General features: G+C 45.4%; 2 protein-coding genes across 2 annotated transcripts; one reads left to right on the top strand and one right to left on the bottom strand.

The window, feature by feature from the left end:
• Positions 1–17,382: 17,382 nt before the first annotated feature.
• LOC146191264 (uncharacterized) lies at positions 17,383–49,406 on the top strand. The gene is made up of 13 exons (XM_084600298.1): positions 17,383–17,467; positions 22,581–23,972; positions 26,000–26,139; positions 28,483–28,651; positions 29,081–29,274; positions 29,991–30,109; positions 31,632–31,753; positions 34,052–34,202; positions 34,319–34,409; positions 35,073–35,227; positions 45,393–45,503; positions 47,084–47,216; positions 49,107–49,406. Exons 1-13 carry the CDS (start codon positions 17,383–17,385, stop codon positions 49,287–49,289), a joined length of 3,045 nt encoding a protein of 1,014 aa, XP_084456424.1. The 3' UTR covers positions 49,290–49,406.
• Positions 49,407–50,411: 1,005 nt separating this feature from the next.
• Positions 50,412–101,262, bottom strand: LOC146191263 (sodium- and chloride-dependent glycine transporter 1-like). Its single transcript, XM_084601749.1, has 14 exons — positions 100,617–101,262; positions 73,415–73,625; positions 71,723–71,857; positions 70,880–71,023; positions 69,703–69,856; positions 69,071–69,203; positions 67,050–67,184; positions 65,701–65,804; positions 64,755–64,992; positions 63,170–63,298; positions 62,695–62,794; positions 61,389–61,498; positions 60,723–60,887; positions 50,412–57,302 (listed from the first exon to the last, which is right to left on the bottom strand). The coding sequence occupies exons 1-14, from the start codon at positions 100,707–100,709 to the stop codon at positions 57,129–57,131; spliced, it is 2,025 nt and encodes a 674-aa protein (XP_084457875.1). The 5' UTR covers positions 100,710–101,262; the 3' UTR covers positions 50,412–57,128.
• Positions 101,263–135,158: the final 33,896 nt, after the last annotated feature.

The following is a 135,158-nucleotide window of genomic DNA, read 5'->3' as shown; positions in this document are numbered from 1 at the left end:
GTGCTGTCCGTTGTGTTGGGGCGCTGGTACACAAACCCATACCACACTCACCCATTCATTTCTAATTGCAGCGTCAGTCTACTGTGTTCAGCGGTCTTGTGAGAGCCGTTCTCTGTTCTAAGAGGTGCCTATAGCTACCGCGTTCCGCCTACTAATAGATCGTTGTGGCATAAGTGCGATTACCGGCGCCTCCCACGGGGGTGAAGTGTCTGTCCTCAGGGGCCTCGGAGCAGTGTTGATTCGGTTGTCCCATACCACGATCTCATTATTTGCGTCCTGTTTTCTATTCAGGATCGCATTCGTATTTTTACTTCTTTGATGAGTTCTTGAAACGCAGCCTACACACCCCACATACTTGACAAGTGGTTTCTCGGCAGACACGAAACACTCGAGCATAATATATGTACCCACTGTCAGGAACAGGGTACAGAAGACCTAAAACATCTTACAAGGCAATGCGCATCCTTTTCACGAGGAAGAAATAAAATTACGCATATTCCACACGACGACATGCCCACCCTAGCACATCAGATGCTTTCAAGCACCGCAATACAACATGCCATTGCCATATATGGCAGTGAAAGCGGCCTGCTTCGAATGGTGTGAGAGAGGTCGACTTGCACCGCGCAGATCGGCAGCATGGCAAGCAACGAGAAACAGCTTGAAGAACTGGGAAGAAGCGGGAAGCTACACTCTCATCCCTCCTACCCTCCTAACTCCCTAATTGCCCAAACAGCGGCCGAGAGCCATCCGTTCAATCAAATAAAGGATTCATTCATTCATTCATTCATTAAGTGGTAACCACATGAGGCGACAATCCACGGCGATGCTCGCGCGACGACGACGCAAACGCCAGTCGTTGCTATACATGGTGCATATCGTGCGAAGTGAATGTACTCGGAGACAGCGGCGCATTTTCAGCATTGCTCCTTTACTGTCGCCTCGTCTTTCGGTTAGTATGCAGGGTTTCGAACACTAAACAGCGCGAAGTACGATAAAAACAATGCCGAAAGTTCTTGTAAAGCACCACATTTCTGAGGGGGACAGCGCAGTGACGCGTCAAACCACACTGCGATGCAGACTTGGAAAAAGTGACTCCTTTCCGCTCCTTTCGAAAATTAAGAATATCTAGCAGCACTAGTCTTTATTTCCCTTTAATACCATAGCAAGTGTTTACTGAACTGTGTCTATGTGTTCATATATGTGCAAGGATCAGATCCGGACGTCTGTTGGATGATTGGTGAAACCGGGCTAGGAAAACAAGCTTCCCTCGCAAAATGCTAGAGCGGATGCTGTGTACCCAAAGCCTATTGTGATTGGCTGCTTCGCGAGCTGCTTCCGGGCGACACGCGAAGTTTTCTATAAAACACAGAACCTGAGCGACAGCGACGAGCGGCAATGCTTTGGTGGCCCTCAGCCCACCAGGCGACGCTGTCGCGCGGCGCGTCGCCGCGAATTGTCGCGACCGCGAATTGTCGCCTCACGCGGTTAGCGCTTTCATTTTGATCGCCAGGTTATTTTAGCGCACGATACCCTGACACAGTACACTGACCACATATACTTCGAGAATTAACCAAGTTTTCTAGTTAGTTAGGCTCATCATCACGGAGTTAAAGGACAGGAAAGCTAATTGCAATTACAAAATCAATCACAGTATTCCCCGAAAGTGGTTTCAACCTTGCTTAGACAATGTCGCTTGGTGATGGCTGCACTTTAACACTTTTTTATGGTTATCACGCTAACGCAGGGGAGTCAGAATTGCTACAGTTATGTTTGTAGGTCGGGCCGGAAACACCGACGCCGCGGGTCGATCTTGATTCGATTGGTTGACGTTGCTGTATAATGTTCAGTATGTATTGATACTGGTAATGTTAGTGACCCTTGAATCTTGTTGATGGACATCATTCACTAAGGAATCGCGTTATTGAGGTGGAATATAAAGGTAGGCGGTGCTGGACTGTATACTGATCGATCCTTCACGACTGCATTTCATTCACGCGGCAGACATTTTTGCAATGGGGCCACTCATTCGGGTAGAGATTTGCTTTTTGACTTGCGATTGAGAAGAGAGACTTACATTACCAGGGGTGGGGAGGAGAATTGATGTAGATAAGACGATTTCATTATTGTATTTAGTGCAGGGAATATTCATGACCAGTACGAGCTGTATTAGACACAAGAATCGGGTTATATAGATTACACAACCCGAACTTGGTAATCATTTTTCAACTCCGCAAAGCGCTATTTTCTGTAATAAATTTCAAAAAATACCAGTTAATATAATGGAAATGAAAGCAATGACTTCATATGTGGTGCTCCGAAACAGGTTACAAAAAGGGTAGACAAAGAATGAGATGGTAATTATCTTCATCAGTCGTTTCATTAATCGAAATGAAATTACTATGTTTTTACTCGCTGCAGTTTTCCTGTACCATTTGTATTAAAACTCGCAGCCGCTCGTATTCCTGGGCCATTCTAGTGCGGAGAATTCTTGAACACAAGTGCCCCAGATATTCGTTCCGAAATTTGTGACCCTATCCACGTAATTACACAACATTTGTAGTTAACGTTACCCATTATTATTCAATAACTTACCCATTATGTGGCTCAGCTGTTTTGAATGGCGCATTATCGATATCCGCAGCCGAGAAGAAAAGGGATCAGTTCTTTGTACCTATTTCTCTACTCCGGTGGGAGTTGAAGTAGCATGCTCAACACCTGCATACCACCCGGGAGGGTTTTCAGACAGACCGCCATCTCTTTTCTGGCGTAATTACTCTGTTTGTATCTTTATGTCAATAAATTTGCATTCCTTTTGTAATATCCCAGCAAACGGTAGAAATTTTTGACGGAAATTCTCTGACACCATGCGTGCTAACAGAATTGTGCCATAAAATGCTTCACGAATACGGCCGCCTCAAAGCTTTCTATACCAGCATGTGCGCTAATTGTAAGAGGTAATTGTTTAATTTATAATTTTGGATAAGTGAGCAAATGACAACGATATGTAACTGCTTATTTTATATCTGCATAGTCGCGTAACGTAAATGCAAGAAATGCTTTCGGGCATACTGCTGACGGTTTTGATTCTTCTTAAATTCTGAAATATGATATTGAACGCCGTCTATAACAAAACCTGGAAAATATTGGATCTGTTTTATTTCCAGGAGGAAGACATCCGAATTTAGTGGAATATAGAGCTAGATTGCTTTTGTCAAGTCCTGAACATCATGCTGTGTTGAAAAATGACGACGTGAAAGACGTCTTGACGACGGCTTTTTTTCTTCTGAAAAAAGAAAAAAGAATAACGTTTTGTGGCAGGGTGCGTACATAAAACCGCGATGTGCAATACTTTGTGCATACAGGGTCGGTTTCTCCGTCACGTCTGTTTGACAGCAGGTGCACAGTAGAGAGGTGATTCGACGCCGCTTATACGAATGAAACCCTTCCTTAAAAAAAGAAAAAAAAAAAAGAACAGAGAACAAGTGAAGGCGAAGTACACGTTGCTTTCTAATATCTGTGTAATAAAAGTACACCATTTATTCCATGCGGTGCACGACACCTTCATAAAAAAGGTGCCTCTCTCACTGAAAAAGGATGAGAGAGGCAAGAATTAAATTGTAACAAAAAGATAGAGATAGAGGTAGCTTAGGAGATAGCTATGCGTTCTCTCAACTCACTGCGGAAATGTCCAATCGCTGTTAAGTGTATACCTTTTTTGAAACACGCCGGCAATCAAAAGTAGCGGCCATTTCTTAGTTAATACTGTTTCAACTTTGTGCTGTGTGTAGCATTCAGTTGTCTAGCTATTGATTTTGCCAGCCATAAAACAAACCACACTCTGGGAAAAATTCGTAGTCGGAGCTCAAAGCCAATGTATCGTTCAAACAGTATCGAGGCATTGAAATAGACAGGAACTTTAAGCAAGTAGGAACCATCTCTCTGCCACAACGGCAAACTGGTGGAGACAAGTAGGCCTTCCTACTCTCCCCTTTAGTATTTTATAGGCAGCTATCAACATTCGGCTCATCGGCATACCTGCGCCCAGCGCAGTCGACAGTGTGTCTTTCACGAAGTGAAGTGCTTTCAGCTCTAACAACCCATCTTTGTCTAATTCGTATAACCAGCTTCTGACGCGAAGGAAGGACAAAGTAAAAGACGCAGGCCAGTTTGCTGCACGCGTGCAGAAAGAGATGAGAAAAAAAAGGCATTGTGCGATTCAAAGATGTTCCAGTTCCAGCAAGGCATCAGGCCTCAACCGAGTGAAGAGCACTGACGTGGCATGCCTATGAAATTACAAGGATTGAAGACTAGGCTAACCGCAGAGGTGAAGGCAGCGCCCCACCCCCGTTGTCTTCTGACCGTGCCCAAGGACTCTGGCGGTGTCTTGCCGAGGGCTGCCTGTCGGAAACCGTCAATTACAATCGAACGATCCCGAAAGGTCGGACGCTCGTCTCTCACTGGTCGTGTAGTTCAGCCGATGGCTTCTTTTCCTACTGCCTTGCTGGAATCTGATGGCAGTTGAAGAACATATCGCGGAACATATCATATTACCTGTTGCAGATCGGGTAGCACGTGGAAAACTTTCTCCATTCTGCAGATCATATGGGTATTTGTGCCGTTATCATTGTGGTTATTGCTGCAATGCACTGAAAAACTGCATGCCATCTTACCGTTTCAGTTAATTTTGTCCGTCCAAAAGTTCTCGAAAATCAAATACACTGTAAAGAATGTTATGTCTCTTCGAGTTTCGAGCCAACGCCTTGGTGCGTGGCCGTAGAGTGCGATGCTTTAGACAGTTCGTCTATTCTTCTTACAAGGACACCGTGACTTATGCGAGGCACTCATTTAAACGGACTAAAATGTTGCTATATGTCTAGCGCTGAGAAACAAAGGCTTTATGGCAAATACAAGGAAAGAAACGGAGACACGCGAACGCAGATTGAAGACTGCATAATCCACGAAAAAAGGTTTGCAAAGTGGCCGAAATATGAAAAAGAAAGAACGACAAGACCACAGCAAGATTAGAGGGGAGGCGAAAAGATGTCCGCCGGCCAACTTTGCACAGGGTCCCGAACGCGATCCCGCTGCGAAGTCACTGTAGCAAGTAACAGTAGAGAGCCGAGAAGAAAGGAGCGTCCTATAAAGGGGCGTCTCACGCAGGGCAGCCAAGCCGCCACGGCTCCCTTGGTACTGGCCAGAACAGAAGTTTAGCCAGCGGACGAGGTTACGCTTGAAGCTGGCGTTCGTCACATTGTCGCCACCTTGGCTGACGACACGTAAGCAAAATGAAATGAGTGAATAAAGTTTCTCTGAACAAATCTCACAACGCCAGGCTATCGGGCTCGACTAATGTCCTTCAACGCACTCTGAACTATACAGACGAAACGGAACAAACGAACGGACACAGAGAGCGCGTGGCAGTAATTGTTAGTAATGTGTGCAGTGTTGCAAGCACTACGTGTAGCCGACGAAGCTTTGTTTTCGCGCCATTGCTGTCATTTGGAATTTTACTAAACACCGGACTTTGGAGATTTATATAGCAGTGTAGAAAGACGGTGGCGCCACCGCGTGGTTTGCAGCGGAGATACCTTGAGAAGAGGGCCCATCATAGTTCCTGCGGACAGAGTATGGCGTGCCCACTGCGAACTGCCCTGAGAGCTTTTCTCAATGCCTCCAGATGTTTCGCATTGACGCCTTCAACATCAACCGCGCAAATATTCCTGAGAGTCAAGACCGCTCATCTGGAATTAAGTTTCGCATGTTTGCACTACTTCAGCGTTTCCAAAACGATCTGCATCGCTGGACAGGCAACGTCTATCGTGCGTGCTATCTGTCGTAATCCTGCAGGCTTAGGTGCATTGTATCGGTGCTGAACACTGCATTTTCTTCTCCTGTGCCGACTGAACCTGTGCAGAAAAACTAACATAATGCAGAACACATGTAGTCTTTGCCACGCTATCAATTACATGAGAATTTCTAACGAATGCCGCCACGGCTTCTTCTAAAGCGTATTCAAATCAGTGAAACGGGCTACTAATCACATTCGTGAAATAGACACGCTATTCTCATGTTTTTTTTTTTTTTTTGCTACAGTTGGCAGCTGTATTACTCAAGGCTATAGTCTCGTTTTTACCTAACATTTCAACCCCCTCCTATCTACACACACAAACTAGCATGCATTCCCTCACACACACTCGATATACAATCGAATACGGAGGTAGAAAGTAATACATAAAAATTCAAACTTAATTTTTTTGGACATAGGTGCAGTTACTATTTCAGTCTTGTCGGACAGCTGAACCGTGTCATAACTTAAAAGGGATGATCAGAAAAGGGACCAGAAAAAAAAAAAAAGACCATTGTGGAGGCCCGGGATCAGTTTCGACCACGCGAGGCTCCTTACGAAGCAATGGCATCGCTTACTCCGTAAAAGTTCCATGGGAAATCGGCCGCCTCACAAGGAATTCGATCTCGCGAAGTCGTGCTCAGCGGACGAACATGCCTCGCCCATTTGAGTAGCAAAAGCGCCTGGTAGGAGGAGAAGAGAGATGCACGAGAGCTACAAACGAGAGTCAGAAGAACATGGCCCGACAGCTGCAATGCGCGCGGGGCCAGCCTGCGGTACATTTGACAGCCACCGAGGGGCCCGGATAATTCGGGTCTCGACGATCGCGTTACCTCTGCGACCGGAGCAACGGGCGGCACGTCGCCTGCTGCTTTGTTCTCCGGCAGTCCCGTCTCATTGGTATCACTGATCGTTAAGGAAAGAGGGAGAGAGAGAGAAAGGGGGGGGGATGTGTGCTCATACGCAGATTGTGATCTCACACTTCCCCCTCTCACCACCCTCTTCTGAGCTGCCAATAAAAGACGGCGGCAATGAAGAAAGAAACGCGGGTGACCGCAAGCACCCGGAAGTTTGCCCAGTGGTGTGCCATTATCATCAGTCATCGAACCTGTCGCTTGTCAGAGCCGACTCGCCGATAAACACGGTAGGCGGCCGTGGTCTGACTGCTTCGGTTTCTCCGAGCTGTTGTTTTTGCCTCCTGCTTTTATTGGGCGCTCAGCGTCTCATCCAGTTGTGGGGGGCGGAAGGACGGGGCCTTCCGTCGAGCCCGGGGCACAGCTCTGCTAAGCAGGTCGGTTGAAAGAGCAGCATGAAGTGGCCTCAGCCTTCGAGGTACTCCAAGATCAAAAACGTGCTTTGCAGTTTGCTGTCTTGTTTCCTCTTCCGTGCTATTGGCACACGACTGAAAGAATGGCGCTTCGCTACATGCAGTTGGCGCATTATGAAAATAACAGAACACTTACAACGGTGTTTCTGTCGTGAGCCATCATCCACACTATCAACTTGCTGCTTACTTCTAGTACGTTTCGCAACTGTGTGGGCACGCGATTCCACCGTCGTCACACAACCAGTCTGCTACTATATGTGACCGAGACAGAAATCAGCACAAGGGCTCAGTGACCCCTCTACGAATAAATTTGATGCTTTTGAACAGCATGAGCGAGTACAGAGACAACCGCATCAATGACGTTCCCCTAAGCGGGTAGCGTATAGCGGATGTTTTCCTTTTTTTTTTGTTACTACAGAGTTGTTTTCCAAACGCTACTGATCTACATCTGTGCGGTCTATGTAGGCCATGTGTAAAAAAAGGCAGGCATCGTGCACTTGATAACGCTCGGTCATTAGACGAATAATTAAGTGCAATTAACTAATCAGTTCTTTACTTTATTAACAAATCTTATATTGCAGTACTGAAGGAAGTTAATATTGTAGTTAATATTAATTTTGTTTTTATCGGCGATGAGCTTTGAAATGCTGAAGAAATGCTGTGTATCTGAAAGCTCGTTGGGTTGGTTTTCCCTCAACGCATATTTATGAAGTGCCGACGCTCGCACTTCATCTGAATCATATACAGGCGCATTTTGTGTCTGAAGGATATAGGAGACAATAGAGTAATTTAGACGACAACAACAGTAGTATTGATGCCATCTCATAAATATGCCATTCTATATGGATATATTTTATAAATAGATAAACTCGCATTTTTATTGAACATTTAGAGCCATATTTACTAGCCTAAACTAAACCTGACTTATGTGAGCTAGCACGTTTTTGCCCTATGTAACAGTTTTTTTTTTTTTCCATCGTTTTTAGCCGAAGGGACAGGGCGATATACGCCGATTTAGGCATTTGCTTATGTCGTATGATGACTCAAATGCATATTGCTGGTACGGCACTTCCAAAGCGACAAAGCGTCCGAGACTGCGAGAGTAAAGAAGAAAACAGCTGTTTGGTTATTTTTCAAAGAAGGAACGCACAGCTCGGAGCATCCATTTGCGCCGTCGAGCGGGAAACGCAAAAAAGCCGATATACGACTGGCTGCGTTTCCCCGTCCATGCCAGTATGTTCCGGTGTTGATATACTTTGCTAATTTCTTCCGACGTCCTGCATGCATTTGCCTCTACCTCTTTCTGAGGTCGTTGGAAACCAAAATTTGGGTCATTGGTGCCGTCAGGTCTGCAATTGCTGCGCTGAGTCGGTTAAAAATCTATAATAATTTTAAGTATCTCCTGTGGTTGTAGCTGGTTTAAAGCTCTCCATTTGAAAAGCAACTGAGCTTATAAAATTGTTCCTCCAGGTTGGTGGCATGCGTGCTGTCCGCTGTGTCGGGACACTAGTGCACAGACTCATGCCACAAGATCGTCTCATTTCGAACTGAAGCGTCAGTGTAGATGCCTACTGTGTTAAGTGGTCTTGTGAGAGCCATATTCTCTGTTCTAAAACTTGCCTAGCCCCCGCGTTCCTCATACTAATAGGTCGCTGTGGCCTTAGTGCGATTACTCGCGCTTCCCACGGGAATGATGCGGTTGTCCCCAAGGATCTCAGTGAAGTGTTGATACAGTTGGCCCATGCTATGATCTGCTTCGCCTGTGTCAAGTTTTCTAGTCGAAATCGCATTCGAATTTTGCTTCGTTAATAATGTCTCGCACTTACCAGCCTAAGCAGCTCTTAGTTCCCCGTGTGGTTCGGAACCCGAGTAACGGTGCGAATGGCGGCTCTGTGTAGCTTTTCGATGTGTCTGAACTCGCGATCAGAGAACTTCTACCCGGGTGCCCCGTACGAAACCCTGCCAACCGCGACCGCTGTAGACAGCGTTTGGCACGAATTTTGCCGCGCTCCATTGTAGTGGTTTGAAATCCGGCGAACCATGTGCAACCTGGGAGTCCAGATAGTTTTAATGAACGAATCCATTTGCGAGGGCTAATGAGCTAGAGATATGTGCCCCCATCTGTTGTTGTGTTCTCCAATGTAAAGTGTGGTTAGTTTTATTGCCGTTCGTGGCATTATTACCATATATGTTGACGAGTTGTGCCTTTCCTGCTGTCAGTGGTGTGTCTCAATGTTGCTAAGCAGCAAGTGAGGCTGAAGATTGCTGCTTGCAGCTCAGTTTGCATGCTCTCATTGTGTGGGCAATCCACTGCTTCCTCCCATAAGGTTACATCATCTGCATAAGTGGTGATGCGGGCCTTAGAATCTTTCTAGAGTGCTACATGGGCCGTGGCCAAGTTCAATAGCAAAGAGTCGAGAATAGTAGCACAGTAGTCGAGCGCCCTAACCCCTGCACCACCGCGGCGGGGTGAGATAGACATATAGTGCAGAGAACAATTTAATATGTGGTCTGTGAAGATGTTCTCGATTTCGCATGTCAAATGTATGGTCAGCAGCCAATATTTAAGAAAGTTGAGTTAATAAACATGAGCAATCAAATCAGTTAGCTAAGGGGACACAAACAAGGAAAATAAATATGTAGAATAACGTTAATGTTCCTTAGATAGTGCCAACATCCGTCCAGCTTTGAATTTCTGGCCTCAAGTTAAGCGGGATGACCTTGTACATCCGCTGCAGCTCCCGCGACATCTACCCAAGCTACTGGAGTTGGCAACTCGGTCATGTAACGTCGTCTCATGACGTCACACAGCTGCCAATAAGTCATGTCACCTGCCGTCTACCACCTTAGAGTGGTTTCATTTGAACTGAAATCGTTTTTTCGCGCGGGACACATTTAGTGCCAACGCACGGAAACAGGAAGCGTGGAAAGAGATCGAAAGTTTTACTAACACTGAATACGGCAGACGTGCCATACGTGCATAGGCGTTCTTCTCTTTGTGGTAACGAGACAATTGCTCTGAGTAATTTTATGTGGTTCACGATTAACGATACCGTTTTCACGATTAGGTTCTCTTGCGTCGCGTCATTCCGTGGCGTGTATGTATGCCTGGATTGTTCTCTGCAGTGGCCTGAAGAGGTTATATGGTGAGGCGAACATGTCCCGAGAGCCAGACGAACCAGACCGAATTTCGGAGGTACCATTCGTCGTGCACTCTCCTGTGACGTTACAAGCGGATTGGATGATTGGCGACGGCACAGTGTCCCTAACACGGGCTCACACACCACCGTCGTCTCCGTCTTGGCTGCACTGCAGTATTTTCGGCTTCCAAAGCCACATCGCATATGGTCATGGTCACGACCTCTTCGTTCACATCTTCTAACGCATCCATCGCTGAAGAGAGCACAATGGGAATCTATATACAGAGCCGCATTTGTACTGATTGCATGAGTATCGAGAGCGCAGACACCAAGGCGATAGGGCACGAGAACGGTGCTGCTGTTGGCCTCACCCACCTGATTGATTGATTTATAGGAAGGGAAAGGCGCGGTAACTGTCTCACTTGTTTTCTGTGGACACCTCAACTGCGCCGTAAGGAAAGGGAGGAAGGTGGGAGTGAAAATAGAAAGAGAGAACGAGGAGCCGTAGTGGAGGGCATCGGAGTAATTTCGACCACCAGGGGATCTTTAACGTGCGCTGACATCGCACAGCACACGGACGCCTCTTCGTTTCCCCTCCATCGAAACGCAGCCGCCGAGATCGGGTTCCGTAAGGCATGGTCTCAGGAGACGGTTTCGGGGAGCGCGTCACAAACTGAACTCGTCGGTAGGAACACATCATGCGTCGCGGCATCGGTCGCGAGACGAGCAGAACATGTGGTGCGACCTCCCTGAAACACCTATGTGCACGCACCTTAAAATATGCAGCGCTGCAAATAGCATTTGGTGTCCCAACCTAACAGCTGAAGTCACACGCCCATTTGTGTGTTTAAACGCGATCGATTCTTCGTTGACAGGGTCTTGGATGCTCAAATATCTCGCCAGTTCAACTCCCTTCAGGGTAGGAACTTTCCAGATTGGGCCAGTGATTAAAACAGGAAGGCTTTGCAGCTTTCGATGTGAGGCGTAATTTTAATTTGGCAAGCTAGAAACAGTATTTACAGTTTCCAGACTGTTTCTGCTTGTTTGAAATTGTATCAATATATTAATCCCCTTTTCTCATCGAACATCTATTTGTTCGCGGCCAAGGCAAGTACTAACCAATCAACTATATCAAACTGTATAACTTTGTCTCGAAATCCCGACTATATAGAATAAGTATCTTGACCATGTTAACATTTTGGAGCCATATATATATTCGGTTCCACTGGCTGGGTGGAACCGAATATGGAACTACCGGGTGGAACACAAACCAAATAGAGAGCGAATACGTCCTTATAACGTAATACAGAACTTAAGAAATATTCTTGCCTCTTTCTTCATTACGGTGGATCATGATTTTCTGCCAATGCAGTTCAGACAGATCGAGCTCCCGCACATCTTTATTCGTGGTAACTAGAGAGCGTTACATGTTCTATCGTCTCCACTTATCATTCCTCATCTTATATAAAATAAAACTGTATCTCTCGAGGATGCAATCGTTGTTGTCTCTTACATGAATATTAAACTAAACTGACAGGCGTTGATTGCATTTTGAATTTACCATTTGTCACAGGATTACTCTTACTGCAGTAGGTTTTTTCTCTTCCTCGATGAGTACCATTTTTTATTTACCCTTGACAAAGCAAGACTCATCGCTGTAAATTCAAGAATGAAGCCAACGTTCAATCTTGTTCCCCACAACAATGTCGCGGAATATGAGTTAGGCTGCATTCAAAATTCATGAAACTTATTCGGTCGGCCCGCTTACTTTCTTGGTACACTTTCGATAACATTATTTGGATGACGGTAATGCACGGTGCATGCAGCAAGCACAAGGCTCGACAAAGACAATTTTGGAAAATATTCCTTGCAAATCCTCTTCTAGAAACACGCGCTGCTCGTATTAGACAGTAGCTGCCCGAAAACTTTGGCACTGCTAAAGCTTTTCATAGCCGTTGACAGATGAAAGCATGACATTGCCTTACATGTTGCAGTCGAAGATGCACACGAATTCTTCTACCCGATAGGCGTTTGCAGAAAGTGGCTTGTAACAATGACTCTTCGCAGAACCACTGTGCTGCGTCGCATCCACTCCGCTAAAGAAAAAGAGCATCTCTGGATGAATCGAATAAAGACGAAGACAAAGGCGGAGACATATGCGTTTCTTTTGTCTCGTTAGACGTGGCTCAGTGACCAAGTAAAAAAGGGTGCTGTGCACACTGTACTGTCCGGATAAAACATGTGTATGTGTACGGCAGTTAACTTTGTCTCTTCGCGTTTCAGCGTCTTGGGCAACCACGAGCGCTGTAGAGGCAAAAGCGAGCTTTAGAATGGGGGACTGTATTGGAAAGGGTAATCAAGAACGCATGCCCACAATAAAGGCCGAATCTTTCGACCTTTCAGCGCAGCGTTGTGCGCACGCGCACTTGTTCCATCCTATTACCCTATCCCCCAAACTGATAAGGTCTCCCTAATTTAAACCTCGCTGAAAATGAGGAGACTGACATGCCCGTGGATATGAATCCTTACAGTTTCTCGTCTGTGTCCACAGCAGCCGCTTCCGTTACTTTAACGGGTTGTGAAATTTAAGCGTAGCTCATACCGTTATAATCATTATTATCGTCAGCTGAACATCAGCTGAAGGATAAATGCCTATTTGATATATCCACCTCGATAAGCCTTTCTGGGTCATCTGTGTCCATCTTATATCCGCAAACTTTTCCGTATCTGTTAGAACCTTCTGGCCGGCTGGTCGATCAATGTACACCACTCCTTTTTCTAGCAAACCCTGTAGTTGACAGTCAGTGTTCATATTGTACCTTTTCTCGTGCACTTGTTTCGAGAAAAAATAATAATAATAATAATATATATTTTGTTTTGTTTTTTTGTTTTGCTCCTTCTCCCGCTGTTTTCGTTCATCATGTTTACGAATTTGTTTGATCACCTTTTAATTTAACACCCCGCCGGGGTGGCGCAGTGGTTACGGAGCTCGGCTACGGTTCCCAAGGATGCGGGATCGAATCCCGGCAGCGGCGGCCGCTTTTCGATGCAGGCGAAAAGCAAGGCGCCCGTGTGCTGTTCGATGTCGGCGCACGTTAAAGAACCCCAGGGGGTCAAAATTCCCGGAGTCCTCCACTACGTCGTATCTCATAGCCTGAGCCGCTTTGGGACGTTAAACCCCGCAAACAAAACCAACCAAGCCAAACTTTTAATTGCAAGCTTGAGATGAGAACCGAGCTCTCTTGGAACCCTGAATCCCGAAATAGGCATTCTACTCTTGGACCCCGCACCTCATGGCTCCACTACACTCAAACTTTCATGTTCCTGCGGTTCATGACGTCAGCAGCCCGATGTCTTCTGCCGGATCGTGCGCTTAGAACGTAGCAGAGTCTCCCAGTCCTCTCAGGTGGTGATATTCTCTGCAGGAGGGGTTGGTTTGGTGGTATCGTGACCTGTTGTTCCGATTTCTGTGTAATTCATTTTTGTTTTGTTTGTGTGTGCATTCAGAGACAATTTTTGGTTGACTATTGATTTTCATCGTGTTGTTTTGTATTTTCCACTCCTTTACAGCCCCTTTTGGTGGCTGACAGTATATATAATTGAAATGAAATGAAATGAAATGAAATAAATAAAGGGATTAGGGGGCTCGCGTTTGGAGGCGGCCCCATAGAGTTTGATGGTGATTGTCTAGGAAGGAGTGAGGGGGGAAGTAGAGCTGACTCTCAGCCCGGTAGGTCTCATTCAGCTCAATGAACGCATGCATCGCTTCCTGGGCCGTCCTGGTTGTTTGACGACGAGTATCGTCGCGTGTTATGATGGGAACAACAGCGGGCAAGACGACAGAGGCAGTAGGAATCAACGGAGGTCGACGTCTTGGCTAAGAGACAGTAACATGTGGACGCACAGAGGCAGTATGTACATAAAAAAGTCAGCAAGAAATCGATAAGAAGGGCAAAATAATAGTTGTAGATACCTTGTATTTCAAAATTATGTTCTTGTGAAGGATGGTAAGGCCACGTCAAACTTCTTCACTGATCCCGAAATTGTGTTTCTCAAACTATAGTACAAAGTGTGATTCGTATCGAACGCCATAGCTAATAAAAGCATTACTTTAAGAAGATTATGTCTGTGAAGCACGTGCAATGTGTGGTCTGGAAGCATGGTCGCCTGGTTAACACAGCAAAATATCATTTAATATTTGAGACACATCCTATGTCTCTTTGTACTGCTTGGTTTGTATTATGTTTGCATGGCTTCGCCTTGTTGGCATTACCGTGCGATGGTAATTCTTAGCAAAGAAAACGTGTACAAACACTCGCCATGCCTTCCTAGTAGGAAAGGATGGGCACGGTCACTTTTCTGTCTCATCGACAATGAATTTTGTAGATCAACTTGGAAGAAAAGCTCCCACCGTAAGCTTGACTGTTCCTCCTTCAAGTGTGAAGTTATCATGGTTCTTAAACAATGCAGTAGAGAAAGTATGGCTTTCTGCGGGAGTTCCCACAGAAATGCCGATCCTCTCCGTTTCCATAAGACATATGCTCTAATACACATTACCAATTCAAAAAAGATATCTCCGTGGCGGCTCTGCCACTGCATTCGTACTCGGAATATGTGCGCCACTAGACGCCAAGAGCAGCGTGATACAGAACACTCTCGAAATACAAGATTTTGAGTTTGTGTCCGTCCCCATTGCATTGCGAACATGGGGTGGAGGGCACCACGCCCCATGTCGTAAAGCTGCCGACCGTTGGCAGCGCGTTTACCATTTCCTTAACGAGGTGAAGACACGAACAACAGCGGTGAGGGAAACAGAGATTAAGGGCCACCGCCTTCTTTACGGGACTTCCTGCGGTGGTCCTCATCTAAGGTTTTGAAAGTTAAGCATTCGCATATGTCAGTGCCGGACTTTTGATCGAGCTCACAATCAGGAAAGGTGCTTTGCAATACGTAGGGGTAAAACGCCGGTGGCCGCTCAGCCCCCGGGCCTGTCCAAGCTGTCAGCCCAAAAGAACAGCATGAAGTCTGCATTAAGTACGTGGCGAGACCTCTGCTACGGTACGCTGTATCTGAGAAAAGATACCATACTGTTCTCCAAGCCAACACACGACATCCCGCTGTTTTCGTTCATCATGTATTTGAATTTCTTTGAATACCTTTTAAACGGCAGCTTGAGATGGGAATCCAGCTTTCGTGGAACATTGAATACCGAATTAAGCATTCTACTCTTAGGCCAGGTGGGCTCGTTCCTAAGGGTTGATTACAGTGGGACATTATATTGATGTCTTATGATGTTGCATATAAAATGGCGGCTTACAACTACACGCAGTGAGTATGTGGGAGATAACATTGGTTAGCATTAACGGAGAAGTGATTAAGTGATTAAGGAATTAGAAACGTGCATGTACGCAAACTAGGAATTGCAACAGGAAATGAAGACCAAAGCCGTACTACGCTGCGGCTTATGCACTTAAAGGTCAAGCTCGCGTGTCTCCCAAATTTTCCGTTCAATAACTCGCGGCGCTGTCACCAATTTCAATTCAAATCTGTCCGATAGCCTGCAAGCTGTATTCAATTATTTTTCTCTGACAGTGGCGCGAAACATGTACATTGGGTCTTAATTACTGCACAGAAGCGAAGAAAAAAAATATTTTCATAAATGCAGAGCCCATACTGCTGGCAAAGCTAACAACACGCCCCAGAACTAACGAACAATGCAGTGAGGAAACGACTCGTAATACTGACTGAAGAAGAAGGTAAACTTTGCTGCAAACGGTACAGAGGGGCGTGTAACGGGCATTGCATACACAAAGCGATCCGAAACGCATGCTTTAAACCACGCGCGCAAGACAAAGCACCGGAAGCGCCTCCGGAACACTGGCTGTCCTTGCCACATTGGACGCGGAAACAACGCGAGGCACGCGCCCGTCCCAGGACCCACGCCCGCGAGCGGCGCCGATGGCGGAGAGGTCCGTTGCCATGGAGCCGACTCTCCGCGCGCTCCAAAACACACAGGCACGACACACTCGATGCTGTTCTCGCTACTGACCGGGTGACGCTACCGACACATTCTTGCTGCCCCAATTACTGAGGTAGGCAGGCTGAGCGCGCGGTGTCATCCTGTACGGTAACGTATCGCAACCGCGTAGGAACAGGAGCGGTTTACTCGTATCTTCGTTGCTAAGCTGGTCACTCGAGCTTCGCGAGCGGAACCGGAACGATCGAGAGCTTATTTTTAGATAGGGTATTTCCAAGTGGACTTGGTGGACTGATTCTCCATTGAGGAAACCCCTCGGTTAATATCGGCCTGTGTCTTGTTTAGAGACCATTTGATCCCAACTGTGCACAATTCGTGGCTATGACTGACAGAAACATGCCTATGAACTAGTCAGGACTTATTTAACAACAATACTGTGTGATGTCTGTTGCACTCACCGAGCGTGTTTAGAACCGATCAGTTTCTCTAACTTGAGCGATCGGTTTTATTCACTGCATGCTGTCCCCGAGGACATTATAAAATGCGAGGAAATGAGTCTATAAACGTTGACTACAGAAGCAGGTCAGTACGAAATTAAGACTGCCAACTGAAAACGATTACACTCGCATCTATCCAAGACTCTTATGTGTTTACAACGAAATGACAGTTGAAGCGCGTTGACCATATTTGTTCACAAGGGCGTTACAACCTTCTCAAATGAATGGTGAGTATCTTTTTTGGGGGGTTTTCAAGCAGAGTTCGGCGACTGCTGACACTAGAAGATTGGTGGCGGAGGGTGGAGAGGCGTCGGTGGTGTCGGACCGCGTGGAACCAACAGGCAGCAGCCGTGGTGGCAGCGGACGCCGACGGATGACCGCTGGCCGGCGTGCCTTTGACGGCGCGGCGGGCTTTGCGGTTTTTTCCCGGGAAGCGCATTCAGAGCCGCAATGAACGTCCGGGTGCGGCGCTCGCACAATCGGGGCCCTGCGCGCACGGCTTCAGCTTGGCGGCCTGTGCTGCTGCTGCTGCTGTCGACGCCAACGAGCCGAGAGTGCGCTGCCCCATCTCCAGCGCTTCTGCCGCGTCCGCTATGGGCGCCGTGCGGTGCCTGACTCGCCCTGGAGCGTCCCAAGCCTCGGCTCTGCTGGTCTTCCTCGGTACCTTCGTTATCGCAGGTACGCTGCCAATGGCACCATTCGACCGATCGCTCTATGTCTAGTTTTTGGTAGAAAGGAGAAGATACACGCTGTTGCAGCAAGTAGTTAGGTTGCCATTTATCCTAATTAGGTGACTTCAATAACTGCAGTAGAAAGATGTCTTCGTGCTATTGCTGTCGTCGGTGTCTGGTGGAAGGGGTAGCAAGGTAAGACGGGCATAGTAAAATGATGAATTCTTTTCTGAAAACGTTGGATGGCGGACAGACTCTTCTCCTCAACCCTTGTTTATTTTTCTCCGTGCTCTAGAACGATTTCCTCTTTCTGCCCTCTCTCTACCATGTATACTGTGTGCTGGGAAATCAAGATATCGCGTAGTATAAAAAAGATATTGCTGTGTTTAACCCACAGTTTAACGTAGTTTCAGGAGCTTCGGTTTATTTAGAGTGTTCGCCCATCACAACCGAATGAGTCACAACAGCTTCGGCGACGCTACTCTATTATTTTTTAAGGAGCGCCTCCTAAGGCACACTTATTGTACTCTAAGTACTCTTATGGTCCTCTTAAGAATACTCTTAAGGCGCAATTTTACCCCTGCCTTTAAGGGAATGGCGCGGTTCCATTAATGCCTCTCGTTTGCGGCTCCCCTTGCTGTTCTTCGTTTGTTCACATGTAGATTGAGCTCGCTTAACCGCCAGTCCCTTAACTTGTTTCTCTACAATTTCATATATTCTCATTGGCATACAGTCCTAAACTACAACGTTATTAAGCTGCCGGTCTTAACTAACCACCCGACAGGGATGTGAAGCAGCGTTTTGATCATGGTCTATGAACGGGTCTGCATTTCCTACTGGGGTAGCGTTCCTTAATCGGCATCCAAGAGGCCTGGAATGTGGATTTCTATTCCATCCTCACACTTTAAAAGGAGCAACTCGATTTGGCAGCCCCATTTTGTGACAGTGTATGATATCGTTACAAATGGGTGCTTGTTCATGTCACCTGGCAGAGCAATGCCCGTGACACATATGCCAGACACATCCTGGAGAGCAACCTTCACGTTGACTGCCGTTCTAAAACGAGATTGCAGGGCAGAGGAAAGAGCCTGGGTAAAATAGGGTATGGTAAAGAGGGAAGGGGTAAAGGGCTGGTAGAGATACAAGATATGCTTTTCTATGAGCAAGAAGAGCGGCAGACCATTTTCAGTAAAGAAAAAAAAAGAATTGAGCTATAAGTTTTTAACACAGCTCAAGCTACAGTAGGATATTAATACCACGCCGAAATCAGTTGTGGTGGCTGTTTATTTTTTTCTTCTTGTTTTGCATTCAGCGCACATCAAAAGTGCTCTGAGCTGGCGAAGAATCTGGATGTGCACGGTGGCCAGTGTAATTTCCTTCACTCTGATGAAGCTCCTTGGGTGTTCTTGACATGCAGTTTTCCCGAAATAAAACAGTATCAACGTGCAGTGGCGAAGTTTAAAAGATCACTGCGCAGCCAAACACCTCGTACAGCAACACCCAGCAAAGCATCAGAAGTTCTGAATCTCATGCTTGTTAAAGGGCACATCACTTGCTTCTCCTCTGACTCGCTCGAATAAACGCACCTGATGCAAAGCTCTATGAGCACAGTACTATTGCTAGCGCCTACTGAGCTGTCCAGAAGCGTATTCAAGCTACCAGTCGGCATTAAACTTGAATGCAACGAGCGCAGTTAAAAACGCGTTACGCTTGAGTGCGTGCTCACCATGAAACGCATTTCAGTGAGCTCATTCGCCTTCATTTCATATCGTAAGCTTTGAGTTCTCTAACGGGATCGAGAAGTGTATGGAGCAGCATGAAAACATTGGTGGAGAGATGAGGAGGAGGAGGAGGAGGAGGAGGAGGAGGAGGAAAGGCAGGAAGGTTAACCGGAATTAGAAACCGATTTGGTACTCTGTACTGGGGGAAGGGGGTGAGTGGATATAAATGTGAAGGATAAAAGTGAGTTACGGGAATATGAAGTCAGTATAGCTGTGAGGAGTGCTTTTGCAGTCAGAGTGCGCCGTTCAGAAATCAAAGTTAGCCAAGTGACCGCAGTCCTCCATTGCTTTTTTTTTATAGTCGGCATGATTAGGCCCACAGAGTAGTGTAAAGATGGGGTAGTAGGTTTGGGTCTATGATAGGAGACTGTAGCGTACGAAGCAGGAAGAAGCTGCAGACACATACAAAGCTTAGCAATTGTAATAATAGCATTCCTACTAGTTTAGAAGTGTAACGTTTAGCTACCATCTGCACTCAACGCTGAGAGAAAGCTGCTCAGTCTGCACCGAGCAGGAATAGTAATTTGTTTTGTATGTGGTGGGCTTCTGGTACTGCGGCTATGCTGCCTGCTGTTTTCCTAATGTTAAAAGCTTTTTTCCCGCGTATTTTGCTTACTTCCACAAAATAGGATTAAGACTCAAAAAATAGGATTAAGACTCTATAGCCCACGTATATTTTTTCATGCACATTTAGGCATTTAGACCAAGCTTGCTTTTTAAAAATAAATATCATGCCCGCAACAAACGTGTGTGGCCCTTCAATGATATCGGAGGTGCACGCAACTGTAAAACCCCCGATGGGCTTGGAGAGTTTGATTAGTGCTTGCTGCGGTAGAGTCGACCTGCCTCGCTCCACATTGCCCTGATGATTTAGTTCAGGCCGAACACTGTTGTTTAAGGTAACAAACTAACTTAAGCCGATGTGAGAAAAGTTCGTCCTTAGTTTGCCTTCTTCTTCTTTCCTTTGGCCGCGTGCCTTTGCGCTGAGAACTATGTCCTTAAATCTAGAATACCAGCTAGCCCAACAACTAACTCTACTGAGATGCTATTTATAGTTACATGGAGTGGGGAGTTAACGCTAACACCACTGAAAGGTCACGAATTCTGCTGCACCCTACATCTTATTTAGAAATACACAGACAAATAGAATTTTGATTCTGTGCCTTCTTAACCGGCTAGCCATGAAGCACTTCGAATATTTGCCTATAAACGGAATCCAGGCCATTTAACTGATGCTGCGGGCCTAGAAGTGGCTGAGAGGCCTCACAAGTGTGGCTGTAATCCCACGTGATTTGAAGCTGAGGATGAAAATGGAGAACGCCGGCAATGAAATTGACATGTTTTAATTAAAACTGAATGCGAGAGAACGTAGAAATGCAAAATTATTTCATCCAAGGTTCATTTTTTACTTAGATCGCCTGATAACATGACCTTAAACGACATCAAAGTAAGGGAAGTGCGATGACGGGCACAGAGCGGTTTTATTATGCGCGGGATAACAAGAGACAAAAGAAATACAAAAAAAAATTCAGAGCGGCTACGACGTGGCCTGACTAAATGTACACAACGCACGAGAAGAAGCGAGCAGCCGCAGTCATTGGAAAAGGACATGTCCGGTCTGTCCTCGCGTGAATGACCCCTCTACACGCAATCATTTCACGGCGCTCACTTCCGCTTTCGCTCTCATTCGATGACGATGTCTGTCGGGGGAGAGGGCACATGGCTTCTGGTGGTCATTGCTCCAATGGTGACCCAACGACTTGGGATTCGTTCTTTTGTTTGCAACCAGCCTGCCCCAGGTACAACGTTATAAAATGTCCAAAAGATTTCCTTTAAAGGAAAGTAAAAGTGTTGAAGTGTGGTATTAGCGCGCACGTAAATGAGATTTCGCCATGGAAACCTATTAAAGTGAGAACTAGGCAGCCAGCAAGGGGAAAAAATCTATGCTAACGTCAAGACAAAGAGAGATTGCAGTGGGGGCCAGGGAAGAAAGGTGATTAATTGGTATCCTAGAGGAAAGCGAGGAGAAATCGGCATGAACAGGACATGAAACGTAGAGACAAAAATCATTAGCCTCTAAGAGCAAAGCATGCGCGTGCAGGGTGAAGGTAATGGCAGAAGCCGAGAGTAAGAGGCCCGGACGAGATTAGGACGTTAGCAGAGATAAAGCGGACGTAGGGGGTATATGACAGCGTTAATTACAGTGCACGGTAGATGAGAAATGCACATCGGCAAGACACGAAATGAAAATGTAAAATAACCGATCGTCGCTAACGATGACCAACCGGATTCCAAGGAAAGGAAACCGTTGAAGGGGATGGCAGAAAATTAGGTAGGTGGTTGAGATCAGGAAGTTTGCTGGTATGACATGGAGTTGGCCTAGGAGGGCGTTAATATTGAAGGGAAATATGAAAGGCCTTTTCCCTGCAATGGGCATGGCTAGGAGGACGATTATGATTATAAAGAGTTATTACTGATTTGCGCTAGCGTTATCCAAACGTTTTTCTTCAGTTTCAAGAATTGTATATGTTGTCTCCAGTAGGCTTTTTGTTGCAGCACATGTGTATGCCGGTAAAGCCCAATTTCAAAGACAACAGAGAAGCTTCATCGCGATAATTCGCCGTTGTTACGTGCGTTTAAAAATCCAAAATCTTGTCTGTAGTTGTGCTGTACCACCTTCTCATTACAAAAGAAACGGGTAAAATAAAAGCCAAATAATGACTTCAAAAGAATGATAAAATCAAATAGTACCGTGAACAGGTCGCATGAAGTGTCCATTGGCAGCTACGCTACGCATGAAAAGACGCACGGGGTGGTTCAAATAGGCTTCGATCTAGGAAAAAAATATTCAAAAGAGAGGCCTAGCGTTAGTGGAAAGCAAGGGGTAGGCGGTCCTGTATTGCACGTGGTGATTAAAACAAGCCATAAAGCCTCAGTAACCGTGGTTTTTCTTCATGCGCGCAGGCTACTGTTTTTATAAGAGCCCCCTATTTGCCACCTTGACATCTACCGTCATGTATCCTATCTAGATGTGAGATATCAGGCTGCACATCATCACAGATCTTTTTCATGAATGCGCTTTTTTTCAAGGTTGAAACTAACAAAAAAAAAAAAAAAAAACGTTTGGAGCAATCTCTGCACAGCTGTAGTTTACTATCCAGGGATGACTTGAACATCACTTTTAAGTAAGGCCGCTTCTTTCTGACATTAATATCAGCGTATGATTGCTTATGTTATAGTTTCGGGCTTGCATTACAGTATTTTTACTCATTCTAGTCACTCTACTCTCCTTTGAGCCCAATCGAATATCAACCTTTACTCTCGGTGCTCTTATTTCAGAGGCCTTCATTGCGAATGAACTACAAGGAGAGAGATCACCGTTTCGAAGTGGTCGTTTCCAAACACGTTTTGCTGTCGAAGATACAGTGCATAGCTGGACTAGTGACACGGACCGTTTCTCTCATGCATATTTGGAGGGCTCTGGGGATGGAGAAGCCAGGTACAGCAACGACGCTGCTTTAACTCCATCAACGGTGACCATCGAATCTGAGGAATTACATCGTTCAAAAAGTACGACGGAAAATGACTACGAAGAGCTTGCCGAAGAAACGGAACCTTCTCTGGCATCATCCGACTTAGCCTTTATTGATAGCTGGGGTTTGTCACGAACATCCATGGAATACCCTGGGCCTTCGGCAACTTCTGCGGTGACGACAGCGAGTACTGGCATACCAGAACCCGAATTTATGACACCGTCCTTCAATAGCGAGCCGATGGGCGCTTTTGCATCTCAGTCGGAAACGTTGACGTCACCGTTTCTAGTTGCTTCAACGGATTCTTTCGGAGAGTGGACTGAGTTGGTAACGTCTTCATTTCTACTTGATGCAACAAGCGCTAGTGACACCACACCTGACAGCGCCACGTCGTCTCTACCAGCTCAATTGACCCCTTCGCTTTCTTCGAAGCCTTATCCTCGCCTCGAAGATTCCGCGGAAGAATCTGAAGCCACATCTTCACCATACATAGGAGGGGCAATTACGATTTCATCGCCGAACGATGACTCAAAACTCTTATTCAGCACTACTATTTTGCTTCGCCAGACTGTGTCTGGGTTACCCGATGAAATTTCCACTACCACTGATTACCATGCCAACACGTCCTCACTCGACAGCCCTTCTGCTCCCCTTTCTCTGGACAGTAACCTCAGTTTCCCTTCAAAAAGTACCGAAGCAACACGACTTGCGTTCACGGAGTCTTCCACTAATCACCACCAGTCTCATACAGTGCCAACAAAGACTGATCCACCGCCTTTGTTAAGTTCAGCAACATCCGCATCCAAGCAGGAAGCATTTCCATCTTTCACAACCGAACACCTGTCAAGTGTTAAGCCGGAAGAAACATACCTTTCTAGCCCGTCTGCTCTGTGGACTGTTGAAAAGGCTCGCGAAAAGACACCTGAAGGCACTTGGCACAGTAGTGCAGAGTCCAGCCGGCCAACACTTCTGTGGTTTACAACGAGCCCTCCGCTGACAAGAAAAACGGACTGGTTCTTGACAACGATGTCCAAATGGTTCGTGCCGCGGACGACGACAATACAGGAGTGGAGCCGAAGCCCTCCAGCCACCATCGTTAGACCGACCAGTGTCCTGAACTCGTTTGGCCAAATAGGCAACGGCTCCGAGCCCTCACCGGAGGCTCTGAGTGACCAGATGAAGTACTGGATACGAACAGGTAGGTAATCACAAATAAGCGGCAAACAACTGATGCTCGCAGTTGAGTTGGCCTCATATTTCCTCGCTACTTGCGTACGAAACTATTGCGAAACTAACTTCAGATTCATTTTAGCCCATATGTTGTATTGGAGGATAGATAGAGGGTGTGGAGCCGCATATCAGGATGCCATATGTGCGCATAGTAACGCGCGCTAAGATATTTTCATGATTTCTCTTGCCTACACTAGTCAAAAGGACGAGCTTCAATTTCGCAAATATAAATTGACTCAAATAAAAATTACGCACATTAATTAACGGAATTAGTTAACTAGAGAACGCTTTATAGCCGTCTGCTTCGTGCCTGCTGCAGCTTCCAATACAGCCACGAGACAACAATAATTGGCAGCCTAATCCCCGCTATGTGTGGATTATTCGACTGCAGGAATGCATACTGCTTTCCCGGCCGTGTTTTGTTGGCATAAAAAAAGTACCGATTATGAGGAACTTAGATTTAATCACGTGTGTGCTGCTGTGCTGTCGCGCTGAAAGGTGAATAGGGGCAAGTGATAACTGGAGTAACACGAATAGTTCATGCTGGTTACATTTACTTGTCGTGAAAAGATACAATCAATACAAGATGCACTTCTGGAAGTGGCTTGAAGTGGGGTACTAACAGTTTGACACCAAGTAGTTCGTGCATGAAGACTTGCAACAACTGCAATTTCTTAGCGTCGACATTAAAGTCGCCGCATATGATGAATGGAGTGTCCGGTACATTTCCGTGCTTAGCTTTCTCGCCGATCGCTTTCAAAGGCGGTCGCGTTCTCGTCGAAAGCTTTCTCGGCGACCGTCAGCAACACTCGTGGAAGGTTCCGCCGATAACTACGCCATTATGGGAGCTCATTGCGTCTTAACAACACACATGAGTTTACGAGTTGGATATGGAAATGACAAAAGGATCGTTTATATATGATCGTTCATACATACGGCTGCTTCTAGACAAGTGGCACCATTAACGTAATTCAAACAAAATTGCAGTGCGCGTTAATTGCGCCAGATGGCGCCACCAGTCCATTCTTGGCACCGGGTTAGAATTTTTCTGAGACGAACAATCTTTTAGCTTCGTAATGTCGTTATTGAAGATAGTAACTTAAAAAGACTGTTCACTGTTTGTGCTTATTGCACTGACAATATTTCCAGATAGCACTCCTACTACAACACCCGAGAGTTTCTAAATATCCTCTTATTGTTACTGGTCGACATCCTTATGTCCATTTGCCTTGACCGACGGAACAGTGACAGATAGTAGGAGCTGAAAATGTATCCGTTAAAGCACTCCTGCAATAATAAATCGAAATCACGTTCCCTTTCCATAAATGTTCAGGGCGCTCTAAAGTGCCTCGTACATTGTACATATTAACAACTTTAAGGATATTGTTAATGTATGCGCTAACACATTGTTAAGGTTTACTGACTCATCGTCGAGTGAGCGCGTTTAGAAACTTCCGTACAAACTAGGAGCCACGTATGTGGCTGCACGGAGAGAATATGAGCATCATTTTTTTTTGTGCTGATCAATGTTCTTTAGGTGAGGGCGATGTGATTAACATTTACATTGTGTACCTTGTGCATGAGCACCCGATTTCTATAGACGTTCTTGCCATGCTCTCTTTGTTATTATCTTTTAGACTAACGCTCGCTTGAACTCGCCCTGTTATGTCATTGCTGAAGGCTTTTTCTAGTGCAACAAGATCAGTCTGCCGCTAAACCTTTGGACGTCTACAGTTATTATTACCAAGGTTCCCCCTCTCGTTCAGTCAGAGTGAGTTTGTCGCTCAAGCTACCGGCAACGAGGCAATTATTATTGTTACAAGCAGAGTGCAGACAATTGACAGTGCTTGCTCAAATAAATATATTTAGAAGAGAAAATAAAACTTTAAACGATGCTCTATCCTTCATGCGCTTATATCGGTTTGTTCTTCACTCATGGTGTAATGACCGGCGTTTCGTTTCTCGCTTTTGTTTCTGTGTCTCGCTGACTCGCAGTGTTGCGGATAGAGCGTTACAACCATTCCAACACAGAGAAGCTGGCGAAGAACCTTGCATTTATTTACGAGAAAGCGTTCGCCCAACGACAAACAACGCGGCGAGGGAGGCGCTACACCGGACGGTCCATGGCTGTGCAGGTAAGTAATCTCGCACGGATGCATTCATAACTGTTAAAGTAATAAGGTACCACATAATGCAAGGGACATAGTGAATAACCGTCCTAGCAGTGGCAGAGAAAGCTATAGGAATTATCAAAATGACGGGATTAGTACTTATGTCAGCTTCTATGAGAATGTGTAGCTAGCGAGTTCGGATATATGTGTACAGCAGAAACGTCAGCACGCTTAGTAGCACAGTTTTGAATTGCGTGTGTGTTTTTAACGCAGACAGGTTAATGTTTTTTGGTCTATATACCCCGTGTTGGGTCACTGCATCACCACGTTTGTAGATACATTTTAAATGAAGGTAAACAGGTCCATTAAACTAGGGACATAAACAAGTAACGTCAACAAGCACGGAAATAAGCAAAAGTGCACAGGTATCGGTATATTAACTACCACTCATCCAATACATCAATCATTAGAGAGAAGGCTGCAATTAGCTTTTTTTTTTTTTCTGAGATAGAAAGATCCTTTCTGCGGTATGGTGATACCAGTGTTGGCTGACACTAGCAATTAGATGAACTATGTTAAACGGGCAACTAGATAACAGAAGTGTAACAGTTGTATTTTAGCGATTACAGTTTAAAATGCCCACAGTTAATATTGTGCACTTGTTTTCTGAAGCACGGCAACACGGGTACTGATAGATAGGAATGAGGATGGAAGGCAGAGATGTTAACTAGAAAGGCCTCCGGTTGGCTACCCCACACTAGGGAAAAGGGATAAGGGGACTAAAGAGGGGAAGAGAAAAGGGACATGGAGCACAGCTATTCCACATAGTAACCTGATTACAAATACACTAAAAACAAAATTCCTATCCAAGAAAATTATAATAGCGGGCTGCCATGAAAGAGGTGACACAAATCTACGCATGTACATAATATGTGTGGTGTTTCGCGATTCCATTTATTAGCGCAACCGTGCACTTTTTTTTTTCTATTTGTGCAGAAATACCCGTTAGCGGAGAACCACTGTGTGAGCAGCACTTCAGGAAAAACGTGCATCATTTGCAGCATTTGTTCTCTGAAAGTTGACCATGTGCAATTGGTGGAACATTATGCCGTCAAAAAGTTTCTTATTGAATGTTGCGTACATGAATTGTGCACGTGTGTTGTAGCATGCTACGCTTTAAGATATTGCACACGCATAGTTATTCTGCTCAAATGGCGCAATTTCTTGTGTTCTACCTTGTCCTCTTTATGCTACCACATTAAGGATTTGCAGGTCTGGGGATTAACATGATAAGCACACATCGCATAAAATGCTGTTCAGAAGGCTCTAAATCATAAGCATGTACAATACTGGGCGCGTAAAACTTAAATGCTTCATAGCAAAACAGCATTAAAGAAATCGCACAGGAATGTGAAAAACTGCATGATAGATTGCCTTCTACAGCTTACTTAAGTAATAATATACCAAAAAAACAAATAATGAAAGAGTAGAGGTTCGTCGCAGCACCTATCCTCATGAAGTGAGGTGGGGTAGCCACAACGGTGCATTACTGTTGTTATCCTTCGTGCAGCTTAGGTTATTCGCTCTCTTAAATGAATTTATTTACAACGAGCACTTTGCACTCGCTAACTACCACCCGGAGGTGAACGGTAGCAACCTGCAGCTTCTTTTACAATCGTAACATAAAGGCACATGCCGCAGCATTCGCTCCTGAGGATGTATATATATATATATATATATATATATATATATATATATATATATATATATATATATATATATATATATATATATATACAGTCAGCTACAGTTGCAGTTCAAGCGACTAATGGGCATTCTGAACGATGTCCTTGAACGGTGTCCCTGAGTATATATATATATATATATATATATATATATATATATATATATATATATATATATATATAAACTGCTACGAATAAACCAACCTACGAGGAGTTAATCTATATCATTGATGGTTATGTGGGCGACAATGAAGGAAGAAAAAAAATGCACAGGCCTACCAACTGGCTCCGCTGAGGCTTCACCGCTGCGCCGTGCGGACAAAGAAGAGTAGAAACAGATGTGATTAAAAAGAAATTGAAAGAGGAGATGCGTGTCCCAATAGCTGTCGTCTGCCGAAGCAGGTGAATGCAACGACGACCTTAACAATCGATATCCCTGTGCCAAGGAGCCTCGGTCACTATCGGTGGAGATTCTCAGCCCTAGAGGGTCAGGAGAAGGCAGTCCTCCTTGTATCGTGCAGCATTTGAAACAATTTGAAAAAAAAAAAAAGAAAAGAAAAGGAAGGTATGTCTCAGTTCCTAAAAAAATGGCCCACGGCTGTCTGTCCTTCGTTGCCGGCAGGTGGTCAACCTTTCTGTGGACTACAAGGAGCAACTCATGTCGCTCGTCTACACCTTGTCGCAAGAGGACACACTTGTACCCGCTGAAACCGCCGTGGACGCCATGTCCGTGGTTAATGAGACGGATATGTCGCGGCTCCTTGGCTACCCAGTCGTCACAAAGGCGGAACGTGAGTGCCACGGCTTCTTCGTGTTGCCACGGTTCCTTGCCAATTCCTCCTATGCACTGAAAGTTCAAAGGCACATACTGATGCACGATGATACTGATAAGATAAGGCACTGGTTTTATCCCTGCAGACATATCTGTCAGCCTGCTTTTTTTTCTCTCTACGGGAGGGGGGGGGGGGGGGGTATTTTAGCCTGCACGCTTGTTTTAACAAAGATTTATAGCATTGGATAATGCTCACTCTGTTCAGCATTAGGAGGATTTTTATGTATCCGGATTTCCAGTGCCCTGCGCCATTTGAGCCCTCCTACAGAATAAACTTAGTGCTGGTTTATTTTGTCTTGCACACAGTACATTAGTGCATATTTATTGTGCACGGAAGCTTACTTTTAACAAGAATATTAATTCCTGTCTCTGCCTCATGTTGTCGCAGCATACATAAAGCCGACAAAGACCGAGTCCATCACACAGCTCGCCTGGATTGTTTCCGGCGTTCTGGCGGCCATATTTCTCCTCGTGTTGCTGTTCTTGATCCTCTACTGCAAGTGCTGCCGTCCGAAGATTCACCGCAGCCCGTTCAGTGATTCCGGCTCTGTTCGTTCTTTTGGCCGAGCAAACAGACTCAAGGCAAGCTGTGCAGCCGCTTGATATGCTTTGCACAAGATATGCGTATCAGAGCACGTTGAATTTAATGGCAAATACTCATACTCGTGCTAGAGCTGGTGGCTGCGTGGTGTTCCCCTCAACAGTAATATATATTTAAAAATTGCAGACATGTGTTGAATTTCTCGCTCTAGACTTTTCAATTAATTGGTCTTTTAAAATTACACGATATAGGTAATTACACGATACTTTAGGTAATTATGAACAAATACAGTTTCTATCGCTCTAGCATTGCACAGCGTTACATCATTAGAAAGAAAATACGTTCACAAAGAAGCTTATTATCTGGCGATAGTAAAAACACTAGGGTTTTAAGAAAGCTGACGAGATGCGAGCAGCAAGCAAGCAAGCTCATTCCAATTATGCATGTTTTGTAGTTTTGACAAGGACATTAGCGCATTGGCTAGAATTTCGTTCCTGCGTCATTGGATAGAGTTCCATGATTTGTGGGAGTGCTCTCGCTTTTTTAAAGCTAGGCGCTGAGGTGATGTTATTAGCGATCTATAATGTACTGCCACTAATCGGGCCGATAAGCACAAGTAATGAAATTAAGACGCCACCAAAGAAAGTATATAATGTGCCCGGAGAAATAAGAAGAGGCTACGAATGGGGCACACACACTGCAACTTCATAATCTCGAAGAAAATGCGACATGAAAATATGATATTTTGTCGTACTAGGCATTTGAAGAGTCTCCCGGCAAGTTCGGAGCCTTGGGCGAAAAGTCGTACAAGGACGTCTTCACAAGCCCCATACACGTGCCGTCAGCACCACCGTTAGACTCGGGCGCCCGAAGCATGTAAGTTTCGTTTTCATTCGACTGAAATATACTCAGTTATCTCTTATACGTTATTGACGGAAATATCAACTCGCTTAGAGTTTTTCGGGAAGGTAATGTATGAAATGACCATGGAATGGAGTTACTTGTAGCCTATATAACGTTGGGTAATATCCTTAATTTGCCGATAACTGTCATGCGCACGTAGTAGTTGATTAATGTATCCCGACAGCGTATAGCTGGAGCCGTCCAACAAAAAATTAACGCCACACTACTCTGCTGATCATGTCAAAGATATCACAGTTTTATACCCCGGTCCTGCATGCGCCAATATCACGGCACTATTTTTAAAGCCCAATGTTAATATATTGCCTTTCTGTACAAAAAAGTGACTTCAGCTTAGGGCACCACGTAGGGGGTAGTATTTGCGTATTTGAATAAGTGTGGTCTTTTGTCGTCGAAAGGAATTAGCGACGAGCTCGGATCATTTCAAGTAGCACTTAACTAACAGTAACAAGCGGTAACTGGTCGTAATACTGGTCGTAATACCAGACACCCAGTGCGTCGACTGCGGTCAAGACGCAGATAGAACGCAAATAAGCATCCGAACACAAAGTACGTATGTGTTATTAACGTTGTACAAAATGGCGAAAGAAAGTAAAACAAAAAAGTGAAGTAGCCCCACTAATCATCACAATTCATACCCACTGTGATAGAATAATGGCTGCCCGTACTACACAACGTTCGAGCAACTTCCGTCTGAGGTCGTAATGAAGCGGCCTGGTTCGTTTTCTTTTCACGTTTACAAGACGGGACAAGCTCCATGTCCAGTTCCCGTTGACATTGGCAGCGGCTGTCCTTCCTACGTGCCGCGAATTGCTCACTCGACTCCAAGCGAAAAAGTTCCGTGTTAGAGCACCAGGCTGATTCGATCTGTGCTGCTTCTAGTTGGCCGCCCCCGCAACAGGCCCTATCGGAAATGACACTTCGTGCTGTGAAATCGTCGTTTGGAGGAGACTTAGTACACCGCGCCTCTTGAAACGCCAACGCTACAGCATAGCTTACGTATTGTGCGAAACCCCTGAAGGTTTGACAGTGCATGTTCTTTTTTTTTTTTTACGTTGTGTTAATCTTAATAATCACGAGTTTGTAATAACAGAGGAATTACACTATATGTCTACTCATGACAAGCCAAATGACACTTCGGTGCAGACTCCCGATCCAGGAAGATTTTTTTTTTCTACGTGCAAGTTTCTGTAGAGGCATTCTATTGTACCGCATGGTTGCCCTTTAGTGGAGGCTCATCAGTTGTCACCTCCTTATTACAAATTCTACTCGACTTTCAGGGATTCCACTAAACTTATGCCAAACAAGGGTCTGCGTGAAACATTTTTTTTTTTTTTTTTCACAAGGGAGCGTGTACAGGACATTGGTTTACACAGGATCGAATTTAGAGGAAAAGAAAAGGCACAGATTGCGATTTCTGCTTGATTGTTTTAAGATGCACACTCACCTGGATTTGTCGATTCTCTACTCTTCACAGGCACACTAGGCCCAAGAACTTGAGCGAGTATTTTGTCAACAAGGCTTTTGAGCCGGACAGGCGTCAGCGTGCGTCGATGGTCCGGAGCAGCGCACTTCAAGGTAGCGGCGATTACGATCAAGGTTGGTGTAGAATGGCTCAAACAACAGCTGTTTGTTATCTTATTTCTATTCCTGTAGGAAAGTCTCGCGCTTGATAACCTCGAAGTAGCGTAGTTCTTTAAGAACTATTGCAGATTCTTGTGGCACATGTCATCTTTAACGCGAAGTCTACCTTCTCAATTTCATTTCTGAAACAGTAACTTAACCTTATATTAATTATGAAACGTGCCATTGGGTTGCCAGTAAACTGAGAATTGACGTTTTATAAACAATTATACACTAGTAGATTGTGTTATGTTCGTAATCGAGGATGTTAATTTGAATAAAATATAATGCCAAAATGTCGATTTTCAGCCGAGACAAAATGCCGACCGTAAAAAACGACCCCATCTATGATCAGCCTTAGCACAACTGAAAAATGTTTCCTAGGTTGCACGATATAATCGCTTTGTTTCTATGAGTGTGCATGACTAGTTTTACTTTGTATTGATACGGAATCCATGCAAATTGGAAATTATCGGCTGTGTCTGGAAACGTCTTCCATGCAAACAGAACCGCACTAGATCGTCGCCAGCCTCCAGGGTGTTTTAGGGATGTCGAGACCGCCAGCGATGTGCAATCCTGCGCAGCAGGATGGTCAGAGATACGAAAGTAGGTCTCGAATTTAATGCTGCAATGTTAAAGGTAAACAATATTTTGAGAAATGTTTTCTCAAATGCACTCGTCTATCTCTGTTTCCGTCTCTTCACTTTGGTGTCTTATTTTTTGAAGCGGGAAGCACGAATGCTTACAAAAACGACCCAGTGCAAAAGTACAAAATGCATAGTGGAAAAAAGTAAAATGCCAGCATAATGGCCGCTTCGGTTTCGGCGAGGTACAATTTTGAGAGCGTTATAATTTCTTAAGGGCTGGAATTACAACGGCCAGACATGATTACCATCCTAGCCGTTCAATTTGAAGAAAACATAGATGTTACAACACCTGTGTTTACCTGATAAAAATAGACCTAAAATACCTGAACGCAATTACAACGGCCACGCATTATTATCACTTTAGTCATTCATTTAAAAGAAAACAAAGCTGTAACAGCACCATGTTTTTACCTTGTAAAAAGAGGAAGTCCCCCTGAAAATACCGAGAACACGTGACCATTGACTTGCATTGCCAATACGCAGTTTCTACACCTAAATCTGATTTTGTTTCTGGCTGCTAACAGTGCGCAAGCTATGGAGTGGTACCTCCGTTCTTCTCCATTTTGCTGGTAATAAAAAGGCACGCAGCTACGATACCGAAGTTTCATTGTGCCACGACGCTTCCAGGATGGAATGCGAAAGCGCTTGCTTCACACCACATAGCGCGAATACCTTTCGAGCGACTTTTCTGCCGACGGGATTCCGGTGTGACCGTAGTGTGATGTCGATGCAGTGAAAATGGGCAATAAGGGTTTCCTAAATATTGGGACACCACGGTCCAAATGCGCCAACAGAGTGCTTGCAAAGGAGCTAACAATCGTTTTAGTTTCTTGCCCCTTTAGCGCCGTGACAGGATTTTTTGAAAGGAAGCTCTGAGCAATATATTTGGGAACCACCAAAAGAAAAACGTCGCTAGGTATAGAGACAAGTCCTTGAACGTAGAAATAAATTTTTCTAAATCTGGGGACAACTTCTCTAAGCTTGGGGACAAACAAGCAGGCTAGGGACAGTTTTTCCTGAGGTAGCTAATACATGTCAGAATGTAATAACGGCTTCAGCATAGATACGATGATGTTTTAATAATTCTAAATAAACAACATAAGCAACGTATGTCATGTATGGTGCATTGGATGGTCAGTGAAGTTCCAACAACGGGACCCGTATCTCTAAGATGGGGTCGAACTGAAGCTGGGATGGAACCCCGAAGAGACTCTCAATTTTTTTATCTTACTTCATGTATGGGTACTTCATTGCACCCCTGAATTTTTTTCGAACTGCCGATGTTTCATAGACTATTTTGCGGCGCCAATGATGTCGATTTCGTGAAAATCGCCATTAAAAGAGCTGCGTCATGTGTTAACTAGAAAGGACGAAATGCGATGTTTTCTAATGCAAGAAATATCGCAAGAGAACTGTTAAATGATGTACAATGATTCCGTTTAAGCATGTACAAAATGGTTACAATATTGAGAAAAAGCGACCAAGTTGCACGAGGTCTGCACTGCATGCACTCCGTTTTGGAATGTTAAGATTTGTGAGCTTCAACAGAACACTAAATTACTTTCATTCTTGAAAAACGAGGCTTCACAGTTTTTGATTAGTGACTATTTCACATCTGGTGCCGCAGTGGATCCCGGCTTGGACGAGATACAGGGAGGTCTGTTCGATCACGTGCCTCCCCCACCGGTTGACTCGGCCGAGTTCCCGCTACCATTGCCTCGCAAGACTTTGCAAATGGACGTCCACAGGGAAGGCTCAGGCAGCGACAGTGACATCTCGTAAGAACTGTCACCAAATTTGCTGTTAATGCATAAACCACGCAGTCAATCTTGAGCTTCTTTGTGATGATATGCGTGCCGCAATGGTTTTTTTCTTTGGTGCTGATCTGTCACAGTCTGGAATCGACTACGTCAGCTGATTCAGCGGAGCAGAAGACAGCGGCTAGCACTCAGGAAAGCGTCGCCACTTCGCTGCTTTCTGATGAGGTAAGATAAAGTATGTTAGCATAGTTTTCTTTTACGTTTTGCCATGGTATCTACCAAATAAAAAAAAAGACGTATGACACATTGATGGGGTGCTTGGAGGGGCTTTAGCCCTCCCTTATTTTAATTACGGCATCAACTTCTAGCGACGTAATCTCCGAGTAGTACAGTTATCTTGCCTTTCGTTTCCTCAAAAGTCCTTTTATTGCTCTTCCTCGCACATGTTTACTACTTTCTAAGAGCAAAATAGCGGCATGTCCAGGACAACGGACACAAAAGCGTTTGTGTCAGATTAGGTCTTTTCCTAAAATAATTTTGTTCTTCCCTGTAGCTGGTATGTGAAATAGGTTTTATCACGAGCTGCTGCGGTTAATGCTTTGCTGCAAGCAGCCAGATTACATATTTATTATAAGTTTGTAATAAGGATTGCACAGAACAATAGAGCGCATGGGTATTAGACAAGTGGTGGATGTGTCTCTGTCTCGTGTCGTGGTTCTTCCGGACTGTGCACCCCTCACTGCATTCACCCAACTAACCCAAATCGCATATTAGTTGCTAAGGCTGTAGCAGGGAGCAATGACAGTCACTTAAACGCGTTTCCGGTCAGAAATTAACACCACCATTTATTGAAGTATCTTTGTGTGGGCTCTACACCCATCACGGCAGCCTTCGGAAGCAAACGGCAGCGACAAGCCAGGCAAGCTGGGCTCTGACGAGGAACTCAAGGAGGCCCAAAAGGAGTTGGATCACATGAAGAAGAAAATTGGTGACATCTTGGACAGCGCCCTTGAAAAAGCAGCGGCTAAGAAGGTTTACGGCAGGTGACGTACCTTGAAAACTTATTCATTGACGGGTAGATACGTACGTGTGTGTGTGTGTGCGCGTGTGTGCGCGCGTGCGTGTGTGTGTGTTTGTGTGTGTGTGTGTGTGTGTGTTTGTGTGTGTGTTTGTGTGTGAGTGTATGAGTGTGTGAGTGTGTGTGTGTGTGTGTGTGTGTGTGTGTGCGTGCGTGCGTGCGTGCCTGCGTGCCTGTGTGTGTGTATGTGTGTGTGTCTGTATGTGTATGTGCCGGCTGTTACAGGTGTGGCAATATAAGGGCAAACTGCAGTAGCACACAAGTCGGTAATACAAGCTCGCTGCTGAGCTACTAGTTATAGCTCCGGCATTTTGCTGCTGGCCTAATGTGTTTGTAACACGCTCAGAGGACAAAAGTAAGGATTTACGCAAAGCTTGCATGCTGTGAGTGTCAATTGATGCTTAATGATTCTGCACTGTATCCACGTATTCCCTCATTTATCCGAACTGCGCTTCTTTCCACATGACATTTCAAGTTTCTGCTGTCGGCTTGACTGACAGGGTTTTGTTCCACATCCAGACTTGCCCGCTTGTTCGTAAACTGTGGGCTTGGAACTTAGAGAATCACATGAAAACTAGCTGTAATAAAGAATACTCCACTGAGCAGTATGCAAAATGCCAGAAATGAACAAAGAAATCTCCTTGAAACGAACACGTTTAACTTTAGAGGGTACCTCCGGGGGGTTCTTTTCTTAAAATTTTGATTTCATAATCACATCGCTTCCTATAGAGGTCCCTATGTTCAATACAAAAACCGTTTTTCAAAATATAAAGTACAATTATTGTAAAAGAGAAAAACTGTGAAACTGAAAACGAAAGTAACTTTCGACCAACTTGTGACGTCATGTCCACCCAGCCCAAGACGTTCCAGATACGGCCACAAAACCTATCGTGTGCGCGTAGATTAGCCAAACTGGCTACTGTAAGTCACAGCTAGAGTCACTATTTGTCGGAACAGACTGAAACCAAGTTCAAACTTTTGCCCTGCAGCAAACGGAGAGAGAATGTGGACGGCCGTGCATACAGTGACGTCACGAACCCAAGGTTGCCCGTAAAATCTCGAATGAGGCCACGCAATGGAAAATTTTAAAATTCACTTGCACTGCAACAAAACACCGAACCGCTGCTAAATTTGGCACAAATGATCAGCAAACTAAGGAGAACCTATCACAAAATTTACAGTAAATCTCAGGAGGTCAAAATTCGGCGTTCCTTTTAAAGCCGCCAGCAGTCGATGTATGTTTTCACGTGACAAGAAAACTGGAGACATTTGTGCGTTTCCTGTGTCACTGTTGAGCACGCCCACCTTACTCCATACTTTTCTGCACGGTAATTCCTCGTATTAGGCATCAGTTCAGTTCAGTCGTTCAGTCGTGTCCGACTCATCGTGACCCTATGGGCCATGTCACGCCACGCTTTCCGGTCTCTCACTATCTTCCTAACATCACATAACTTCATCTGCAGTGCCCCGAGGATACCATTTAGCCATCGCGTTCGCTGCCTACCTCTTCTCCGGCGACCCTCAACCTTTTCCAACATCACATCTTTCTCCAGCGACTCCTCTCTTCTCATCAGATGACCAAAGTAGCTGAGCTTTAACTTTAGAATTTGACCCTCCAATGAGCAGTCAGGGTTTATGGTCGACAATATCGACTGATTTGATCTTCTGGCAGTCCAAGGAACTCTCAAGAGTCTTCGCCAGCACCACAATTCAAACGCGTCAATTCTTCGGCGGTCAGCCTTTTTCACAGTCCAACTCTCGCATCCATACATCACACTGGAAAGACCATAGCACGAGTTATACGGATCTTGGTTAGCAGACTAATGTTTCTGCTCCTTACTAGGCGGTCAAGGCTAACCATTGCTCTCTTTCCCAGAAGCAGGCGTCTCCTAATTTCATGGCTGCACTCTCCTTCCGAGGTAATCTTGGAGCCCAAGAACAGAAAATCTGTCACAGCTTCCACATCTTGTCCATTGATGCTCCAGGACTTGATACGGCAAGACGCCATAATCTTTCTCTTTTTAATGTTCAGTTTAAGCCCAAACTTCTCACTCTCTTCTTGTACGCGCATCAGAAGTCTCTTGAGTTCCACTTCACTTTCTGCCATTAAAGTGGTATCATCCGCATATCTAAGGTTGTTGATACGTTTTCCAGCAATCTTCACTCCAGCTGAAGACTCGTCCAGACCGGCCTTCCTCATGATGCACTCTGCATATAGGTTAAATAGGCAGGGCGACAGTATGCAGCCTTGCCTCACTCCTTTCTCGATCGGAAACCAATCAGTAAGACCATGCCCAGTTCTGACTGTGGCCTCTTGCCCTTCATAAAGGTTCCTGAGGAGATAGATGAGGTGAATTGGAACTCCCATCTCTTGGAGAGCTTGCCACAATCTGCTGTGATCTACGCAGTCAAACGATTTCGCATAATCAATAAAGCAGAAGTAGATGGGTTTCTGGAACTCTCTTGCTTTTTCCATGATCCAGCGAAGGTTGGCAATTTGGTCTCTAGTTCCTCTGCCCTTGCGAAACCCAGCTTGCAAGTCCGGAAGCTCCCGATCCACATACTGCTGCAGCCTACCTTGGAGGATTTTCAACATCACCTTGCTAGCATGCGAAATAAGAGCGATCGTGCCGTAGTTGGAACAATCTTTGGCACTGCCTTTCTTTGGAATGGGGATGTAAACTGACCTCCTCCAATCCTGTGGCCAATGCAGGGTTGTCCAAATCTTCTGACATAATGTATGCAGAATGTTAACAGCGTCATGGTTGAGGTTTTGAAGCAACTCAGCTGGAATGCCATCAATTCCGCTAGCTTTGTTCTTAGCAAGGCTGGCTAAGGCCCATTCAACTTCACTCTTCAGGATGCCCGGTTCGAGGTCAGTAATCACAACCGTCTTATGTTGGGTTTGCACATTCGGGTCCTTCTTGTAGAGTTCTTCTGTGTATTCCTGCCACCTCTTCTTTATCTCTGAGGCTTCAGTGAGGTCCTTGCCTCGTTTGTCCTTTATCACGCCCAGCCTAACACTGAAGGTTCCTTTGATATCTTTGATTGTCTTATACAGAGCTCTTGCGTTCCTTAATTGGCTGTTGTCCACAACTGCTTGGCACTGTATGTTCAGGAAGGCATTCTTATCTCTCCTTGCTATTTTCTGAAAATCCGCATTGAGAACCTTGTATATTTCTCTTTCCCCCCAAAATTTTGCCATCCTCCTTTCCTCAGCTATTTGCAAAGCCTCTTCAGATAACCAGTTTGCTTTCTTGCGTTTCTTTTGCTTTGGAACTACCTTAGTAGCAACTTCTTGTATTATATCACGAACATCAGTCCACATCTCTTCGAGCTCTTTGTCTTCTAGATCTAATTCTTGAAATCGATTCCTCACTTCCACAGCATATTCTAATGGAATTTGATCCAGATCATACCTGAAAGGCCTTCTAGTTTTTGCGTTTTCCTCAATCGAAGCTTAATTTTGGCAACAAGAAGCTGATGATCGGTGCCACAATCGGCCTCAGGCCTTGTTTTTACTGCTTGTATAGCGCTTCTCCATCTCTGCCGGCAAAGAATATAATCGATCTGATCCCTGTAGAGACCGTCCGGTGAAGTCCATGTGTACAGGCACCTCTTGTGCTGTTGAAAATGAGTATTCGCTATGGTCAGGTTGTTTTCTTGACAAAACTCTACTAGCCTCTGCCCAGCTTCATTTGGCTCGCCAAGACCGAACTTGCCTATAATTCCGGATATTTCTTCACTCTCGACCTTAGCATTCCAGTCTCCTATGAGAAAAACGACGTCTTATGATGGGGTGCGGTCTAAAAGGCATTGTAGGTCCGCATAAAATCTCTCAACGTCAGCTTCTTCAGCAGTAGTGGTCGGTGCATAGACTTGGATAACTGTTATGTTGAAAGGATGACCTTGGATCCGAAGTGAAATCATTCGGTCGTTTTGGAGTTGTACCCTAGCTCTGCTTTGCCCATTCTTCTGTTTACTATGAGAGCGACCCCATTCCTTCTCTTGGATTCGTGCCCACAATAAAAGACATAATGGTCGCCGGAGTTAAATTCTCCCATTCCGGTACACTTGAGCTCGCTGATACCCAAGATATCAATGTTCAATATGTCCATTTCTCGCATGACGACATCCAGTTTACCTTGCGTCATAGATCTTACATTCCATGTTGCTATGGGATATATCTCCTTGCAACATCGGACTTTCCGCTTCCCGACACATCCACAACTGAGCGTCCTTTTGGCTTTAGCCCAGCCGCTTCATTCGTCCTGGAGCTACTAGGAATCGCCCTTTGTTCATCCTCAGTAACATGTGGGACGCCTTCCAATCTGGGGGGCTCATCTTCCGGCGCCATATCATTAATGTTAGTGTGACTGGCCATAGGGTTTTCTTGGCAGGAAATACTGAAGTGGGTTGCCATTACCTTCTCCAGTGAATCACAATTTGTCAGAACTCTCTGCCGTGACCTGTCTATCTTGGGTGGCCCTACACAGCAGAGCTCACGACTTCATCGAGTTTCGCAAGCCCTCCGCCACGACAAGGCAGTGATCCATGAAGGGGCGTATTAGGCATAAATACTGACTATTCCATCTAAAGCGGCTTTTGCAAATGTTTATTTCAAACTTGTAGTTTAAACGTCAATATTCACGCCTCTCGGCAGCGTAAAATGGAGCTGCTGCCCTTCGAGCACCCACCCTGTAATGCTGCTCTGATCAGGTGCCATGCTGCGCGCTTGAGACCTGGTTATGCGGTGCTAGGATAAGTCGAGGCTGATTGCCTGGCATATATATCAAAAGTTTTATAAGCTAAAATAAAGGTGCGATGACGCAATGGGACACGCTAGAAATTTCATGGAAAGCAATCTTGGCATTAAGCAAGGATATAAATTTAGTAATCAAATTGATTACGGAATACAAATATGACGAATGGTCCTAAGAATATAGTGCACCGACAACAGTATAAATATTTATACAATACCGCTTCCATTGTTTTTGCCTATTGCTTGAAAAATGGGCGTAACGAACTTATACAGACACAGCATGAAAGAACAGTCGGTCACATCGGCGTCCTTGGCAGCCTGTTTCCTAGTTGAAAATTTTTGCTCGAGCAAGTCTTTAATATAACTGCTGGCTATCTGGTAAGTCATCTGGTAGAACTGCTCGCGCAATTCTGATTTTTTTATTTCGCAGGAGTTGAAAATCAAAAATTCTGTTTGCTGGGGTTCGCTGAAGAATTCCAGGCTATTAATATTATTCCGGAGACCTCCACGATCCCACAGTGCAGCTTTGATATGTAATGATCTCATCATCATCATCATCATCATCATCATCATCATCATCATCATCATCATCATCATCATCATCATCATCATCATCATCATCATCATCATCAGCAGCAGCAGCAGCAGCAGCAGCAGCAGCAGCAGCAGCAGCAGCAGCAGCAGCAGCAGCAGCAGCAGCAGCAGCAGCAGCAGCAGCAGCAGCAGCAGCAGCAGCAGCAGCAGCAGCAGCAGCAGCAGCAGCAGCAGCAGCAGCAGCAGCAGCAGCAGCAGCAGCAGCAGCAGCAGCAGCAGCAGCAGCAGCAGCAGCAGCAGCAGCAGCAGCAGCAGCAGCAGCAGCAGCAGCAGCAGCAGCAGCAGCAGCAGCAGCAGCAGCAGCAGCAGCAGCAGCAGCAGCAGCAGCAGCAGCAGCAGCAGCAGCAGCAGCAGCAGCAGCAGCAGCAGCAGCAGCAGCAGCAGCAGCAGCAGCAGCAGCAGCAGCAGCAGCAGCAGCAGCAGCAGCAGCAGCAGCAGCAGCAGCAGCAGCAGCAGCAGCAGCAGCAGCAGCAGCAGCAGCAGCAGCAGCAGCAGCAGCAGCAGCAGCAGCAGCAGCAGCAGCAGCAGCAGCAGCAGCAGCAGCAGCAGCAGCAGCAGCAGCAGCAGCAGCAGCAGCAGCAGCAGCAGCAGCAGCAGCAGCAGCAGCAGCAGCAGCAGCAGCAGCAGCAGCAGCAGCAGCAGCAGCAGCAGCAGCAGCAGCAGCAGCAGCAGCAGCAGCAGCAGCAGCAGCAGCAGCAGCAGCAGCAGCAGCAGCAGCAGCAGCAGCAGCAGCAGCAGCAGCAGCAGCAGCAGCAGCAGCAGCAGCAGCAGCAGCAGCAGCAGCAGCAGCAGCAGCAGCAGCAGCAGCAGCAGCAGCAGCAGCAGCAGCAGCAGCAGCAGCAGCAGCAGCAGCAGCAGCAGCAGCAGCAGCAGCAGCAGCAGCAGCAGCAGCAGCAGCAGCAGCAGCAGCAGCAGCAGCAGCAGCAGCAGCAGCAGCAGCAGCAGCAGCAGCAGCAGCAGCAGCAGCAGCAGCAGCAGCAGCAGCAGCAGCAGCAGCAGCAGCAGCAGCAGCAGCAGCAGCAGCAGCAGCAGCAGCAGCAGCAGCAGCAGCAGCAGCAGCAGCAGCAGCAGCAGCAGCAGCAGCAGCAGCAGCAGCAGCAGCAGCAGCAGCAGCAGCAGCAGCAGCAGCAGCAGCAGCAGCAGCAGCAGCAGCAGCAGCAGCAGCAGCAGCAGCAGCAGCAGCAGCAGCAGCAGCAGCAGCAGCAGCAGCAGCAGCAGCAGCAGCAGCAGCAGCAGCAGCAGCAGCAGCAGCAGCAGCAGCAGCAGCAGCAGCAGCAGCAGCAGCAGCAGCAGCAGCAGCAGCAGCAGCAGCAGCAGCAGCAGCAGCAGCAGCAGCAGCAGCAGCAGCAGCAGCAGCAGCAGCAGCAGCAGCAGCAGCAGCAGCAGCAGCAGCAGCAGCAGCAGCAGCAGCAGCAGCAGCAGCAGCAGCAGCAGCAGCAGCAGCAGCAGCAGCAGCAGCAGCAGCAGCAGCAGCAGCAGCAGCAGCAGCAGCAGCAGCAGCAGCAGCAGCAGCAGCAGCAGCAGCAGCAGCAGCAGCAGCAGCAGCAGCAGCAGCAGCAGCAGCAGCAGCAGCAGCAGCAGCAGCAGCAGCAGCAGCAGCAGCAGCAGCAGCAGCAGCAGCAGCAGCAGCAGCAGCAGCAGCAGCAGCAGCAGCAGCAGCAGCAGCAGCAGCAGCAGCAGCAGCAGCAGCAGCAGCAGCAGCAGCAGCAGCAGCAGCAGCAGCAGCAGCAGCAGCAGCAGCAGCAGCAGCAGCAGCAGCAGCAGCAGCAGCAGCAGCAGCAGCAGCAGCAGCAGCAGCAGCAGCAGCAGCAGCAGCAGCAGCAGCAGCAGCAGCAGCAGCAGCAGCAGCAGCAGCAGCAGCAGCAGCAGCAGCAGCAGCAGCAGCAGCAGCAGCAGCAGCAGCAGCAGCAGCAGCAGCAGCAGCAGCAGCAGCAGCAGCAGCAGCAGCAGCAGCAGCAGCAGCAGCAGCAGCAGCAGCAGCAGCAGCAGCAGCAGCAGCAGCAGCAGCAGCAGCAGCAGCAGCAGCAGCAGCAGCAGCAGCAGCAGCAGCAGCAGCAGCAGCAGCAGCAGCAGCAGCAGCAGCAGCAGCAGCAGCAGCAGCAGCAGCAGCAGCAGCAGCAGCAGCAGCAGCAGCAGCAGCAGCAGCAGCAGCAGCAGCAGCAGCAGCAGCAGCAGCAGCAGCAGCAGCAGCAGCAGCAGCAGCAGCAGCAGCAGCAGCAGCAGCAGCAGCAGCAGCAGCAGCAGCAGCAGCAGCAGCAGCAGCAGCAGCAGCAGCAGCAGCAGCAGCAGCAGCAGCAGCAGCAGCAGCAGCAGCAGCAGCAGCAGCAGCAGCAGCAGCAGCAGCAGCAGCAGCAGCAGCAGCAGCAGCAGCAGCAGCAGCAGCAGCAGCAGCAGCAGCAGCAGCAGCAGCAGCAGCAGCAGCAGCAGCAGCAGCAGCAGCAGCAGCAGCAGCAGCAGCAGCAGCAGCAGCAGCAGCAGCAGCAGCAGCAGCAGCAGCAGCAGCAGCAGCAGCAGCAGCAGCAGCAGCAGCAGCAGCAGCAGCAGCAGCAGCAGCAGCAGCCTTCGCCCTGCAGTGGGTATAATTAGGCGGCGGCGGCGGCGGCGGCGGCGGCGGCGGCGGCAGCAGCAGCAGCAGCAGCAGCAGCAGCAGCAGCAGCAGCAGCAGCAGCAGCAGCAGCAGCAGCAGCAGCAGCAGCAGCAGCAGCAGCAGCAGCAGCAGCAGCAGCCGCCGCCGCCGCCGCCGCCGCCGCCGCCGCCGCCGCCGCCTAATTATACCCACTGCAGGGCGAAGGCCTCTCCCATATTTCTCCACTTAACCCGGTTTTGTGCTAGCTGCATCCAATTGACCCCTGCGAACTTCTTAATCTCATCCGCCCACCTAACTTTCGGCCGCCCCCTGCTACGCTTTCCTTCCCTCGGAATCCAGTTTGTTACCCTCAGCGACCATCGGTTATCCTCTCTTCGCACTACATGTCCTGCCCATGTCCATTTCTTCTTCTTAATTTCCACTAGAATGTCGGTAACTTGAGTTATTTCTCTGACCCACTCTGCACGCTTCCTATCTCTTAATGTTACCCCTACCATTTTTCGTTCCATAGCCCTCTGGGTTGTCCTCAACTTAAGTAGAACTCTCTTGGTTAGCCTCCACGTTTCAGCCCCATAGGTGAGTACAGGCAAGATGCAACTGTTGTATACTTTCCTCTTGAGCGATACCGGTAAGCTGCTAGTCATAATCTGCGAGTGCTTGCCAAATGCGCTCCATCCCAATCTTATTCTTCTTGTTATTTCCTTTTCATGGTCCGGATCTGCGGTTACTACCTGTCCTATGTAGACATATTCGCCTACTACTTCCAGTATTTCGCTACCTAATGTAAACTGCTGTTCTTTCCCGAGGCTGTTGAACATTACCTTACTCTTCTGCATATTGATTTTCAAGCCTACCTTTCTACTTTTTCTGTCTAGGTCATCAATCATTATTTGCAGTTCATCCCCCGAGTTGCTTAGCAAGGCAATGTCATCAGCAAATCGCAGATTACTGAGGTATTCTCCATCTACCCTTATCCCTAACTGCTCCCATTCCAAGTCTCTGAATACTTCCTCTAAACAAGCTGTGAATAGTACTGGTGAGATTGTGTCTCCTTGCCTAACACCTTTCTTTATGGTAATTTTGTTACTTTCTTTATGCAGAACTATGGTTGCTGTGCAGCCACTATATATCTTCCAGCACTTTCACGTACGGCTCGTCTACCCCCTGATTTCGCAATGCCTGCATCACCGCCGAGGTTTCAACTGAGTCAAATGCTTTTTCATAATCAATGAATGCTATGTATAAGGGCTGGTTATATTCCGAGCATTTTTCTATCACCTGATTGATGGTATGGATATGATCGATAATAGAGTACCGTTTTCGAAACCCTGCTTGATCCTTTGCTTGATTGCAGTCTAAGGTTGTCCTGATTCTATTAGCGATTACCTTAGTAAATACCTTATACGTAACAGACAGTAAGCTGATTGGTCTGTAATTTTTAAGGTCCTTAAAGTGCCCTTTCTTGTGAATGTTATTTCCTCTGCATAAGCGTGTATCACCTTCTTTCCTTAGCAGCAGCTCACAAAGTGAACCTCCGCTAATTCTGGCAAACTCCAACAGAATGCCATCGCAAGTAGCGTGACATCTCACTATGTCTCAGCAGCGAAGTTGTCAAGTTAACATGTAAAATGTAATTATCGTTTATTTAATGACATGCATATTAACTGTCAACAGATCACGTACATTTTAGACATGTCAAAGATGTATGCGACTTGTCTAAGGTGATGTATCATCATCATCATCATCATCATCATCATCATCATCATCATCATCATCATCATCATCATCATCATCAGCCTGATTATACCCACTGCAGGGCGAAGGCCTCTCCCATATTTCTCCACTTAACCCGGTTCTGTGCTAGCTGCATCCACTTGACCCCTGCGAACTTCTTAATCTCATCCGCCCACCTAACTTTCTGCCGCCCCCTGCTACGCTTTCCTTCCCCTAGAATCCAGTTTTTTACCCTCAGCGACCATCGGTTATCCTCTCTTCGATGTATGTGTGATGTATGATGTGTGATGTAAGGTGATGTATGTGTCGCAGTAAATTTGTGCACATTGCCTCCCCTCCCTCCCTCCTGAAAGAAAAAATTACAAGTTAACAAACACTATTGGCGAGCTATAACGCTATGTACGTTGTACCAATGTTTAACTACGGCTTTCTTTCCGCGTTACGGCGTCGCAGCCTCCGCCGACAGCGCGTCTCTCCATCTGCCACGGCTATGCGAAGGACCAGCAGCCTGAAGGTTCCGAGGCCGCGCCACACTTCGGCGAGCACCCTCCTCCGGCCACAAATGTGAGTGGGCACTCTGGGGAACCCGTGTTTAAAAATGACAGAAAAAGTGTCCCTCCAACAAGAGGCTGTCCTTAAGCATGCTTTCGGTGTGCCTCTTGAATCACTGTTACCTTAAATCGCAAGAAGCATTAATCGTGAGCAAGCAGATGTGCGGTCTTCTGCTGGAGACGCGACGACCGGCGAAGACACATTTGTCATTTATGCGAGCTAGCTTCGCAGGACAAGTGATAGGGCTTTAGCTAACACAGCAGCTCATCGGAGGGTAGAACTGCCCACAGTGCTAAGGTTGCCTGCAGAATGGAACGTGACGTCATAGAGGCGTGAAAATGAAGCGCGGAGCATAGCTCCCAGTTCAGGTCGGAACCTTGAACATAAGCGGAAGAGAAAAGCATTACGTCATGCGTAACGAAGCCTTGTTTGTTTGAAACAAGTAATATTGGAAGTATCTGATGTATGGCTGATCACAAAGTAAAATTTTGGATTGACTGAGCAAAGAGTATAGCGAATCACAAAGTTTTCATGAAACGCGTTCTATCGTCGCCTATACTCATGACTTTTCGTAAGAAACACGATTTTATCCGATTCCTGCAGTCCGCTATCTGGCTAAGCCTCATTGATGCCCTGAAATGTGCCATCAAGAAAATTCTGCCTGTTGATATTAAATCTATCCTGTGCCTCGTGTATTGGAAGGTGCGTGAAGCACCGACGATGTGGTGTTTTCAGTTAAGCGTTGATGATTCGACACTTTTTTTTTCTTGCACTGGGTTTCAAAAAGATAGTTCGAAAAGTACGCTCTCGAAGTGGCAGGGCAGAATACATGCACGGACCTTACGGGATCATTTTATACAGCGCTGCCTACAAATTCATCGCCATTACTCAATGCTATAGTGTTTTTAAATTGGAACTGGGATGCTGAATGAATATCTCTTCACATATTTTGCCAAAGGAAATTTGCTTTTCAACCGTACAGCGGAGCTCCGGCAGCATTTATTAGAACTCCATTCTTTGGAGGTGGCAGGATAAAAAATATTCATGCCTTCAGGAGATTTACATCACTGGGGATGCACTACGAACCATACGGCGTGGCCCAGAAACATATCTCTTTAGTGCTGATCTTTTCAGAAATGGTGCACATAATTTGTAAAGTAAAAATGTGTAAAAGAAATATTTACTTGTTAAACTGTTTCTCAGTGCAACCTACCTTTTTGTTAGAAAAAGTAGGAGTAAAAAATTAAGCCCCTTAATGCATTACGTTTCATTAAAGGTAGCAATAAAAAACGCCGATTCAAGAAATTTTCATGTCATGACCTATGTAGCACAATTACAATTAAATAATTGAGCCCAGTGTTCATCTCCCACAAGTGGATTAAATATGTCCCGAAAACGAAAGACCGTACTACTATGTTCCAAAATAAAGGTACCACGGTGGTCCGTACTTTTTCCCTTTAATTAAAACACACTCGCTAATCACCATTAATGGCTTTAGAGTAGCTCGCGTGTTTTTAGCGGTCCACTGTGCTGTCAATATTTCCCTCATTGCAATTGACTAAAGCATCGCTAACACTCCCAACTCACCGCAGGTTATCGTTCCCACCGGAAGAGCCGGAGAAGAGGGACGTGCTCACGCAGACCACTGACTTGCCCGCTGGGAAGCCTCGAGTTGTGTGGTCCATCTACAAAACATCGGAAGCCGCCGCACAAACTTCTTTCGTGGTCAGTTTGCTGCACTGCATTTGTTGTCGGTCTCATAACTGTCGCTCACTCTGCAATGTTCTTGCAAGCTATAGTCTGATGAGCATGCTTAATAGCCAAACATGTTCTAACACCTAAGCCAGCAAGACAACCATATCAGGTCGAACCGGATCATATCAGGCCTTATATTCTGATATGACGATAGCCTGAGCCCCTTTGCAACTGCAATAATTTTTCATTGCAGCCACCGATAAAAAGTAACGAAGTTGGACCGAAGCACTAGCGCGCCGAGGCAGCGTTTTCCTGTTGAATTGCTCGACCATCTGCGCTGGTGGCGACTGGGAAATCTACAAATCAGTTTCGGCTCTTCTTACTGATCACACAGAGGCGCCACGTGGCGTGTGAGTGGTGAGGTGCTTGCTCACTTGCTGAGCATGAAGGGGACAGTATTTTATGAAACTTCTGGACTCGCTGGCAAAATATTCTTTCCACCTTTATGATGCGGGTCTCCTTTCGGATATGAGATATTGAATTTAGAGAAAAGATAAATCGCTGTATTTTTCAGGATACAACGGGAAGAAATAACTGAAATCTATGAAGTTTATGAGTACAACACGCCGTTTTTTAAGACCTTAGCGTTTCCTTTGAGCTTAGTTTGGAGAACTGCAAATGAGTTTGGTGATAGTGTCAACAATGGTCGGACTTCAGATATTTGCTTTGTTCGCCTCTACCCTGCAGAACTTCATCTGACGCCGCTGAACAACGCTACGCTAACTGTACATTCTGTAGTGTTGGTTATATTCTTCCCAAGAACTGGTGCATTTGCTCTTTAAGTGTTTGTGAAGTCCTAACCCCCCCTCCCCCCCCCCACACACACATACACACTCACATACACACGAGTATGTTCCCTGAAAAGCAGAATGAACCATTTAGCGGTTTTATTTGGTGATAATGACAGCTTTTAAAATCAATAAATACTTTGCATACTGTATCTAAATGATTCATGCATTTGCTCCCTAAATTTACGCTTACCTAATTTTGAGACCCTTCAGTTGCTCTTCAAGGAAGAGGGCACATTAGGCGCTTGCCAGCCATCATGACTTCTATACTGTGGCGATGCACTCCAAAACTCCCAAACTCTCCCAAACGAACAATTTGCAGATGCTGGGGAAGTTATACAAAAGCTATGTTACAAAATATATTTCAAAACTAAGCACTTGTGAACTTTTGCATGCAGGCTTCCCCGCATATAGAGTTAGTTTGTGGAGAAGCTAGCTTGCCAAGCTGTCTTTTTTTTTTTTAATCCGAGCTCTGTTTGCGCTTGTTGGTTTCATCAATGTCAGTATACATTAAGCAGTCTGAAGGGAGAATTGAAGCAGTCTAAAGGAGAGGGAATTGATTCCGCATGATCTGCAGTGAACGCCCTGACATCGCTTCACAGTCATTTTTTCCATAACTTATTGTCGCCATTCTAATCAATATTGAGACTCACGGTGCTGAAAAGTAAGGCGAAGATAGCAGATAAAACTTCAGGCCTTAAGTACAGAAAGAAAACATCTGTCGAGTTTACCTTACATTTCTCATATAAGGACTGACGCGGCAACACAGCTTCATTTCAGCAGAGCTGCGGACACGGACGACGGAAGGGGAAATTACAAACAATATTTACCAACTACCCCAATTAGCCGTTTTAACACATTTTCATTCTACTCTACTGTTCTCGCCACGATACTCGCAGATCAGCTACGATCAGGTTATGCGGGGTAAGCTTCGAATAAAGAACTGGTCGAGCGGGCCAAGCTAGAGGGAACAGCCAGAGGGCACTTGGACTAAGGGGCCCTCCTGGGAGTGTCTGCGTTAATTTTAATTAAATAAAGATTTTTTTCTCCTCCTCCTCTATACTACTTGCAGGACTGCAGATTAAGCCGGGACAACTCGCTGCCCTCTCCAAGAAGAGACCTCGATGAACAGTCTCCTGCAAAAGCCACCAGCAGCGTTAGAGACTCGACACAGGCTATGCTCAGCGCAATCCGCGGAGAGCTGCAGAAGTTCAGCGTAGCGCAGCGCGCACAAAACGGCGAGAGCTTCGCATGACTTAAGGACACAAGCACGTGCAATGTGGGCGCCGTAACGAGCTCGTTTAACTAGCACCGTTTCTGCAAATAATTTAGGCGAACGACCAAGCTTTGACGAGTTTCGTTGCGCGCGACAGTAACCAAAGGAAGCGGGCTCGAAGCACGCAGTGTCGAGATTTAATTTGATGAAGTGGGTACCTGTCATACGCCACGGCAGAGATCGCATGAGAAAACCAAAAAACGTAGGGTATAGTCGCACGTTTGCCTGCGTTCTGCCTACTTTCGATTCTGCTTGGGAGAAGAACTAGTAGCGGTTGAGAAGTAGGTCTTAATTACAGAAAGCTTTGCCCTATTCATACGGTCATTATTGCCAGGCTAAGCAGCATGATCAGTTATTAGTAAGCAGCGATTTCTAGAGGCCACCAAGGCGCAATATGTCTATGAGCAGTACCAAGTTGCTAGAAGTAGATGGCCAAGAAAAGTATGGCGGTGTTTCTGTGGGTTACACATGGTGCGCTCGTCGTTTCATCAAAACTTGACCGCCGTTGTGTAGAAAATAAAGTCTACAGAGGTAGGCAAGGATTTCTGCACAGGGAGTAGTCGAAGGAGGAATAACCAGGGTAAATGCATAAGCACCTTTTATTACAGGCGCTCGTAACACCCCTGTCCCTCCCCTTCATGGTTTCATCGCTGGTAAACACAGTCCTCCCCCTATTGTTCTGGCACATGTATGTAGCCATGTACTCATGCAAATCGTCTTCATTTTTTCATGTATTTTAACTTATATTATGGGACAAAAAAATGGAAACAGGAAGCAGCAGCTACGTGCTCACTGCAGTCTGTGTGCAGTCAACGTGAGAGGCAAACCGTGCAAGTTTCTTGTGTTAGACCTGTAGAGGCAGCAACAAGCTTCAGTTCACTGCATTAATTTTGTGCAAATAGAAGCGCCCTATTCACTGCATATTAAAAAGCAATTTAGCTAGCCATGTCATTTAAATTACAATATACACTGTTTTTAGATAACCACTAAAAACAAAGGTGTGAAAACAAATTTGTTTGGTACTATTTGGCGCAGAAGGATAACATAACGCAAACCACAGGAGCTTGATCCCAGCAATCTGCTTTAATACATTGCGCATTTGAAATAGATGACAAACTTCATTTATAGGCTGCTCTTTGCAATATATATAGTGTTCTTATATAATGTGTTCGTATGGTCTCGCACACTGCCTTCAGCGCAATTTGGACATACAAAAAGGTAGTCTGTGGTATATGTCTATATGACAGTGGTGTGCGGTGTATGACAGTCGCTGTACGTAGTCATCTATTATAAAACATCAATAAATGCGCGAAATAAACCTTTCTTATCATTCTCAGTGTCCGTCTTTGTCGCGGTCATCTGGCTATTTAGCTGCAAAAAATTTCTTGCGACGATGAACCACTTATACAATTTTTTTTTCTAGGTCGCTTTATTCAACTATCAAACTCAAGGTACAGATGTATCCTGTTCAATGTACAAGTTCTCACAGTGGTTAACAACAACACTGGCTCATACAGAGTCACAAAAGGCACCTCTTTCAAGAGAAACGCAACGAATCCTTAAAAAAAAATATAGCAGAATGCACGCATAGGCGATAAGACGGACTGCGACTGATCGTAAAAGCGCAGATTATGCACGTTCGTGCTCAACTCAATACAACAACCACTGCACTGTACTAAAGTACAACTGATTGACAAAACCAGTCAGGAAACAACTAATAAAAATAACAGTGACACTAACGAAGAGAACAACTCGCATAACCTATCATCATCACCGAAGAGTAGTGGCTTCGGAATGGCGAGTTTAACTTCGAATTTTCTTAAAAAAAAAAAGAAAATAGAAGGTACACAATACATTCATTGCAAAAACATAAAATGCAGGCCTTTTCAATCGAACTTCATAAGTTTTCAACGCTCTTCCTATATCTCTGCGAGAAACTTTCATCGGCGTAAAGCTGTTAACAATCCTTTTCCATTTCTTATATATTTCATTTTCCTCATGAATAGAGACGCAGCAAATGATCCAGCGGAAAACAAGTGAGGTGCCTTCAGCCTACACAGTTTAAACACCTTTTTTATCTACTTGTAGCTGCCGGTGAGCTGAAAGAGGTGTATGTACACGTTATCACACGATCCAGCAAGGACACCTCGTGTTCCGTCCGTATATTGCGTGCGACCTTCTTCCCAGCGCCCCGTATGTACACGTCTCGTGCTGCCCTCAGAAAGTGCTCGTCGCTCCTAGTGTCACGAACAGGGTCTCACGCGCATGCGCGGCTGATGTCATTGTGTTCCGTCCATGGCGAGAAGACAGCGCTGGGATGATCGCCTCCGTTGAATTAAATCATGACTCCACAAAAAACGCCTAATAAATCTTCCTGAACCAATAAGGCTTTCAGATAATGCAAAATGTGGAGGCAGTAGAATAAAATTGCCTCCAAAAAGAAAAAGAGATACCTCTAAAGTTTAATTACGGGAAAAAACAAAAAAGTACGGAGCACTATGTAGCACTGAACACTCCGACTGCAAGCTGCTAGAAAGCGTGCCGAATTTCTCGAATACTCTCTAATATGAAACTTTGAAAGCGATACCAGAATGTTGTTCTTTTGCATAGATTCCCTCGCCGACGCTGTGGATGATGCCAAATTGGTTAAAATGAAATATTGTCGGATTTCATCGCTCAATGATTACATATGCGACGCTAATTTTAAAGAAAATCGAGCAGTTGCAAGCAAATTACTTAAAAAGAAATCTCAACCTATTAATGACCCAAAATCAATCAGCTGCGTTCCCGTAACTGCCATGAACGGGTGCGAATGGAAATAGAAAAATAAATCAGCAATTTCCAATTAATACGCCATCTTCTCGTCGCTCCTGTGACGGGGGTGCGTCATCGAAGTGCACATATGTACTGCGTCCTTCGGCAACCCAAATATCTTTGCATTTTGCCCGCAAAACGCCACTCCACCTCAACAAGAGGACAGGCTAAAGCCAGCAAAGCTTCGTCCCCCGGCCGCTGGCGGCGATGTCGCTGCAATCGCCAGCTAAAGAAGGCCAAGCGTCCCGCGCTTCACCTTTGAATGATTCTTCGAACCACAAAGCACGGACGCCAAGAGCGGTTCCCGGGTCGCACGAGGTGACTGACCACCGGTGGAGGCATAAAATGAGCTTCGACCCAATGCGGCGGTGAGTGAAGCAAGTTAGGTACGACAGTGTATAGACGGAAGGAGATCGTTCCAGTGTGCCTGCTGCTCCACAATGCCCGGCGGGCCACCCGCCCGTTGCTGGCGTCCCACCTTCTTGAAAGACTATATTCCAGGAGGAGGAGGTGCAGAAAAGTGCGCATAAAAAAAAATGTTTCGGCAAGACTCTCGTTACACAACTATGGCACAGCTTGATCAATCTGCTAACGAAATAGCTATGGAGGTCTCTACAACGCGGACATCCATTGCTCCCCCCCCCCTTTGATATTGCTTATGCATTCGCGATAATGAACTCGAGCGGACATGGTGATCTGCAACTTTTTAAAGGCCTGGTGTGAAGCCAGGACCATCACGCTGTGATTACGGTGCTACTGGTTGTAACACTGCCGCTAAAGGACTTCAGCACATTGACTGCGCAGCAGTGTTCCGGCGTGTACTTGTGTTAGTGCACCTGGTGGCGAACTTGCGTACTATGCCAGGTGCTTTAGGTCACGGTGCAAAGTCGCTAGACAGCGCTGATATTTTTCGCTCCATCAATATGCGTTCCAAGGGACGAAACTCGAGCGCACCATTTGTGTCTAGAACGTTCCAAGTACACAATTTCTTCCTTCGCTACACACAGGGAAAAAGAAACATCAGAATAGAGAACCTGAACTGGCCTTATGAAGGAAACCGATATTTCACTCGAGACATTGTTAAGCACTTCGGAGCCATCAGCATGGGCAAAAATGTGCAAAGCAAACAGTTTACACAAAAACTGGGTCCAAAGTTCTAGAATGAGATTGCCTTCATAAAGCCTGCCACATATCGACTATTTCGAACTGGTCGCTGGCATTAGCTGCCACGCCATCCTGGCTATTGTAAAACGTATCTTTGTGTGTGTGTTTGTGTGGCTTCAATGCAGGGGGTGCTAGAGAAATTACAACGTTCGATGTCAATTGTTACATAACAGTCTGCTTTTTACGAAAAAGTAACAGACTTGACGAAAAGTCGTTTAAAAGCTACAAATAAATTACATTCAAACGAAGTGAAAACGGGCCTTTTTAATCTGAGGGTATATTCAGCAAACGTGTACATTTAAGTAAAAGTTTCTCAGGGCATTACATAACGCTTCAATATATATGATATATGAAAAAAAGGTTTTTTTTTTTTTTTTTACGTTCGGGTGGCTACAAGAATCTCATAGAGGCTAAGTGGGAAAGCATTCAAACAACAAAAACGCCCCCCTCCCGCCACCAAAAAAACACTACGCTTAAAGGGGATCTCTTGTGATGTCAATTAAGGTCCATAAGTTAACCATTTTAAAACTTGCAAGCCTTTAAAGGTGGTGGTTTTCATTTTGTTCGCGAGTGAAGTATAAAGGTCGCAGCTTGTCAACGTTTATCCGCCCAGCGCTCAAGATTTCCTCTCGTGCAGTTCGAGCGTGCAAGCAAGCAGATGCGAAACGACAGTAGTGCAATGAATGAAATAATCAATCTACAATATCCATCGAATGTCCATCAACGACAAACTGCACAGAATGCCAACCGAACGTCCATAAAACGTCAATCAAATGCTTACGCAGTTTAACTTCGACAGCCTTCAGAGTCGATGCTCGAGCTAAATTGGGGGAACATAGTACGCCCTCCTCCTGGTGTAAAGAAAAAAAAAACACACACACACAGATAATCCAGACTAGCGCCCTCGTGAGCGCCCAGCAAAATCAGATTACTCTTTTTCTCTCTATACAGGCAATGTACATATGATGTCCTGCTTATCGACGCGCCTTTCCGCCGCCGAGATCCAGAGAGCGAGAGTAGACAGAGCGCGACAGACAAACGTACAGACAGACACGCACAACTACGCTAATGTACACTATATACACCCGGGTGTTCTACGTCCACTTATGCTGAGCGTTACACAGAATCAGGCTACTGTTTAGGCACGGTCTACATATTCGCCAGTCTCACGTCGGTGCAGTGAAATGGTACGGGCAGATATCACCAGAAAGTGCAGAATCCAGGGGGAGCACTCCTGTTTCTCTCTCTCGTACGCCAGGTAGCACTGGTGGTTTAAAGTTGAAAACAAAGTTTAAGAAAACCCTAGCAGAGCGTCCCGAGAAAGCTCTTTCTCAGCTATTTGCCCGAAATACTCAGCCATAGAGGAGCAACTCATCGGCTAGGATTTGAGTGATCAGAGCTTAACTTCAAGGTCCACTCTAGCGAGAGATGCGACAATTTTTTTTTGTCTTGAAATGTTCACTTCGCCCCTCCTCGCTGAGAGCGCAGCAGGCTGATAAACACTCTTAGCTTGCCGCTTATTTAATAATAATAGCGAAAAAAAAAAAACACACACACTGAAACTTACACTGTGTTGAAGGATCAGAGATAATAACACAGAAATGTGACTACTGGACATCATCCTGCTGTCCCTTCTCATGAAATAGCAACATGCGCGATGTTCCACACATTGATTACAAACAAGGTTCACTTAAATCTAGGCTAATGTGAAAAAAAAATTAAAAAAGTCCGAAATGTGCATCAATTACTGATAGATCACGAGTGAGACGCAAAATTTCTGGCAGCAATCTACATGATGGACGTTAGAAAACGAAATATGATTTGTCAGCAAAGACATAAATGCCTCTGCTCCACTGAAAGGCAGCAAAAAAAAAAAGCAAAATAAATGACTCGCAGAGTCTACGCGCGTCGCGTGCGATAGAACGTGAAACATTTACATGGAATGACTAACACAAGTAGCTCGTACTGCCAGCGAAACGCACTTAGCAACGGAACCCGTACAGATAAAATGCCGTGCTATGCTGCTGCTATTTGCCAACGACAGCCCTATCGGGCATTATCAACATCAGAGACCGCTAGCAGTAGAGCGTCGAACTTCGCGTTGGAAAATTATACACTATGCTCTACAAAAATGAGACTATGCAAAATAACTTCTTATCTGAATATACAATGTCAAGCACTTCATCAGTTTTGCAAGTGTACTGCACTTTTTTTTTTCCGCGATGCTATATGTAACTCGGAAAACTGCACTACACGCTTCAATGACTCGAGGAATCACACTTCAAGACAAAGACTCGTCACAAGGGTTCTCCGATCATAATCTAGCCATCAGAACAGCACAACACTGTCGGCATGAACTACACGTAATACACGTCTAATGGAACACCGGCTAAGCAGTTCAGCGCACGACTTTTCTATATCTAATGCTATTTCGGTGAGTATTTGTCCCCGCTTAGCAAAGAAAAAAGCGGAACGTGTAAGCACAGGCGAATTTGTTCACACCAGCAAAACATTGTCTTGGGCAAGAAAACAAACCACGCGTACACGACACAAAGCTCCCTCGATGAAGGAGCGTCAGGTAAACCTCTTTAGACTCAACTGTCAAGACCCAACAATAGCGGCAGCGAACAGATAGGTAAGTCGGCTAACAACAATGTATCATTTTGTACAAGCAGTGCTGTGTCGGGAGAAACGAACTGTCATGTCACTCTTGACGATGCTATATGTTACAACGAACTCCTATGAGTGCTTGGATCACATGCAGACGCCGTTGGCGTGGGTACGCTCCTCGCATTGCTTGCTGACATCACGATCTCTGGAATGTGCATGTTGTGGTTGAACTGAAACCGCGTGTCGCGTAGCCGTAGCTCTCGTTAAAGCGACGGCCAACTTTGTGGCACGCCTTGTCGGCCGGTTTGTCTGAGAGTGGCAGCCTGCTACGGTTGTTTCTCGTAGCTTTAAAGCATGCCAAGTCGAGAACAGAGACGCACTGAGGTCAGCAAGAAAGATGCCTATCACGCGGGGGCCGCTGCTTTGACAGAGACCAGCGCCGCACGAGATAAATTAACTAGAAATGCACTTATGTACAGGACGTAGTCCAAGTATAAAAATCATAAAACGATAAAACCATGTAAATCAACATTTAACAACAAAGAAAAATGAGAAAGGCGGTATCCGACAAAAACAGGAACGAACGTGCACATTTCCAATACACGTCACGATTTCTGCTACTTCTGAAGGTCAGCCGAGGCCATCATTAAGCAATATAAATCTTAATGGAATAACAACCTCGCTGCCGAAAACCCTGACGTAAGTACGTAAATGAAGGAACATGCTTCCGGCTCGTTGACATATTGTCGCCTAAAACGCTACAAAAATATCCCGTAGCCAGGTGTTCTTTGTCTGGTAATGACTGTTCACATTCTAGCGCTCCTCTCCTCACTGAGGGAACACCATGCAAGTATGCCGAAAAAGTTTCACCGCTGCCCGTTCGCCTGTCTTGAGTTGCCTTCCTGATGGACGCTGTTCGCTACCAAAATAGTAGCGTTCGCTAACAAAGCCAGAAGAGGTCGTCACGTCTTGTGAACGTCGCGCAGTGCGTTCGTAATCGGCGAAGACGTCAAGCACACGTCCTCGGGTGATGCCTCCAGACTGGTGGCGAACGGGCGCGAAAAAAGACTAGTGGACCCCGTCGGTGAGGCCCTCGAGGCTTCAAGGTCGAGTGGTGGCAGAGCGTGTCGCCGCCCATCTGCACCTCCGCCGCCAAGTCCCTGGGACTCAGTCGCTGGCCCTGCTGCTGCCGCTCTTGCTGCGCAGGGAGGTGCAGAGGTCCTGCAGTCATCAGATGGTCGTCTCGAACGTGTAAGTCACGTTGAAGGATGGGTTGTCGAAGGAGTTCTCGCGCCCGATGCCGCCGTTGATGCTACCATTCTCGTCCACAATGTCGGGCCGCAGAGACTGCTGTGTCTGTGCCGGACCCCAGCCTTCGGTTGGCCGCATGGTGACGGCAACACGCTGCAAAAGATAAAATTGCAAGATAAGCAGATAGACATGAGTGGTAACTGCGAATTCAGGTTTCAAGTCTAATTAACAGTCTTCACGTGTGTTAAATTAGCAACACTCAAAACTATGTCTCCAGAATACCTCCTGATTCAGAGAGTCCACTACGGTGAGTGGCTTCAGGTCGTACTCCTTCGGGAGTGCTCCCACTCCACACAGTAAATGAGCATTATCTTTTGTAAGAGTAACAGTTTGCCAGCGTACTTCCTTAAAAAGAAATGAGGAGCTTTGTTAACGGCGGGTCAGTTTCCATTCCTGAAAAAGCGGAATAATTAAGAGTGTCAGCGGAAACAGAATACTATTCGAGAACTTTACAGTGGTCATGCCGTTAGCAATGCGAATACATTTTAAGTATGAAGTGTTTCTAGGTCCCGTTGTCGATGACCTCGAGGAGACTTTGAAATAGAGCTGAGCGCCAACATCCGGGCAATGATTTCCACTCCTCAGGAGTCGAAACGGGCACCGAACGAGATTTAACGAAGCGAGTTCACTCTGTCAGCCTCATACATGAGCGGGACAGAAAAGCTATAGGTGCTGCTGAAACGAGGTATTACCTCAGTGCGTTCTCGCTTCCAGATGGAATGTTGAAAGGCGCACAGAGCTGTCTCGGTGGACACCCCAACACACCGAGGCAGAAATAAAAAACGTTTGGCTGCGGCTTAATTAACTCGGCTAAACCCGGTTATGCGAGCGAAAAATTTATGATTGACAATGCAATCCTCTGCAGCTATGAGGCAGTAGCGGATGCCTCCAGAGTTGCTCGCTGCCATCTTTCGGCATCCTTCAATCGCTATTGAGCCAGTCGATGCTCCCGTTCTTCTTAGGTCCTTGCCGCTAGTTTCGCACGTTTAACTTCGCTACCTCTAGCTAAAACATTAGCGTGATTAGCAACGTCATCCGGATGATCAGACGCAGCCCGTCATCTACTATAGACCGTCCCAACGGCGAAGACTGTCCTGGCTGACTCACTTCACCCACAGCGAGAAACTGCGAGGCGGCAGTGTTTATTCTCGCTGTCATATATTGAGCTATGTACCCAAGGATAACCGAACTCAGCCCGGCGTCTACGACACGCAGTCGATACTGTCATCGCACGATACTGACATCGCACAGTAAATGGGCACCTTGCATTCCGCCTCCATCAAAAGCTGCCCACGTGGCCTTCTAGGATTCGATACCGTCTTGTTTGGTTCAGAAGTCGAGCGCCTTAACAACTGAGCCACCGCAGCAGGGATCAACATCGAAGATTGGTACGATATAATAGGGCGTGTATGGTACGACTTGCTTGGTACTGTACCGCATGGTTTGGTACATGGTGCAATGTGGTGCGCTATGTTCTGTTTCTACATGGGACCCATCGTGCCTCGGCAGTTAGGGCGCTCAACTATTGATCAAGAGGACATAGGTTTCCCAAAAGCGAAATGAAAGACGCCCGTGTGCTGCCCGACACATGTGCACGAAAAGGAGCCCCATATGGCCGAAACTACGTTGAGCACTCCACTATGGCGTCCCTGGACCTTTTTAGGACGTTAAACCTCAATAAACTAAACCACGTGTGTGACAACAGGCGCCCTGCTGTGGGAATGCAAATCCATTTCGAACATTTCAAATGTTTTTACCGTCCATTGACCACCCGTCATAGTGTGAACCCTATAACCACTCAGACCACCAAAACCTGTGGGGAGTTGGCGCTGTGGTTGTAGGGTACAGGTGCTCCTGAAAATTCGTGCATTTTGACGCAAAGCTGTACATAATGTTTTTATGTCGGCTAATACCCATAACATCATACATGATTAACATGCATGATGCCCGGCATATCAGATAAAACACAGTGCTAATGTTGACTGCTTTCTTTAAATGCAGTTTAGTTTCCTTCGCTTTTTAAATAAAGAGATTAAGTTGAGGTAAAATCCTGTAAATGAGAGAAAGTTGGGCTTGAACTATTTCGTGTAGAATGTCAGAAGGTAATGCCGTCTCACGAGTAACTAGGCCTGTAAACGAAATATGAGCCTGAACTATTTCGGTAGAGTGACAGTAGATAATGCAGTCTCGCCAGCAACTTGACAATGACCTAAATTCTGGGGACATGATGCGGCAATCTGTGCCTTAACCGAAATATTATTTAATGCCCTGACCCTAAGATTACTATCACATATGTCAACCGTTGTCGCACACTGAAATATGCCTCACGATGTGCCAAGAAGCTGCCCGAGGAAACAGATGCGGGGGTTCTTGATAGAGGAGCTCTTGGCACTGGCGAGGAAATAAGGGCGCTATTTATAAGAAACGGCATGCTGCCAGCTACCTTTGTCTGTTTTTATCTTTTTTTAATGTCTCAAAGCAGTGACTTGGTTACGTAATGAACATTTTTGCAGTCTCCTTTGTATTTATAATTTGCGAGAAAGAAAAATTTCAGGGCAAGCACTTTTTGCTTGTGGCAATACTGCTAGCTTCACAGTCACATCGCTATCTAAATAGCGACAGTGGTGGTAGATGAAAATTAAGGACGTCAGGATGAATGTATATTTGATGTCCGGCGATGCAGAGAATTTTCCGAATTAGAGTGTGTATTTGAATCACAATAGACCACTTAAGATATATGAAATGAAGCTAGCTGGAAGGGGCTGACATATAACCTGAAAACAATATAAATGAGCTAGAACAGACCAGAGATCCTTTCTGAATGGTGACACGTTAGAAATCCCTGAGTCGAACGAAGTCCGTCACCGTTATTGTTTCACAACTGTTACCATGCGACCAGCGACATTTCAACGCTTGAAACAAGATCCTTGCCCGCGTTTGCCCGTGTTTTTGTTTTTTGAAAACATGCACATGGAAATGTGGCAAGTAAAGATAGAGTGAGAATAAGTCTGGGAAATATGACACTGATTTGTAGCTATAGGTCACACGCTTCGCTAAGAGCGTTCAAATGCAAGAAGCATGGCAACTTTGTGAGGATGTATCCAACAGACACGTATTGATATAGTTTCTTGTGTACTGTGTGCCGTTAATTACCAGACTCATAGAATAACATGTAGTACGAATCCAAATTTAATTATCTAAAGCCAGGCTAGATGATCAGGGAATACCAGGTTTGCTTGTATATGAACCTGTTAACCAGCCAACTTTAAGCTGTGTCAGTGCTATGGTTAGCTCAAACGTATGAAAAATTCCAATAAGTGAGCTCGAAGTCAAATACAATGGGGGTTTAATATGAGATATTCGTAAAATATTGTGTGCCGCAGGCAGGGTACAATTAATTAATCTATGAACGATCGAGCTTCGATGTACAGAAGAGACAATAGCTATTGAGTAGTTGTTATTAGTAAGTGTCCGGCCGATTTGCATCACGAATCAAGCACTAAAATGACTTACATGTCCCAGGCTGCCCTTGGGCACTGAGCAGAGCTTGATGACCATAAGAACGAGAATGGTGGCAAGCGGTATGAACACAATGGTCCAGCCGACGCCGATGGCCCAAGGTGGGTAGTTGGTGCCTTTCGCTTGAGAATGTTCCACGATGTTGAAGATGAGAATGAACTGCGAGGTAAGGTACCGAAACGAATGAAACGAGCTGTACTGACAGAAGCAGATGTTTAGGATATAATTATGACTTCTTGGGTAGAAATACATATCCAGCAGTACCTGCGAGGTTTCTCACGCGACAGAGAAGTATACAACTATTCGCCAATCGCCGTAGCCTTTCGGTACGACTGAAATCTCGATGGAATAGTTTTCCAAGTTTAAAATCATCATTAGGCTAGTGCGTTTGGAGGTGTCAAGTAATACAGAGCGTCATTAGACACAGTCTAGGTTCATCGTTCCGGTGCACTTGTAAACAGCATAAAGAACCTCCAACAAAAATATTTCAGTCATTGCGGATGGTGGTTTGGTACACTGATTGAATACGCATAAGTTGCTTGACAGGCTCGGAATGCTGAGAATCCGGAAACCAAGCATGAAATCTCAGCGTGTTGAAAAGCTACGGTAACACTTCACACAGCGCATCAAAGAGTACCTTATACGATAGGATAAACTCACCACAAGCGTGGCTGGTGTGAAATACTTCCACATGATGGTCCAGAACATTGTCCACGAGTACGAGCGAGATCCGATCATTTTCTCAATGTCGCACAGGAACTTTTCCGCTCCTGAAACGTGGATATAAAAATAAGGGAAATATTAAATGATCACGCCACAATCTAAGCCGCACTGATGCAAAATAGACGTGGATAAATCTGAACTTTCACACTAACCTCGAATGTTTGTAGATATCATAACACTTCACCATTCTGAACAGTTGTACACCAGTATAAATTTCGATCAGTTTACTGAGCGTGTCTTGGTCGAGGTTATGGTTTATTATGCAACCAAAACAGTGGTACACCAGCACAAATGTTGTTCAGTTTACTGAGCGCAGCCTTCTCGAGTTTATGCTCTATTATGTAACCAAAAACCTTTTGATGCCTCAGTCACACCTAGTCTACAGAACACTCCTGCTGTTTGCATAATACAAGAAAGGGTTGCAGATGCTGACTGCAGTTATAAAATGACTGATTGTAACGCATTAAAAAAAAGAGGGGAGGGGGCTTCTGCATTGGACAGCTGATTGTGCTATGCCAGCCGTCGTTTAGTGCCGGTTCCAGCAATGGAAGACTCCTACCGCCTGCATAAAATTAACACGTCCTAGAAAACTAGCTCTCTTTGTCCAAACAGTGGCATCGGGTTGAAAAATCAGTAACTTTGCTAATATCTAGTTCTTCGTTGTTTTTTTTCGCCAGCGTCATTGATGTAATAACGTTAGTTCTTCATGAACGACCCGAAAGCTATCTTTCCTACTACCTCCGCAAATTTATTTCTGCTACCTGCTTTTCTTCACTAATTTTTCCTTCTGCCTTGGGATTGCATCTATTTCTCGGCCTGTTTTGCTTAATATGCGAGAGAAGAATGAACATGCCTGTGAATCTGTGAATGCGTCGTTAGTTTAAAAAAAAAATGAGGTAAGAAAGGCAGATCACATAAAGACACCTTCGCGAAACGACTATATCCGAATTGCGCCTTGCCTGTCCCGTGCTCCTTCAGGTAGAACGTAGAAAGACGGGCTAGTTGGTCTTGATAAGTAGAGTGCATATTTTGTCAGCGTAAAATTAAAGACGGGACTAAAGGAGAAAGATTTCTCGTTTAGTCCTGTCTTTAATTTTACGCTGATAAAATATGCACTCCTTCAGGTATGTTGGGGAAGACGAGTGCAGATGGCAAGTCTGACAAAGAAGCTAGCCTTTGATTGTATAGAGCTTCATGGACAACTGTCATCGACGCATGCCATCATTCATAGATGCACACTTACCATAGTACCAAGAAATAATTGTGCATTCTCCTATGGCAATGATTAGCACAGACAAGCTTGCCGCATATTTGTCGAAGAGTTCCAGCCAGTGTACGCCAGCCTGCGAGTGGAAGACGAAAAATCATCGACGCTCCATTAGTTGTGATAGCCATCGAGGAAATAATTATCGATTAAAATATGCCTGAGCGCAGCTAGACTTTTACAAGTGGAAGTCACATCACTCAAAAATGAAATTATTTCCATTTCGATAATAAAACCATCTAAGCCAAAAGGATAGCAGCAAACAGACACGACTATCGTTTCGAAAATGGGCTGTGAAAGTTTCTGGCTCCGAATCATCATCCCCAGAGCGAATAGATGCGATTAGAGCATTTATAACTATCCTTTACGAATCGAAGTTAAATTTGGATGTATGCACGAAAAGTACCACAACCGGTAAATAAATGTAAAAATAAATGTAGTTGGGGTGACTTACCCGTGTTGTGAAGATTAGCCCGCCGAAGTAGCCAAAGACAGATATTGCAAGAACCACAAGGGTCTTCTTTTCTCTGAGGCTTGGAAACCGGTCAAAGATAGCAGTAGAGACGGTCTCCAGAAGGGCGAACTGAAACATTAAATGATAAACGTAATTCTTTTACTTCGGCACAAAAGGCGAACATTAGTGGGGAAATGAGGAACTGCCGGTGTGGTGTCTACAAGCAATCAGTTACTTACGTAGATGTCACTTATTATCATTGTAACCTGTATGCAGTGATGAAAATTAAACGTAACTACACGACAACCTCAAAGCTGCGCGTGCTGTTAACGAGCCTTTGCGTATCGGTACTGATTTTTGATAATGTAAATCGAGACAAAGATTGTACATAAACACGACCCTCTACTCTCCTCCGTCACGCACATTTCGCTTGTTTTTTTCTTGCTGTGCCCATTAATTGACTCTCGTAAAGAGACCACGGATTGTTCGTGTTGCAGAAGTGCAGAATAACACGGACCCCGTGCAGGAATCTGGAAAAGAAGATGTTCGTTCCTAGTACGCGAAACCTAGCTGCTGGACCGCTGCTTTGTTTCTCTCGGCGTCCTTCGGTCGCTGCATCTAGCGTCGCCTCGCCGTTGCCTCCTCGTATGAAGCCGAAACTGTCCACATCCCTTACAGTGTCAACGACTGGCTATGCCAAAATTATTTAGCCTACAAAATTCTGACTGCGCGAAACAGGATTGTGTACGCGTTCGTGAATTGTTACCTTTTCGTTCTTTTCCCAAAAATGTACGCAGGACAAAGACTGTAAAACAAGGTGACGCCTAATTACTGTGCTGCTGAATCCTCATTTTATTTTAGAGACGTTAGTGCTCGGGAGCGCAGGTTCAGTAAGTTAAACGTGGCTCAGTTTGAGTATCAGGCCAGTTGGGTTAGTTTAGAGAGGCAGTCCAATGTGTGCTAAAAGAGTCGCATACATAATATTGTGGCCTTAGATAAACAACGAATGTGTTAATGTTTCCCCATCGCTGCCGCCATAATGTAGCTAAACACATTTGAAGACGCATAGGCATTAGTATATGAAAGAACCACAGTCGCAGCCCATACCTTCTATAGAACCTATCACATGCTAAAGAAGACTTGTCATCGCCATGGTAACTTTTAAATTGAGAGAGAAACGTCTGTCTTACAACTGGGTCTTGGCGTCAACCCTCGAGTTTTCGTAAAATATTATAAATGACCGCATTGTGAATCAGCGTTCATGCCAAACTTTGTGCTGCTGGTCTTGTTTCGAACGCGGCAGCGTACCCAAAGTATACCTCGAGGTGGTCCGGACACTCATGGGCCGGGAGTAGCGATAAGGTAGCACGCAGAAGAATTTGCGTGATTGCGTAGTCACGTGTTAAGAACGCGTACTATCGCGCACACCAATTGTACAAAAAGAGTGCACTATTATGCAGCCGGGCAGCCAGTTCCTGCCTCAAAATTATTTCTGAGCTAGAATAACTGCACAAACACATGCTTTCTAAGGCTGCTGTTCTGGGAGGAGCCAGGAGGAATGGACGTGAGCAGTGACATAGCAAACCTGACTGTCCAGGCCGAGAGTGAGCAGCATGAAGAAGAAGAGGAAAGCCCAGAGAGGTGACACCGGCAGCCGAGCCACCACTTCGGGGTAGACGATGAAGGCAAGTCCGGCGCCTTGGTCCACCACGTGCTCCACTTCGACGTTCAACTCATGCGCCAGGTACCCGATCACCGAGAAGATCACGAAGCCGGCGAAGATGCTCGTCAGAGCGTTGCTCACGGACACAATCAGGGAGTCCCTGCGTGCAAGACGACCGAAATGTTTAACAATGAACAAAGCAGGCCTTCACATCCAGATATGTGTTCAAATAGCGAAACGGATGCTTTCTGAACGCCGAGAGAATCGGACGACGTCTGTTTTATTATTTCTGTGTGCCGACACCATAACAAAGTTCCTGCGTAGCATCATAAAATGTGAGCATCAGCTATTAGCGATCAGCTAGCATTGTAACATCAATTATTCTACCTGTCCTCGGCTGAGGTCACCCTAGCTCATCTTAATGATTTATCTTCGCGCTAGAGGTTTTTCCTGAGCGCTACTTTTTCCTCAATGTGCCATAATTTTTGCTAAGCAGAGGTTGCCCTTTCTTCGGGGACCTGTTCGTGGTTTTCTATAATTTTGTATCCATGTTTCTTCCTTCATAATTGTTCGCTCCAATTTCTCGTTCCAATTTCTCGCTTCACATTTCGAGTTTCAATTTCGAAACATCCATTTGTGCTGTTGTTACTTCTGCATGGAGAAGCATGCCTAGGCTTTGATGTATATAGCGCCAATAGTTACGGTCAACGGTTGTTCTGTCCGTTAAATTCGAATCACAGCCGCTTCGATGCATGGAGATATAAGATATCACGCTGGTGCGCACCGAACGCTATCAAAATTGAAGCAAAGGAGGCACTACGAGGAAGGGGGAAAGTCTATAATATTTCTGGAGAGTTGTGGAACTCACTTGTAGCAGTCGTTATGAAACTTGTTGTAAGACGAAAGTGTGATAAGTCCGCCCCAGGCCGGACTCAGAGCGAAAAATATCTGCACCGCTGCGTCTCCCCAGACCTGAGAGCAGAGAAGAAGCATAGCAAAACTTCAGTTTACTTCCAGAGATACACAATCAAAAAACAGGTTTAGACAGACATTTCATCTTCTTGGGTGTTTGACTCACTGTAAGCCTGTCGCGATTACACGACCGGAAGACCCCCAAGAAAGTAAGACTTCTCGCTATTACCATTTTACAAGATCTTACATCACCAAATTGCCCGCGCATGAGGCTGTGGCCTGATGCTGGTTAGGGTTCAGTGAGGTAGCTCACAACCTGGCTTAAGCAGTTCTTAATCCAGCGGGTCTTTCCCAACCTCGCCTCACACCCATCCCGTCCACATACAGCTAATGACTAGAGATTTTGACCTAATTGTTGTAAAGACCTTCTGCCACACATAAATCCGAGCACAGGTCATGCAGTAGCCTGGAGCCAAATACAGAAAAAAATAATTCCGAAACCTGCATATACCCAGAAAAGTAATTTTATTCTGCGCAATTAATTTCCACATGCCCTGGTGCACATGGCGCAAGTCCCACACTTTTCCACGTTTTGTGAGTGTGTGCAAACAAGCCAGAACGCTCACGTACTACACACGTGCTACGAGTGGTGGGAGGCTAAACAGACAAGATAATCCTTCGAAGATCAACTAAAGCACATCATGTCGGTAATGCAGCTTAGAATATTTCCACATGGACACGTCCAGATAAAGAATCATTTCAACATTAGTGATAGCATTAATGACTCGCCAGGCAGCTGATCTCAGGAAAGAAAAACGTTTTGTTTTGCTAATGTTACTATAGTGAAGAATTGCACATGACTTGATCAAGGTTCGTAGCAAAAGAAATGCGGAGTGGGAAAACAGCGCTATTTTTATGCAATGCCCGTTTTGTCATCTCCAATATGCTTATATAAACCCTATAAACTTCTATTGTTGGCGCTTTTTGACATGTGGCCACCTTAGACATACAACCATTATGATTTACTACCAAGCGCGGGAGTACAACTCTCGTCTTCGCTATGTGCATCACTGGACTTGTTTTTAAAGCTGTACTATTCCGAAATTTTGTTTGTATAAATAATGGTTATTATAACATTTGTAACTACTAAACAATTAAATGCAATATAGCTCACTTAAGTGACGCTCGTCTAACTAAAATGAAACACTCAGAAGAAAAAAAGAATATTAGGATTTTGTCAAAACGCATCATCCTCTTTTGCAACTTCTAGGAGTGCACTTACGTCAGAAAAAGTGCTATACTTGCCTGTGGAGTGAGCAGTAGCCTCCAGTTTGGCGTGACGTAGAACATGATGCCCTCGTAGGCACCAGGCAAGGTGACGCCGCGGAAAAATAATATCACCAGCACCACGTAGGGAAACAGGGCAGTAAAGTACACCACCTGTGATAGTAGGAACAAGGGAGCGAATTATCTTCGGTCTGTTCGTGATAAATATTAAATGAACGACAGAGAATGAAAATCATAGAGGCCTAATAAGAAAATCATAACCTGAGGGTCACATATATCATGAACTAAATCTGTCTTCAGCATAGCGACGGAAAACAAAAAGGACCCCTTCAAACGTAGAATTTAATACGGTCTCATGCACGATAGCTTGATGTAAGCAATCTTTTTTTTTTTTTGAGCATCCAAATGATCTTATGACGCGGCCCTCATATGATAAAGCTCGTTACATCCCAAGTAAAAAAAACGTTACCGGGACATCGCGGTACGCTTAACCAATTAGGTTTTATATGCAACGTTAGCAAACAGCCGGGCGAGGCTCACACTGAAAACATGCCCCAAGCAGAGGATGAAGTTGTCATGTAGCGTTAAAGTTTTCTTCAGTGGGAAACCTGGTGTCGGCGTGGTTGTGAAATTCTCATTCGCCAAGTCGCAGGATTAGGAGTCGTTAATAAAGATAAAATTAGGCTGTCACACAGTGGAACTGAGCCTCTGGCTCCTTGGCGCCAGTCAGAAACACTAGGCTTACACCACCAAGGCACTTCTGTTCAACATGAGATAAAAAGCAGTAGAAGAAAATAAGTACGAAACAGCGTCAGAGACGAGACAGACAGACACAAGCGCGTCTTTTCTGCGCTGCCTCTGCGGTGTTTCAGTCTTATTTCGTCGGCGTGAACCAGCCAGCTGGCATCAGCCCCCTGCTTAAAAGCAGTATGCGACGGTAATGAGCGTGTCGATGGCTGCGCTGCGAAACTACCCCTCAAGTTTTTTTACAGCGGTTTAGATTTCGTCTGTCTCGCTAGTCAGGACTAACTGCTCGTATCTGAATGGCAGTGCGACACCAGGACTGAGCTCCTGTTCTGTTTACTGTATCATAGGTAAAGCGTAGGCAACACGTCACCAATGCGTTGTGACCCGTGGCGGAGACATGAAGTTTCTTGCTACTGCCAGGGGCAAGGAGAAGGCTCCCTCCAGTCATTTTGTGATTAAACGTTGGCGCGGACTTTTGTATTCTGTAAATTATCATAGAGAGCTCAACGGCCTGTATTTTTAAAAGCTACCGCAGCCGCAAATGATGCGAAAGGTGCAAGATCACCAGGACTTGGACGCCTATTCTCTTCACCCACTGCGCGCCACTATTATATATTTTGCCGAAGAGTAGAGGTGCAAGGGGATGTGCTTTACTTGCCTAACCATGACGATGTTTCCGTCTGGCAACATTTTCAATGTCGTAAAAGTTAAACAGGCTGCTGCTGTAAAGTTCGCAATGTTGCTTGCACCGAAGAGCGACTTGTTATCTTGGCACCTTGACTGATTTATTAGAGCCAATCATTTTAACCCAACACATAGTACCTGCCGGACACGAAACGAGTGGTCTTATACGCATACAGGTTTTTGGGCTCGTCCTATAATCTGTTAATACCATCGCTATCATCGGGGTATGTCGTGGCCGGAAAACATTTGCTGGCCTAAAATGGGTGCATGACTTACAGAGGGAAGGATATTTATGAGCTGTCATTTCTTTCGGCGCTGTAAAAGGTAAGCAGTCGGAAAGCTCATTATTTTCTGAGGGAAAAAAGAGCTCCTACATGGATGAATGCTTGTCATGTAACAGAGTTTTGTCGCTTCTGGCTAATATCTCCCCACTATTTTTTCAAAGACAGCGTAGGAGGCAACTACCGCAGCAGTGTTTTTGAGCCAGTGAAAATACGATCGTGCTGACACTGCTAAAATCCTGCTTTTTAGAGGTAAGTTTTGTGAGGCACCATTGGATGTTCCAAAGTGGGCAATAGGCCAATGAAAAAGGAAGAATGTGCATTCACTTTTCCCGAGGACTGGACGCCTTTGCAGAGGCATAGGAAGACAATGATCCAGGCAAGCAGCAAGCACAACGCCAAAGGCCACCGAATTTCGCCCGTCTCTCGTATACTTGGCGATTCGCCTAACACGAAGTATCTGCAATGCAAAAAGGACGCGTGTTAACACGTTGCTTGAATGACAGTGACCATCGCGACTACTGGGAGCTCAGTATAGGCTCCTCAGATATGAGATTCGGGCTCTTGAAGAATACTATGTGGCCTTCTAAAGGAGACTTTATAGTACGTATAATACCATCAAAGCAAGAGAAATCTAGCGCAAAGTGATCATCAAGGTACTTTAAAACTCATCCCATGCTTCAATGTGTTTGCGCTTTTATCTACATTCTACATGAAGTAACAACAAAATTGCTCAGATTTTGAACATTCGCTACTTCGGTACGTCAATACAGCCACAAGAACTTATATCATGGCAGAAATTTATATTACAAGACAGAATGTGCAGCAGTACTGTTTTCCGAATACAGATACTGATTAGTGCAGATAAATGTTTACGTTCTGTGCTGAACGCAGGAGGCATTGCGTAGTCACGTACCAAGCGGCTAAATACCACTCGGCTCAATATATTTTTGCATTACCTGAAATATTCAGCCGACGGAGTTCTTTTAGTCATGTTCTTCACAAGGGCTGATATATTCAGTTCCTGTGCCATGGTTTGGTTGAAGCATGTCTGGTTGTAATAGGACCCGTTCGTCCTAAAGCACGCGTCGGCGTCTTCGTACTGATAACAAGCTGGAAAATAAAGTGCGCAGAGCATATCGTAATCAGGAAATGTACAAAGCTATTTGCATCTGCAACATGATGACGCTATTATGGTAAGCCGGGGAGAGCGCCAAAGGAGGCAAATTTTGCTATCGAAAGTATATTGTCACGTAGTGGTGACAAGGCCGTAGACACGAAAAGAAGACACGGGTTTGATGGTACTGAAATTAACTCTATATTGGGCTGACTTGCGCCTGCAAAAGAACTAAGCAACTTGTCGGCGGCGATAGCAACAAACTTGCACGCGGATCGTCGAACAAAGAATGCTCGTCACACTCGTCAACGCTCAATTTAAAGGCTGCTCAGAAAAATCTAGATAACGTCGGAAACTGCTACTAACACAACCTGGAACATTGTAGAAACATAAGCAAGTGATCGGAATCTTCGAGACAGATCTCCGCGCATCGTTCGCGACAAAAAAAAAATGATAACGCGTTGTATCGCAACAACGAGCATGAACAAACACGGGATTCAGAATTGATACGCGTGCCAGAATCACAATGATAAGGCAGCATGCCGGAGGCTGTTAAAAAACAGCAAATACAGTCTTGAACGTTTCGCGGCAATATAATTCTCACCTCGACAGGCGAGCACTCCACACTGTCAGAATTTCGATCTTAACTGAAATCGGCACGAACTGGAGCAACAAATACGATAAAATTGTGAGCCAACGGGAAAGCGAACCCATTATTATGAGCCTTACTCTGTATTACATTTCTGCAGTAAACTTCTGACACTGATACTTACTATATATGCATTATATGCCTGCAGCAAATGTTGAAGGGAACGCCTATAGAAGAAATATTACGACAAATATGAATTACCCGAACTAAAGTCCGCAGCTGTGTTTTACAAATGGTTGTCAGTAATAATCAACCATTCTTTGAATAGTGCCGTGCTCAAAAATAAAAGGTTGCTCGCACATGACAGATACAGAAGAGAAAGAAAAATCAGAATGTATAACGAGAAATATAGAAAACGCTGTTGCTTCACCTGGAGTACACCACTCCGGGTCGCACTTTTCCCACGGCAGCGTCTTCGACCATGAGGCGAACATGTAGAACAATGTCCACGCGATGATCAGGTTGTAGTAGAGCATTACGATGCCGGACACAATCACCATACCGTAGCCTAGACCTGTAGCGAAAATAGAGGAGCAGTCATGAAAAGCTCGACCCGAAAATCACGCAAAATGAAATTTATGCAGGAATTTAGAAAAATGTAATAAAATCGATCTCTTATTTTATGAGAGCGGAACTGAAGCCGCAGGTAAGCATTCAGCATCTGAGCTCACTCGTCTCGTCCCTGTTCATTTTACCGTAATTTATATTCATGTTAACTTCGTGTTATTAACTATACACGCAAAATAATACGTATTAGGCCAGAACGAAAAATATTCGGCACTACGTGTTCCGAAATAAAATAAAATAAATCGAATGGAAATGTTAATTTCATAGTGGCAGTCTACGCCTCACCAACCGTATTAAGAACTACCGTACGTCCACTGTAATGATCGAATGAGTCGTTTAGTGCTCGCATTCTCCGATCTTGCTTTTCCATCCCGTTGTAGCTATGCCCCTACACCGCCATTTCTTTATATCCTGATCAGTGAGATAGAACAGTACGCACTGGTGGGCACAACGCATCCTAGCGGTGCAGCAAAACAGCGAAACGTGACTAAGGTTCTGAGACTAGCGCGCTGGGTGTCAAGATTGTTTGCATACAGGCGGCAGAAGAAAAGGGGGGGGGGGGACCAGACGCCACATTCCTTAACCCTAGGCCCACAGAGAGCCACTGTTCGAGGCTCCGCGAGGAAGCAGTGTAAGAGACACGTACCGTGGAAGAGAGGGCAGAAGCGCTCAAAGATGGCGATGGGCCCAAGACTAGAGTACTGTCCGAAGGACAGCTCCATGAACATGAGCGGAAGTCCCGCAAGGATCATCATCACGAAGAACGGGATCAGGAAGGCTCCTGCGAGGCAAAAGAGCAGGCGGAGAGTGTGAGAGTAACTCCCCTCTTTTTGTTTTCTTGCTCTCTCCCTCTGAGGACGTGAGGACGCCGGGAAAGAATGCGTGCATAAACATCCACCTCTACGCCTGAGCTTCTAGCCCTATCAGAATAACTCAAGCAGGGCGAGTTAAGTATCTCCACGTGGCTCTCCAAGGCGATGAATCCAAGGTCTCTGTCGCGAGGAGCGCGCGAATGAGGGTGACCCAAACAGCGGACGAGATACTTCGAGGCTCGAAAGACAGCGGAAAACAACACGTGAGGTTAATATTAGTATAAAAGTATCTAGCATTAGTATTACATTACAGTATTAATGCAACACGAGATGATATTCATTTGGGTACAAAATACTTCCTACCGTGCTTGTTGAAAGCGCGAGTCTTATAATACGAGGTGTTGAGATATCGCAGTAGGAGTGTGTTTTGGGCGCAAAGAGTGCTGCACAAAGAAATCAACTGCTGTTTATGTTGTGCCCTCAACTGATCAAGATGGCCGCATCGTGGATTGTGGCTTACGTTTTGCCCTGTTTTCGTTAATGATGGAATAGTATGTAGAGATCTACGGCGGCTCTGAACAGATTTCTTTTTCTCGCGCTTATATGATTCACACAGATTCAGTTTCTCGAAAAGTGGTACAAAGATAGATGGAACAGTTTTATCTTCCCATGCACTTGTACGTCCGAACATAAGGTTGGCGCATGCTTAAATATAGTCTTATTGAAAGTGAAAGCTGTGTGTTAAGAAATGCTATGCGAGCGTTTCCAGAAAAAAAAAATCCTTCCTGGAAACCTGTTTTAGGATCGTGAAAACGTGCAAGACTTGGGTACCCAATTATTAATGTAAGCGTTGAAGTCGAAATGAGGCAATGAAGAAAGACCTCTCGCGGAAAAAGATCTCCTAATCTGCAATCTATTTTTCGGCTACATAATTCATTCGCTTTCTGTGCGGAGAAAGATACATTCTTTGCTGCCTGAAAAAAAGAAAAAAAAAAAAAGGTCGCTCAATGACTGCTGGCGTCTGCGGTTACTTGTTCGTAGTGAGCGTGGACAGCCAGAAACTAATGGAGGGGCTAACTCACAACTGTCACAAGAGCTGTACGTAGATGGTGCCCGCAGAAACATTTGCTTTATTATAGTCTTATTCGGCTGACTAAGTAAGCAGCCGTCGCTCGTACTTGGTTATTAAATCACTAAGTAAAAAAAATCTTCAAAGCCGCGTTCAATCATTCACACCCCACGTCGCACTCTCCGTACCCAGTATCGTGAAACCTCTGCTTGTTCAATTATTCAATAGCGCACTTACCCGTCTCCTTTACAACAGAATCACCTAGCTCGCTGAAATAGTAATCACACGCTTGAAATAATGAACTACCAGTTCAAAACAGCCGTTCTCTGTCGCTCTCGCTCACGCTAAATTATTTTTTTAAATTTTAATTTACTGTTCTTTTCTCGCGCACCTGATATCTTTCCAGGCGGGATGGCCCGATAAGAAGCGATCGCCACCTGTTAGGCCGCATACGCACCGCCCCCGTTGCTGTAGACGAGGTAGGGGAACCTCCAGACGTTTCCCAGTCCCACGGAGTATCCCAGCAGGGAGAGGATGAAGTCGAAGCGACCCGTCCACGTTCCGCGTTCGACGTACTCGCCGTCTGAACCCCGTTCCTCGTCCTCGCCTCCCCGAGGGGAGAGCGGCACCTGGGAGCTGACCCGTGGAAACTCCTGCTCCATGTCATTCTGCGAAGCATCAAGATAAAAAAAAAAAGAAAAGAAAAACGCCTCCGGTTCAGGGTCTTCGTCTCCAACACGAAAGAACTGCAGCAAGTCGAGCTATCCCTGGCTCACGCTATACGACGGCGAAAGTCATTGTTCTTTGGCTTCATCGATCAATAACACAAAACGCCAGTTCCGAAGCTGGTCTTGAGGTCGAGAGGTCCAAGACACAGCTTAAACGGTCTATACCCTGCAAACATGCAGCCGTTCGTGAGCGTGATACCAGCTGTCTATTCTCCAGTTGCTCTCCCCTTCTTCCTTTTGATTCTTTCTTCGTTTGCATTTGGAGAACGGCAAACAGGGCCACGAGAGTTCGGTTAACCTCCTAGAGCTTTTAGTTTCCTTTCCCTCTTTTCCTTCTATAAAATAAGCACCAACGTGATCGCGGCTCTTTATTTAACTGAAACGCCTTCAATTTCGACCGTTCCGAGCTTAAAACGGTCCTATATGATTTCGCACGAGAGAGCATAGCGACCCAGGCCAGCAAATAAGGAAAGGTCGGCTTGCGTACTTTGCAGTTTTGTAAAATACAGGCGGGCTTAGCCTTGCATAACTCTGAGAAGTGCAAACGCACCAAGGCGTAAACGCGCCTAGATAAAAGCTCCGTAATGGCTTTGCCTGATCGAACCATGAATCCGTTGATGAGGCTCTGCACGCGAAGTATGGCGGCAAAGATTGCTGCCTCTGCGATCATCACCATCGGTCATCGAGAGCATTAAGTGAAAGGAGCCAGCAGCAAAGAGTCGTGCCGTGCTCGGTGTCCTTGTAAAAGGCTCTTGGCCATGCTGTGACAGAAGGGATTTGTGCAAGAGATGCGGGACCAATGCCAGATTGTCTGACTTAAAACGAAGCAAACGATCAGTAACGCAAGTTATATTAGATCAGATCAAAACGCGGTATGTCGGTCCTGCCGTCTCTGAATGCGGCAGAGCACATGATAAAGATTAGGAGAACGACCGAGCCGGTATAGTGGATGAATGGATAAAAATCTCTTACAAGGGTTGAATAGTGGAGGTTTTCGCGCCAAAAGAGCAGATTTTTGTCATTCTTCCTTGTATTTCAATTAAACAGTGAAAAAAAAGAACAGCTATATACTTATTTATCACCACAGCGCCAACTCGTCTATAGGGTACGCCTCGCTCTGCTACGAGTCGCGTGGCGCTGATTACTCGCTGTTGCTCTCGACTTATGTTGACGGGAGGGGGGCGTGTAACACTTCGATTTCAGAAAATAGAAACCTGTGGTTTGTTTTACCCCAGGCAGCTGTATGAATGTCAAGAGCACCCATTAGAATATCAGACTATGTTTTACAATTAACAGCGCGGAGTATAATGGTCGCCAGTGCTAGGACAGATGAGACTAGCAGTGCTTGGAATAGGGGCCTGGCTCTACCTGCAGTCTATTTAAGTACTAAGTTTCAGTATGGAAATAAGAAACAAACAGCAGATCCGCCCTTGTGCAACACAAGGTTTACCGTTGGTTTTGCTCCTGACGCAGTCTCAAAGCGCAGCGGTTTACACTGGGGATCCCAGACGTACGAGGGTGTGAATCTTCACACTATTGCAAAGAACATTTGCTGATTCTTTGAGGTTATTTGAATATAACACCACGTAGATTGTGATGGGGGATACCACGGCTTACGAAAGATGCTACAGCATGCTACAGCATGAAAGATGTCCCCAGCCTGCATCTTAGGCGGCGGCACCCGCCCCCTGACCTGCATGTTTGGGGGTGGGTAGATGACCTTATCCGTTGGACATTAAAGTTTATTCCATCTTTCTACAGCATGCTAGGCTGTAATTATATGCAACAAAGTTAGAGGCACAGTTAGCTTATTCTTTATGTTCGCGGCAGGGCGCATAAAATGCCTGCACTTGGTTCCCACACTTCCAATCTTGTTTTTTTTGTGTGAGTGCAAATTATTTTGCGTTCTCGTAAAATATTTCTGCTTACTTTTTGCCTCTCACCATTCCTCACTTTGTACTGCAGGTTGCCGAATCCTTCGCCACTGAAGCGCAATAACGTGAAAGAAAAAGATCAGGATTCGGTGTCAGTGCTAAGTTTATATGTTATAGGCGTCTTATTTAAATGATCTGGAGGCGCAGAACTAGACTTATTTGTTTGGTTTGGTTTGTGGGGTTTAACGTCCCAAAGCGACTCAGGCTATGAGACACGCCGTAGTGGAGGACTCCGGAAATTTCGACCACCTGGGGTTCTTTAACGTGCACTGACATCGCACAGCACACGGGCGCCTGGCCGGGCGCGAATCCCGGCCGCCGAGGCCGGGATTCGATCCCGCGTCCTTGGGAACTGTAGTCGAGCGCCCTAACCACTGCGCCACCCCGGCGGGGCACTTATATCCGAATGATTATTTCAAGATTTGTAGTGTTGAGGAACCAGGTTCGATGGTTAAATGAATAAATAAATTGATTTACAGGAAAGGAAATGTGCAATATCTGTCAAACTTTGTGGATACCTCAACCACGCCGTAAGAAAATGGAGAAACGTGGGAGTCGAAAAAAAGAGAGAAAGAGGTACCGTAGTGGAGGGCTCCGGAATAATTTCGACCACCCTGGGATTTTGAACGTGCTCTGAAAACGCACAGACCACGGGTTCCTCTGCGTTTCGCCTCTATAAAAACGCAACCATCCGCGCTCGGGTTCGAACCCGGGAAAGATTTGATGGTTCATTCCTTTTTTTAGAGCAGTAATGAAAAAAAAAAGTCCTGCGACATAAGTTAGGGGAAAACACGTGAAGAACGCTATTGCTTGCCTAAAGAACGCATGTTTAAGTCTAATAATAATTTAATAATAATAATAATAATAATAATAATAATAATAATAATAATAATAATAATAATAATAATAATAATAATAATAATAATAATAATAATAATAATAATAATAATAATAATAATAATAATAATAATAATAATATAATAATAATAATAATAATAATAATAATAATAATAATAATAATAATAATAACAATAATAACAATAATAACAATAATAATAATAATAATAATAATAATAATAATAATAATAATAATAATAGCAATATCAATAGTAATAGTAATAGGTACAGAGGAAGGGAAAGGCGCTGTATCTGTCACCCTTGTTTCTGTGGACACCTAAACCGCGTCGTAAAGGAATGAAGGTAGGAGCGAAAATGGAGAGAGAAAAGAAGCAGTAGTAGAGTAACTTCAACACCTGGGGATCTTCAACGTGCGCTGACATCGCACAGCACACGAACGTCTCTTCGCTTCTCCCCAATCTAAACGCAGCCGCCGGCGATCGGGTTCGAGCTCGGGTACTCCAACAGATTATCTGGGCACCTAAACCACTGCACCAACGGGGCGGGGCTCTCATGATCCGCCGAGTCGAGATGCTGTCAAAAAAAGTCCTAAAGCGACTCTGACAACGAGGGATATCGTAGTGGAAGGCTCTGGAAATTTCAACCGTCTAGGGTTCTCTAAAGTGCACTGAAAGTGCACAGCACAAGGTCAACTTATGTTTCACATCCATCGAAAAGCGCCGTCTATAAAGTGATAAGTACGAATGAGACAATTAAGCAGAGCAACTGAGACCTGTGAGAACGAATGAGATCTATAATTTATAACTAGCTTGCCTTTAGTTACTGGTGAGCCAAGTTGTTTGCACAATTGTTTTTAGAAAAGTTATATCAATTTATATGGCAAGTGCGCTACGTTTTCTCTACTCAGTCTCCAAGGGAGTTAAGATGCATCCATATGTGACTCCAATATGATTGGTAACTTCTATACTATTGCGTCGCGCCGCCGTGGTGACTGCGCGGTTAGGAAGCTCTACTGCTGAAACCAAGCATGCGGGACAGAATTTCGGCCACAGCGGCCGCTTTTTGATTAAGGCCAAAAGCAAGGATCCCATACTGTGCAAGGATCCCATACCAAGGATCCCACCTGTTAGACCACCGCGCACCTAGTGGGAGAAGCTCGAAACGCCCGGCGTGGCTACGAGCCATGCTACGCTGAAGAGCCGAATTGGTAGCCCATCTATGGTGCTCTGAGAAGCCCATCTTCGCCTCGCTTATGACGTCACACCACCTGTTAGACTACAGCGCACCTAGTGGGAGAAGCGCGAAACGCTCGGCGTGGCTACGAGCCACGCTACGCTGAAGAGTCGACTTGGTAGCCCAGCTCCCCCGCTGATATGACGTCTGTAATCACGTGGTGTAAAGCGTAACTACCGGACCACGTTACGCTGAAAGCTCGAAACCTGGCGTAGTATTGCTTTCGCAATAAAATCGTCTCCTGGACGTACTCGGCATGCTCACCCCTCAGCTATGTGAGTGTAAGTAAGTAAGGACGTGGTCTATGTCGACGCCGCCGAGTATGAGGAAAGGCATGTTATGGTGGCAGTAGTGTCAGATGAACAAAATCTAAAAATAAGCGGCTCCGTTAGGACGAGTTTAGCTCACACGGCTGAAGAGGTGGCGATTGCACTTGCAATAGCAGGGACAATGGCTACTACAATTATAAGTGATTCCGAAACAGCAATATGCAACTTTCTTAAGGGAAGAGTCTTTCCACAGCCCAAAAGGATACTGAGAACATGTCAGGATGATAGAATAATCCGGCTAATATGGGCACCGGCCCACTCCCAGCTTCAGGGAAATGAGGGAGCTCATAAGCTTGCCCGCGGTCTCACCTTCCGGGTAGGCTCTGATCCTCAGTACACTCTTAGCAGGGACAGGCTAGTCAGCTACAAAGAGATTACAGAGCACTATCGACTAAACAGGTTAAAGTACACATCGGCAGATAGGACACTAAATAAGATCCAAGAAAGCATTTGGAGGCGCTTACAAACAAGGACTTTTCCGAACCCAGCTACTTTAAGTCAGTGGTACCCGGAGCAATTCTCAGATAGGTGCAAACTATGTCAGGATAAGGCGGATTTAGTGCATATGATATGGACGTGTCCAGAAATAAAAAATATAAATGAACAGACAAAAACGGAAGAATTTTGGGAGACTCTACTGTTGAGCTCACACCCTGAGACTCAGCTAGGTGTAATCCGACTGGCCGAACACACCGCCCGGGTCCAAGGGCTCCAGGCCGTCGTGTAGGTGGGTAGGTTGACGCCTACCCTGTATCTGTTGCAAATTAAAGTTTTGCCACCACCAAGTAAGCTCTCCTACTCGGGCGGTTGCCCCACTTCGCTCCCATGACCGTTTCCTCTCTCTAGAAGGAGTCCTTCTTTATGTCCAGGCACGCCTTTGAATCGCGCTTGGCTGCCAAACTGCGATGCTCACAGCTTATCATTTAGGTATTTGCTTTTTGTAGCTTGTTATGCGGCAGTGCTTAAATGATGGCTCTGCCGGCAAATGCTTTTGCATGCAATCGAAACATTTCACACAACGAGAAAGGTTGCAACACAATGAGAAAAGTTGCAACATTATCAGCGCAATGACGTAAGTACAATACAAATACGTAAGTACAAATGTAAAAGAAAATGTCAGCAATAAACAAACCCCAGGGCGTCATTGAACAGTCCCCTCCTCCCGGCTTAATTTGGTTGAAAAAAAAAAAAAAAAAGAAGAAAATCGGCTTAAATGCAATTTCGTTGTTTTTTCCCAAACTGAGAACCAGCACTGTGGCAGGATTCTTCGCACTCGGCATCAAAGCTATCGACAGCGACACGCCGCCAGCGAGAGAGTCACAGACAAGCTAAATTTCGACCACGCGCATCGTCCCACCCTTGCCTCCTCTAATCGTGACAGATACGTCGCGCGAAGAAACCATTATTCCTACACAGCCGAAGGTGTCGAGGGACGCCGCTTCGCGGGACATCCTACTCCATGACAAAAGCAAATCAGGCGAGAAAACGCGGTCTGTAACAGTATGGGGAATAAAAAGAAATGAGGCGGAGAGGTGATTTACACGATGCAATGCGTCGTTAAAAGCGTTTTAATGTTAACACCATTGAACTCGAGCGGCAGCTTCCAACACGTTTTTAAATATATATTTTTTTCCTCGTTCTCGTATCTGTAACGCTCTATAAATCATCGACGTCGAACTCGGCGACGAGGCGTTGTGCAGACGGCGACGGCCCTTAACACGGACAAGGACACCCTTCCCCTTTCCAGCGTCGTCTATCTGTTGCCTTACTCCCCATGTAGTCCTCACTTTCTTTCCGACAATTTGCATAGTCTTCTTTTCTCCATTTTTTATTTCCGACCCTTTAACGCCCCGCTCTATCCTATTTAGACACACCCCGCTGTATGTCGAAACGGTAAAGAAAAAAAAAACTAGCTCATTAGGAAGAACAAAACCAAAGGCAAAAGTGGCGGGAGAGTTCTCGGTGACATGAGGAAGAAGGAAGGAGCGGGACAGCGGGGGGTCACAAAGGAAAACGAGGGCACGGCCGCAGTCACGCTTTTGTGCCAGGGAACTGGGTCACTTGTCGACGGAGAGGGAGCCACGATGACGCGAAGGCGGCCTTTAGCCGATTAGGGAGCGGGCTCTCTTTTTCCCAAGCTAGGCTCTTCGTTCATTCTGGCGCCCCTCTGCGGCAGTATGGCGGTGTTATCTCTCTCTCTCTTTCTTGGCCAAGTAGATTTTAAAAAGAGACAGGTGGCTTTCTTTTTGCTTCGAAGATGAAGCATTCGAAACGTTACGGCTGTAATGCCGTGAAAGAGCCTTTGTTTCGCGTTCCCAATTCTTTCGTGACTGAAGAACGTCATGCATATTCATAGCTACTTTGATTTGGATTAGCACTGAGAGACCGTGCGAAATCGCGCCGTGTATTTGCACTGTATGTTAACTTTTGTGCAGGCATGGGTGAAGATGAACTTTAAAGAACAATCGTGCGGCCAACGATTCCTTCATTCACCTTTTAATCCCCACTGTTCCGATATGCAGCACGAGACTGTGAGAGCCCAACGGATATGAAAGAAGTGCTTAATGAAAATCTCACAACCACGAGAAATCCTTCGGTTTTTGTAATCTGCAACAATGTCCTTCAGTGTTTTGCTTGCTTTCCCCAAAGGGCAAAAGCTTCAGAAAAAAAGAACAAACGTTTCTTGTGCTTTAGCAAATATTGGAAACAGGTGGGTGAACTTCGTTACTATTTAATCAGCTGGCGACGCGTTCAACAAGTAATACGTAAATCTCGGTGTACGCAAAACCAAGACTGACTAACGGACGTGTCCTTAACATGCTGCTTCTGTAAATGCCAAAAGAACAATACGCCACAAGACTTGCTATGTCAAAGCTGCCAAGGCATGCGTGACAGGCTTTTTCTTTCACCGCATAAAGCTAAATGCGTTACCACAAACAATGAAGTAGAAAAAAAGGAGGGGAAATATCTTCCACAAAGCTCCCACGATAGAAGCCAGACATTCAATGAAGCAGAGAAGCTGGGAAATAGCCTTGACGATAACCTCACAGCGGTAAGAGCTTAGACGTGAGAAACAGAGTTGAAGAAATACTGCCGCAGAGCAATAAAACAGCCCCTCAACGCACAAGTACGATGCGATGTACACGGTGTCAGGAATAATAATATTCATCAAAAGAGAGTCTTTCTCCAGAAATGGGCAGCAGGTTCTTTGAGCTCTCACCAAATGATACATACATACAAAGAAAAATATGAACTGTACACCGCGCCCCATTTTTATTGTACTGTTATTGCAACATTCGATTGCACTGGCGACGAAGATGGGATGAAAGTGGTTTCGGCACCAAAATAACTGCACACCAGCAGAGGGGAACATTGCGGCCACATCGGATCGTCCTTTTTCTTTTTAAAGTCTACCTAGGCAGGCCCTCAGGATCCAGGAAAGGCGGGATGGTTGAAAAGGCGCTCTGCAGCCACATCGACATCGGTACTGCGCAGTACAAAGATGCCCAGAGAGAGAAAGAGAGAGAGAGATAAAGGGAAAACGTAAAAGAATCCTTTGGCGCAAGCACACGGGACGCGCTATGCGTTCGAGATCAACGCGGTCACGTATATAGCGAAGCGCGCTGCTTCTGCTGCCATTTTCGCGGGCACGCAAAGACGTTCGCTCAATATGCAACTCGCGCGGGAAATCGGCTCGCCAGTTCGTCCGACCGCACGCCCGGGGGGCTCGTAAAGGCGATAGCGCTTTATGGCGCCAGCGGTCACAGTGCACGAACGGTGTAACGCTGTATGGGCTTTCGGCGCCGCTCATTTTTGCTCTTGATGACCGTCATAGCCACTAGGGTGCGCACCTCTCGCGATAGGGACAAGCAGCCGCGCCGTTCGCTTGTAGTGCATGCCCTCGCGCTGTGTTCGTGGCGCCTCCTCCTCCCCTCCCTTTTCTTTTTGGCACTGTCGCGTTTGTTTAGCGCACTTTTGTCACATCTTGTTTCTTATTCTTTCTTTCTGTTTTAATACCTGAAGCGGCGAAAACTGGACAGGGACGCACAATGCGCGATTCGCTGCTTAGCTTGTGTCCACCTATAGGTGGACAGGTTCACTTAGGAAAGAAAGAGGTAAATGGGTGTGTGTAAATGCTGTGATTTCAGGAAACACCCGCTCAAGCTCGAAGGTTTATACCGGGCTACAAGTGTAAACTAGTAGCACGCTTGGGCCGGCTTCGCAGCAACATGTCGTCATACCACGGTGATTGGGGAATATGCCAATCGAGCGGGTCAAATTGAAACTGCATTACTTCAGGTCTGCTATTAAATTAAGAGCCTATTTACTGCAGATTTGAAGGGTAGACAGGCTTAGGTGTCGAGAGGCAGAAAAGCCGACCACAGATCAAAAGAACGAAAACTGATATTTTGTCTGGAAGCGTCCTCTAGGTCTCGACTGTGCGACGATGTTATAGTTTTTCTCTGTTTATTATAAAATACTGTGTGGAAAATAAACTGCGAGAGCGGCGCTGGAAAGCTCCGAGTTTATAGGTACCACTATAGTGGGCATGCGGAAAACGGAGGAAAAAAAGTGACACCATTCGGCGGGTAAAAGTACGCAACAAGAAAGGGGATTAAGGGGGGGGGGGGGGGGGGGGGGGGGGGGCTCAATAAAACTTACTGAGCCGCTGGTAACATTCCATTGTGCTAGAAATAAAGAACGAATCTGACGGAAACAGGGATCGGGGCGGTAAAAAGGGGAATAAAAACGTCTGTCTCCGGTTCGGCCCACGCTTGCATTATCTCGGTTCCCAGTGCAGCTCTTGCATTACCGAATAACAATAAAGCTATATTCCTACAAATCAACAGGCAGCGCAAAAATATTTTGCAGCTGCATTACTGACGTGAGTCTGGGATGTGTACTGATGTTACAGTAATAATTTTAAAATTGAAATGATTTAATCAATAACATTTAAAACAAATTCGCGCAATGAAAAGGTGGTGTTAAATGCGCTTTGCGTCTACTCCTAAGGCGAAGCTTAAACGTTCCCACATTATTTTCTTTTGCTCCTTTAAAGCAAAGGATATGCAATAAAGGGAAATTGACGAGTAACTTTTGTCCCCGTCCCAAGGGGAATGGGCTACCTCAACTTTAGCGTGTCCCCATCGTCTCTCCAACTACCCTCTTCAAACCAATTGCTTTCTTCGAACAAACCACGCCACTACAAGGTGACGGTCACGTCGCCTTTCCATTCCAGCCTAGCTTCTGCCGCAGAGCAACAAAATTTTTCAAAATGAAGGAAAGATAAGATTGCGACCGAAGTTTCATGAGCGGAACCGACGTTTCTTTGCCGACTCAACCCCTTCTTCAGGGTTGACGGTAGGAAGAAACGCGCTCTTTGGCATTCGCTGCCACCGCGCTATCAGGGCCGTGCCACGGTGGGCGTCAAAGGTTGGTTGGTTGGTTTGCGGGGTTTAACGTCCCAAAGCGACTCAGGCTATGAGAGACGCCGTAGTGGAGGACTCCGGAAATTTCGACCACCTGGGGTTCTTAAACGTGCACTGACAACGCACAGCACACGGGCGCCTTGCTTTTCGCCTCCATCGAAAAGCGTCAAAGGCAGTGCACATCTCCATGGAACTCTGCGGTGGCGCTTAACACCGTGAACCGAGGTGGTCCCCCGCTGCTGTAACGTGACTTACGTCACCTCATTCTACGTATGGCAAAATTACTTTTGAAAGGAAATGAATTACATTACTAATTACTTTGCTAAAAATCGCAAAAAGTAATTAAATTACATTACTCATTACTGCTCCCAAAATGTAATGATATTACATTACAATTACTTATGCTCAGTAAGTTAATTACTTTTACATTACTTTCTAGTTTGCATCTATGCAAACACTAAGCAAAGCCAGTAAACAAAACAACAACTTGTTTATCATTTTAATATGGAACGTAGAGTATTTTGATTGCCTCGCATGCATGGCTCGCAAGACGGTACAGGACTGTCGGTTGAAGCACTCGCGGTTGTAGACAGCGGTCGCATTTTTCTTTTCCGCTAGACGAACGACGATGCTGTCTGCGCGCCTAGCTTAGAGAGCTGCAGGTCGTCTCTTGGCTGGCTGTGTGTTCACAATGGTGAGGTAGCTTTGACAGCATGCCAATTTCCCCCCTTCCCCAGTGTGTAGTAGCAGGCCAAGGTCTATTTACCGCCGGCCGACCTCTCCACCTTTCTTCTCAATAAATTACTCTCTCTCTCTCTCTTTCGCTTTCAGTCAAAATGTTTCCCGTGAAACGTGGTCGACGTTCCTATCTACTTCCTTCATAAGCCGTAACAAGGCACTGCAGCGCGGTGAACGTTTTCGGCAGTCTCGCAAGGGGTCAATCGTCTTGAGCGTGTCACCTTTAGCCCTCTTCACCCAGAGAATTCTGTCTAAATCACAATAAACTCAAACTCAAGGAAAATTATTCACAAAACCACTAGGAATGAAATTTGGCTTCCTTCCGTTCATCAGGGAAATGGTGTTTCATTTTGAGAAGCAAACGCATACAAGGACAATCATGAAACAGACTGGAACGCAAGTGCTCTTTCGCAATTATAATACTTGATTAAGAACGCCCTTTAAACATGTCAATAATAACCAAAGTACAAAGCGAAAACCGCAGGGCAAAAACTGATAAGTATAATCGATCCAAAAGTAGAAAAAAAAAAAACGACCCCTTCGTCTACCCTCTCATTTTTTTCTTTAAATAAATTTACTTTGTCTTGTTGTAGTTTTTTTGCTGGCATGCTTTAACTACGCAGTTTTACCTAAAAGTCATGTCCTGTTTTTCCTTGTGTCTTGTATCAATGTTTTTCTTGTGCTGAACCTCTCCATGATGCTTAAAAGCCTGTCGAAATCACTCCTTCCCACCCCAAAAAAAGTTTTTCACACGAACTATCTCGTCGTGCACAGGATAGATTTGCTTGAGAAAACTCACTCAGGGAACGCAGACGAACTCGCGATAAAAAAAATGTCTAGCAAACGATTTTTTTTTTCTATTTTTATTATTTCGTATGAACGCGTACGGAACAAGCCCTTTCTGCTACGAGTACACAGATTCCGCCATACCACCTGTGACAGTTGAATATGCATAGATATTTCTTAGACTATGAGGATAGTTGATAATGAGAGCGAGAGAGAGAAAAATCGCATAAATTTGGCCATGTCGTTTTGATCGTCCAGGGGAGAAGGAACTTATGCAATGGACAAACTGGAAAAAGCTCGAACAGGACGTAGGTAGGGCCGAGCCGTCGAATGTAATATGGTTATATTTTAAGGAGTACGCCGAGCGATGTCTTTGGTAGCATTGTGTGCGGGATGGCAGTGCTTTAGGGGACAAAGGCTCCCCTCATGCAATCTCACTAGAAAGCACATGAACCGCATCGTAATGCCCCATGCGGTGTCACTAGAAGTCGTTTATGTTTCCTTGCCGCAGTACACGAGTGCTGCGCAGTGAAGCACAAGCTGATAAATGTATGTAGAGGAGATTTAGCAACGCCTTGAACTTACCACTTGCTGTCAAGAATACTGCGAGGTACAAGCACGGATGGTAGGGGTAACATTAAGAGATAGAAAGCGTGCAGAGTGGGTCAGAGAAATAACTCAAGTTAACGACATTCTAGTGGAAATTAGGAAGAAGAAATGGACATGGGCAGGACATGTAGTGCGAAGAGAGGATAACCGATGGTCGCTGAGGGTAACAAACTGGATTCCAAGGGAAGGAAAGCGTAGCAGGGGGCGGCAGAAAGTTAGGTGGGCGGATGAGATTAAGAAGTTCGCAGGGGTCAAGTGGATGCAGCTAGCACAGAACCGGGTTAAGTGGAGAGATATGGGAGAGGCCTTCGCCCTGCAGTGGGTATAATCAGGCTGATGATGATGATGATGATGATGATGATGACAAGCACGGAATATCAACGAAGATTTGGCCGCCCAGAGAAAGGGCGGAACAGAGGTGCATGATTAAACCGCGTCCGCCCGCCCACCAGGCGCTTCAATCGATACCAGCTCAGCACCTTCCTGCCACGTCGCCGATTGTGCACATGTCGGCGTATGAGAGGGGGAACGGTGGTTGAGCCGACTACTGAATTGCATAGAGAGGCACCTCTCTCAAGTTAGGAACACGGTCTATGGATATAGGATGGTTTCTTTAGCACAGCGCTGGTACGTTTCAGGACATTTCATCTGTGCATTCCTATTTCCTGTCAACACATTCCCGTGACAAAGGTGTGCGAGCGCGTGCGGGTGTGGGCGTGCGTGATCACGTGCGCATGCTCGTATTTATGCGTTTATGCACGCATATATGTACATACATGGGTATGTACGCATACATGCGTGTACATAGTCGTCTTCGAGTGCAATTCAAATTCGCTACGTCGGGTGGCTCGGCAATAAGCTCCTTAGTTCGCTTTTTGTTTAGCAAACTTGACACTGCAGTCAAGGGATGAGTAGAACGTTGGCGGAAAAGAACAGTTGATAAAGGGCTGCACACATATTATCAACATAACTTGACATGTACGACGTGTTCTATAGCATTGAGAAATCAAAGGTATAGCAACCGAAACTTCACACTTCTATACTGAAGTGCGGTGGGAGAAAGAAGAAGGAAAGAAAAAAAACACACATGCGGATGCTAAAATTAATGTCTCTAGATTTTTTATTGAAGGGAGATGCAATTAGTGCAACTTAACGTGACAGATGTGCTTGCCCTCTTTCTCGTATTTCTATGATTGTCGTTATTGTCTAACGTGATCGGAAAGACCGCTCAATCTACTTTGGCGCCATTAATCTTGTTCGTTACATTCATGCATGCACTGCGCCCTTTATTGCGGCGCTACGCTCCACCCAAGCTGATTCGGAATGCAGCAAATGGCAGGCGTTCCGTGCATTTACACGCCACTGCCCTGTAGTCCCCACGCTGCAACCCACCGGAAAGGCTCAACGACAGGCTAAATGCGGAATATTGACTCAAACCCATATCGATTGCTCTCTGAAGATGAGATTGTGTACATGACCTCCTTTTTTTTTTTCTTTTCGCCTCGTTCCAGGGAGCCCGGCAGCCGGGATTTTCGTGCAAGCAAACTCACGCCCGTTCAAAGGCGCTATCAAGACAGCAGACTAAGTTGACGGTGGGTAAGCTAAAAGGAGAGACAGAAAGAAATCGCGGCCTTCTGAAAACTAGGTTAAAATTACACACAAAAAAAAAAAAGATGAATAACATATCTAGAATTTCCAAATAGGAGCGTTAGTTGGACTGCAGATCAGTTTTGAAGAATCTGGGACTGGGAACCGAAAGACAAGAACCAAAAATGAAATACCGTTTTCTCGCGCGATAAAGAAATCAGTAAAAATAAACTTCGACTAATGCTATGTTTGATTGGCAAGGATCAAATAAGAAGTAAAGATAGGGCCTACAAAGGATGGTATAGCATACAGAAAGCGTGGCGACAAAAAGAAATCCGAAGCAGCTCACGACGCATGCTAGAAACAAATACACTCTGGTCTCAGAGGCGCACATTATTTGAGAGCGGAGCTGAGAGGTTGCCAGACGTCCTGAGAACGTCAAAACACACACACGCTGGTGTCGTCAGCGGGGAGCCCGCGGCTCAAGAGGGGAAAGGGCTTTGGTGGGGTTGGGGCGGGGAGGGGAGGGGGGGGGGTGAAGAGTGGAGAGAATCAACTCAGCGAAGCGTGAGAAAAAAAAAAAAATTCGTCTAGGAAGGAAGGCAGGAAGGCTTCTGCGCAACGCTTCGGCGCTAGCCAGCCTGCTGCGAGAGACGCCGCGGAGCCTTGCACCGCTGCCCGCAGCGCGCGTCGGAGGCCGCAGCTAGCTGATGACGACGCTGCTGACGCCAGCGACGTGGCTCCATGTATGTGCGTAGGCTGTGTGCTCTACACTCTGACTCTACCGCCGGATATGAAAAGCGAGACGTAGAAGAGCGGCTCGTCTATGCTATGTACACGCGGCGGGCAAAGCAGTGACCACCTCGTGACGCGGTGTATGGTTTCGCGCGGCGGGGCGTTACCCTTTCTCTACGTTGAAAATTGAGCGGGTCCCTGGCGTCGATGTCGAACTGTTGCGACCGGTGCAAACGTGTCCACTACGGCCCTTTGCAATCGCGGAGTCGGCGCCTCACTTCGCCGCCTTTAGGTTTGCATATTATATATATAGGGGTCGGACTTTTCGGTTCAAACCGAAAAACCCCGATAAAGGTACTCCGAAGGCATTTTAAAAGGTTCGGTTTAAACCGAAAAAGGTCAGTTCCTTTTCAAGCACACCGCGAACCCTCGATGACGGGAGAAAATAACAGCAGTGTTGAACGCAGAGGCATGATGTGAGACAGTGGGATCGTACAGCGGTTGAGGGTTTTGAGGCACTGTTCATGATCTCACGAATGGGGAAGGAATGGCAGCCGTGCTTCCCGACCCTCATAGACATGTCAAGCATTCGAGAAGGGGCCCCTGCGGCAAGGCAGGCACTCCGAAGGGTGAAGGACAGAGCAGAGAATTTGCAGCGCAAGTGTATCCAGAAAATCGTGGAGACCAAAGCCCGCCAGTTTCTTGCTATGTGACACTTTTCAGACACAAGGCGAAAGAAGCGCGTTTGTTTTCTTTTAGGTGATTTGGTTTATGCAAAAATTTGATCGTAATAAATAATAATTCAGTTGCTCATTTGTCAAACGTGTGAATTTATCTTTTATATATGCGTTTTGTCTTAACGCAATTTTCATCTTGGCAATATCATTTTCTTCCAGGTTCTTAGCTGAATATATGACCAACTGTACATTAAAAGAAAGTGCATAAACAAATGTAGGAAAAAAAAAAAGCCAAAATGTACACTACGTCACTTTTAACTGTACAAGGGTGCCTTTATCTCACCGAAAACAAAAACGATATTTCATCAGCAGAAAATAATATTAACCGAAAAAAAATCGGAAGTTGTGTTTGTAAAAAAAAAACATCGAAAAAAAAGTCAGCCGAATTCCCAGAAAGTAAAAAACGAAAACTCCAACCCCTATATATATGCAGAGTAATTTCGACCACCCGGCGAACATTGATGTGCATCGCACAGCACACGGGTGCCTCTTCGTTTCGCCGCCATCGAAAGTCACCCGCCGGCGTTTGGCTCCGGACTCGGGCATTCCGGTTCCGTAGAAAAGCGTCTTAACCACTGAGCCACAGCGGCGGACCAATAGCGCGCTACAGAAAACCAATTTAAAAAACAGACAGATTTTGCGCTACAGGAGGCAACCTTCGAGCTTTCCGCAACAGCATCAGTTTCACTCTAACGAACATATTCAAACGTTTGGACTTAGCCTTACGAACGACCAGGTTACTGGGATCAATCGAGAGAAAAATAATGTAAGAAACAAACAAATGAAATGACGCCATAAGGAAGGTTGACAGAACTTCTGTTGTAAGCCCGGTGCAGGTTTACCTGTGCGCATGGTGTTACGCATTCTTTAAGAGTTCGACTAGCTTGGCAAGGCTCGTTACATAACTTAAATCTGTCTCTGAACAATAGAAAAAAAAAATACTGCCTGAAAATGCGCTTGCGGGGGCGTCGTTTCGAAGGGCGCTCATAGAGTCTACATAACAGGCACGGTTTCAAACCTTCTGCCACTCTGAATGTTCGTTAGACTGTAAAGAAAAAACAAAATGGAGCATGCGATATCACAGGCCGCGTCAGTAAGGAAAAGTTGCTGTCGACTTTGCAGCCCAGCTTTATTAGCTCCTCTGCACAGCAAAATAAATGCAGCTGAACGATCTTTCGTTACATAACGTCTTTTCGGGCATCACGAAAACATGGTGATTTTGCTTAGCGCAATGGTCTGCAGAAAGACAAGGACATAGTTCTTTCGCAAGAAGAATGCCTCATCAACAGAAATGGGGCAGGAAGAAAAAAATCGAGAGTGTGTGTGTGGGGGGGGGGGGGGGGGGGGGGGGGGCTATGCACGAGTAGCACGGCCGGTTGCTTGTAACAAAAATGAGCGACCGAATAAATAATGACATCAGCTTTTCGTCTCGGTATTTCGGTTGAGAAACATCAGCGTCTGAAGAAACCTGTGATTATGATGATGTATCCATTATTGTGTCTACTGAAGCGCATGGAAGGCATTTCACAGAGATATAGCTAGCTTTTGCAGTTTTTGCCCACCTTTTTTCTATATTTATAGCATTTTAGGTATAATCTTTCAGCACGAGTGACTGACTACGTTGTGAGTTCCTCCCTTTCTGATATTTTGTTCCACAGCTTCATCCTGCGACCGAGTACCTATGGCCGTAGATTATGAATAATCAACGCGACCCACCTGTTGTCATCCGCGCCTCCTGAACGCGTTAAAATAGTTCATGAACATATTGCAAAGGTTCTATACGGAGATCTGCTCGATATGCATTCGCATGCGCGAAGAAAAAAAAAAAACAGACAAATTCCCCTCTCCCATGAATAGGTTATCATGCCAGCTCCATTTGTATAAAGATTACTCACAATGTAGAACTCACATCAACGTGTCCACAACCAAAAAGTGCGTTCAGTTGGTGACGTTCGATACTACTTTTCCTTCGAAAGCAAAAACAAAACAAACAAAACAGAAAACCAAAGCACTGATACTTGTTATTGCTAATTTTTATATTTAGACAAGCTTACTTTTTCTTTTGGTACGGCGATACAGTGCTTCTACATTTCCGTATCCGACAATGGATGTCATCCGACCAAGATCAGTTGATGTTCTCACAGGTTCTCCTTGTTCAACGACATATTATATTTTATTCTCAGCCACCTAAGCAACCATTTCCACAATGCTTTGTCTGAAAGCTCTGGACATGGCAGTTCAGGAAATGGAAGAGAAATAAGCAAGTCGGAAACTTTGGTGATGTCTCATACGGAGAACTTTCTTTTTGTGTTAATTTAAGGACAAAAAGCTGCAGAACACGATGTGAAATGGTGTATCAAAAATGTTAAAACCAGAACGTGTGCCGGTTTTTTTTCAAAATTGGTAGCCTTTCTCAGTTACAGAAGTGAAATAGAACCAGAAATAGGGATTTTATATTTAGATACGGAATGGAACATTTCTGACGTTGCTTAGGAAAAAAAGCTTGCAGCTCTGAAGAGGCTTCATTAGGTATTTAGTTTTCTATAGGCAGGCTCTCCCGTTTCATGATTAGTTTTTGTGGCTAAAGTCGTTTGAACATATGCAAGGAACGATCACACGTGTAAATTGATTTTGGTACGTGGAGGCTAACCAGGAGGGTTCTACTTAAGTTGAGGACAACCCAGAGGGCTATGGAACGAAAAATGGTAGGGATAACATTAAGAGATAAGAAGCGTGCAGATTGGGTCAGAGAAATAACTCAAGTTACTGACATTCTAGTGGAAATCAAGAAGAATAAATGGGCATGGGCAGGACATGTAGTGCGAAGAGAGGATAGCCGATGGTCGCTTAGTGTAACAAACTGGATTCCAAGGGAAGGAAAGCGTAGCAGGGGGCGGCAGAACGTTAGGTGGGCGGATGAGGCTAAGAAGTAAGCAGGGGTCAAGTGGATGCAGCTAGCACAAAACCAGGTTAATTGGAGAAAAATGGGAGAGGCCTTCGCCCTGCAGCGGGTATAGTCAGGCTGATGATATATATATATATATATATATATATATATTGTGAGGCAGAAGAACGCACCAGCAAATTCACCTTTTTACTTCAGGTAGGCCGAAGCAGCAGCTACCGACTAGCCACAGCTTAGCAACACTTCGTCTTCTTCGCACGACCCGAAGACCGATGATGATTACGCTGAGATGAAGATGAAGGTCACTCACAGTGCTTACAACATTCCCCCTCTCGAACGAAAGCGACCATCCTGGTCGCAAATTAAATCTTAAGGTCGGCGGTTAAAGGGTTTCAAGCGCGACACGTGCACAATCTCGGTGCCGCGACACCGGCGATCGCGAACAGGCGATGCAGGTGTGATGAGATAGTTTACAGGGGAAGTTTGTTCCAGAACCGTGTACGGGCCAATAAAACGGCTCAGAAACTTTTCACACAGGCCGGGGATGCGAGTAGGTGTCCAGAGTAGCACTTCGTCTCCAGGGCGGAAAGACACTGAGCGATGAGTCGCATCATACGTGCTTTTCCTGGAAGCTTGAGTGGCTTCAGTTTGAAGGCGGGCACGATCACGGCAGTGGGCGATACGAGACACGAACTGTTCGTGGGAAGGCGCGGCAGAAGGAGTAGAAGCTGTGAAGAAAGATGCTTCGAGGGAGAAGGTAGGATGGCGGGCATAAACAAGAAAAAACGGAGAGTAGGTGGTGGTTCGTTGAACGGCAGTGTTGTAGGCGAAGGTTACAAAGGGGAGTAAAGAGTCCCAGTTGTTGTGCTGAGGGTGAATGTAGGTGGATAGCATATCAGAAAGGGTGCGATGAAAGCGTTCCGTGAGGCCATTGGTCTGAGGGTGGTAAGGAGATGTAGTTTTATGCACCGTGCCTGAAGCATGAAGCACTGCGGCGAGGACGGTGGAGAGGAACGACTTGCCACGATCGCTAAGGAGGAGGCGAGGGGCGCCGTGGCGAAGAAGTATGGTGTGGAGGAAGAAGTTGGCGATTTCGGAAGCGGAGCCGGAAGGAAGTGCTGCGGTTTCAGCGTATCGGGTGAGGTGGTCAACGGCAGTAACGACCCAGCGGTTGCCAGCTGGAGTCAAGGGCAGGGGTCCATACAAGTCGATTCCGACGACTTCGAAAGGTGTGGAAGGACATGGGAGAGGTTGCAAGAGACCGGCAGGAGGCGACGTAGACCGCTTGCGTCGTTGACAAGGGATGCAAGACGCTACGTATTTTAATACTGAGGTTGAAAGGCCAGGCCAGAAGAAACGACGTTTGATGCGGTCGTAGGTTTTGTGGTACCCAAGGTGACCTGCGGTGGGGTCGTCGTGAAAGGCTTGTAGAACTTGAGGACGCAGGGAAGAAGGAATTACGGGAACCCATGTGTGGCCCAGTGGGCTGTAGTTGTGCCAAAATAATGTGCCATCCTGTAACTTGAAATTTTTGAGCCGACGACGGAGACGGGCATTTGGAGGTCTAATAACACCGCTGAGACTATCAATCAGCTTTTGACAGTAAGGGTCAGCACTCTGGTGGTGAGCAAGATTGCAGGGTATATCTGGCATGGGAGCAATAGAGGCGGCGCTCAAAGACTGCATAACTGTAGGGTTTAAATGGCTTGACTCCGTTGGGACAGGAGAGGAATGCGAGGACATGGGTTGTGACGGCAAAGCAATAGGGCAACGAGAGAGAGCGTCGGCGTCCTTGTGCTTCTTGCCCGATTTGTAAGTGACAGTAAAGTCGTACTCTTGAAGGCGGAGGATCCACCGCCCGAGACGACCGGACAGATTTTTCAAAGTGGATAACCAGCATAGGGCGTGGTGGTCAGTGACGACTGTGAAGTGACGGCCGTACAGGTAAGGACGAAACTTCTGAACAGCCCAGACGACGGCGAGACATTCTTGTTCGGTAATAGTGTAGTTTTGTTCCGCAGAAGTCAGAGTTCGGCTCGCATAGGCAACAACATTTTCTGTAGAGGTGTTTTGGCGTTGCAGAAGGACAGCGCCAATGCCATGGCTACTGGCGTCGGTGTGCAAAATTGTCGGTGCTTTATCATCAAAATGGCAGAGGACGGGACCCGAAGTCAGAGCACGCTTCAGAGTTTCAAATGCTTCTTCGCAAGCAGGAGACCAGATGAAAGGCGTGTCGTTGTGAAGAAGCGCATGTAAAGGTGAGGCAATAGAGGCGAAATTGCGGATGAATCTGCGGAAGTATGATGCCAAGCCGAGGAAACTGCGGAGATCTTTGACCCGAGTTGGACGGGGAAAGTGCAGCGCAGCAGCGATTTTTTCAGGGTCAGGCTTAATTCCTTCGCTGCTTACGAGATGGCCAAGAACTTTAATGGATTTTGATGCAAAACGGCATTTCTTCGTGTTTAGCTGTAGGCCAGCGCTGGAAAGTGCTGTCAAAACTTCATCGAGACGAGTAAGGTGATCAGGGAATGACGAAGAAAAAATGACGATGTCATCTAAGTAACAGAGACATGTTTTCCATTTGAGGCCGCGGAGAACTGTGTCAATCATACGCTCGAATGTAGCAGGAGCGTTGCAGAGTCCAAAAGGCATTACATTGAATTCGTATAAACCGTCCGGTGTTGCAAAGGCGGTCTTCTCTTTATCATCTTCATTCATGGGGATCTGCCAGTAGCCTGATCTTAAGTCAAGGCTGGAGAAAAATTGGGCACCTTGCAAACAATCGAGGGCGTCGTCAATTCGAGGGAGGGGATACACATCCTTACGAGTTATTCTGTTTAGAGCACGGTAATCTACACAAAAACGAACCGAACCGTCTTTTTTTTGCACTAGCACAACAGGCGATGACCAGGAACTAGACGATGGGCGTATGATGTTGCGTGCAAGCATGTCAGCAACATTTTCCTGAATAACTTTGCGCTCGGTTGGGGAAACACGATAAGGCCGGCGTCTAACTATGCTTGATCCGTCGGTGAGTATGCGATGCGTTGCTGCAGCGGTTTGACCCAGTGTGCCGGAATTGACGTCGAACGAGTCTGCGTGCTTGTTCAATACAGCGAGCAATGCGTCTGTCTGGTCTGTTGTCAGGTCGGTGCTGATCGTGTGGCGAAGTGCTGCACTGAGCGAGGCAGGGGATGAACCCCGCACCTCCACCACTTGTGAGGCAGAAGAACGCACCAGCAAATTCACCTTTTTACTTCAGGTAGGCCGAAGCAGCAGCTACCGACTAGCCACAGCTTAGCAACACTTCGTCTTCTTCGCACGACCCGAAGACCGATGATGATTACGCTGAGATGAAGATGAAGGTCACTCACAGTGCTTACAACATATATATATATATATATATATATATATATATATATATATATATATATATATATATATGAGCAGATCAATTAAGGGGAACTGAGGGTGCTCGTTATAATACATGAAGGAAAGAAGCGAACAGTCGGCGAGGCCAAGGAAAGCGTAGGGGATGTTACATTGTCTTTTTTTTTTAATGTTTACTTGGATAATCAAAGAAATGAGTAATGTAATCTTGTTTAGGCGAAGATAATTAAACACAAAGTAGCAGAAAAAACAACGTGCCGATGGTGGGAACCGAACCCACGACCTCCGAATATCGCGTCCGGTGCTTTTCCAACTGAGCTACATCGGTCGCTGTACCCCTGCTATTTGCTTGGGTATTTATGTTGTCTGTATACGAACCTTGAGAGTGTTCACCAGCGCCACCCTCAACCATAGCGGCGGACGTAGAACGTCCTTTGTTACCGCCAGCGTCACGTAGAACGTGATCAAGAGCGAGGGCGAAAGCTGTGCTAGAACCCTCTTACGCTACTTTGTGTTTAATTATCTTCGCCTAAACAAGATTACATTACTCATTTCTTTGATTATCCAAGTAAACATTAAAAAAAAAAGACAAAGTAACATCCCCTACGCTTTCCTTGACCTCGCCGACTGTTCGCTTCTTTCCTTCACATATATATATATATATATATATATATATATATATATATATATATATATATATATATATATATATATATATATATATATATATATATATATATATATATATATATATATATATATATATATATATGCAGATAAATGAAGGGGAAATGAGGGTGCTCGTTATAGTACATGAAGGAAAGAAGCCAACAGTCGGCGAGGCCAAGGAAAGCATTGGCGATTGTACTTTGTCCTTTTTTTTTTAAATTTTACTTCGGTAATCACATAAATTAGTAATGTAATCTGTTTAGGGGAAAGATAAATAAACACAAAGTAGAAGGAAAAACAACGTGTCGATGGTGGGAACCGAACCCACAACCTCCGGATATCGCGTCCGGTGCTCTTCCAACCTTGGGAGTGTTAGATAAAAACAAGGCTCATCGACTTTGCATTATACTTAGTTTCGTTTATTGGATTGGAGCTAGAACGTGGTATAATGTATCAAGTTCAATTTCGGGCTTCGAAATATAAAAACTGAAATGCGAGCTTCTATTACTCACACAGACATAAACAAAAAAGCTGAAATATGTACTAGGAAATCAGCTTTCCGAAGAGAGTGAAAGAAACATTCGACAGCTTGTCAGGCTTCGTCGCACTTGTAAGCTGCACAAGGAAGTTGACAGGCGAAGGATTACACTGAAAGGATTCGGCGGAGGCGTGCCTTTCGAGACATTCGCTTGAAACTCGAAGATGAAAAGCCTCGCTCGTTTCCGAGAGTGAGTTTTTCAAAGCAATGTCGCAGTTAAACATTGCGACAGGAAGCACTTCTCAAAGCGTTTTCTTACACTGAGTCGAAGGGAGAGACGTGCCGTTACTCTGATGACGGCGCTGCAGTCACCTTTCTACAGCGCCTGCTGTATCGAGGAAGCAGATAGTGAAAGCGAAACAAATATGCCTCGCAAGAGTATTAGCCAAGTTGTTGGCGTTACGTAAACGAACAGCTAGGTGGCTTCGAAGCTGGCTGTAACACTACTTGCTTTCTATGTTGCTTTATCACATTTTTGTTTTCTCCTGTACTATAGGCTGAAACAGCTTGTCTTAGTACGACTCGCGAAGACATCCTGGTGCGTTCAGAGATAGGTAATATACAGGTCAGAGAGACCTGTAATATACAGGTCATAAATGCAATTGTTAGTAATTTGTTTCTGAGCATTTTTATGGCTATCTTAGAGAGCACTAAGTTGCAGCCGTTCTCGTTTGCGCTGCTCAAATGCTGTATTGTAACTATGAATTTGGTTCCATACAGCTACCCCCCCCCCCCCTTCTGCATTTCAAATCATGTTCAGTTCTATGGGTGCACAGTTCAGTAAATGAAGTTTAAAGAAGCAAGTGGTAACCTATAGGAGCGCAATATCTCATACGCGACATCCGTCCTTACCATGCATGGCACTTAAAAGCAATCTTGCTTCAATCACTGATTTGTTTGCTGTTAAAGTGTGTACCAAACTCCCGCGCTCACAGCTTCTTTTTCCTCAAGCTTGACGCAGACAATTCCGGGAATGCATCATGAGCGGCTGAAGCAGGTAAGTACCATTGTGAAACTCGACACCGCACGAAGTATTCCAAAATACGAAAGCTGCATGGGATTTTTGAAGTGTTTAAACTTTTCACCTACCTGACGGTGGGTGCTTGCGTTGTTTTCATTGTGTCCAACGTTTGTTTTCTGTATTACCTTAACACTCCTATACTTGGTGCTGAGCGGACCGACAGTATCTTAAATAAATAAATAAATAAATAAATAAATAAATAAATAAATAAATAAATAAATAAATAAATAAATAAATAAATAAATAAATAAATAAATAAATAAATAAATAAATGAGCCACCCGTTGAGATTGGAGGGTTATTAAAATTCCTTAAGGTGCACATCGTGGTTTGAAAAGCTAGAAAACTGCAGCAGCTTTCCTTTTGGTCAGCTAAATTAAAAATATATATATATATTCTGTACTAAGAAACATGTATGCGTACATTCTCTATAGCAGATTTCAAAATGCGCTTAAGGAGCCTAGCCAAGACGGCAGCGGCAGCTTTTTTTAGGAACTAAACATTGATCTTGAAAAACATTTAATATGACTCGGCATGAAACAGGTGAGCGTTATATATATGGCAACGAGATGATAAACAAAACTTTGTTGCTATTTGCGTTGCTTCGAGGATCTTATCGTGATCTCAGAAGCAGCACGGGCGTATAATATATTTAAAGACAAACTCGTTTTCGCACCTGGCTTTTTTTAGCTGTGTGCATACCGCGGCGGGTCAAAAACACAACATCCGATGTTGACTTCACATTCATCTATGTTCTTTTTTTTTCTTTTTTTTTTTTTTTTTTTACCTCAGCCACAGATGGCGCATTCGTTGACCTAATTTCCTCCTTTCATCTCTGCAAACAGCTCCGCTACTTGAAAAATGTGTCGCAAATCAGTCACCCCTTCACCCACTCTCCCCTCGCTAACGGTGATAGTGACAGCTGAAACAAGTCGCACATCACCGCGTCACTCGGCGTTCGCAGAGCGAACTTCATTGTGCTGCCTGTGGGACACGCTCCAGACTGGGGTCAGTAAATAATCCGCGTGCCGACCTGTGTTTGCTCTGTACTCTCGGTACTCTCTCGCGTTTGGATTCATGCGTGCTCGCGCGTGCATTGTGCGTGTTTCGAGTTTTGTCGAGTCACAGGGTAGCTGTTTCAATTTGCGCTATTTGTTATAATAACAGCGTCTTACGAGACAGACTAGCTGTCACTTACAGTGGTCATTAACCAAAATAGCTGCTGCAGTCCATGCCATGGGTGTACCCTTGACAAAAATATGAATAGGCGCTTTGACGACCACCTTTAAGAACGGTATTCAGAAACGGTCCCCACGAACAGAGCTCTACACAGTACCCAAAGCACAGTCCCGAACATGCGGTGCCCAAGAAACAGTAATCTACGAAGAGTCCCCAAGAACGGTCCGCAACGAACAGTTCTCAGGAACTGTTTACGTAGTGATTACCATGTTCTTATGATATAACTTCGCAATTTTCGCAAGGGAAATCTACTAGTGTGAGTGGTATGCGGAAAAAACATGCACTTATCTCCAGACAGTTCAAAAGGAAGGGAACTTTTGGCGGGAATTCCTGGTCTCCAAATTAGGAACAATATCAGGCTGGAAACACTTAGCTGTCCTCTATAAGGTTTCTGCATACTTTCGTAAGGTGATAGGTCTGCAATAAATTTGTGTGTCGTTTTCTATCGAAACAAGTCTAACTTGGAGGCCATAATAACCGCATGAGGCTAGGGCCGTTAGGTTGCCAAACTAATCCTTGTTGAAACATACCATGGTTTGAAATCTTAGTGGCTGTTTGCAGATTTATGATCTACAGGCACCTTCTCCAACTATGACGAAGTTGTGGAAGTAACTGAGGGTTTTGTGGCTTGTACGCTTAAAACGCGAACAATGGTGGAATCGTGAAAAGATTCTGTATTGAAAAATTAAAATCCCCGCACACGGACAGAGATTCCTTATCTCAAGGTTGTCTTGAAATATGGCTTGTAAAAGTAGGAGAACAGACACGAGGCACGATGGTTAAAGCGGTGCATTATATTTAAGATGGTAGCTATACGCTATCGCGTCATACCGTTAAAGGCGAAGCTTAAGTGTTCCCATACTTTTTTTTCTTTTTTTTTTCTCTAGACTGTGCTTATTCATTTTAAGCTTGTTAACTGAATGACTTTAACCCTTGTCGATGTTCGAAGGTGTTGCTTTTATTTACCTTAATCATACACACTAGGACTAAGACATTACCGGCACCAAGTGGAGAAGAGTTGTCAGGTTTAAATGTTCCTAACAAGAATTGTACAATTATTTAAGGTAAGTAGAATTTTCTAAATCAATGTTTAGACGCCGTTAAAAAGATGATGATCCGTAGAGTTTCAAGGGTATAATAAAAATAGGAAATCAGTGAAGCTTGAGTAAACACTACCTGTCCTGATTGTAAAACTTCAAAGCTGAGAATTAGAATAAATGCATAGGCACAAAAATGAGGAGTCAATGCATTTTTAAATTAGCTTTTTTTAAAAGATATGGGGAGACTGCCCGGCAAACAAATGTTTTGATTACGATAACTTTTTGCATAAACCTGCAGTAGTTGCATCACTCAGTAGGTTGGCATTTGAGACTTGGGTGTAGCGTGATAATCTTTACAAGAAGGACTTTCAGCTCACCCGATATTGCTTTACGTTATAATGGCGTGAACGAATTTCATGCTTTGATCAGTATGATTAGCTTTAGTTAGTAGGGTTCAACGTCCCAAGGTGACTCAGGCTGTGAGAGACGCTGCAGTGGAGGACTGTTGAAAATCTGACCACTTGGGTTTCCTTAACCTGTACTGGCATCGCACAGTACAAATGCGCATTGCTTTCCACTCAAATTCGAAAAGCAGTCGCCGCAGTCGGGATTCGAACCCGCGTCTTTGGGTTCGGTAGTCAAGCGCTCTAACTCCTGAACCACCTCGGCAGGACCGTTGAACAGTATGATAGATCTCACTAGAGCGTCGACAAAAGTTGCAAAAATAATGCAATGTCATAAAATCTAAGCGTTTAATGCACACGCGGCTTAAAAAATGCGGCAAGTTTACACTATGTAAGAATAGATATCTGGAAGTACCACGAACAGGAAAATCATTTATCACGTTTCCTTTTGCTTCCTAGACTGAACTGGCATTTTTTTTTTTTTTTTTTACAGAACCCAAACTAAAAGGCAGTGTGAAACTGGAGTGAGTATCTTCAGTGTGAAAATATTTCAGAATGGCGCTAATGAGGACGACGCTGCAACTAAGCTAACACAGTCACCGACCACGTGGGAAAAAAGAGCGCCGAGTTTCAAATGCTGACGGAAGCGGTTGACGCATGCCCCACCTAGAGGAGGAAGCACGCTCGCAAAGTTGAATGCGCTTTGTAATCTCGAAATTAAAAAAAAGAAAAAGCGAGAACGTGATCTCACCCTCCAGTCGAGAAAGGGTCGCAGTCTGATCGTCTCGCCAGCCTCTTCCCCAGACAGGCTATCATCGTCGAAGTTTGCGTTCGGGTTGTCCATCGCAGTAGGCTCCTGTAGGTCTCCCCGCTTGCTGGTACTGGTCGAGATCTGAGGCGTGTGCGCTGCGATGCGGTGCAGTAGAGGGACAAGGCCCGCAGAGACGAAAAGATAAATAGCGCACTCACCCGACTCACATTAGGCTTAACTGCGTCGACGATAGCGCGAACCCGTACCGTGCGAAGTTTCCACCGCGACTCCTAGGCTTAGTGGTGGCTGGACGGAGGGCAGCGAAGCCAAGCATCACAGTAAGGAGAGCCCCATGCTTCTTCACTCGTGGGAGAAGTCGCGTCGTCTCCGTAAGTTGTAGTGTAAACGTACCGCGTACAACTGTGAAGCTAGCGCGTCAGGCGGGATCATTAAAGGAGGAGAAGGCGGGAGTTGGTGGATTTCCTTTCTTCCGTTCTTTCTTCGTCCGCTGCTGCGTCCGCCTTCTTCTCCGCTGCCACACTGTGTCCTCGTGTACGGCGCGCGTCTCAATGGACATGAATGTCGGAGCGTCGTCTCGGGGCGCGCGCGGCGTCGGCGCAGACGCGAAGCGCGACGTGTGCGGTTCTTGCCGTGCGACGCGCAGCGGCAGCCCAAAACAAACCAGAACCGGAGATCCGCCACGGTCGCTTCCGGTGGTCCGAGCGCGCATGCGCCGCCCAGAGGGAGGAGGGGCCGCCTACGTCACAGCTGGATCAATGATGCGCAGGGGATACATACACCGGCATATAGGGAACGTTCACATGTGCTTTTTTTTTTTTTTTTTACTACTCCCGCTATTCTTGTTTACTTATTCTCTACAGAGGCCTCGCAGCAGCGGCGGAGTGTAAATCAATACGCGAGGAGCCGAAGCAACTGCTAAAAAAGAAATATAGGAGAGCGCTCCTTCTTTCCACTAATTGACCACTGAGTGCCGTAGAGATGACAAAGCAGTTCAAAAAGCCAGCGACTGAAAAATGAGGCGTGACAAAGTCTCGCGCGTTAAGGGTGTCGATGGACGACATCTGAGTACGGCTCGAATCGCTTCGCAGATATTCGAGCTGGTATCGGGCGCAACGAACAGACCACGAGCGTAGACGACACATTCTGAAGCGTAGTTTTGCAGATTACCAGCAACAGACACGAAAAGGCACGTTGTTGCATGTGTTATTTCTTTCAAACGCAACGGGTGAGTATTGAGGAAAATAATGAAAGCTTTCATCTGTAGCTTCATCGCTCCATTATCTCTGTGCAGCAGCATGATCAATCAGTGAAGGAATGTGGTACGCTTTTCTTCCAATCCCACACACACACGCGAGCGCGCGCACACGCACACACGCGCACGCACGCACGCACGCACGCACGCACGCACACACACACACACACACACACACACACACACACACACACACACACACACACACACACACACACACACACACACACACACACACACACACACACACACACACACACACACACACACACACGCGCACACACACACACACGCACGCACACACACACACACACACACAAACACACACACACGCACACACACACACACACACACACACACGCACACACACACACAACACCCCGCCGGGGGTGGCGCAGTGGTTTACGGCGCTCGACTACTGTTCCCAAGGATGTGCGATCGAATCTCGACCTCGCCGGCCGCTTACGTTGGAGGCGAAAAGCAAGGCGCCTGTGCTGTGCGATGTCAGTGCACGTTAAAGAACCCCAGGTGGTCGAAATTTCTGCAGCCCTCCACTATGGCGTCTCTCATTGCCTGAGTCGCTTTGGGACGTTAAACTCCACAAACCAAACCATATATAACGCCCGTGCGGTTTACTGCCAATTCATATGCCCCATTTTTAATCGATCAGGTGAACGGAATTCAGAGGCAGGCGCATGTCATAACAGTTCTGGATGACATTCACGTTTCATACAATGGACAGGTGCTCTGCTCGCTGTATCTTCGCGGCACGTACTCTGCAAACGCGCTTTTAGAAAGGACTGCACACACGGAATTGGCAATAGATTACCATAACCTTTCCAAGCTTCAGGGTATTAAGCTGTTTTCGTAAGCCGTATGATGGCGAATTGTCTTGTCGGAACCACGTTCAGCTTCAAGCACGGCCGAGTGTTTAACAGCTCAATCCTGTAGCGCTCTTGCTAGCGCCGTTTTACATAAATCTGACAGGGGCGTGTTGAATTGAGTTATAGGTTTGAAAACCGATACTGGTCTCATTTTAAACGCAGTTAGATCGGGGAGTGGAGAGTCGAGTGAATTCCCCCGCAAGAAATGAGTTAGCTCTCTAGACTGCTGCAGAAAGCATGTAAATGCGGTGAGTAGAGAAGGTGGTCGAGGGGGAGTGTGAGAGTATTTTCGGTGACATTTTGTAAACTGAGAAGAAAAATCTTGTTTTTCTTACTTTGATTACAGGAAGCACCTAAATGAGCTGTTCGACTGAAAGCTCCTGAAGAGCCGTGGTGTGTTTCATACTCTGCAGGCGGAGAAGGCAGCTATGAAGTATAAAAGGATATAACAGCAACTGTCCTGTGAGAAAAGTTTTAGTATCTATCCATTAATTCAATAGGAAACAGTGTAACATGGCTTCTGATGCTTAATTTGGCTTTCTTTGTTAATTTTTATGAGTACCTATTGCAAGACAAAAGCGGAGCAGCGACTTCTGTAGGGAAGTAATTTCAGAATATGTCCGACATCCTGCGGCATATTATCAGTACTGCAAGAGGCCCAATTTGGAGTATGTTCCACACGAGACGCACCAATACTGCTGAGAAGTTTCAATTTCTTTTTGCTATATGTCAGCCACGTTGTGATTATCACGTTACAAAATTGGCTGCATCACCTTCGCCGAAAGGATGTTTTCTATGGAGAAATTACTTGTTAACAAATTGCACCTCAGCACTTTTTTTTTTTTTCAGACAGAATTGTTTCCATAGCCCCCTTTTTCATGAATCGCTATACTGTGAGAGGTAACTATTTAGGACAATTTCCTGCTTTGTCCCCATCTTAAATTGTTTGAGATATTTCTTTGGGTTGCGTGTATAAAACATTAGCTGTGGTTTAGCTTGTGGTTAAACCTGGAGTTATGCGAGAGCTATCTGCATGGCTACGCTTAGTTTCGGCTTGAAAGCTAAGACATGGCTTTTGCACATAGTTGTTTACTCCATGGTTTCAGCTTTATTTATGCCATAGGGGGCACTTGTGACCACTAAAGTGTGTTGAGGCGAAAACGTCTGTTGCGCGGTGGTCCGAAGCCCCCTACTACGACACCTCTTTCCCTCTGTTTTCACTCCATCTTCGTCATGACGCGATAGCGTAAGCTACCAGCCAACATTTAAAGCCCCGCTTTAACCGAGCCGTATGAACGTGCCTGCGAGGCCTAGGGATAACGTGAATGCAACGGTCTTGGCAGGCTGATTCTGATATCACCCTCCCATATGAAAGGAGAGGCCCGAGTTGGCTGCTCCTGCCAACTATTCTTCTTTTCCTCCTCCTCCTCCTCCTCCTCCTCCTCCTCCTCCTCCTCCTCCTCCTCCTCCTCCTCCTCCTCCTCCTCCTCCTCCTCCTCCTCCTCCTCCTCCTCCTCCTCCTCCTCCTCCTCCTCCTCCTCCTCCTCCTCCTCCTCCTCCTCCTTCTTCTTCTTCTTCTTTTTCTTCTTCTAGCGGTTGCTTGGCAACGGCTCAAGGTATGTGCGACTACAATAACAGTCCATTAATTGGGGCAGGTTCATGTAAAGCTGGTAAGTTCGAGTTCCCTCAAACGTTGTATACTACCCTGTGTCATGTGCAGATGTATGCGTGTTACAGTTTGATGTGGAAAAAATCTGTTCTTGGTGTGTCTAATGGAAGATGGATTTGAAAGCAGCAAAATGCTATCATGCGCAGTTGAAGAACAAAATAAAACAAGCTATCTTCCTAAATATAAATCCAGCGCAGTGCGTAGGCAAAGTCGAAATCCTGGGAAAAACATTGACTGCCACATCAGACTGGTCATCTCGCACTGACATAACACGCGCTAAAGCATGTCATCTTTTGCAAATAAATTTCGAGCGTCCACCCAGAACTTTGAAGGAAACATTGCGTATTACTACGCATGGCCGTTTTTAGAATACGCATATGCAGCGTGGGACCCCCTACAAAAGTTTTAGAAAACCTAGAGCGTGTTCAGAAAAGGGCTGCAAGATTCGTCACGGGCATCTATGACTACAAGGTAAGAAGTTCAGAAATCACAAAGTATCTGGGATGAAAGTTGCTGTCCACACGCAGGAAAATATTGAGGTTAAAGCTTTTACACAGCATCAACGTTGGTAACACAGGAATCGACATGGACCTATATTTAAAACAGCCTCATTACTGGTCTCAAAGACGCGACAGCTCTAAAAAGATTAGGCCATACAAAAATCGTATCAATATGTTAAAGTTTCCGTTCTTCCCGCTTACTATTGAGGAAAAGAATTTGCTTGCGGATGAGATAGTGCGTGCTCCCAATTTTCCGCCTTCCGTAGAAAACTTGACATGAATATCTTACGCGATACTTCTGGTGTACTGCTATGTGTATATTTAATAACTAGATATTTTATGCTTTGTACTAAATATGTTGTCATCCCTCTTAATTCCATGAAAAAGCAAGTGAAATAGCTTCCTCTTACAAGTATTTAGGAGTTGACCTTCTGTCAGCTTAACCTGTAACTATCATATTAACTTGACTCTAGCAGCTGCTGACCGTTCACTTGACCTATTAAAACGCAGCCTTCGACATGCTCCCGCTTACGTGCGTAAACTTGCTTATATTACATTAACTTGACCTAAAGTTGAGTACAATTCTGTTATATAATACTCATATCAAGCCTACATCAAAGACAACATCGAATCCCTGTAAAATCGTGCAGCTCGTTTCATTTTTTCAGAGTACTGACGTTGTGCTAGCGTCATTAAGTTAAAAGCTCGTGCTGGAATTGAAAACCTCTCCCATCGTCACAAAAATTTGCCATCATCCTTTGCTTGACGACGATTTCTTTCAATGTGTGTTTCAACGTCGTGATCCTCCTATCAAGATCGAGCGCATCACATGCCCCACTTCAGCTTTTGCCAAATCTTTAATTCCCAAAGTAATTAAATGCAATCGGCTGCGTTCCGCAATTGCGTCTGAAATGAATTCGACATCATTTCAAGAACATTTAAAGAACGAAACAATGTGCAGTTTTCTACTAGTTCGATTCTGCTCACTTTGTGTGTTCTAACTTTGTTTTTTGTTTTATTTAAAAAAACACGTTTATTTTGCGTTTTGTTGTACTGCCACATTTTGACACTTGTTGAGATACTGATCGTTTCTTGTTTTGTGTTTTGTTCACTTCATCATGTTAGATGCTCCTTCTTCTACATTTATGTTCGATATTCACCAACTGTGTAGTACCATCATAAGAGGGCCTTTAGTGGTTTCTTGAAATGAATATTAAGATAGGAGTTTGTTGTGTTTTAATGGTATAACTAATTTGTTGCCGCCGTTTGCATTCTTTTCTTTTGGACCGTTTGTGCCCTAATGTAACACTACGTTGCTATAGAAAAAAGCACTGATAGCCGGTGAGTATTTATGCTGAATTACGGTGAAAAAAAGAGGACAATACACAAATATCAAACAAAAAGAGGTACAGGAAACGTAATAAATCGTGTTTCCCACAGGATGATGCGATTTCCTTACAATAGTAATAATAATAATAATAAAAAAAAACGACCGACCGACTGAATGAATGACAAAAAGAGCAAATAAGGTCCGCTAATAGAAAGTAAGGCGTGAATGTGTTGACAAGTATTGACGATGTTTGCCACGGCTTTGAATATATGAAACAACAAAATATAGACCAAAGGAGCTGGAGAAAAAGGTATAGGAAGGATAACAAAAGCATAGGTAACCTATAGAAGGCAGATGGAATAAAAGAAAGGAATTTAAACTTGAAAGAACCGGAGAAGAAGAAGCCAAGCCTGACAGCACCAAATCTGTAGCGTTCAAAGATAAAGAAGTCAGATATCTTAGACAATTTTAGATATCTTTTAGTTGAGGTTGTCATTCCCTTGACAAAGCCTTCGCCGGCGCGGTTTTAATTTCCTACGTTGTTTTAGCAATGTTAACTCAGCTTCCTCGCATTTTCGGACATATATTTTAGCTTGTTACCCTGAATTTTGTTTCTTTCTGGTAGGGCCTGTTACGCTCTCGGTAAACGTAGGTTTTACCTGTGGTTTTTAACTTGTGACGTAACTTCTGAGAGGAAAATAAAACAAAGGTGAATTTAAACAATAAAAATTCGCGGGCATTCAATGCTACAGATGAGGAGAGGGAGTAGGTCAGCGATTTGGCAAGCTAATTGACTCGTGGCTCCCTGTTTGCAGAGTAAAGCGAAGTCCCTCGTGCTCGAGGAATTTGTAGCACCCTCTGCGTGCAGCTTTATCAGCTAGTGCCCCAGAACGATAGGGTAGCTGTTTATCATGCGGTGACGAATGCTTCTTATCATGTTCGAATCGAACTCGAGGACATGTATATGGTAATCTCTGTCACGTAGCGCTACTAGCCGCAATCATGGACTTAGCCCAAGTTTTTCCGAGGCCACTCTCTCCAAGTTTGCTTCCTCTCTCTTTCTCTCCTTGAAAAGAGAAGCTGGCGTGTGCAGCACGTCATTAGGCTTAGAAAATGAGTGGACGGAGTTGGCGCACAGCTGCAGCTAATGTGAGAGTGGCGCGTATCAAAGTTTACAGTAGTCACCAGACAGGGTTGTACAACTGCGTTACTCTGAATTGAGCAGTTGCGTGTTGCTCGCGCGAGCTCTACTTATGGCACGCATTTGCCAAAAGCTGCCCTTGCCCCATAAAAAATACGTCATTATGCTCATGGTTTGCTGTTTTTTGTGCTGCAGTGTTGTCCGTATGATTATTTGTGCGCAGGCGAAGTGAAGAATATTCCGAAGTATGCGGAATCAAATCCCGGCTGCGGCGGTCGCTTTTCGTTGGAAACAAAAGGCGAGGCGCTCGTGTGCAGTGCGATTTCAGTGCACGTTAAAGAACATCTAAAATTCTGGGGCCCCTCACTATGGCGTCCCTCCTAGCCTGAATCGCATTTAGATGTTAATCCCGACCAAACAAACCAAACTAAGACGCACCTTAGCGAGATCTTGAACAGCATACGGTGTGATACTTCGGGCCGATGAAGCAAATGCTGATACTTTCTTGCTTTGTACGCACCACTGAACACTTTCCTTGAGTGCACATGGATAGCGGGCGTTATGTTTGAGCACGCCTTCATACCTGCTGAGCATCGCATAAAGTTTTAACTGCGAAAGCATTCTTGGTCGTACAGTTGCGCGCGTTTTTTTTTTTTTTTTTTACACGAATAGCGGTGAAATATTTTAGATGGCAATTATAACACATTTAGTATGGGAAGAGACTTCTTCTATTGACTTGAAGCATAAATGCATTCACCGCATTTACTCAATTCTAAACACCTTTCTTTTATTCACCATCGTGATGACAAAATCGAGAAGGGGGATGGGGGGGGGGGGGGGGGGGGGGAATAGTACTTACGTTCTAAAAATCGAAAATAAATGTGTCCCTTCCTCTCCCCGCGCAAGACCACGCAAGAATATTGATTTGGCAAACAATTTGGCAGCATTTTCGGCAAATGCAATTACAGCTCACTTCAACCTAATGCAGTAGGTAGCCCTGTGCAAACTCGTTCTCACTTTCGTGACGGCTCTTAAACTACTGACACAAAACCACGGAAAGCGCGTCCGCCGACCACCGCTGATACCAGACCCACGTTACAAATACGCAGGCAGAGTTGTCGGGGTCATTTTCTGTCGGTTTTTGACGTCCTGTGCCGCCATCTTTCATGTAGTCTAAGAACAAAGGAGCACATGAGGCCGGAGATCACGCCATGGACGCGGCGCCACCTCGGGACTCTAACAACTTCGGCTCGACGACAGAGTGAGCAAGCTAGCGTGGTTGCGGGCTTCGGATGCTCGCCCTTTCTGGCAAAAAAAGGGACGTTCAGATTCGCACGCAAGCTGTTTTATAGCGAGAGCTACACAAAGTTAGTCACTTCGCCTCTTCGCCGTGATTGCACTTTCGTCGTGGTCTCACCTTAGCCGTGTTACACTGACCTTGAGCCATTGAAAAGAAGAAGAAGAAGAATTTTTTGTTTTACATATTCCTTTATTCCCTGAGGCAATAAACAAAGTTATTAAAAAATAGAATTAGTCTTGGGTGGCGGTAGCTGCACCTGACATGGCCGAGCATTAACTGGACGTAGGGTTTCCTGACATTATGTTTGGCAGGAATCGTATGGGAGGAAGATCACACTCAGCCTGCCGAAACCCTTGCATTCATGTCATCTCTAGGCCACGCAGGCACGTTCATATGACTCGGTTAAAGCGGGGCTTCATATGTTGGCTGGTTATGTGTTGACTGCTTAGCCGCCGTAAAACAACTGAAAAGAGTGACAAAGACACTCTGGACTTAATAAGGAAACCCAAGCTACCTTTTCATGCCCGTTCCGTTGTCCCCATCCTAGCATCCTCTTTGCGGAAAAGTACCTGTGCCCTCATCGCGCCGTGCACTTACCCCCTCCCTCATAACTGGACTCAAGGAGGTAGCCCTCAGAAGGATAAGAGCTGGGGCGGCCCTTAACCCCGTCAGTCACGTGCCGCTGGGGCTCTCAAGACATAGGATCGAACACCTGCCCGAAATGTTCTACACCGGCTGCAGATGTGGACGTTCGCCACCTGCTGCGGACTTGTGCAAGGACGAGGGCGTCAACGACACGGATTCTCTAGGAAGTGGGACTGTCGGCGACGAGGGAGGAGGATTTCTCCAAGTGGCAACCAGACAACGCTAAAAGCAAAAGTATTCTCCAGTTTCTGGCACAAAACGAGTTACATGACTTTCCGTATAGTATGTCTTATGGCAAGTTAGCGAAAAAACAAATATTGGCTGGTAGCTTACGCTATCGCGTCATCGCGAAGGAACAGAGAGAAAGAGGTGCCGTAGTAGTGGGCTTCGGACCACCGCGCGATAGAGGCTTTCGCCTCATCGCACTTGAGTGGTCAAAAGTGCCCCCTTATGGCATAAATAAAGCTGAAACCATAGAGTAAACTAATATGTGCAAAAGCCATGTCTTAACTTTCAAGCCGAACCTAAGCGTAGCCATGTGGATTGCTCTTGCGTAACTCCAGGTTTAACCACAAGCTAAACCACAGCTAATGTGTTTTTTTTTTTTAATTTTTTTGCGAGAAGAAAGGGAGGCGGTGCGGGGTGCTTAGAATCAGGGTGTCTTAGATTCGCGAAAATAAGGTAGCTCCCACTCTCGGCGAACTCAGGCTAAACATTGTCAGGCGAAAAGGAAGATCATGAATCCGAGCCAGTTTCCCATCAATATGGAGTCACACCCTCTCTACACCTATTGGCGCTATTGCGACTCAAGTCAAAGCAAAGATGTGCCTTCATTTTCTGAAGCCGCAAACCACTAATGAACCTCCGCTATGGTGCTCTATCTGCACCACACCCTAGTATGTGCGATGTAGACCGTCATCTTCTTTGCCTTTCGCCCGTTCATTCAGCGTTTCCAAATGCAGATTTCGAAACCTACGTCTGAGTAGTGGTTTTCGGGGATTATAAATAAATCAGTCAATCAAAGGTACAGCACAAGCTCTTGTTGGATTGTGTCAAATACAGGCTGTTTCTTTGAGCATTTTGCAAAATAAGAATATTATAAATAGTTCGTTTGAAAAAAAAAAAGAAAGAAAATCTTCTTTCTGGAATAGTCACTATGCCACGGTGAACGTAGGCTACTTAAAACGTATGCCATTTGGCTGGCTAATTAAGTAAGGTTTATAATTAAACTTCAAATTAGCGCAGTATGGAGCTTGACGTTTAATGGCGAATCCATAGTTTATCCATAGTTCTGAAGATGGCTATGTAACAACGAAAAAGCATTTGAAAACTTTGCGAGGCAAGAAAATCCGGCGCTATTTTCTGTACAAAGTTTGAAACTGTGGGCACAGGGCACGCAGGAAGGCAAGTGCCAGGGCGACGCACCTCAGTGACATTTAGCAACGAAAACGGCGTGATATGCGAACTATCCACTTCATTCTAGCGAGGCAGGCAATTTATTTTTCTTCGGTGTTCTGAAGAATAACGGCCATGTAATTAGCCGCTAATTTTTCCCGTGGAGATTCTTCCACGGTTGTGTAGCATTCTGGACGGATGAGTTTCGTGGAGAGTGAAGGTGGTTCGTGGTGTTTTATATATATATAATATATAATATATAATATATATATATATATATATATATATATATATATAACGTGACGTGACGTTCTGTACAGATAAGTTGGGCGGAGAGCGAAGCCCGATGCGTGAAGATGAGCTGAAAGGTTGGTGGATGGTTTGTCCGTCCTTCTCATACGCTTCTAATAGAAGATGGTATGGAGATCTATGGCGGGAGGACCTTCTCCTCATATATTGATTAAAGAAAAAAATATTTGCAAAACTATTATGGGATATTAGATAGGGACGTGGAGATGGGGTATATTTTGGCCAGCTTTGGTGAAGTTGTAGAAAGCAACGACAGGCATTGCTTCAAAAATCGCGTGTGCCCGGGACCCGTAAAAACAACTCTGGCCCTAGCGGTTGGGTGTCAGGGGTGCGTCGTCTATTGGAAGAACAGGTCGCAACCAATCATTGTACTCTATCGGAAATACTCAAACGACGAAGCACTTTCTGTGGGCTGGGAGTTTTGGAAGTTGGAGTTACGAGGAAAACTGTGGTTAGCATTAGTAGAGACGACAACGCCGCATGGCTCACTGACCCAGGTATAGGCAGCATGGTGCTGGACGTGTTCGGTATCACGTTCGCTGATGCAGCAAACCAGACGAAAGGGGACCAGAACGCACCGCTTGGAGAAGTGAACCGAGAGTGGAGCCGCACAGTGCATTGAAGCAAGCTTTGGAGTGGGTATAGTGAACGATTCCGAACGGCCTCCCGGAGGTAGTAATAGAATCGAAGGCAAGATGTCACGGAAGTGTGGTGTTGCATGTCGGAGGGCAGAACGTAAATGATGTTATACTTTAGCTTTTTGATCGTGGCGTTGCTGAGCGTGAGTGCAACCTCGAAGTGCACAAACTAGACAGACGCCGACGGGCAGGGGGGTGGAACGAGGAAATAGTTGGTTCGCACGCCGGTTGCGCCGAGAAGTAGAAGACTGAGGACGACAGGGCAAGGCGGGGTTCTTCGGGCCACCAGTAATAGAGCGATGGGTGGCGACATGACATGACGTCATTTTATGGAGAAATTGTCCAAGCGGTGAAAGAGTAGCTCAACCTCCTACCAAACCCTCAGACCTCGCCGACCATTTGAAGATGCGCGAGGAGCTGTGGTGGTTCATCTTTATTACACGTGTGTGGGCCCGCGTCCTTCGCTTCGGAGGTTTTGGAGGCTGATGGGGGATAATGTGTGGCGCTTCTGGCATGCTGACACCGTGATTTGAGAAATTAGCTCAGATAACTAAAAATTTTATAACTTATTAAGACACTTTGTTAAGTTAACAGGTGCGTTATAAGCATCACAGTCCATCGGGTGGAACAGATTAATATGCTGTTCAAGGCTTGCGGCGATGCCACCTTCTACAAAAGGGCATCGTCCGAGGAGCGTGGCGCTTTAGCGACCGAGAAGGAAGCCCACCACCGAAATTTTGCGATGCAGTCCAATTTTTACTGATGTTTTGTGCTTTCAGACAACTGAGTGTGTGCGTGTGGAACTTCATCGCGCTCTTCATAAGTGCTGGGATGTCATTCCACGTGTTCTAGGTATACAAAAACGGGACTGAGAAGGTTTAATTGTTTCCCAACCCCAATGCCACGGAACTGCAGGAAAAGAAACGGACAGTAACGGGACATGAAACAGGTGACCTAAATTCCGCCCTTCAATGCGCATGCTTGTGACAACCATGCTGAAGGCATCGATTCGTCCCGATCAATTACTCCAAACGACGACGTTCTGCAGCTATATCTGGACAAGCCAGTGCTTGCACCATCCGGAAAATTCTATACAAATCTTCAGGGTATTTAACAAAGTCGTACTTTCGTAGGTGGTCGCCGACAGTAAGTTAATGGCTGGGATGGCATGAATTGTGTTCCATGTGATAGCTAGGAGATGCTACCCAAACACGTTCGAGTGAAAATATACACTAGTGCATCCGCAGAGAAAGCCAAACATTTCAGCCTATATTCGATAGAGTATAACCCTATTCTTTGCTTGCTCAATGTGTCTGTAGCTTGCTAGCTTCTTATCGTGCTCAATTAAAACACTGTTTCTAATCGTTTCGCAGTTTCGATGGAGAGAGCTTCAGATTCGGCCAGCAAATCTGAAAAGAGATTTCTATATAGAAAAACAAACAAAAAAAAAAAAAGATGCAGTAATGAAATTTTATTGAAATCTTTCACTTGAACACCGATTAAGTCGAATGATAGACGCACTTTTCAAACTTTTTCGATTTGGAGAGCACTCTTTTATTTCTGGTTGATGATTGTGAGCATCAGAAAATGTGTTCGTATTATCTCTGCTAAAGGCAAAGAGTAAGACATTTGTTGATATTAGCCAGTGCAAATTGTTGTTTTGCGTTCCGAGTGTGTACTAATTAGGTGAAATACCGCTTTCTTTCCATCGCAACCAATTAGTCGAGCCACAAGTCTCATTAAGATCCATTGTCTTTCGCCCTAACCAGTAACGTATGGCGAAAGGACCGCTCGAAAACTCGGATTCCTTTTGACTTCTCCGGCTTCCCTCGGATTTCAGTGCAATGTGGATACCCTCCCGAAACCCCTCATAATGCGGCCAAGAAGCACCGCGCGATTAACAGAGGCGGCCCACTGCCGGAGAGATATCGTCACGATTCCATTCGGAGCCGACGTGAAAGCGTCACAAAACAGACTGCTCGCCGCTCGCCAAACTCATTCCTTACGAATCCCATAAAACACCAGCGGTACGCGCTGGGAGAATAACGCGCAGATCTCGATCGAACTCCCTGCGTTAGGGTTAAACAAGCAAACGAAAGGCGGACACCACCCCTGCCGCCGTCGCGACAGCTTTCGTCGGCTCCCATCGAACGCCGGCGCGCGCCCGCCAGCGGCCCTCAAAACACGCCGGCCCTCCATCCCCCTTCGCCCGTTACCTCTGTGCCTGTGGAGCAGCTATCGTACTCGTGAGGAATGACGTCAAGCGTGACGTCAAAAAGGGGGTGTTTCCCTCGTTTCTCTTCCCGCAGGGAGCTCCCCTTCCCTTGTCGCCTTCGTGTCCTCTGTTTCCCTGTGCTTTTTTTTTTTCGATCGACGGGAGAGAGAGAGTGAGGAGGAGGTGGTCCGTTGGAACCCGGTGCACCGAAGAGGAACGAGGAGGGTGTCCCTCTGGGGACCAGAAGGGAAAAAAAGGCCGTTGAGGAGGAGAGTCGCCACCGCTTCGAGTCGTGCAGCGAAGCAGACCGCGTAGGAGCAGCCAATGAGGTAGCCCGCGTCTGCTAGCGTCGCCGCTGACCTTCCCGTCGGAGGAAAAAGTCGGTCGCGAGGGAGCGCTCCAGACGGCTGCTGCGTGGAGCGAGCGCATGCCGCTAAACACAACGGCGGTGCGTTATGACGCGATGGGGTTTACCACGTACTGTTGTGTTTGGTTGTATTTATATCAGATATTACCTACACTCACAGTTTAGTTTGTTCCGTAGAAATGTCACTAAAAACACTCGACATATTTCGGGTACGAAACGTCCGCGCTACTGAAACTGCATTGCTTACCTCACTGCAAGCACACAGTGATGAAAGGTCTACCTAATAATCGGCCGTAGGAAAATCTATTGTGCGGACTTTTTACTCTTCGGATATTTCTGACAGACGTATTTGTAGTCCATAAAATTGAATGTGATAGTTAAAATTCTTTTCCCGCCGGTCGATTCAATCTCACGACGTGAAGTCTGAAAGTGTCTTCACGATGACTGACAGGAAATGAACAAGAGTGAAATTTGGCCTTTAAAATCCGCGATAAGATAAAAAAAATTTCTACTTTATAAAATGTTCGTTGTTATTTTGAGTAGTCGTTGTACGAATGAAATGCGATTATCGAAAGATATCGGTCAGCCACAATTTGTCTGCACTGCTCCTTTATTCGACGAGTTGAGGCTCCGCTTATGCTGCTTCAGCTTTGAAACATCGTTTTACTCTTATTTATGCCAGACACATTTAGGCTTGGTGATACCAATTGACCCTGAATGCATTATGTTAAGTGCGCAGGGGTTCAAATATATTAGCACGGAATCATATTGCGAGTCGTGTGGCTTTGTAATAAGTGTCGTTTGAGAAACACGAGCCTTGAAGTCATCAATGATATCCTGAAACTGGCGGTGTGACGTCGACATCGAGCAGCAGTGTATCCTTATATATAATTTAAAGCTTCGGTTTTGCAAGTGACCACTCAGCGAATCTCAAGTTTGTATGCATATTGAGTAAGATAATGAAAGGCCTGAAATCCGGAAAGGAAAGATCAAAACAGTGTGGTTTCTGAAACTTATTCTGCCACCATTCAACTGCTCAAAAACGAAGCAAATACCGATAGAGTGCATTATAGTGGACAATATTTGGATATAATGGACAATACGGAGAGCAAGAATCCCTGGTACCATTCGTAAATACACCAATGTTGGATATCCAATCAAAAGTGGGTCATTTACGCACAAGGAATCTTGTTTATGGAAAGAAGACATGCTTAGTGTTTACGATGATGTTCTGTAACACAGTTATATTTTCTCCTTCTCGGATGATACTGAGGCTCTGCATCATGATAATCTTAACCATCGAAGTTGTTACCCAGAAAATAATCTAGGAGTCCAGTTGCCACAATACAGCTTCGAATGAAGAAACGAAAAGTGTCAGGAATGCGCGTTCATTGCTAAGAATGCCTGCAGCTATTGGGCTAACAAGAGTCTGGTCGCCGGTATGTTGCACACTGTATTGAGATGATCGGCGTGCATCCTGCGATGTATATTATCAGGTTAACGTCTTAACTGAGAACTCGCATAACCTTCTGGGCTTCTAGCACTTAGAAGTGAATCAAAAGCACATAATGATGTATTTCGAAATAACTTTCAGAGATTTTACGATACTACTACATTCCAAGTCCGGTCTGTTCAAACTGTCGGTAAGGGTCGAAGTAAATACAAAGGGAATTGCAAGGCATTAAACAATATAAAGTTGTCTGAACGATAAAGGCAGAACTTTGAAGCAACAAGGATATTAGGCAACCCTGGAAGGCTCCTCATTAAGTACCTCTACTACGAGCATTTGAAGTTAGCATAAAAGTAAATGAACATGAGCAATATAAAGGTAAGTATATATGTTGTGAGAGCACTATATTAAGCCCATTTTTTCTTACCTTCCCAGTTTTTGTGACAGTATTGCTAATGCCTTGGAATTATTTTAGTTCATCGACTTAGTATTTATAAAAATTCCTGACAACTTGCTCTCGTTCCGCATTATTGGGATGACGTAGCCGCGTTAATGGCTCCCATTTCCCTGCTCGCCTTGCACAGCCTTTCTTGCGTACGTGCTCACTGCTACTTGCTTATTAACTACCTTTAAATTTGTGCATCTATAATCCCATTAATACTCATTAGCATACAGTGGCAAGAAACCATTGTATGGGAAATACCACCAGACGTATATAGATCTCCGCTATAACCAAGCTGGACGAAAGTGCCTGCGTGACCTATAGGGACAGCGTGTGTTAGTGTGGTTGCAAGGGTGCTGGAAGGCAAGAATCCCACCTCACCCTTTCATCTTAAATTCGATGCCATCTCATGTGATCTCATGTACACACTCGAAATCAAACTACCAACTATGACCAGCTGGAATCATGTCTGCAATTTGGATCCCTCACAACACTGAAGCCGACGCCGTCAAAGGATTATCTGAAGAAAGAGGCTTTCAACGCGGTGGCGCTAAAATATGTTTCGCGTTCGCTAGCTAGCCCAAAACTGTGATCACACTGTGCGAGCTGTGCTGTGCAGTACGACTGATAGCTTTGGCATGCTCGTAGTGTACACACAGACATCGAGTTTTATTTGTTAGCGCTTATCTGCTGCAGCCTAACCTGCATCACGGAATTCAGCAGAAGTATCATTAACTATACCGACTTCAGCACGGGTAAGTAAAACAGTCGGGGATATAAAAGTGCTAATCAATCATTTTTCAAGCCTTCTCAAACATGCGAGTCATAAAGTCTAGAAAAAAAAAAAAACCAGTAAGCAGCAGGCTTTGTTCTATAATAAACTTGGTTTCCCAAAAGTATACTGGATGCCAACTATTTTATTTATAATTCAGTCACGATTACGGAAATGTTAGCGGCCAGAAATGCTTGAAACGTAATTATCATTAAGCTGTCAAGTATGTAAGGCTGAATGTCCTCCCGGCAGCACCACCAGAGCTCGAAAAGAGAATGCGGCGCCTAGTAGAGATTGCTTAATATATTAGCAAGTTTGTAACTTTATTTAACAGTTGTTAATGGGTTTGAACTGCTACATAAAATTTTAATGTTAAATAGTCTTACATACTTACTTATAAAGAAAAGAAAAAAAAAACATTTGTTTTTAGTTTTGCGAGGTTTACCGTCCCAAGCCTACTTAGGTTATGAGTCATGACAGAAGCCGTATTGGAGGACTTTGGGAACTTCTACAACGTCGGGTTCTTTATCGTGCACTGATGACATCGCATAGCACAAAAGAACCTTGTTTTTTGCCCCTATCTAAAAGCGGCCCCCGCGGCCATGATTCGAGTCCGCACCCTTGGGCGCCGTAGTTGAGCGCCCTAACCGCTGCACCACTGCGACGGTCGCGCAGGTAGGAAACTGCCGTTAGATGGATGCTTGACAAGAGCAAACTCTGAGGCTTCAATTTATCTCGACACAATTTTATGAAGAATTTATGTTTAAACAATACCTGACATAGATGCTTGCTACGCGTTTCAATGGCTTTGCTGTGAACGACTGCTAGCACATTTTCTCAGTGCAAGAGGAGACATGTCTGACTTTTGCAAATCCAATCATTGAAGCAGTGAAACTACAAGGGTTGTGTACGCCTTATTTTCTTTGTACAGCCAATGTTATTGACCCCACATAGCGCGAGGTTTCTTTGTGGTCATGTGGCTTGTATGTACAGTCGTGAGCAAAAGTGGTATACAACATGTAGCCGATGGCGGAGCTCAGAAGACCTAAAAGGAGACCTCCACTGCAACGCCATCTAGTATCAGCTATCTGGAATCGAGACAATCGTGGCGGTGCCCCATTTTATCGACATGCATGTGTCATTGTCGCTATATGGCGTTTAGATGCAGTTTTCTCGAGCTGTCCCACCGCCTGTATACCACTTTTGCTCACGACTGTACATCTTCGTTAAGCTTAATTTTATAGGTGGCGCTTGTCAAACGCGTGAACAGTGGATGACTACCAGATAGTCTCATTTCAACGTAAACCGGTCGGTCAGCCAAAGCAAGTAAAAAGAAGGATCTGCTGCGGAGTTGTGCCAAGAAAACACACAGAAAAAAAAAGTCACAGACGCTCAATAAGATTCATGCGGCTTACACGCGTGAGCATTACTTTTTTATAGCATGCGCTAGGTGAATATATTATCGTGGTTGTAAAGAAGTACGAGTCGTAGTCTTGTAGGCAGAGAAGTTGTTCACTACTTTATCGAACATCTTTGATTCCTGGTTGGTTGTGGAAGGCGATATGTATGTGGATGTTTTGCTAGGTTCGTAAGATAATTTGATATTTCTCAGACTTTTAAGGGTCATTAATCGTTCCTGCCTGCGGTTCCGCTTGGGGATCTTGGTTAGCCTATAGCCTCCTCCTTTCATGACAAAAGTCCTAATTTGTGCTTCTATTATTTTCCGTATGCTCATCAGCCTACAGGCGTAGGTTACCCCACAATGTGAAAGGCCTGCTCTACAAAGATATAAAACTCCTTTTTGACCAAGCTGTACCAACCTGCCTATATACATTGCCTAATATAACGTGTTTTGCTCGTGGTGTAAGGGTATAATGCGGTGAGTAGCAGCGCCTGCTAAGTCGACAATGTCACGTGCTCTTGAGACGCGACACTATGCTCCGACCAATCAGTGTCCCACCATACTACCGGTGAACTGCTACGTTTCAAATGCATGTTCCTCCTTTCTGGAACAGCGAGGCTTCAGATAGTCGGCGACGCCGACGCAGCCAATACCGATGCTGCCGGGCAGTTCTTCCCCCGAAAGGGGGGTATTAACACTCCCTCGTTAAAAAAAATAGATGGTCTCTTAGATGTCTTTTAAGAGGCGAATGGTGAAAGCCTATCCTTCATCTCCTATCGTTTGCCTCTCATCGTTTGCCTCTTATCGGCGTTCGTTGCAGTGCTATAGATAGTTATAGCTAGTGTGCAGGAACGACAGGGAACATTATCTGTCAAACTTTCTCCGGCAAGTGAAAGTTTGGACGTTATACCGTCACTTTTGTCGTGTGGAGTTCCTTGGCACGCGTTCAAGTGTGACATTGCAGATGGCAGGAACGCTAGATGAGAACTAAACTCTTAGAACCTCGCTGAATATGACAGATCTCGCGCAAGGATCTTGCGCAGAAATCTCGCGCACAACTTTCGCGTACGGGGTTTCGTTCCGTGAACCTAGAAAAGCTTTCGCCTTAAAATATTGTTCACAGTAACGGTCACTTACGCAAACACGCGTTGATTCGTTTGCTTGAAACTAAACGACGCACCAGGGACCTTTGCAGCTCGCTTCAAGTGATCAATGGTGAGGTTTGAACACGTGGTAAGGGAAGAAAAACGAACTAGCCCACCAGGCAGAATATAAACTCACGTCTGACGGCGAAACGTCGATCTGGTTGGCGAAAGACTTGAGCAGGACAAAGCCGCGGACGGTTGCCGGCGACGAAAGGGAGCAGCGGGCGACCATGTGCTTCGGCGTTGTCATCGTGCGCGAGCTTTACAAGACGACTGGCATATACAGACAGAGGCTTCAAGATGGCGGGCGAGATCGTTAACCTAACTCAACCAAACCTCCTCACTAGCGCAGACTGCCTCTGCCGGCGCGAAAGAAACCAGCAGTGCCTTGACGAAATCTCGGCGCCGCCAGCGTTGGCGTGCAGGCGCGCGCCCATTGGTATTTACAAACAAAATGAGCGCGTCACTCTTGCGTCACCGTAGATCGTGTACCACGTGACTGCCGGGCGCCGCGAAGAGGGACAGCCACAGTGCTGCCACTTGCGCCATCTATAACGATGAGAGAGAAAATTGGGGAGCAAAGAGAGAGATCCGAAACGCGGGGGCGAAAGGGATAGAGGAAAAGAAAAGGAGAGAAAAAAAAGGGACAGAGGGAACGAAGCTATGGAGAGCACGATGCTCGAGGTGAAATGTAGCTGCGCTGCGGCGACAGCGTGGAGCTTACGTATCGACCTGATTGATCTTGAAAGGAGAATCGAAACGAGCATGATAAAGAAACAATCTAATCCATGTGTTCGCCGGTCTAGATGGAGAGGGAGACGGAAAGAACGAAAGGACACAAAAAGTGCAAAAAGTCGATGCTTACGCCCACTCAGTTCTCTGCGTGGCCGCGCCATGTTACAAATAGGAGCATGATATGAAGGGCTTGTAGCCATAAGACGTGGAAGCAAATCTGTTACGAAGGCGCTTTTTCAACCCCCCCCCCCCCTCACGCACACACACACACACTAGCAAAACACAGAAATAGAAGTTATATCCAGTCTCGGACCGAATGGAGAGTTCTAGTCGGTGAGCGGGAGGTCATCAGACGTACCTTCGGAATCAGGGACATGAATGGAATGGCAAATGCTGCCGTGACTGAAGGGCACTTAGTTTCATTCGCGGAGCACGCAGAGCAAACTGTCGACCAACGCTCACAGTTCAGTCGCGTCATTATGTCCCTTAAGGTACTCCTTATGTTCATTACATATCAGCGAGGAGTACCAACGCAGCTGACTAAAGAAATTAAGGCAAATTAACTATGTTTCTTTAAATAGAGCACAGGACTCAGCCGTTGCTTTACACGAGAAAAATAGGAATTTATTTGCTTTTAGGAGGTAATAGTTCGTTGCCAGTGATATGTCTTTCTTGGCAGCAGAGAGCAATGCAGCGCACGTATTAGCTTTTATAGATGGTCAAGAGTTCAGCAATGCCGCGGGCGCTCAAGAAAGTAGGTCAATGAGGTAAGCTGTGAGCTTTCAAGAAACCATGGTGTGGGGAAGGCGCCTTTTGGAAAGCCACGAATATTTTTGCAAATAGTTTAACGTAATGAAGCTAGTTTAGCAGTGCTGTTAGAGGAACTAGAAGGTATGAATTGGGATGTCATTGGGCTTAGTGAGGTTAGGAGGCCGAATGAGGCATATATTGTACTGAAGGATGGGCATGTACTGTGTTATCGAGACTTACCAGAGAGGCGACAACTAGGAGTAGGTTTCCTTGTCAATAAGTATATAGCGGGTAATATAGATGAATTCTATAGTATTGATGAGAGGGTGGCAGTCATCGCAATTAGGCTTAATAAGCGGTATAAACTGAAGTTTGTACAGGCCTATGCACCTACAGGTAGTTATGATGGTCAGGCAGTTGAAAGCTTCTACGAAGATGTAGAATCGGCAATGCAAAAAGTAAAGACGCAGTATACACTACTAACGGGCGACTTCAATGCCAAGGTAGGGAAAAAATAGGCAGGAGACCAGGCAGTAGGTGACTACGGCATTGGTTCTAGGAATAGCAGGGGGGAGTTACTAGTTGAGTTTGCAGAGTGCAATAACTTAAGAATCATGAATACCTTCTTCAGCAAATGCAAGAACCGGAAATGGACATGGAAAAGTCCTAACGGGGAGACTAAAAATGAAATTGACTTCATAATGTGTTCAACCCCCGCCATTGTGCAAGCTGTAGAGGTAATCGGGAAAGTGCGATGCAGTGACCACAGGATGGTGAGGTCCCGAATTAGCCTAAATCTGAAGAAGGAACGCAACAGATTAGTAAGAAAGAAACCCATCAACGAATTAGCGGTGAGGGGGAGGGCAGAAGGATTCAGGATCTCGCTACAGAATAGATATTCAGCTCTAACCGAGGATGTCGACATTACCCTAGACGCAATGAACAACAATTTCAGAGATATCATTACTGAGTGTGCGGTAGAAGTAGGCGGTAGGAACGTTAGAGAGGATACCGATAAGCTGTCTAAGGAGACGAAAGATTTGATTAAGAAACGCCAGAGTATGAAAGCTTCCAATCCAACAGACCAGATAGAATTGGCCAAGATATCAAAGCTAATCAATAAGCGCAAGGTGGCTGATATAAGGAAGTATAACATGGAGAAAATTGAGCATGCTGTAAAGAACGGTGGAAGCCTTAAAGCGGTAAAGAAAAAATTGGGCATAGGCAAAAACCAGATGTATGCGATAAGGGACAAGGCGGGCAACGTCATCACGAATATGGACAAGATAGTCAGAGTAGCCGAGGAGTTCTATACAGATCTCTACAGCAGCCAAATTAGTCAGGACAGTAACGAGATTGGCGGCAAGGAAAAACAGTCAGACGTTCCACCAGTGACGAAGGACGAGATCAAGAAAGCATTAGAAACTATGAAAAGAGAGAAATCCGCTGGAGAGGACCAGATAACTACAGATTTGCTAAAAGACGGGGGGGATATCGTGCTAGAAAAACTGGCCACCCTGTATACGCAGTGCCTGGTGTCGTCGATGGTACAGGAACCATGGAAGAATGCAAACATTATCCTTATTCATAAGAAAGGGGACTCTAAGGACCTCAAAAATTACAGACCAATGAGCTTACTTTCTGTTACGTATAAGGTATTTGCTAGGGTAATCGCTAATAGAATCAGGACAACCTTAGACTGCAATCAAGCAAAGGATCAAGCAGGTTTTCGGAAACGGTACTCTACTATCGATCATATCCATACCATCAGTCAGGTGATAGAAAAATGCTCGGAATATAACCAGCCCTTATACATAGCATTCATTGATTACGAAAAAGCAGTTGACTCAGTTGAAACATCAGCGGTGGTGCAGGCATTGCAAAATCAGGGGGTAGACGAGCCGTACGTGAAAGTGCTGGAAGATATATATAGTGGCTGCACAGCAACCATAGTTCTGCATAAAGAAAGTAACAAAATTCCCATAAAGAAAGGTGTTAGGCAAGCAGACACAATCTCCCCAGTACTATTCACAGCTTGCTTAGAGGAAGTATTCAGATACTTGGAATGGGAGCCGTTAGGGATAAGGGTAGACGGAGAATACCTCAGTAATCTGCGATTTACTGATGCTAATGCCTTGCTAAGCAACTCGGGGGATGAACTGCAAATAATGATTGATGACCTAGACAGGTAAAGTAGAAAGGTAGGCTTGAAAATCAATATGCAGAAGACTAAGGTAATGTTCAACAGCCTCGGAAAGGAACAGCAGTTTACATTAGGTAGCGAAGTACTGGAAGTAGTAAGCGATTATGTCTACTTAGGACAGGTAGTAACCGCGGATCCGGACCATGAAAAGGAAATAACAAGAAGAATAAGATTGGGATGGGGCGCGTTTGGCAAGCACTCGCAGATTATGACTAGCAGCTTACCGATATCGCTCAAGAGGAAAGTATACAACAGTTGCATCTTACCTGTACTCACCTATGGGGCTGAAACGTGGAGGCTAACCAAGAGAGTTCTACTTACGCTGAGGACAACCCAGAGGGCTATGGAACGAACAATGGTAGGGGTAGCGTTAAGGAATAGGGAGCGTACAGAATGGGTCAGAGAAATCGCTCAAGTTAATAATATTTTAGTGGATATCAAGAAGAAGAAATGAGCATGCGCAGGACATGCAGCGCGAAGAGAGGATAACCGATGGTCGCTTAGGATAACAAACTGGATTCCAAGGGAAGGAAAGCGTAGCAGGGGGAGGCAGAAAGTTAGGTGAGCGGATGAGGTTAAGAAGTTCGTGGGGGTCAAGTGGATGCAGCTAGCACAGAACCGGGTTAAGTGGAGAAATATGGGAGAGGCCTTCACCCTGCAGTGGGTATAGTCAGACTGATGATGATGATGATGAATGAATTGCTTTTACCAAATTGCTGATGGTGACATGTTGTCAGGTGTCAATTTCGCAAAACTAATCAAGCTAATCACCATGACGAGCACAGGATCATACCCAATTATAAATCATTGTTATCGTTGCGACTGTAGGAAGGAGAAGAAAATGAGCGAGCCTGCTACTGGCTCAATTATAAATCGTTGTTGCGACTGTAGGAAGAAGGAAACGAAAATGCACGGGTCTGCTACTGGCTTTGTAGCTGAGCCACTTCCGCTGTCTCGTGCGGACAGAAGAGAAAATAAAGAAGAATGAAAAAGAAGAGGGAGAGAAATACGCGCGAGAGCCAGAAGCAGCCACCCCCCCCCCCCCCCAATTATAAATCGTTATTGCGGGCAAAGCTCTCGGTGAACTGGAATGCTTACGCTGGTCCATCTGTTATATGCGTAGCATCAGGAACGAACTTTTCGTCTGGGGCTTATTGACTAGCCATAGATATGCAATAACTACTACGTTTAGTATGGAATAATAATCGATATAGAAATACATATTCCGGACCATATACGTGCTGAGAAATCGATACTATGCAGCGCTTTTCCTCCAAGTAAAGCTAAGTCAGTGAGAAAGGTATAAAGAAAAGACGAAGGAGGTTTTGCTTCATGATCAGAGCAGAGCGCACTTACTCACTGATTTAGTTATCAGCACGAGCAGTGTCGGCGAGTGGTTCGCGAGCATCACAGTTTTGTAATTATATTTTTCTATTTGTTAACTAACTAACGGGTGCCGTTTTTAGCGGATACATTCAATTTCACTATGTAGATTCATAGCCTCTCTGCAGAGTGCTAATTGGCGAAACGTATCTTCAGCCCATGATGAGAATAACGATTGGAATAATTTCATAGGAGATGCTCGGATGGCGCGTATGCATTCATGTGATGTACATAGCTTTAATGCTCATATTACAGCGCAAGAATTATATAAATTATGATATACGATATTTCATAAAATTTCTCTGAAATGCGAAGATATACGATGGAATCGAACCAAGCCGTGCAAATTTTTATATTCCCACATCATAACCATAGCAATGGGGGAAGGATGCAGACAAACAACTGCCCGTATACAGTTTTTCTGCCACTTAGCACCTGCTGCGGAGCTGACAGCTTGGAATTAAAATAATGATTCACAAAATAATCTGTATACTAAGAAATACTTAAATAATATAAGTATTCCTAACAAAAAAAAAAATTGAGTGAAAATTTTTGATTGCGCACAATTTCTTTAACATGCATGTAGATCAACGCAGCGCGAAAGGAAAACAGATTTTACAGCTTTCCAACCTTCTAAACTGCGCGCGGCAAAACTAAAAATTGCAGCACCTCTCAGGTTTTCTGCCACTGCCAAACAAGTTGTAAAAAAAGGCGCCATACTTAATGTACTAAAATAAATATGCGCAGTAGATTGCAACTGTACTCCACTGCGTTCAGCATTATATAAAACACTTTAAGCTATATTGCAGTTTAAATACGCTAGCGTTGCATTATAATACTTATGTGATATTCCGCGTATTTCATATATTACAGTACAGCTCTATAAACCTGTTGGTTTGATACAATAAACGCATTAAATCAGGTCGTGAGCATTAAGCGTCTATGGCATACGTTGCAGCTACTTAAAAAAAAAAAGGATTTGAATTTTAAAGCCATACAACACTGTGTCCGTAGCATTACATACGAGTCATTATAAAATTCCTTCCAGCTAAACTAATAGTCGCACTTTTGCTTTGCACTTTACTTCACAATGACAACATTTACATCAGGTTGGTTTCTACGTAAGGACAGCGTTTTGTGGCTTGACGTAACAATTCAGTCCAGGCTAAGCAAGATCGTCCTCTCTTCTCACATTCTTATGGAATTTTATTCACCTGCTTCTTGTTAGGAGAGCAAAGCACGACGGAGATGCAGATTCCTCCTCTCTCATCCTACCTTTCTTCTAAAGATCCACGCACGAAAGGAAGTTATGCATCGTCGTACATTGTAAGCTGTTCAACCTGTCCTATGAACACCTCTCGTTTTTAAAGAGTCTCATTGTAGATGGCTTTCGTGAGAAGGAGAGGAAAACAAAGTAGCGCTAGTTCATCAGCAGCAGAAAACGTAGTCGATGGGAACAGGCTTGTAACCCATATTACAAAGAGTTTAACAAGTATACAAAAAAAAAAAAACGTTTTTTGACTGGTGTCGATTCAGTGAATTTGTTTTTATGAAATTCGAATTCATACACTTGGAGTAGCTGGATGCATAAATTGCTGCAATCGCGAACGTAGAACGTTTTCGAAGCACTTTAGTAAAATGCAGAACTGACACCAGTGCGTTTTGTTTGCCGCTATTAAGCACATTCGCTTTACCCTTTCATATTTTGTTATGAGGACGTGCCGTAACCTTCCGATAACCTTATATTTCATATTTCTGAGGTTTCTGAAGATAAATTACATCGATGGAGTCCATATAAATTAACCCCAGGTTTGAAGTCTTTCTAAGCGTCATCACGCAGCATTCACATTTGAGTGCGAAAATGTAAGGGCTTGGTCAAAATTCATCGAGCTACACGGTCTTCCTTGGAGCCTTGCAGTGGATCTCTTATATAAATACAATGCAAGCAAAGACATTGAGACATGGCATTTATGGCTTCTCTAAACTGTTAAAATGTTTCTAGCTTCGGGTTAACCATACAGGGCGCGCAACCTGACTCGACATTAAATCGTGTCACCTGAGAATTTTCTGCTAGGCCTGTGCACGTTTCATATGTATGAGGACACATAAGGCGTAGAACTGTGCAACGTAGCCCCTGTTTTTCAATAGCAAAAACCGCTGTATAACAACCTCTCAACAACGCAATATTTGAAATAAACCAGAGTCGAAAAATCTTTGTCAAAGGTATCAAATAAATAGCAGTATATATCATTCGATTGAACGGTTACGAAAACCTTGCAAAGCGACCACCGCAATAGACTGGTCAAGTGATGCTTTTCATAATGTCCGTTGGGATAGCATAAGGCCCTGAAATACACCGGAAGATCTGTTTCAACATTACAATATCTATTATGAAACCTCTGCGCATGCCAACGCCTGCTCACCAAACTTAAAGAAAAGTGGAGGAATCACGAAAGGGTTGGCATGGCGCTCTGCAAAAGCATGAGACAAAGAAAAAAACGGTTTAGAAGTTACGAGGATTTTGCCTCCATATGAGAATTCCTCACTTCCCGCTCATAACATCTACGTCATTTGTTCTTTCATGTCTCGTTTCCCACTTTCGATCTCTTTTTCTTCTATTCCCCCAGTTCTGAGCAGCAAATCGGCCTTCGCTCCTGGTTAAGTTCTTTCGGCTCCCCCTCTTTTCTCTTCCAAGAAACATCTTGCATTAGCCATCGAAAACGTCTTAAATGGCGTGGAGCTCTCTTCACACCTTTAGGCGCATTCTATTCTTTCTTCTCTCGGAACAGGAGGCACTTTTCTTAAAGTAAAACCAAGACGCTTCTCCAGCAAGAAAACATTCGAACACGGAGTCTTAGACGTTGGTTCTCCATGCATACAGCAAAACGTACGGAGCGACCCAGCCTTGTTTCTAGTCTCCCGAACTAAACCAACATTCTTGGCGAGAGCTTGGATAGTTTGAGTTTGAATGATGGAGTCATTTTAAGAAACAAACAGCTTACAAGACTGGGGCGATCTGCAAGCAACGTGCCCTATACCCTGCAACCAAAAACATCAAAATTGTCAACAACAAAAGTAAATTAAGCGCCGTGCATAGACTAACAATGACCGAAACGATGATGACAAAGGCAAATGGGGGAGGTGGCGAGGGATGCTAGAAATAACCCTGGAAGCTTCAGCGACCTTTCTTATTCCTAGCTCAGGACCTGAATATAGTAACATAGTCTTTTCGAGCAAGAGGCACTAGACCCATTACGGACCCAAAAGTCACACCGACGGGCTTAATTTTAGCAGCGCATGTTTTCTTTCCAAGTGCGCCATCAGTAAAGTGTGATGGTCTTCCAAACCGATATCGAGCTGGGCAGACTACTAGCGATGGGCTTGGGCCCCACGTCAACCATATATTCATCGCTGGATCAATTGGTGGCTATCCCATATTTACCCTCCTACCCCTACCCCTTTCTCAGCAGTGCTTTTAGACAGATGGTGTAAAAGGGGAAAAAAACACTGAGCTTTGGAGTAGGAAGGCGCAAAACAAAAATTGTGCTTCTTGGAATAGGAAAGGAGTTTATGCAATCTCACTCTTGAGTAAACAGGTATTCATAACAAGGGCCTGAAGCTCCGCGTTCGACCTAGGCTGGTCGTTGCAGTTGAAGAATGATTTCGCAAAGCGCCACCACTTATCTTTTCTATACTTAAAAGGCAGCGACGACCGACAGTAAAATTTTATATAAACATCCTTAAGTATTACATTTCACCAAGTGTCCAAAAACGTTCGTTCTTTGGTCACGTGCTCAAAATTGAAGATCGATTTCTATCGAAGATGGAAGTATTTAAAGAACGCCTATAGATGAGAGCGATATGTATACCCTCCTCATATTCAATTTTCTGTCGCATTTGCAGTGTTCCGCAGCAAGTGATGAAACTCATGCTGCTGGGAAAAGGAGCGCATCACGTTTTTTACAAGAAGATGGAAAAGATATAAGTCCACTCCGAATTCACATTGTATATTGTCAGCTCTGGACTACTTTCATTTTTTTTCGGTTGTCGGATGTTAAATTAGCAACATGGGTTGCAAAGTGCCAACTCATTCGCTACGCCTACGTAAGCCATGCCAAAGTGACCGGCTCGCTTGGATGTGACTTTGAAATGCACTTAGAGCGAGCGCGCAACCTTGTGCCGTGTGAATAGAGTAACGCATATTAAATGTAAGATTTAGGTGGCACCTTTCGGACCTAGTGGAAACACTTGAACAACATTGGCTGTGCATGCTGCACATCATATTGTAGCATGAAGTCACAGCTGTCGATGCTGTGCCTGTATTATGCAGTGATCCATCTTGAGCGATAAAATTATAGGAGTATGTGTATCATGCTCCAAGATAATCCCACAATTAGTCTGACGGTGTTTGCGGATATCATTTTATAAACTATACTTCTGGCAAACGCATCAGGTATCGGAACTTTGCCAGTGCTGGGAACAACACGAACACCTGGTTTTGGCGCTTACGAGAGATGGCGTCACTCGTGCAGATAAATAACAGGGCGGTGTTCCGGTCCAGAAAATTCGACGCAATAGCGCCGCCCCTTATCTATTGAACACCTCCGCAGTTTTTTAATTCTCTTGGATGAGAAAAAAGTCTTCATTGAGTTGATATAGCTCAGGCATCACACCCAATTATGCCTAGTAGGCCGCCGAATAAACGTTTGAAATGAATCTTTATTCAGTAATTGATAAATGCCTTCTGTTCAAAACACGAGGGCGGTGAAACGATGCTCTCTCAAAGAGAAAAGAAGGAAAATGGAAGTTTAACTACAGTATGCACGTATGAAAGCTGAGTTCCTAGTGTCTAATTATGTAGCTTTTATAAGGAAGTATTGTGCATTAAGAGCACCCGTTTGTAAAAAATCTTGGATGATGGGAAATATATGTATGTTTGGTTTGGTTTGGTTTGGTTTGTGGGGTTTAACGTCTCAAAGCAACTCAGGCTATGAGAGACGCCGTAGTGCAGGACGCCGGAAATTTCGACCACCTGGGGTTCTTTAACGTGCACTGACATCGCACAGCACACGGGCGCCTTGCTCTTCGCCTCCGTCGAAAAGCTGCCACCGAGGCCGGGATTCGATCCTGCGTCCTTGGGAACAGTAGTCGAGCGCTGTAACCACTGCGCTACACCGGCGGGGTAAATGTATGTATGTATGTATGTATGTATGTATGTATGTATGTATGTATGTATGTATGTATGTATGTATGTATGTATGTATGTATGTATGTATGTATGTATGTATGTATGTATGTATGTATGTATGTATGTATGTATGTATGTATGTATGTATGTATGTATGTATGTATGTATGTATGTATGTATGTATGTATGTATGTATGTATGTATGTATGTATGTATGTATGTATGTTTATTATGCAAGCTTGCCATAAGGTATATTAGTGTGCATGTGAGTGTGTGTGTGTGTGTGTACGAATGGAGGGACGGATTAACAGATGGATCTTTACCTTACGTTACTTTGCGGCCTAAACTCGTATACCTCAACGATGGCAATCTAGCTAGCCGCGATGTGTGCATGTATCTTCAGGTGGTGCAGCGCAATGGCACGAGGTCTAGACGAGAGGAGGGGACAAACACAGCGCTGCACTACCTGAAGCTATGTCTGACCATCCAGCCCTCCAATTCATGTTGTGGATGTATGCTGCAGCGTTCCAGATAATAAAGTTTAATAATCGTCGAAAATTGCGTATAAGCAGAGAATGTCCTATTCTCCACACCAAGAACGTTTCGAGACTTTCATAAAACATCCGCACGACCATTTTAACGATGTTGCATTAGCAGACACCCTGTTAAAAATTTTCACGTGGCACCATTAAAATATGACTGCTTGCTGCTAGCAAGTGTCAGTTAGTGACTTTCTATAAACACTTACAATTATGCGAGATCAGTAAACTCGTGTTCGTTGCAATGTTACTGAAAGTTTTCAGCTGACCGCGAGACGCAAATGTAGGGCAATATACTAGAGACTGGGGCTAATAGTTATAACATTTTTTTTTTCAATGAACAGAACTAATTTTAACGGTCACACAAGGGACAAAAAAGACGCACAGCTGGCGAACATCTGTCCAGCCAGGTGTCTCTTTGTACCTAGTAGTCTTGTCCACATTAGCACTGTCTATTGAAAAAGGGGTACATAAATGTATACGGTATGGTATATGGGGGCTTAAGCATCCAAAGTGTCTCCGATCTATGAGGGACGATCGAGTGGAAGGCTTTGTTAATTTGATAATCTGGTATGCTTCAGTGTCCACGGACATCGCAGAGTACCCGGGGCGCCTGGCATTTCACCTACGTGGAAGTGGGGCCGTGACGGTACGGATCGATCCTGTGTTCTCGTGATGAGCAATCGAGTTTTTAAGAAAGGAGCCAAGCGGTTGGTATTGCTGATACGAACATGTGCCTGTTATAAACAGTGTGCGTACTGTCGTAAATTGATCCAATAGTTCGCACCGTCTGTGTGGGCCTCCAACAGTCACCTTCATGGTGAGATTCTTTGTTAGCGTCTAAAGTATTTGTGCTATGTCCTCGTCAAATACGGCAGCGCTGATTAGCATAGGTTTTCTAATATATGAAACCAAAATTGTGCTCTGCTTTTTATTTCTCCTGTTTGTTGGTGTAGATTGAGAATAATTTAATAAGATAGTTTTTGCTCAAGGAGCAAGTGCCGCCAGCTCCATCCGGAGGCCCGGTGGATGCAATGTGACCGAAGCTGCAATGTGGCTCTGCAGACAGCTTTTTTTCTAATTTTTTCTGCATTCTTTTTCCGCATCATGGTCTTAATGTATGTGCCGTTTTGTGCGTGTCACGTATCCTTTATGCTTAACTTGGCTGCCATGCAATAACCAATAAAAGCTTATTCTTCGTAACCGGCACGCACCAGCTACTGTCCATTTCTTAATGCTTTCACATTGTGACCACCATTTCAATTTCTGTGTAAAATATCGAGGATTTCAATTGAAAATATTTTTTGGCTCTCTTATCTCAAGGAGGAGGAGGAAGATGAGGAGGAAAGGCAGAGAGGTTAACCAGTAAAAGAAACCAGTTTGCTACCCTGCACTGAGGGAAAGGGGAGAGTGGATATAAAAGTTGTAAGAGAAGGATGGGTGAAGTTAGTACAGTCACATCACAGACATGTCACATCACATCACGTCAGAGTCATATCACGTGACGAAACAGCAAAATCCTAGTATTTCAATTAGGCCAGTGCTTTCCATAAAGCGGAGCAGTGCCTGGGAGGCCTTCACCGCAGACAATTGCCGTGGCCAGTGGCCTAAAATTTTAATTTCAGTCAATGGGCGTCCATCTAGACACTGCAGCGCACGGCATAAACACTGTCTTTCCTCACTGTACATGGGACACTCACAAAGAATGTGGTCTATAATCTCGTCGCACCCACAGTACTTCGCAAACTGGCCAGAATTGCACAAGGAGGGCGTGTGTTCCCGCGCAAGTGCGCGGAGCCTGCCCACTGCGTCTGCCCTGGAAAAGGGAATCAACCTCTTCTAATCTCAATCTAATCTAATCTAATCTCGAGCAACAAAGAAATCCACTGGATATCCAGAGGACTTAAAGTGAATTGCACATATGTATTTGATACATTAAATACGATCTGGGGTACTTTTCATAACTCTCACCAGCGGATGCATGTTGCTATCTGATGCGTCTCAATACCTGACACATATTTAACGCGACTCACCATTGCGTGGAAATTTTTAATAACTGAGCTTTCTATAACAATCTGATCTGGCTTAAGACAGCGAGGAAATGTCTCTAGTGTTACCATAAAACAATTTCCCTTTTTAATGCGATATCACTTCTCGATTAATGTGTGGCGTGGACAGAGTGTCCGCAGGAACTGTCAATCATCAATGGCATGGGTAATTAATATAACAGTTGATTAATGACATGTGTGTAAATAGTTGAAATAATTATTCAGTGAAGCATTTAAATGATTGGTTAATTAATTAGGCTCCGGACCGAAAACGTTCGCACGAACTGCATAAATAACCAGGTAATTTTACCATATTTACCATATATAATTTTACTAACCGGATGGCCACCTGCAAATTTCGATAGACCCCGCCGGGGTGGCGCAGTGGTTACGGCGCTCGACTACTGTTCCCAAGAACGCGGGATCAAATCCCGGACTCGGCGGCCGCTTTTCGATGGAGGCGAAAAGCAAGGCGCCCGTTGTGCTGTGCGATGTCAGTGCACGTTAAAGAACCCTAGGTGGTCGAAATTTCCGGAGCCCTCTACTACGGCGTCTTTCATAGCCTGAGTTGCTTTGGGACGTTAAACCCCACAAAGCAAACCAAACCAAATTTTGATAGGCCTCCCTAAAATTTTGACTCCTGTACTCTCAATATTTGATATCGTCATAATTGCACCAAAACTGCTGTTTAAACTAAATATTGTGCGACCAATTTATTTATTTATTTTTTTATTTATTTCGGATATCTCAAGGGCTCTTGGGTGAGGGCTTTACATGAGGTGTGGGCAAACAACCTGGTGTTAATAAAACAATGTCTCTATGGCTTTCTTGAAATGGTCCGGGCTTGTATGAAGGATGGCACTTTTGGGAAGATTGTTCCAGTCACGAGCTGTTTGAACAAAGGAGTGAAGACGGGTCACGGTGCAAGCAGGTGGAGGGAAACGGCCTTATGGTGGCTTGTGCGGGCTGAAGAACGATGAGCAGGCTGAATAGGACAGTTATAAGGAAAATTGTGAAACATTTTATAGTACAAAGTCTTGCAACAATACGGCGTTGCTGGAGGTTAGGTAGGCATGCATTATTTTTTAGACAAGTAACACTGGTGGAGTACAAGTAATTTGAGTAGATGAATCGAACGGCGCGGTTTTTAGCAAGTTCAATGGATTTAGGTAGGTAAGTTGAGCGGGGTCCCAGATGGCAGATGCATACTCTAATTTTGGCCGAATTAATGTTTTATAAGCCAGTAATTCAACCACTGGTGAAGCCAGGCGTAAATTACGACGAAGATAGCCGAGAGTTCTATTAGCGTTGCTAATTATGCGCGCAATGTGTGGGGACCAATTAAGGGTACCCGAGATATCAACACCAAGATATTTAATGCAGTTGAGGGATGAGACATTGGAGCCGTTCAGGAGATAATTTGGGGTAGGGTAATTTTGTCGTCTGTGGAAAGAAACAAGCGCAGTTTTGTTAGTGTTTAAGGCCATAAGCCATCTACGACACCACTCTTCCAAAATTTGTAAATTTGTGAGCGGTACGTGACCCCCAAATTGGGAAAATGTCCTGAAGTGTAGAGTGGGCCATTCCTCGTTTCTCGAGGGAAGCGAACAACACCCTCATTTGCAGAAGCCGGTCATGTAGAGAAGGGGTTTCACTCCTTTTAATTTTTCTGCAGCACTTGAATGCAGGAAACGTTTTAATATTTAAGTGGCGCTGCGGTGGATCAATTCCCGGCAGAACCCGGAAGGCTAACCACACCTGTATCCAGCAACAACCTGAAAATTGGGATGGGCCGCCCCAATATTTGTCCCCTGAATCCCCAAAAATTTGACCTCGTCAGAATTCTCCTTTTTCAGAAAATGTTGCTCCCTCTGGGAGTGGTTGAAAATTCTTCTGCTACTGATTGAAAACACTTTCTCCATGATTGAAAACGTCCTTGTGAGACACAGCCGCCTGCGAAATAATGATATGTTCTTGACAGCTGCCGCCATCTGTCGCATATCTCTGTCAAGAATATGAACTGCGCATAGCCTCTGAGATCAGCTCCGGCTGCGCCGATCGCGGAGGCCAAGAACTGCGGATTCGCAGCGGGGGCTGGTGGCTTGTTTTCAACCAGTGGAGAGGCGCGCATGCGCATAGCGGCTTTGTGAAAAATGCGAATTTGCCAAAATCGATGTCTAACCAGACTCCTTTAATACTTTTCTGGCCACGACACTCCGCCGTAACTCTATGGACGAGCTTTGTGCGCTGCCAGCGGTGGCCACAGCAGTCAGCACTCAGTCCTTTAATGCGTGAGCGTTAATGGGTTCATAGTGCGAAAAACTTCCGCAGGTGCACGCAACAGGTGTCAAAGAAAGTATGTAAAGAAAGTGTATATCCGCAAACTCAAAACTGGCTCTCTCGACCACGTAAAGTTATTTTGACCAAATTTGTTGTCCAACGTAATCCGAGCATAGCCAATTCAGTGCTGCCCATTGAATTCGGGTATGTCACCGCCAAAATGTGGCCTCCTGTACCTCAAATTTTTACCTCATCTGATCTTGACTGAAATTGATGTGTAACCTAGTTCCACATGGCCGATTCAGTGCTGATCTTCAAAAGTGGGTCCCCATCCCCCAAAATTTGGCCGTCCTAGTGTCCCAAAAATGTACTTCGTCCGACTTCTTCAAAATTTTGTATTAATCTAATTTGAATATGACCAACTCAGCGGTGATCTCCAAATTTGGGTCGGCCACTCCGAGATTTGGCCTCCCATGAATCTCCGAAATTTGACCTCTTGAGAATTTGACCTAAATCGATGTATAACCTAATTCGATATG

The sequence above is a fragment of the Amblyomma maculatum genome, chromosome 4 (genome assembly GCF_055883805.1).
Source record: "Amblyomma maculatum isolate TAMU_Amacu chromosome 4, ASM5588380v1, whole genome shotgun sequence".
In the NCBI taxonomy this organism is placed as follows: domain Eukaryota; kingdom Metazoa; phylum Arthropoda; class Arachnida; order Ixodida; family Ixodidae; genus Amblyomma; species Amblyomma maculatum.
The sequence above is the reverse complement of the archived record's forward strand: the minus strand, read 5'-3'. Positions and strand labels throughout refer to the sequence as shown.

Coding starts and splice junctions, on each gene's coding strand:
- LOC146191263 (XM_084601749.1), bottom strand. CDS start 100,709: ATGGACAACCCGAACGCAAACTTCGACGATGATAGCCTGTCTGGGGAA. Junction 71,858..73,414: donor CGTCTACAGCAACGGGGGCG/GTGCGTATGCGG, acceptor TTTGCCTCGCAG/GAGCCTTCCTGATCCCGTTC. Junction 62,795..63,169: donor GGCTAATCTTCACAACACGG/GTAAGTCACCCC, acceptor TTCCACTCGCAG/GCTGGCGTACACTGGCTGGA.
- LOC146191264 (XM_084600298.1), top strand. CDS start 17,383: ATGGGCGCCGTGCGGTGCCTGACTCGCCCTGGAGCGTCCCAAGCCTCG. Junction 23,973..25,999: donor GAAGTACTGGATACGAACAG/GTAGGTAATCAC, acceptor GCTGACTCGCAG/TGTTGCGGATAGAGCGTTAC. Junction 34,410..35,072: donor CTTCGCTGCTTTCTGATGAG/GTAAGATAAAGT, acceptor CCATCACGGCAG/CCTTCGGAAGCAAACGGCAG.